This window comes from Hermetia illucens, chromosome 5, assembly GCF_905115235.1.
Source record: "Hermetia illucens chromosome 5, iHerIll2.2.curated.20191125, whole genome shotgun sequence".
Taxonomy (NCBI): domain Eukaryota; kingdom Metazoa; phylum Arthropoda; class Insecta; order Diptera; family Stratiomyidae; genus Hermetia; species Hermetia illucens.
The window spans coordinates 972,665-1,116,843 of NC_051853.1; the positions used below are offsets into that span (position 1 = coordinate 972,665).

Here is a 144,179-nt window from a genome sequence, read left to right on the forward strand (position 1 = left end):
TGGTAAGACATACACTAAGCCAACAAGTTACAGTATGGGGCCACAAAAAAACAAGACCCCACATAAGCTACCTATCCATCCATCCATATTAAAAACTGATTGGTTCCTTTATCCTCACAGCCAAGTCATTTTCTAAGCGCACTAATTGTTATACCAATTGGCCTTCAAGAAAGATGCAAGATATTCACTACAGCTTAAACAGCTTTTAGCGAAGGCACCGTTTAAGATACTTTCCACGATGACTACTTAACTCCACCACATGTGGTTCTGGCACCAGCTAAGTATCTGATTCTTGTCGGCACTTTAAAGTTTGCTCACGTGGATATCGCCGGTTAGATGGCAACTCAACCCTGTGGAACGCATTCCACTTACGCAAAGTAGATAGTCTGCCCCGAACCTGTCAATTTAAGTCTTGGGAAAATGTTCTTGAAGATGAGTTCAACTTTGGGTATTCCGCGGAAGGGACGTGTGTGTAAACGATGTCGTGAATGAACTGGGACAAGATCGCGAGTGGAGGTTTGTAGTTGACTAAATCTGTTTTTGTGAGAAGTGCGAGGATAGCTTCTAGTGAGGAAAACCGCGAATAAACGGGAAAACTGCACAGTGAACACGATCCCATGAATCATCGATTGCGATATCTTCCGTGGCTCTGGCTGGTCTAGGCGCGAGGAGCCAAAGTGCGTAGGAAAAATTCAGGGTCAATTCCAATCGGACGCCCTTTCCTTGCCAGGAGCCTGCTCGACCTTCAAATCCTAATGGACCGAATTTGGAAGAACGCGTAAGGTTTTTGCTTTTTTATTTAGAAAATCTTACAAACTGCAAAGCCTCGTCAACCAAGCCACCAACTCTAGCCTTAATACTTGCGGCGTGAAAGTTATCAGAATTCTTTAGATTGTGGGTCGTTAATTCTCTGTGACCTTGAGTGAAAATCCACCGCGCGATAAACTTTATCACGATAACTTTTATGGCTTTCGAAGAACTTTCGCATTTCTCGGGGAACTGGAAAAGTGCAAAATGCAGTACTTGCATTCGCGCTAATTTGCCAATTAACTTGAATCTGAATGTGAAGATGGAAGGTTGCCTTCTGTATGTTGAATCAGCTAAATTAGTCCCAACGGCAGCCTTGTAGTGGAGGTTCTGGGAGCTCTCTATCTATGTACATTGGAAAGATAAACAAAGTTATTTTTAATTCTTCACAAATAGACTAAGCTAAACGATCCCAAATATTTACATTTTACTTTGTTGACATAATTTTTGCCTTGCAATGGATAGTACGAGGCCCCACCGTCCATTCATCCTCCATACTCGGGATTGACAAAGAACTTAAGAACCAAAATGAAAAGAAGGTCCTTTTCTGCAAGGAATTTTCCTTTATTTACAGGGCTTTTGTGGCACCTGTGAGTAGTTGGTTAAGTGCAATTTTGTGTGCTGCAAATATCGTTGGGCATATCTTATATTTGAAGTAATTTTAAAACACTTCTGTTGCGATCATCAACTATCAACTTATCAATTTGAATAATCATCAAACTTTCAATAGCGATAATGATAGTGGTTTGATGAAGAATTCTCTCTAGGAGTTCTACGGTCATATATTCCACTTCATGCAAATTCGATTGATAACAGATTATGGGGCAATAGAAGCCAATCGTATATAATCACAACTTAAAACTTAAACAGTTTATGAAATATTTCTTCTGGTCGTTTTCATAAAAAAAGAAACCAAGTTGGTAAACGGAAGCTCGACGCTTCGGTTATGAAAGGACTTGTGTATTTCTTATGTGAGAATGTGAGGAATTCGTTAGACGAGACTGTGACTTCCGAAAATGCACTTCCTACTGTGCATAACAATGTAGCCTCAACATCATCTCAGGAGTCTATGCGCCAGGCCTCTCAATCTGTGTTGAATTCGCTTGCAATGCCTTCCTACATCAGAGTTGCTTCCACTGGCTCTACACCCCTGATCCAGCGGCCCCCATGCGACGAGTTACGGTCCACCGAGCCTCCGATTCTGTCTCGCTCCAGCGCGCCTACGACGGGACATTATCCGCAGCCTTCTCAGCAAGTCTCGAATCGGAACACATCCGCCCCACTTTTTGACTTCATTCCTGTCACCAACGAAGCTCCGCTTCCCGCTACTGCCATATATCCTGGCACTTCATCCATCCATACCAGTGGCCTCAAGCTAAAGGTGGCGTCCCCACCTAAACAGCTCTTCATCTCCAGGCTAGCGGAGGGGGGCTTTCAATTTATCCGCGCTGGCTCAGCAACACCATGCCATGTGTATCTCCGAAACCTGGCTAGACGATGCCATATTAAACTCCGAGCTCCCCGAAGGGTACTCAACTTTCCGCTGTGACAGGGACCGAGATGCTTCTCGTAAGTTCACCGGCGGTGGGGTCCTAATTGCTATAAAGGATACACTCCCCGCCGAACTCGTCTTCTCCTCCTCTGGCTTTCCTTTTGATTGTGTTGCTCTTCGAGTCTCCCCGCCCAACTTCCTCCCGTTCATTGTTTCTTGTGTATATATCCCCTGTGCTAGCCCTTCTCACCTGTATGAAGAATCGTTTGACAGTTTGTCTGAACTTCTTACCGTCAGATTCCCTTCTCTCTCTTTCTTCCTTTGTGGAGATTTCAACCTCCCCATGCTCAACTGGCCTAATCATCCTAGCCTTCCAATTCCTTCCAACAATTTCCCCCATTCTTCCCTCCCACTTTCTTCCTTTATGTACACTTGCTCTGCCCTGAATTTCAATACCACCAAAAACTCCTTGGGCCGCACTCTCGATCTCTTCCTTTCCTTGCACATTCCCGTATGTCAAAACCGACGCCCACCACCCCGCGGTTGAATTTGAAGCGGAGCTCCCTCGTTCAAACCCCAAAACCAAGCGTAAACCCACTAAGTTCAACTTCCGCAAAGCTAATTTTGACGGTCTGAACTCAGCTTTAGCGTCTTCCAACTGGGTACATATATTAAGCAATTCATCGTGTGATCAAGCTCTTAACACCTTCTACAATATCCTCTCTGATCTCCTCTCCTGTTATGTCACTTCTTCCCCTCCCTGCCTACGTTCGTACCCAACTTGGTTCACAACAGAACTTCATATTAACATTCGCTTGAAACATACACTGCGGAAGAAGTTTCGGGCTTCTAAAAATGACGCCGACCTTTCTCACTTTAAGGCTATACGCTCTACTGTGAAGTCAATGGTCAGAAAAGCGCGTAAAAGGAACCTATTGAGCGTCGGAGCCGCCCTTGCCCGTAGTAACTTAAAACCCTTTTGGTCTCACGCTCGCAATTCTCGTAATCCAATTCAATCTCTCCCTTCTTCTATCAGTTTCGCTGACTCCACTGCCAACTCCCCACAACAATCCTGCGACCTTCTCTGCACCTACTTCTCTTCTGTGTTTTCTCCCTCGAGCCCTCCTCCCTCTACACCTTTCATAACTACAGACTCCTCCGAATCTCTAGCTATTCCTATCCTTACGCCTTCCTTGGTTGAGTTCCTCATTGGTAACCTTGACCCTAATCTCTTCCTCCTTAACTGTAGAAAACACACTTCCCTCCCACTGTGTATAATCTACAACGAAAGTCTAAATGAATGCTACTTTCCCCGTCTCTGGAAAGAGGCCCTTATCATTCCTATCCTCAAGAGCGGAGACCCTTCCCTTGCTGTGAACTACCGCCCCATTTCTCTTCTCTCCTCTTGCTCCAAAATCCTAGAAAGATACGTCAACGACTGGTTGACCGCGCACTTCGGTCACCTCATTGTTAAAGAGCAGCATGGTTTCGTGAAACATAGATCAACGGCTTCAAATCTTCTGGTCTTTATCAACTTTGTTGCTAAATGCTTGAATTCACGACAGGAGGTACATGCTATTTATACTGATTTCTCCAAAGCCTTTGACACCGCTGACCATCACATTCTCCTCTCTAAACTTTCATCGCTAGACTTCTCTCTCCTGGCTCCTCATCTCCTGGCTTTCCTTCTATTTTTCATACCGTTCCTGCAAAGTTTCTTTTCATGGTCACTCATCTGGTTCCTTCTCTCCTTCCTCTGGTGTTCCCCAAGGCTCCACCTTGGCCCCCTATTCTTCCTGTTTTTTATCAATGACCTCGCCTCCATTCTCACCTGTCCGTATTTACTTTACGCAGGCGACCTTAAATTGTTTGCCTCTGTTTCGTCTCCATTGGACTGTGCTCTCTTACAATCCAACCTTGATAATTTAGCCCGTTGGTGTTCGGTCAACAAGCTAACACTGAATGTCAATAAATGCCACTGGATGCGCTATTCCCTTAAACCCTCCCCATCATCCTTTTCCTATTCTCTCAGTGGACAACCCCTTTCACTACTGACCTCCTTCAAAGACCTGGGTGTAAGATTCGACGATAAACTTCGTTTCAATTCCCACTTCGTTGACATCATCAACAGAGCTTCCAAGATGTCTGGTTTTATCCTACGTTCCTCCTCCGACTTTACCTCAATCCAGCCCTCCTTAACACTCTTCCATTCTCTAGTCAGAAACATCCTTGAATATTGCTGTGTAGTCTGGTCCCCCTACCGCATCCGTGACGGCCGCGCTCTTGAAGCTGTACAACGCAAATTCACCCGGACCCTCTTTTACAAAAAGAACCTTTCACGGGTTGATTATCCGTCACGACTCCGCACCCTCAATCGCCCCTCCCTACAGCAACGCCGTATCTTCCTTGATATGTATACTCTTTTCAAACTCTGCAATGGTCTGATGGATTGCTCCGCCAACTCGGATATTACTTTCCGTATGGTCTCGTCTCATAACACACGTAATGCGGACATTTTTGATGTGCCCTTCGCGGAGCTCGAGATTTACTTTCACTCTCCGATCCCGAGGTTTTGCCGGTCCTACAATGCCCTACAGCTTGGGTCCTTCGACTCTATGTCCCTCTCTAGTTTTAAGCGTAAAATATGCCAGTTACTTGCTCCTCCCTCTGGAGACAATATGTAATAAGGAATTTGCTTTCTGTGTATTGTCCTCATTAAATAAATAAATAAATAGTCTAAATAATAATAATAAATAAAATAAAATAAATAAATACTAGAGGGAGCCGCAACTCCTAGCACTCAGGCCTTTCAATGGCTTCCCGTTTACGGTGTTCACAAGCCTTAGAGAATCTGAAAACATTCTCCAGAAGCAGAGAAATTGCAGATTCTTCATTGAAGAAAACGTTACCAAGGCGTCTTCGTCTAAGATTTAAGGAGGCCGGGCAGCTGTATTTGAAGTGCAGGGCTCTCTCTTCATCCTCCTCAGATTCGTTGCATATAACCAAAACTACCACCACCACCATATGATCGGCCGGCATCAGAGCTATCGGATATTTGGTATGGTTGGCCGCCTTTCCATGCTCAATTGGTATTACGTCTATATGCCTCATTGGCTGCTCTCCGTTTCACCTTCAAATGAATGGGGGGTAGATAGGATAGGATAGCTTCGAGTGCTGCAGTCGACGTACTACTTATTGGTCCAGTAATATTTGGGCAACCGAACCTCTGAATCGTTAGCAGCTTCCTGCTATTAGTTTCACTCAGTCTCGGTCACTCGACGATGCATGCATACATCAAAATGGGTTTTATTATGGATGTACACATCCAATGAATCTGTTGCGGTGAAAGTCCCCAAGCCTTACCTATCGCAGTCCTACAGCGCCAGAGGAATCTGCAGGATTTCTGATATTGTTCCTGGATATCGTGCTTTCATGTTAGCTTGGATTCGAAATGTAGTTCTAAATACTTGACTTTTTGGTACCAGTTGGATTTCCGCCCTGTAGGCAGCCCGTAAGACATCCTGATTCAATAGACTTCTGACCGACCAATATGTGGATTTTTCCCCGCTCCAGCATGTTAAGGATCCAACTGATTAACAACTGCTGTGTTGCCGCGTCACAAATTGTCAGGAATGAGGCATAATTGAAGGCACCGTCGACGTCCATGAATGCGCTTAAGGCGTATTCCTTTTTCAGACATTGCCTTTTCAATTTTTGCCGTGAACTCATGGAGTGCTGTCTCCATAGATTTGCCTTTCTGGCAGGCATGTTGCCTATGGCGAAGTGGCCACTTAGGAATTTCTGTATCCCCTATGAACCGATCTACTAGGCTTTCTAATCTTTTTAGTATAAAGGAAGTTATACTGATTAGCCGGAAGCTTTTTGCGTCCGTGTTGGTGGGTTTCCCTGGTTTAGGAATAAATATTACCTTCATATCACACCAGTTAATTGAAATTCAAGCGTGTGCTAGGCATGGACGGTATATATTACGAATATTTAGACCCAGGGCATCCATTCCCTCTATTACTAGCACAGAAATTATGCCATCCAAACTTGCAGACTTGTATCTATGGAACAAATTAAACGCCCGTTTTACTCGCTCCAGTGATACTATTTTGCATTCCAGATTCCAGTCTGTCGGTTGAGGGCTGTATGTACCTGTCGGCGCCGAGATGATATTTTGGATGCTGCCTGGGAAGTGCAATTCAAGCAAATGTTTCTTCATACCTTTCTGTGTATTTCCTGCTCTGTAAATTTAAATAACCCAGCTTCTGGCTACGTTCTTTAACAAGGATCCGCTTCAGCTTTGAGGTTGCCCCAAGAGAGTTACTCTCTTCGCAAAAACGTTTCCATGATGATCGTTTAGCCAAGCTTATGCTCTTCTTTAGAGATTTCTAAGCCTCTTTCTACCGATTGCAGCCGGCGGCTGAATCAGACTTTAGAGCACGATTGGGGAGCACCCTTGTCGTCCTCCTCTGTTTTGCAAAGCCGGTGTTTTACCTTCTTACGCGTCTTGAGTGGACAGCTTTCTTCGAAAATTTCTCCTATGGTAATTGTGATCATCTGGGTTGTCTTCTCAATTCCAGCAATGGAGTTGTTGCGCCCCCAGGGATCGTAACTCGGGCGCATAGTTCTATTTTATACGTCACTCAATCTGCCTTCACGATTCTGGAATTGAGCGGCTGGATGAGGGTCCATAGCTATTATGAAATCATTGCGCTTGTGGTCCGAGAGTTTGATATCGTTTGATATTCTCTACCAGAGCCGCAATGTCAGGGCATGCCACCGTGATGTTGATGACCTCTCGTTCGACCACGTTGAAGAAAGTGGGTTCATTACTCTAATTCGGGATCTGCAAATCGGTTCCTACTAGATACTCCAATAGTTTCGATCCTTTTGCATTTATGTTGGAACTTCCCCCATGCTTTTACTTTTGGCATATTGGATAGCTCTGATGAATGTTCCACTGGGAAAATCTTCGGCAATGACATCCCATCTACGCTTCAGATGAAGATGCCGAGGGGTGCGCTTCCCCTTCAATGGTTTTAGGATTTGACACTTTTAACGTGACGGTCCCTAGCCGGCAGTCTGTTCGTCCCCGAACCTTCTTAATGTCGGCTCCGGGAACGCCAATAGTAAGAAAAGATTCCGGCCTATCGGCTCTCCCTCCTGTTTAGGGTTAGTCGCGTACTCTCCCACACATCGTTGAGGGAGGATCAGTTTGTTTTTGTCGACAACGTTTAACCGTAACATTTTACGGTATACGCCTACCGACTTAAAGTAAAGCTTAATGCTTTACGAGGATGCAGTCCTTACAGCTTGAATGGGTTTCCTGGGTGTTACTTAATGGAGCTAAGCAAATCACCAGCAAAACTTATTACCGTGTTGTTCCGTTCGACAAACCCATGATCTACTTGATCAAGAAGTTTTAACAGTTCTAGGCTTCCTGTATAAGCCTTAAAATAGTAAATGAGATATTGTCTTCATGACGGTGCTCTGAACAAAATGATCCAAAAGAATCTCCATTGCGTACAAAGTAATTGACGCTATCTCCCGGTGTGCATCAGCCCTAAGCTCAAAATGTCATGAAGGTGAACATCGAGAAATTCGTCGAAGTTCTTGGATCAGGCTGAACCGTGCTAGAGAACACTTCCGAACTGTTTGCCGTAAATTCAGTTATAAGCCTGGTAACAACAGCCTGCTGGCGAGAAAGTCCTGGAGGTAGCTGAGGCATATTCTCAGTCGAAAATGACAGCATATAGAAATCATGGACGTGGTATACCTCATATAAGAGTTTATGAATAGAAAAAGTCGTACAGCTCCGTGAAAGCAAGATGAGGTAGTCAACCGGGAGTATAAGTCATAATGCCATTACTTTAAGGACTCGCTAGGATAATGTGGGTAATATGGGCTGGCACTATCATGCTTTTGATGGGGTGTGATATACGCATTTTCGTAGCCTACACAATGACGAAATCTATGAGCGATACCATGACCGTCCGGTTGTGGATAAAATCCGGCTCAATAGGTTACGGTGGGCGGGTCACTTAATCCGTATGGATGAGGATGATCCCACCCGGAAAGTCTATAAGGGCAATATCTATGGTAGAAAAAGAAGACGAGGCAGACCCTGCCTAAGATGGAGCGATGGCGTGGGTCAGGACGCCAGACAGCTTTTAGGGATATCGAATTGGTGGACCTCGGCGCAAAACCGGGATGTCTGGAGTTCCTTATTAAGGCAGGCCTAGACCGGATACCGGTTGTTGCGCCGTTGATGATGATGATGATATACGCATATACGATTAGATATGATGGTCGTGAAAAAGATTTTGAAATTTATACGGCTTAGGAAAGATATTCGGATACTGACATACAAAAGGGCAAAATATTTCGTTGTTGATACTGAATTGCTGCTATTCATTAGCTGATTCATGTTTCCGGTCCACTTTTGTTAGATGTGTACTAATCACATGGTGGCATTCTTATTTTAGGAATACCCCCTAACAGTCTAGGGAACTTCATCTTCTGACCTTAAAAAATACTCTGATGAACACAAAGTTGATCCGAAAATACTACACCATTATTCTGGATTGAAGAGAGTCTGTGAACTTAGGTATTGGAGGAATGGAAATGTTAACAAAAGTGCAAATGTGAGTTGCCTACACAGCATATGAATAGAAAGCGGATGCACGTTTTAGCGTATCAATCATAATTTAGATATTGAAGAGCTTTCCACTTCTCCTAGAATGGTCTATGTCAAGACGCTTCCATCATTTGTTTGCCTTTCCTTAATCAATACACAAAACGGCTTTTAAAATGCTTCCATCTATGTATTATCGAAGACGAACACAGAAGGCCGATACGTTTTCAATGCCAGCTATATCAATTTTTCCTACGTATCTACACTTTGCACTACTTCGTTTCCGAAAAGGATATTTAATTGTCTGCGTCTATTTTTATTTATCCTACAGAGGATCGGAAAGTTTGCAAAGTGACGTCAAACGCTTCCATAATAAGTGACGTAGAAAAATATCGATTTTCTTTCATGCCGCCTTTTATCCACAATAGGAAGTGAAATTCTATTTAGGAGCTATTTCGGCAACAGATAGAGGATGTTCCATGACATGAATATGTATAAATACTGAAAGAAGAGAAGTTTGGATTGCATTGAACTTTTTTTTGAAAATGCCTGAAAGAGGCTGGTGGATTGTACTGTAGACTAAGGAGGAAGTTGATGACCCTTTCATAGCACACGTGATATTTCCGATAAGATGATGCTTGTTATGTTTTGCCGTGAATAATTCAAAGAAAACGTTTGGTGTACGATTTGAAGATTTATATGTTCTTGGCTTTGGTATCTTTGGCTTTTCAATAAATTTTGAATTCCATCACGATGCCAGTCTCTTCTTGCTGTATTTAGCAGGGCACCAGACTTTGAAGGCATTATTGAATGCCTTTTCCAGAGTCCCGACCTTTGACTCCAGTTCGTCTGTCGTGCCAATCTTTGCGCACCGGAGAGTTTGTTCTTAATTACTTGATCCTCCTGGGGTCTCTGAAGGGTTTGAAGACCTCTGCGGTGAGATCTAGACTGAAAAGTATTCAACTGTGATCTGAGAAGGATCTCTGGTCAGACATTCTCCAGTTCGCCACACTATTATTATTATTCTGTTAAGGGAAAGTCGCACCGCATCCTTGAAGAACTATTGTGCCCCTTTTACTGGTTATAGTGTACCTGTTGATCATAGTATCTCAAGCAGGTCTGTAACCGTTAGGAACTTTAGTATGTTCCCCACTTCCAGATGTTTCAGCTTTGCATCTGGTATTAAGTGTTCTCCGAGATGCCTCGACCGACTTTGCACAAGTGCTGGACACTGTCCCAGGACGTGCATAGAGGTTTCGTCCTCCTCCTCACAAAACCTGAAGGCAGTGTCCGTAGATACCTCTAGCTTCCCTAGTTGATAGTTCAGCCGACAATGACCTGTGAGAATTCCCACTATGATTCGGAGGTTCTTTTTGGTGAGGTTTAAGCAATCCTTTGTACGCATGGGTTCGTATCCCCCAATAAGCACCCTGGACTGCTCCATCCCTGGTAGGCCCGCCCAATATAGTTCCCTCAACCGTTTCTCTTCGTTTCTTAGATTCATAGCCATGAAACCGTTTCCGATTCCACAGAAGGGTTCTGGCCCGTGTAAAGGCATCCCTGTTCCCTTCTTGGCTAGTTCATCCGTTGCCTCATTGCCTTCCAACCCAGCATGGCCTGGAACCCAAAGTATCCAGACCTTGTTGGACGAGGCGAGTGTATTCAGTCTCTCAAGGCATTCCCATACCAGTTTAGAGTTCACCTGGTTGGACCTAAGTGCCTTAATCGCTGCTTGGCTATCGGTGAGGATAGCTATGTTCTGCCCCCTGCAGTTCCTTTGCAGATTAAAGGAGGCACATTTGTCTATGGCGTATATTTCCGCCTGAAATATGCTAGTGTACCTGCCCATTGGCTCAAAGTACATTTTCCTTGGACCAATGACACCGGCACCCGCTCCCTCTGCTGTGAGGGATCCGTCAGTGTACCAAGTAATTAGTTGCTGGTTTAAGCCGTATGTCGTCCGTGTAGCCCTGGACTTGTATTCCAGTATTAGTTAACACGTCCAGGAGTTCATCCACTACCATACTCCACATCAGCAGCGATAATACTCCACCCTGTGGACAGCCTTGACCGGTGTTCATGATAATAGAATTTGTACCTGTTTGTACCTCTATTTGTCTGCTTTCTAGCATTTTGCCCATCCAGAGTGCCAGGGTGTTTCCCACCCCTTTGCGGCTCAGGGCATTCTGTATGTCTGTGCGATGTGTTGTCGAATGCTCCTTCGATATCCAAAAACGCGCACAGTGCAATTTCTTTTGTTTCTATGGCGTCCCGTAGTACCTCTGTCAGTTGATACAGAGCAGTTTCAGTTGACCGTCCTGCCCGGTAAGCGTGTTGACAGTGATGTAGGGGATTACGCTTTAGAACGTTAGTTCTAATATAGTTATCTATGACCTTCTCCACCGTTTTGAGTACGAACGGTGAAAAGGATCCTTTTTACCCGCTTTCGGAATAAAGACCACTTTTGCCCGTCTCCATGCCCTTGGTATGTAACCCAGTGCTATGCTCCCCCTTACCTCCCTCAGAAGAGACTCTAAGATAATTCCTAGGCCTCTCTGGATAAGTACTGGGAAAATGCCATTTACTCCGGGAGATTTCATTGGTTTAAAAGTTCCCACTGCCCATCTTAGCCTAGCTTCTGAGCATATCTCTTTTGCTAGTTTCCAGCTCTCTTTCCTTCTCCTTTTATTCGTTGTTGGGGTGTCAGGCAGATTGTTGTCGCATGCCGCCGAGGGGTAGGACCCCGGGAAATGAGTTCTGAGAAGCAGGTGTACCCTGTCCTCCTCATTCTCGGTGAATGTCCCCCATCTTCCTTTTTCAAGCAGACAGAGGATATTCCCCCGTCTTTGGCTAGAGGCTTGTACAGCCTGGTTGCTTCTGTGATCTGTTCAATCCCTTCACAGAATTCCCTAAAGCTGTTCCGTTTCGCTTCCCTGATCGCGTTGCTATACGCAGTCTGTGCATTTTTATACCTCCGCCAGTCCCCGGTTCGTTTTGCCCGGTTAAAGAGTTTTCGTACCTCTGTTCTCATTCTGGCTAGGTTCTTGTTCCACCATGGTACATCCCTTGATGACTTGACTGCCTTGGCCGGACAGCTGGCCTCATATGCGCCAATGACGATTGTGTTAAGGTTTTCCACCACCGTTTCTAATTCCAGTTCGCTCCTGATGTCACCGCTCCCTTGAAGGTGGGCAATGTTGTTGCTCAGGTGCGTTTTGTAGGATTCCCAATCCGTTCTCTTGGGATTCCTTATTATTCTTTTTATTTCGGAGTTACCCTCAATGTCGAAACTGATTATCCTGCGATCAGACATTGAGGGTTCATCCGACACCCTCCAATTCCTGACCATCCCGTTCATTAGGGTATTTCCTAGAGTTATATCTAGTACCTCTTGTCTGGTGCTGGTCACAAATGTTGGAGTGTTCCCTACGTTGTATATTTCTAACTTATTGCTAAGAATAAATTCGAGAAGGTACTCACCTCTACGATTAGTGTCGCTGCTTCCCCACACTTCGTGGTGGGCGTTGGCATCGCAGCCGAGAAGAAGTGGTAGCGTCCTCTCCTCGCAATACTTCGTCAGCTTTGCGACTTGTTCCGGTGGAGCCCGGCTCTCGTCTCCTGGGAAGTATCCCGATGCTACAACTGCCTCTCGAGTGCTCCTCCCGGCTTCCAATGAGACTTGGATAGCCACAAGGTCTCCGGCTAAGAACTCTGAAAGACATATGTATTTTAAATTACGTTTGAGAATTATGCAAGCTCTTGGTTTTTCACCAGAGGAGTCCCAAATTACCTGCATGTCTCCTACTTGCAAACCGCGAATCTGCCCCCGGCACATCCAGGGCTCCTGAGCCAGCACTATTCCAATGTTCTCCTTGGAATTTGCCCTTGTAATCACTGTAGATGCAACTCTCGCATGGTGGAGGTTTATCTGGGCTATCTTAGTGTTGGCCATTGGCTCCGTTATTGTTTGGAGCTCTTCTCCACTGTCGGAGTGTCACCCTCCTCCTCCGACATGGCGCTTTCCTGCGCGTCGCTGTCCACCCCGAGCCCAAGGAGTCCTAGGTCTAGGTCGTCCAGCTTCTGCTCTTCACTGGGCAGCAGGTCTATTTCCCTGGTTGATCCAGTTCTTTCCGCCTCTATGGCTTCCGCGACTTCTTCATGGACCTCGGTAAGTTTTTCACCCGATTCCTCCTCCGAGGTCTCTTTCCTTGGCTTTTCCTTGTGCACATGCACGGGTATGTTGCCAAATCGGTAGTTGATATGATAACTCCGACGTTTAATTGCCTCCAGGGATCGGTCATCTACCCCGATCGTGAGGAGTTTACCCTTTCCCTCCACCTTGCTTCTGACTCTCCATAGTCGAGTATGGAGATCTTCATTGTGAGCAATTAGGAGTCTCATAAGGTCTTCCGTTCCTATTGCCGTGGCCTTTGGCAGAAAAACTGTCACCATGTGGGCTCCTGGTATATCATCCCCAGTACATGTTGATAGTTCTATCCCTTCCCAGCCTAGCAATCTAGGAGCTATGGTTCTAACCCATTCTGCGCTGCCTTCCGTCGCGGCCTCGCCGCGCAGTATAAGGCCTGGTCGAAAGCGTATTCCGGTGAACACCAGTTTCGACGTCCAACCCTTGATCATCTGCTTGACGACAAGTTCCTCAATGATTTCCTGTTCCTCCTGAGTGAATATTTACTCGGGAAACCTTTTTGGCAGTATGGCCAGTCGAATGCCCTTGACCGCACTGGCATAGCTAATGCCGGGCTTCCTGGGTCCTGCCTTCACCCCTGACCGGCCCGGGTTTTCTCCTCCCTTGGGTTCAGGTCTGAATTTTTTGGGAGCATTCCCTTCATGCGGGCTGATTCCGCCACACTAAGAATCCGATCGTCGGTTAGTGGGTGATATCAAGGACCTCCTCCCAACCGTCACAGTTCTCTGAGCTGGGGAACGTCCATCCTCATCTCTTCCAACAGCTCGTTGGCGGCGTCGATTGGATCCAGGTCATCGTCTGGTTTTGCATAGCTGAAAACTTTCACCTTTGCTTTCCGAACTCCGAGCTGCACCTTATAGTCTACCTTTTCCAGTGCCTCCAAGCACTCTCCGTTCATACGGAACAGAAAAGGTTGGCTGTTTGTCTGAGGTTCGTCCTCCTCCTCCAACCCAGTCGTCCATGGGAATCCTGGGGTTTTGAAGGCGCAGGGATTGGACCAATTTGTCCTTATCTATACGGATCTTCGGCAACCAGATGTAAGCAACCGGTCTCCTGGGAATCTCATCGTAGGGAATAACTTTGGGTTTAACGTCCTCGCACTCGTCGCTGATCATAATGACGTACAAACTGAAAAAGTCCTTAAAAACTTGGTCCTCACAAGTTGTAACGTGGATCCCACGGACCACCTGAGGAGAATCAAAGCAGGAGAGGGATCCCGTGTATTTGCCTTTAGCGTCCACTTTGATGATTAATGAAAGGGTTTTGTCCTTCAATTAGGCATTGATTGCAGCCCTTAAGGACTCTGAAATCTCATGCAATTATCAATTTCTATGACTTGCTGGGGGTGGTTGGGAATTTGAGAAAAATATTCCAGATACTGACACCATAATCATCTCTGAACACCATTATAGAAGTTACTTTTTCCCCCTGGACAATATTTAACTTTTACTATGAAGTCTGGTTTACCAGGAATTAATTATTAATTTGAACTTGTACAGATGCATATTTTGCAATTCATCTATTAAATTTATAAACCTCCCTTTGTTCCGCCAAACAGTATTTAATGAAGATAATTTTAATTCACTTCGCATATATATAGACTATGCCTTTTAATACTTCTTTTTTTTAATATTAATGCTTGCACTTGACATAATTCCTGATTTCCTTCAACTCTATTGTTAATTTCTGAAATGTTTTTGCAAATATATTTCGTTCCATAACAGCCAAGTGACCTTCATGTGGTTAATACAGATATTTTTGCCAAAAAATATGAACATAATTTGTCTACGTTATCTTTCTTCTCCTGCAAAAAAGCTTGGAAAGGCTTTGATTCTGCCATCGTCTTTGAAACGTTATCTAATGTTTATTCCAGATTCTAGTCCTAATAAGATTTTGAGTTTGGGAGGAAAGTTTTTGTGTCATCTTTTTACGTTCAGATAAATAAGCGATTCAGTTTGTATAAGTAAACGTGAACCACAAAATCAAAAGTAGCTACTTGAGGTGCCATAGCAAAGGAACGTGTACCCTTTTGTGGTTTCCTTTTTACTTCGACGGTATCTTGGTATCTTCCAAGAGAGTAGGTATATTCTGAGCTATTTCCAACCTCAAGTTATACGATTGGAGTCGATAAAGTGCTTTCTAAGCAGTTTTATAAGGACGCTGAAATGCTAGAAAGGCGGAAAAGGAAAAGTATCCATGTTCATATGAGCCTTCCTTGTTTACTTACTACCACCGAACGTACTAGCAGCTATACAAGGCTCTGACCTTTGGCATTTTGTTTGGCGCAAGCGTCACATTGATATGGTAGGAGGGTGGTGTGAGTTTGAGCGCTTTTTGAATGGCGATAAAAAGCAGCCGATCAACGAAGCTCTATTGAAAGGAACTTCTAGTAAATAGCATCTCATCCTAGATTTTACACACACATATTCCGTAACACTTAGGCGTGCATTTATAGTTTGTGCTCTTATAGACGTTCGGAGGTATTGATGAGAAATATGAACAGTAGCGGAGGGAAGTTTTGTTTTATGGAAAATGTTTGATGCACATATATATACTCTTCGAATCTTTCAATTGTGTCACTGTAAGATGCACAATTAAACTCCCTATTCAAGGAACGACATAAGAAAAATGCAATAGAATGCATTTCTACGCGTCAGTTAAAATGATTTTCAGTGAACTCACATTACATTAGTACTCGTATATTTTATCGTGTAATTTTAAGGGGGTTTTGAATGCGACCTCTCAGGTATGACCGAGTTTTGTATATTTTTCCTTTGAAAAATAAAACAAGTCGGAAAACTAGAAGCTGGACGCCTCAAGTATGAAAAATTTGGTGTACTTCTTGTAGAAAAACATTCGAGTGGACATGTGTCCCGTTAGTACCTAGCACGTAATGTATATGCATATATTATGCCCGATTACTCACTTTAGTGTGATACTGACATTCAAGTCTGTTACGATCAGAGCAGGCGATGCACGAGATAATATCTGGAACTGGACGGCACGTGCTGGAGCTAACCCGAATGCTAGCAGTTCGGTTTGGTTCACAAATATCATCTCCCTGTCAGGACACAAAGATTTTACTCACGTGCCTAGACTCAATACAAAAAACTAAACCCACTCGGAGTAGATTACTCTAATAGAGGCGTGAGGTCTCCAGGTGGGTTGATACAATTGTAATTTTCTTCACCAAAGGAGCTAGACTGCCAAATGGCCTAATAAGGTAGGGGACAAAATTACAAAGAAAAGTAATGTGCGTGGGATGGTTGGGGAAGGACTAGCCTTGTGTCGATCCTGACACCTACGCGAATGGCCTTCATCTTCCTTTCCTCTTCAAGGGGGCCATATCAGGGACACCCTGCCGCTTCAAGCATAATGAGAGGACTGCCGCCTTCCTGGGGAGAGCTAGAGTAAAAACACCATCGATTTAACGCATTACGCAGACTATTAATTATATATTTTCTTTAAATTATTTTTTTTTTCTTTTTAAATATTTATATATAGTTTTATAGCAATAGGAATAGTTGCTCATTTATGAGTTTCCTTAAAAAAACAATCTCCATGGAATGGTAGGTAGGTAGGTATCAGTGGCCGCTTCAAGGAGCCCAACTAGCACTTTGGTGCGCCGTTTTGATGCCACAAACTCCTAAGACCGTGACTGTTATGGGAGCAGGGAAGCAAAGTCCAGCCGGCTCGGATCTTAAGGGGGTCATCCCGTGTGAAGGCCGTTTTTTTGCCTTTTTTTGAAAAATTATTTTGGCGGACTGGATAAAGGTAGAAACGTGATTTTCTCACCATATGTTTACTGATATCTCTAGTATATGTGATAAATTTTTCAGCTTGATATCGTAGCTAGTTTTTGGAATACGTGTCAATTTATGCACCCATCTCCAAAAAAAGGTGTTTTTCTGCTGCCACACTGGAGGACGCTGTGTTTATCTGAAGAAAAAAAACTAAACGGCGTTTTAATGTGGACAATATTCTACGGTCCGCAAACTAGGATAATTAGAAAATATTAAAAGGTAAATTTTTAGTGGGCTTTTAAACTTAATTTTTTGGATTTTGGTGTTTTTTTATGGCTTTTTTTATGAATAAAAAAAAAACGACCCGTCCGATTGCAATTATCCTAGTTTGCGGACCGTAGAAATATGTATTAAAGAAGTCGTGAAAATTTCAAAGAATTTGGTTGGATAGATTTTGAGCTATGGTGGCACCCGATTTTCAAGATGCAGTTTCGAGAAAAACGCATTTGAAAATTTAAATGTGATTATCAAGAGTAAAATTTTAACTCAGCATTAATCTGCTATATCTGGTCCACAGAGAGTATCCTCCGTTTCTTCAAATAAGTCTTGTAAGGCCGATTGTTGTTCTCTGGTTTCAATTCTGGCTCTTTTAGAGAGGTCAGTCGATCGTCGTTCGCATCGCCAAATTCGCGCTTTTTTACGGCGGTCGACATAAACCTGACATATGTGACCAACTTGACATCCCATTGTCACTAGGATTTTGAGAATGCCATTGAGTCCTTCATTGAAAATAATTACAGCCAGAAAAGTGACTATTTCTACATCCTTGGCCCCAGAATGAGGGCGTTTAGGAGCGAAAGTCCAGTTCAATGCGTTTAACGACTCATTGTTCCCATTCTTTTCTCGACATGTCCTACCCATTCCTTTTTTACTACTACGTATATTTTATTATTTGCAGAAATTTGCAGAATTACCGGAGAAAACTCCAGCAAAATCCAATATACAATATACAAAACTTGTCGCAATTTGAACATCCATGTTCATGCTTGCTAAAAGTTACTTTGCTAATGTTGATGCGAAGTCCTTTTTCTTCTCTGATAAGTATCGATTCCCATGAAATACTCGTTTTTCAGTGCGAGCATGACGTTGAATGGTAAAGCAATCTCTCTTCGTACGATCCATTTAAAAAAATCACTGAACACACAAACAGCACCATACTTACAACAAAATATAACTGAGTATAGCTTGAAAGCCTTTCAGTGCTCACTCTAGACTGGATTATCCTTCTTATTCCACACAGCAAATAAGTTTAGACAATTGATTGGTTTTCCATCTTTTCATATTTATACCTGTGTTCGAATTTATAAGGCTCAGGTAAAAAACTAACCGGTAAAAAAAGATTCGATGCTCTATCTCATCGAGTACTCTAGCCGCGGCTGCAAACTCCTTACCTGTTTAACCCTGTAATTTCTGAACGACTCGGAATATCGGAAAATCCCTTTGCCCACATATTCTCCACTATATATAGATACAATTCATGCAAAAAAAAAAATCGATTTCTCCAACCCGACACACGGGATGACCCCCTTAAAAGCCAGCCCGTAGCATTCACGAAGGAAAGCAGCTCTCCGACCCTGCAACTAGAAATCTCTCTGAGGTCCCCAAAGAATGGTTTACCCAGTGTCCGCTGCCTGACTCTAGCCAGAGTTGGGCAATCGCAGAGAAAGTGCATGAGGGTTTCCCTTCCTTCTCCGCAGCTTCGACAATGCGAGTTGTAGGGTATGCCGAGCCTAGCGGCATGGTCCCCTATGGGCCAGTGCCAGTGCACGCGTCTGGCACAGGAGCTCTCGTGATCGGGCTATGTTATAAGCGGGCCAAATTCTCCTTGACTTGGCACAGATTGTAAGCCTTCGCCATCTCAGGCCCGTGGCTGCTAGTTAGTGCGAGTAGACTCCGCCCCCGACAGCCGCCAGCGGATCTCCATGGAATACAATGACATATTTTAACAGAATGAAGTTTTGCGTTATGACTTCCAGATGTACTGGACAAAAAAAAATCTTATAAAAAAAATATCGTAATTAGGGTGGTATTAAGTGATAAGAAGACTGCTAAGAATTATCAAAACTATATCAATGCTCTAGTGATTATACTTTAGAAAAACCCTTAATATGTAGAGATCTTTATCATTACTTATGCTCTATTTATTCTGAGGAGAGATGTGGTCTAGTCCTGCGCATAGTGATTCCACTCGCGACTTTCCGTGAGCCGACTAATCCATCCAATATAAATAACGACCGCTAGGATTACACTCGAGCATAGCAAATTTGAGTATTACTTAAATCCTATGCTTGCCGGACAGCGTTATTGTTCGCTTACTACCAACTTTTTCTGTCTTCTGTACGGCGCCTCCAACGTTGTTTCTATGTCATCCCAAACTCCATCCGCTATGATTGTTCATCACGCGGTTCGCTAATGAGCTGGTTTCTCGACCTATTATAACTTCGTTAGTAATAGTGCGAATTCCACCAAAATCATACTTTTTATACTACGAAATCTCGTGATTCTAGGATGACACGTTTGGCGGTCAATTACTAAAAATTATAGCAATTTACTATTATTAACTTTATTTGAGCAGTTATCGGTATGAAAAATATTTCGGAGTCTAAGCATCATATAGTGGCAGGTTCGTGATTTTTTTTAGAAATTTTTCGGGTGGGTAAGTTCTGAGAATGGGTCCGTGAAAGAAATTACCATTTTCAGCTCCCGCCCTTCCCCCTTGTGCATTAAAAGTCAGAACTGAGACAAGCTTTTAAAAGCACTAATCGAGACTTTTCACTTGGAAACAAAGTTAGAGTCTCCCTTTTGTATGTATGGAGACCCTCCTTAAATTTCACGTAAAATGATGTAATTCACCGCATGGGTGGGCGTTTACAGTTTCCATCTTTTCGTCAAATGTGGTGTCAATCGGTATAACCGTCTCTGAGAAAAATGCAGACAATAAACCGATTTCATAGGGTTTTGTTCTACACAAAACCTTAAAATAAGACGGGTTAAAGAAATATCCGCTCGACCGATGAGTTTTTGATTAGTCAGTTTCTCCATAACGTCGAGTACTCTTTTTAAAATCATTTTGCTGGCTTTAATATAGCTTTTTTTAAGAACAGTCTGGTATGGGTATTGATTTTCCGAGAATTCTGTCTTGTCTTGATTCGCTGATTTTCTTTCAGTGGCCTTCCAAGTAGTTAGAGGGCTACCATGCTTGACTTTTTGGGACATTTCGGATCATGCACGACTCATCACTTCTTATAATCGGATGTCTTTTGAATACCCACGCATGTCACTATCAATTTCGGATTTTGTGTCATCGGTTGGTTATATCTTCAAAAGTATTCATAAGTTTTCGATAAAAGGTAGCTTATGTGTCACCTCATCAGTACACATTACCATTAAGGACGCGGGAAATTCTGTTCGATCTGAATGTACATAGAAATATCATAGGGACATTTTCATATTTTTGGAAGTCACCACGGATAAACTAAATACAAGTATTTTCTCACATTTTAAAATAGGTGAATGCACATATCCAATTTTACTTAGGCTGCACCTTATTGGAATTTAATAAAACTGTGCGGTAATAAGTATGTAGTTTGTATACCGCTGTGGTCGTCACTTCGGGAGGTGCGTGAAATTTTGTCAATCGATTCTCCCTGCGTTATTTTAGCGGAAATTCATGTGGCTTATTCAAAATAAAAGTAAAAAGAATACCCCACGTGTGCGGTTGAACCCATTCAGGAAAATGAGGTTGAGAAGTCGGTGCTTTACCTTCTCAACCATTGCGCTCTCGGTTTTGTTTACAACTCTTCAAAAATTCATCAACTATTGTATACATTTAGTCATTTAGATTTATTGTTCTGAACTGACCATGTATATACATAGAGCAAATAAATATCCCTAACAAACGTATACCTTTGGGTTTTACCGCCTAAATGTATAACACTGTTTTCATTATTACTACTCCGTTAAAGGATGTCGCACTGCGTCCTTAAAGAACTATTGTGTCCCCTTAATTGGTTATAGTGTACCAACTAATTAAAGTGTGTCAAGCAAGTCTGTAATCATAAGGATTTTAAGTATATTCCCTACTTCCAAATCTTTCAACTTTGCATCTGGTATTAAGTATTCTTCTAGATGCCTCGACCTACTTTGCACAAGTGCCGGGCATTGTCCCAGAACGTGCATATAGGTTTGACACATTCCGTACAGAACCTGCAGGCAGTGTCCGTAGATATCCTTAGCTTCCCTAGGGATTTCTTCGGCATTGACCAGTGAGAATTCCCACTATGATCCGGAGGTTCTTCTTGGTGAGATTTAAACAGTTCTTTGTGCGCTTGGGTTCATATCCCCCCGTAAACACCCTGGACGGCTCCATTCCTGATAGGATCGCCTTGTATGGTTCCCTCGATCATTCCCCTTCATTTTCAATGTCATAGGCGCCAGTGCCCGATTCCACAAAAGAGGTTCTTTGATTGCCGCTTGGCTGCCAGTAAAATAGCAGCGATCTGCCCCCGTAGTTGCCATGCTATCCCTTGATGTCAATAATTCGGGGTACCGCCTAAAAGAATATCCATCTTCTTTGATGTAAGCAGTTTCCCGCCTCACTGATACTCCCGGCCATCCTGAAGATTATCCTCCTTACCTGTATCTGTATGAGCAGATGGAAAAAGGTTAATCCCAGAAAGTCCTCCAGGGATGCCGTTGGGAATGTCCTCATTGCCCCACTGATATACACGCAAACCTGTCCTTGGAGTTTGTATAACCCTAGGTTGCGTGCTGAGTTGAGTTCTTTTCGCCCAGATGACCGCCCCAGAGGTAATCATTGACCTTACTATTGCAGTGTATAATCCTAAGTAGTATTTTCGGGTACAACCCCATTTTTTCCTTGCTATGGATCTGCAAGTCTTCAGAGCCCTCGTAGCTTTCCGGCCAGTAATTCCGACATGCGTCTTCCAGAGTAATTTTTGATCTAGCGTAATTCCCAAATATTTGACCTATGTTTCTCGTTTCGCTTCCAACCTTATGGCTCTCAGGTGATCAAGCTTACACTTCCTAATGAATGGTACTATGGTGGTTTTAGCTGAATTGATACGCATCCCCGCCTTTCTGCACCAGGCTTTATTAACCCTTAATCCAGTTTGGTTTCTATCACATAGGGTATGCTCATATTTATTCCTCCACTACCATACTCTTTATAAGCGATGATTGTACCCCACCCTGTGGCCAATCTTGAGTAGTATTCATGACAATAGAATTTTTACCTGACTTCTTGCAAGAGGAGTCTCAAATTATCTGCATGCTTTCTTCTTGCAGACCGCGAATCTGCCCCCGGTACACCCAGGGCTCCTGTTCTCTTTGGAACTTGCCCTTGCAATTACCGCAGATGTAGCTTTCGCATGGTGAAGGTTTATCTGGGCTATCTCAATGCTAGCCATTGGCTTCGTTATTGTTTGGAACTCTTCTTCACTGTTGGGGTATCATCTTCCTCCTCCAATATGGCGCTTTTTTGCACGTTGCTGTCTCCCCTTATCCCTAGAAGATCTAGATCTAGGTCGTCCAGCTTTTGTTCTTCATGGGCACCAGGTCTACTTCCCTGATTGATCCAGTCCTTTCCGCTTCTATGGCTTCTGAGATTCCTTCGAGGACCTTGGTAAGTTTTCCACCCAAAGTCTTTCCTCGGCGTTTCCCTGTGTACGTGCACAGGTATGTTGTCGAATCTATAGTTGATATGGCAACTCCGAGGTTTGATTGGTTCCAGGGATCGGTCATCCATCCCAATCGTGAGGTGTCTACCCTTACCGTCCACCTTGCTTGTGAAGAATTCTCCATAATCGCGTATGGAGATCCTCATTCTGTGCGATTTGGAGGACACTTTTGTCAAGATTTGTTTAAAATTTTTGTTGGTAATCTAAAGTATTTAGATAAACTTTTACCACCAATATATGTTGATAACATAAAAGTTGGTAAATTTCTTTCTTTTTACTCAACGTGAAACCTAGAAATTTGATGAAAAAATTGACGATTCGAAGTTTAAAGCAGTGTTGGGCATATTTGTTTCCGTAAATACGAATACGAATTAATTCGTAGGAAGATTTTCTATGAATACGTATACGAATGCATTCGTATTCGAAAAACTGAATATCTCGGTATTTGCACAAGTGAATACGAATACGACTGTATTCTCACGTCTGAAAGTGAATGCTAACGTATTCGTTTTTATGAGTACGAATACGAATTCTGTTGGATTAATATTTCTGAGTGTAAATATGATTTTTTGCATTGAAATGTAAGTATTCGCCTGGATAGCGAATATTAGCGCCTTAGTGATCTGATCATATTGTACGTATATATGGTGGAGACGGATTTAATATCGAATAAGCAAATTAAAAGACGTTCCAGCTATAGACAAAAAGCATGTACATATAAATTCAAAAGATATTGTCAAATCTGAAGAATTGTTTTGCGAATACAAAGCACTTGAAAGCAAAGACATACCGACCTGAACAGATTCTCCAGAGGACGTAATTACCCGGACGACCGCGTAAATAAGATAGTGTCTAGATGGGGACTAAAGTTCTCAGGAGCCTCTGATTTGATGTCGATTGGTCGTTTCCTGGATCGGGTGGCAACGCTGACGGGAGATACCCTGAGAGGGCAGTTTCACTCCCTGAGTCGGCGCCCCCACTTGTTGTTGACAGGACCTGCCCTGGTCCTCTACCCAGGAAACTGCTCTGCGGCGAACTGCTAGAACGGTTCGATCAGCCTGCCTCCGATGGAGATATTCGGATTTCAGGGAGACGAACTGCTCGATGTGTTGCGAATAGACATGAGCATTTCGTTTAGGAGAGCTCTGCATTCTACCACCAGTGGTTTCCCATCGTCAGGCTGGCGGCGGTCTCAGAACATAGGAGAGGCTGTACCCACTAATTCACAACTTGCCATGTCCGTAGTCCGTCTGTATAACCAGGCATAGTTTCTTCGCAATGCGATGATTCCAGGGTTGCATTTAACGTTTGAAATCCGTCCGAATCGATCGACTTTTTTTTCATGCTTTGCTTTATGAACGTTACGACCATCTTGAGTTCGAAGCTAATAGGTGGGATTGAGCCAGTACGGTTTTTTGGGAAGAGTGGGTATTTGAATAGTCTGAATAGCCTGAGGATCAAATGGAGTGAATTGATGCATTGACCTCAGCTTTAAAGCTTTGGTCAAGCATGTGGAGAGTAGATTGGTGGGCTCTCGCAAAATGGTTAACTAGGACGTTTGCTTTTTCGGGAGGGGAATGTTTTGTGGAAGGATGTCGTTACGGCTTGCAGTTTTGCCAAGTGGCGAGGATATTTGCCTGAGATCCCTGTATGTGTTTGAATTTGGCTCAATGTTGGAGAGGCGGTTGTGGAGGTGGTTAGTATACAGGGTGAAGATCTTTTCGCGGACTTAGGTGATGCATCTCGTTCTTAAGAGTACTGCGCGGAATATCTATTCCGAAATAGTCCTCGTCGTAGCGTTTTCTTGTAATGAATGTCTTCAAGGATATCGTCCGGCAAGGAGATAAGGTTGGCGGTCAAAAGATTGTATAGGTCCCAGGGCGAAACGTGGATTGGTACCCACGATAGAGCAAAAAACTTGGGAAACACCTGCTGAACCAACACCAACTGCTCTGCTACCGAACTCTATCTCCACCTCCACGTGGTGATCGCTGGGAGTTCTTTCTTAATGGAAAACTGCGCACGGAGAAGGATGAAGGCGAGTTTACAGCGCGTGCATAGTGTTCCGAGCTCGAATTACAACACCACTTAGAATCCTCATTGACAATCAGGTGAAAGTTAATACTGAAGCCGTTCACAACACAGCCTTCCGTAACACCTATAAGGGGGAAATGGATGCCGCAATAACCGCAGCTAACAGATGTCTTGGAGATGAAGTATCAACAAATGATCTTCACAATCACTTGAAGAGCAATATTATTGATACGACTACAACTATACACTAATGATCAAAAAAAAGTGGCCACCCAAACTTTTTCCGAAAATCCAAACTTGAACCCTAGTTTCTCCCCAATTGATAACAATTTCAAATATCTGTTTTACAAATACGATGGTAGGAAGTGTAAAGGCTATTTATAAATAAAAAACAAATTTTTTATTATTAATAAGAGGTATGTCCTCCTTTATTTTTAATAACATTATCAATTCTGTTTGGCATAGAATTAATTAGTACTTCTAAATACTCCTCGGAGATTCTATTCCAGGCACCCAAAACAGCTTCCCATAGCTCGTTTAAGTTGTTAATTGTCTTGTCGTGAATCTCACGATCAATATGGTCCCATATATTTTCGATGGGATTTAAATCAGGGCTTTGAGCAGGCCAATCAAGAGTCCTTATATGTTTTTGGGCCAACCAATCGGATATGAGCCTTGTCTTATGGCATGGTGCATTATCTTGTTGGAAAGTTAATAGGCGAGGTGTTCTGAACCTCGCTAGACTTGGTACCAGTGATGTTTCTAAAATATTTTTATATTCAGCTGAGTTGATTTTTGTATTCACTGGTACCCGGTGCAGTACACCTACTGTTTTTGAGGAAAAACAGCCCCATACCGTTATTCCAGGGTTGCCTTTCTGCGTTTCCTGGATGCAATCCTCACTGTATTCCTCGCCTGACCTACGAAGACAGCGTTGCGGCCTGTCCGATCGAAGGCAAAATCTTGATTCGTCCGACCAAATGATTTTAGTCCAGTCGGTGTTTCGATGGTCTTTGGCCCAAACCAATCTTGCAGCTTTGTGCCTCGGTTTAAGAGCCGGAACTTTTCGACAGCGCCGACTGCGAATGCCAACATCTTTCAAACGGCGTGAAATCGTGTGGCGACTTACTAAGTTTCCGCTGGCTGGCACAAAATCTTTAGATATTTGTGCGATCGACGATTTCCGATTCCTCAGCGCGTGTTGTTCCAACTCTCTCGTGTCTCTGCTATTCATTTTTCGTGGTCTTCCGGAGCCTTTCTTACGTGCTACACTGCCGCTTGCTTGTTTACGTCGCAAAACTTGCTGCACGCCGCTTCTCGAAACTTCGACATCCGATTTTTTAAAAATTCTCACGATTTCGCGTTGTGATTTGCCAGACTCGCTTAGTCCTACGATGTGTCCTTTTTCTTCCTCCGTTAATTGCCTGTAGAAAAAATGTATACACTTTTCTTGAGTTTCTTTTCAAACAAAATGATTTTTTGAAAATAAGTCAAATATATGAATTTTTAATCTTCAAACTGATTTCTCCGCTTGCTTCCAGGACTCTACCAGGATTATTCTTGTGAAAAGTCCTTGAGGCAAGCCTAATTTTTGATGAGTTTTTTCTTACTATCCTTTTCTACTAAGTTAATGATAATAATTACTTACCGCTGTTTTGGAGACATTTTAATTCGACAAATTATTAAAAATGTATTTCATGCACTATTTCCACCTTTGAATGATTTTTCACTATTTCTAAATTTTGTATCCTTGCACTTCGTCTGTTTGTTAGGAACTGATGTCCTTTGATGTTCTGATGTCCCTTTTTATACCTGCTTCATTGCAAAATTACGAAAAACCCCGAAATATTACATGCGGCGGCAATATTTGACACCAGGTAGGTGGCCACTTTTTTTTGATCATTAGTGTACATGGCCCCAGCCGCAAGAAAGGTCAGAAGGCTGGCTTGACGATGCATACCACTGCATACCTAGTAATCTTGCATTCTCAAAGAACGCCGGCATGCGCAGAGACTTATCACGAACTCCGTCCAGCGGAAAAGCGACTTCACAGACGGAAAAAGGAAGTCTGGGAGAACAAGCCAGTCTGTGAACTCGAAAAGTACAGGAAGCAACCACACCAGACGCGGAAATTTTACCAACAAGTCAGTAGGATGAAGCCCTATACATCTCGATGCTCATCCTGCCGAGACAAAGAGAGAAATCTGATTTCGGAAAGAATGGACATACTGGACCGATGGGTTGAGTATTTTGATGAACTGCTCAACAACCAAAATATCGGCGAGTTGGAGGTCCCGCCAACTGAAGACGACGGACAAATACTGCCACCACCAAGTTTAGGAGAAACAGTCCGTGCAAGCCATCGGCTTAAAAACCATAAGTCGGCAGGAGCCGATGGAATTACAGCCGAATTGGTTAAATATGGAGGCGACCAATTACATCAAGGCGTTCATCAACTGATGCTCAAGGTATGGGACAGCGAATCAATGCCTGACGACTGGCAACGGGGCATTATCTGTCTCATACATAAAAAGGGGGATATCACACAGTGCAGCAGTTATAGTGGTATCACGTTGCTGAGTAGCATCTATAAGATATTCTCCTCTATCTTGCTAGGCCGGATAGCCCCATACGCCCAGAACATCATTGGTCCATACCAAAGCAGCAGGATCACTCTCAAGACCATTCGACATCAACAACGGTCTACGACAAGGGGATGCCCTATCATGCGTCCTCTTTAAACTGGCCCTCGAGAAAGTGATCCGTGATGCTGATGGAAATGCAAGAGGTACGATCCTCTTTAAGTCCACCCAACTACTGGCCTATGCTGACGATATCGACATCATGGGAAGAACTACCCGGGACGTACAAACTGCCTTCATCTAGATCGAGCAGGCGGGGCGAGATCTTGGGCTGCACATCAATGAAGGTAAGACAAAATATATGGTGGCAACGTCAGCGCCGAAAACGAACCAACCAACAACATCAAACCGCATTGGTCAAACAGGAAGAATAAGGATAGGAGAATACAACTTTGAGACCATTGACAATTTCTCCTATCTAGGGTCGAAAATCACAACCGATAATAGCTAAGATGATGAAATCCGCGCACGGTTGTAGTCAGCCAACAGAGCCTATTTCAGCTTATAAAAACTGTGCCGTTCGAAACGTCTCACAATAGGGTCAAAGGTCTTACTGTACAAGACAATGATCTTGCCAGCCCTCATGTATTCCTCGGAAATTTGGGTTCTTAGCAAGAAAAATTGCGAACTCTTGGCCGCGTTCGAGAGCAAAATCCTCCGAAGAATTTTTGGCCCCCTACATGAGGATGGACGATTCCGTAGCCTACTTAATGACAAAATCTATAAGCGATACCTCGACCGTCAAGTTATGGATAAAATCCGGTTCAACAGGTTGCGGTGGGCGGGTCACCCAATCCATATGGATGAGGATGATCCAGCTTGGAAAGTCTATAAGGGCAATATTTATGGTAGAAAAAGAAGACGAGGCAGACCCTGCCTGAGATAGAACCATGGTGTAGGTCAGGACGCCAGACAGCTTTTAGGGATATCGAATTGGTGGACCTCGGCGCAAAACCAGGATGTCTGGAGTTTCTTATTAAGGCAGGCCTAGACCGGATACCGGTTGTTGCGCCGTTGATGATGATGATGATTCGGATCCAGTACACAATATATTAGGAGGAATGTACGGACTATGACGATAGCAGTTTTTTTCAACTCCCGGAAATTAGCTGAAAGTCATAAATTTTCGACAAATTAAGTTTTTACGACTTTTTCAAATGTGTTGAAAGACCACTACTTTGCGTTGCTTAGCTGTCGTGCTTTGAATTAACTCATTGTATATACATATAAAGCTCAAAATATTCTTAGGCTAACGACAGATATTATTACATTTGATTGTTGATGGGCCAGGCCATCAATTTCTAAAGTTACTTAGCTTTGACGTCATCGTTCAGCTCGTAAACTTGGAAAGCATTCTTACGACCTGTTCCCACTGGGCTTGGATTCCTGCATGTAAACAGTACAGTCTAGCCCGCATGCGGTTGTTTATATCTGAAGTTGCTAATTGCAAATAAATAAAATTTTCATGGTTGTGTTTTCTAATAATTCTTCCACAGTATCTAATTGTGCTGTTCGAGATACAAGAATATTCCGTCCAATTGTTATTAATAGAAAACACTAACGAAAAACATTATTTTGATGTAAAGATTGAGGATGGGGGATGGAGTCCCGCAGACTTTGCTCCCGATGACGTCATAAATGAAAGTAAATACGTTGCTAGGTCCTTTTCACTCATATTGCCTCGAATTCCTTATCGAGAATACTCTCTTTTTGAATTGATGACGTAAATATCCCAGTTGCCGATTTGAAGGTCGGGGTATGTACAACATATATTCTTTGCGCATCCTGGGGTCATTATTCCCCCCTTACGAGCTCGAATGTTCTCGTTGCATGTGAGAACGTAACTAAGGATATTGTACGGAACAGTTTGCCGCCACATTATGAAACTTAAAGGCACTATCTATGCACATATGAACGAGGGTATCCTTTATAGACTTAGGAAAGATAAAGTGCAAAATTATGCATTCAAACTAAGTTTTTTTTGAGTTTTTTGAATCATTTTATGGTAGAGAATTCGAATTTCACTTCAGAATTGTTGTTTATAAAGGCTATGCTCCCCTAACCAGGTACTGCCTTCGTTGATTATTTGACGCGGTGTTACATTTGACGATTATCGTAGAAATGAATTCTCACGTTCCTATTAACTAGTAAACACGATTCATAAATTTTACGAGTGAAAAAATGAATCTTTTTTTATTCTCATTACATTGTCACCTGAACGTAAGCACATGCGTTCCAGATAAGACTTGTGCAAGTCACTGTTCATTCATACCCACATACTAATTGGCAATCGGAAACTGGGGAACTGAACAATTGGGGAAATGGAGAAATTGGAGCCATTTCTTCCATCGCACAACAAATGACCGACTGGGTCTGATGGGCTGGAGAAGTTCAACTTTAGTTATGAGATATCTTCAGCTAAGTTGAAACGTTCCACCGTGAAATGAATTCGAGTTACTTAAGTGCAGATTTTTTTTGTTAATTGAAGTGGTAAAGTTCCAATGAAAATCCATCTTTACATGATTGCAGACTGTCTTATTTTCAAGTGATTCACATATCCAGGAGAAGTGAACAAAGAAAGTGAAAAATATCTTTTTGTTAGTGCATGAAGTGAGTGTCTTGTGTTTTTTATTCGAGGATGCGTACGATAACAACAGGATGAATGTTGTTGCTCTTCACTACACACTAAACTACCAACTAGTGTTTTCGAATATAAATGTTCACCTTATTCTTACATAAACTGCAAGCAATCCTTCACTGTTTGTTGTTTAACTTGGAAAGCATGAAAAGGGACAATAAAGGACACTAAGTTATCAAATGGTTAGATATTGTTCTTTCACAAATTTAGTAAAATATTGTTATGAATGGGGATGTGGTGGGAAGTAACATACTTATATACATATGTATATCAAAACAATTAGCTATTTGAATTGTAGAAAATACTAAGAAGTACTATTTGGTTGTAGCTGTCTTACTGTTTTGCGACTTCCTTTTGCGCAGTAGTTCCCCTCTCTTTGCTTGAAATTGTATTAAGAAGCCATATAAATACCTTCATCAGCCTAAAGTGGCGACACTATTTGAGAGGTTTCCGTGCATTATTAAGTGTTGAATTAAACAAATAGTAGAAACTTTAGCGACATAGATTTCCAGAATCACGGTCAAGAAGAACATGGACAAATTGCCTTCAGTTTTGCACGGTAGTTCAATGACTTACTTTTGCTTTTGCAAACTGACACATGTGCATACGTAATTGGCTCTTAGTTGACCATCTCGAAACCATTGAAATGCAGAAGGATCATATGTCTTGATAAGCTGCCCTTGCAATTGTTTGTACACGATAAGTCGTAAAGAAATGCTCAGACTTTATTAACCTAAGCGGTTAGATGTTGTCTTCTATTTGTAGTTAAGTCTGAAATTGATAGACCAGTAGCTTATTATTATGATTATTATTCTGTTAAGGGAAAGTCGCACCGCGTCCTTGAAGAACTATTGTGCCCCTTTTACTGGTTATAGTGTACCTATTGATTATAGTATCTCAAGTAGGCCTATAACCGTTAGGAACTTTAGTATGTTCCCTACTTCCAGATCTTTCAGCTTTGCATCTGGTATTAAGTGTTCTCCCAGATGCCTCGACCGACTTTGCACAAGTGCTGGACACTGTCCCAGGACGTGTATAGAGGTTTCGTCCTCCTCCTCACAGAACCTGCAGGCAGTGCCCATAGATATCCCTAGTTTCCCTAGGTGATAGTTCAGCCGACAATGACCAGTGAGAATTCCCACTATGATTCGGAGGTTCTTTTTGGTGAGGTTTAAGCAATCCTTTGTACGCATGGGTTCGTATCTCCCAATAAGCACCCTGGACTGCTCCAATCCTGGTAGGCCCGCCCAGTATAGTTCCCTCAACCGTTCCCATTCCACAGAAGGGTTCTGGCCCGTGTAAAGGCGTCGCTGCTCCCTTCTTGGCTAGTTCGTCCGCTGCCTCGTTGCCTTCCAACCCAACATGGCCTGGAACCCAAAGTATCCAGACCTTGTTGGACGACCGAGTGTATTCAGTCTCTCAAGGCATTCCCATACCAGTTTAGAGTTCACCTGGTTGGACCTAAGTGCCTTAATCGCTGCTTGGCTATCGGTGAGGATAGCTATGCTCTGCCCCCTGTAGTTCCTTTGCAGATTAAAGAAGGCACATTTGTCTATGGCGTATATTTCCGCCTGGAATATGCTAGTGTACCTCCCCATTGGCTCAAAGTACATTTTCCTTGGACCAATGACACCGGTACCCGCTCCCTCTGCTGTGAGGGATCCGTCAGTGTACCAAGTAATCAGTTGCTGGTTTAAGCCGTATGTCGCAGCCACGCTCTCCCAGTTTGCCTTGTTACTCCAGCGTGTTTCAAACTTCTTATCGAAGTGAAACCTCGTTGTCATGTTGTCCCTCGGTATCAGTAATTCGGGATATCGCCTAGAAAGAATATCAATCTTCCTTCGATTTAGGCAGCTCCCCGACCAGTAGCTTACTCCAAACTACAATTTTATTTTATTATGTATATATATATTTCGGGAGCAACTTACTTGTGTCCGGATAGCTGAGTGGTTATAGCGCAAGGCTGTCGTACGGAAGGTCGCGGTTCAAATCTCACTGGTGGCAGTGGAATTTGTATCGTGATTTGACGTCGGATACCAGTCGACTCAGCTGTGAATGAGTACCTGAGTCAAATCAGGGTAATAATCTCGGGCGAGCGCAATGCTGACCACATTGCCTCCTAGTGTACCGTTACGGTCTTGAATGAAGTGCTCTAACACACTTCAAAGCCCTGATCCAACATGGATTGTTGCGCCAACGATTATTTTCCGAGTTATCACAATCTCGGCAGATGCCGGATTTTACCTAATACTAGCACTAAGTGCCAAGCATTTAGGCTCGGACGATCCTACCTACTTAAAAACTAAAGGGGCACTGGTGGTGGTGGCCGGTGGTAAGTCAGTGGGAGAATCCGTCGAGTACTCCCCGCAACATCGAGCACGTATGCAGAATGGTGTACTTCTGCATGGTTTGAACCAGACTGTGCGAAAGTCCCAGGACATCAAGGGAAGCCGTGAGGGATTTAGGTACAATACCTGTAGCTGACAGTATTATGGGAACTACAACCACCCGCTCGAGATGCCGACATTTGTCTAATCCAAACTCCATCCGAATATCACGGCTGAACATGTCTATTATTCTCAACAGACTTCTAAGATGGTTGTCAGTACCAGCATACAGCTTGATGTCATCTAGGTACATCAAGTGTGTCAGTTCGCACTTAGCACGTAGGCCATATTTTATTGCAAGACCATGCCCTCTAGCATCATTCAGTAGCCATGAAAGGGGGTTCAGTGCCATACAAAACCAAAGAGGACTCAATGAATCCCCCTGGAAGATGCCCCTCCGTATACGGATGGGCTCTGAGGTATTAGCACCCTCAGATGTACGGACTGATAAGGTGGTATGCCACCCTTCCATGACTGTCGCCAAAAACTTTATTAGTTTGGGATCAATGCGATACAGATGTAGGATGTCGATTAGCCAGGTATGCGGAACGCTATCAAAAGCCTTGGCATAATCGATATAGCAACTGAAGAGGTTTCTTTGGCCTCTAGTTGCTTGTCTTACAACTACCGAGTCGATAATGAGTTGCTCTTTGCAACGCCTTGACCCAACTCGGCAGCCCTTCTGCTCCTCGGACAGCATGTTGTTGGTCTCGAGGTGCGCATTGATCCTTCCACTAATAATGGACGTGATGAATTTGTAGAGGGTTGGTAAGCAAGTGATCGGTCTTGTGTCTGCGGGGTCCTGCACCGTGTCCTTCTTAGGGATAAGGTAGGTAATCCCCGCAGTGAGGAAAGGTGGAAATTCCTCCGGCCGACTCATGACCTCATTTATACTGCGTGCCAACCGACTGTGTACGCTGGTAAATTTCTTATACCAGAAATTCTGCACCCGATCCAGACCTGGGCCCCTCCAGTTCTTCGAGCTGTTTATGGCTCGTCGAACTTCCTCTTCGGTAACATCCGCGAAATTCATGCCAGGTGTATTGACATGGCGGGTGCCTTCGGCGGTGATCCACTCAGCATGCTCAGCATGCTGGGCAGGTAACCCCCAAAGTCCACCCCAATACTCTTTCGCTTCCGTCACCGAGAACTGTATTGTCTGGGCGCTCCGTTGGGATTCGTTGAGAGATCTGAAAAAGCTCCGCTGGTTCCTCGCGTATGTTGCATTCTGGACACGTCTGGAATAACTTTCGCCATACCGCCGTAACCGACTGCATATGACAGAAAGTTTCTGTTTTAGTGTGTCCAGAATTTCAACAACGGGTGTCTCACAGGGGATGGCATAGTTCCGGTAAACCCTCTGCACTTTATTTCTCACCCGTCGGCTGGCATTGCCAGTGCTGATCTGAATCAGTCTAGCAATGTCCTGCCTTAGTGAGTCCCGCCGACGTTCCAGACGAATTTTCCATGGTGAATCTCTTTTGTCACTCAAACCAATAACACGAAAGCGAATCTTCTGACCGTGCAATCTGATAGCCGCAACTGCACCACAATACACAAGTGATTGTAGTTGCAGCAGCGACATATCAGCACACAGTCGAGATGCAATCTCATCATTGATTTGAGATAGAATTCCCGGAGTTGCTGGAGATGCATAGAGCCTGGGAATGCCAGGTCTATGCAAAGGATCCATATCCGAGAATTCTATACACGCTCTTTGGAATTCGTCCCGAACCTCAGCGGAAACCTCAGCTGGACGGTGGAGAAGAGTGCTTCGGCGAGTACTGAACCTGTTGCCTGCAGTGCGGCGTGATGTTGTTGATGCCGTCGCCTCTGCCCCATCGACTCTCGGTCACCAGTTTCCCCGATGACTTCAAGTCGAACACGTTCCCTGATGGTGGCCGGGATTGTGTCGCTGCGAGTAATAAAGCGGTACTGGTCTGCGACTCGCTGCACAGTCACGTGCGCGAATTGCGGGAAACGCTCGACGAATCTCTGGTGCAACAAGGGGCGGTAAGATGTTGTACCCGCCCCCGCCGTTATTTCGTAGTAGGAGCGGATGATGAAGAGGTTCATTTCTTCAGTCCATTTCATCCGCTTCCTACGCGAACCTGCTGAAGTGGTCGCCACAGGTTGTGGCGAAACAGCTGCAGCAGGCGGAGCTGTGCTCCTGGTCGTCGTGGCGCCTAGACGTCGAACCGCCCCACGACTAGCGGTTTCGACGCCGTGCTGTCCATTACGAGAGCCCGACCCAGTCACCAAGTCAGACGACTCCCGCCGGTTATCCGTACCGGACCTCAAATTTCTCCTTCTTCTCATTTTTGGTGGTGCATTTTATCCCTAGCTGCCAGGTGTGTAGATAGCTTCCTTAGTGAGTAATCTGCAAGACTGCAAAGTTCCTGCACTTTCCTCACCTACCCCCTGAGACGCTGCGGTGGCGTACAGCCATTCAGACTGAAGCTATCCATCCCTCCTCCTTTCACAACCGGGCTTGGGACCGGCTTCGGCGGAGTTATTATTATTATTATTAACTTACTCCCTTCATCAGTACAAAGCTACTGAAAACAATTTTTTTCGCAAAACAACAATTTTTTATTTCCTATAATGAATCAACATAAACTTATAACTAACTTAGGGACTACCTTAACAGTTAAACTTAATCTGAGGTATAACATAAAGCTTAACCCAACTTATTACTAAAAAGGTTATGTGAAAAAATATATACATCTCATTTTGGAGGAAAAGTCGAAAAAAACCTCCACTCGTTGAGCATATATAAAAATAGGGTGGGACTGGGAGGGAAAAAGGACTGGGGTAGGATGGGTGACATGCGGAAGAGGGATGGGAATTAAAAGCTGGGAGGGGCGCTAATGATGGGTAGGTTTAAAAAATTGGGAGTCGGAGAAATTGGCTGTGTAGAAGACTACTCTACCTAGGGGATCGAAAAGACGGTTCTGGGACTGGAGGAATAAGAGGATTTGGGGAAACAGATGAGTCCGAAGAAGGTTATCTTCAACGATCTCTATCTCCATGGCTTTGGATACAAGAGGATTGGGATGGGGTTGAAACTTAACAAGGAAGTTGAGGGCATGATGAGCAAGGAAGGCATCGATACGTGGGGGTTTGGCAGGACTCGTAGAGGATCTGGTTGGAAATGTACTTGAAGCGGTATTCGTTTTTAAAGATGTTGGCGCAGTGGCGAAAGATCCTGCGCTCCTTGAGACGGAGTCGTCCCATTTGGGATGGGGGGCAATCAGACCAGAAAATAAAGCGGAAAATGAGAAGTGGGCGGATAAGCTGCTTATAACAAAACAGCTTAATCCTTTTTTGAAGTCGGTATATTGTATTTAAGGATAGGATACAAGGACCTGAAGGCACCAGTTGCACGGCCTAGAGCCTCCGCTATATGAGGGACGTAGGGAGAGGCGGGAATTCATTGTCACTCCGAGGTAAGTGACTTCTTTAACGGTAGAAATGGGCTCATCGTGGATTGTAAGTGACAAGGATCTAATGTCACTCCACATTTTCGGTGTCCTTCTCATGTTTCCATGGAAGACAATGGTCTCGCACTTGTCGGGATTTAAGGAGAGTTTCCAACGGGTGAAATAGTTACTGAAAACAATTGCGATTCTACGGTTCTATTTATACTAAACTGCTGCAACGCATTGAGAGGATGGGTGATAACGAGGTGATGGTGTCGTTCAATGTGAAGACATTGTTTCCCAACACACCAGTGAAAGAGTAAATTTTCGAACTCGAGAGATGGCTGAGCCAGTTTGGATCTGGCCCGGAATGGAGAAGAAAAGTTCGTATCTATGCAAACCTTGCCAGACTCTGCATGAACGAAAACTATTTTACATTTCGGAACAGATTCTACAAAACTACTTCAGGAGTAGCGATGGGAAACTCCCTCTCGCCGTTACTCACTGAATGGTTCATGTCATCAATCGAAGAAGAAATTGAATCGAGGGGAATAATGCCTAAAGTATGGTTTAGGTATGTTGACGACGTATTTGCGATTGTTAGAAGAGACGATATAGACATGGTCATCTCCTCTATAAACAAGATTCATCATACAATCGAGTTTACACTAGAAGTAGAAAAGGATGGGGTTCTACCCTTCATCATCATCAACGCCGCAGCAACCGGTATCCGGTCTAGGCCTGCCTTAATAAAGAACTCCAAATATCCCGGTTTTGCGCCGAGGTCCACCAATTCGATATCCCTAAAAGCTGTCTGGCGTCCTGATCTATGCCATCGCTCCATCTTAGGCAGGGTCTGTCTCGTCTTGTTTTCCTACCATAGATACTGCCCTTATAGACTTTCCGAGCTGGATCATCCTCATCCATACGGATTAAGTGACCCGCCCACCGTAACCTATTGAGCCGGATTTTATCCACAACCGGACGGTCATGGTATCGCTCATAGATTTCGTCATTGTATAGGCTACGGAATCGTCCATCCTCATGTAGGGGGCCAAAAATTCTTCGGAGGATTCTGCTCTCGAACGCGGCCAAGAGTTCGCAATTCTTCTTGCTAAGAACCCAAGTTTCCGAGGAATACATGAGAACTGGCAAAATCATAGTCTTGTACAGTAAGAGCTTTGATCCTATGGTGAGAAGTTTCGATCGGAACAGTCTTTGTAAGCTGAAATAGGCTCTGGCTGACAATAACCGTGCGCGGATTTCCTCATCGTAACTGTTATCGGTTGTGATTTTCGACCCTAGATAGCAGAAATTATCAACGGTCTCAAAGTTGTATTCTCCTATCCTTATTCTTCCTGTTTGACCAATGCAGTTTGATGTTGTTGGTTGGTTGATTTTCAATGCTGACATTTCCACCATATACTTTGTCTTGCCTTCATTGATGTGCAGCCCAAGATCTCGCACCACCTGCTCGATCTGGATGAAGGCAGCTTGTACGTTTCGGGTGGTTCTTCCCATGATGTCGATATCGTCAGCATAGGCCAGTAGTTAGGTGGACTTAAAGAGGATCGTACCTTTTGCATTTACCTCAGTATCACGGATCACTTTCTCGAGGGCCAGGTTAAAGAGGACGCATGATAGGGTATGCATTCTTCCGTTCCGTTGCTAGCTTGCATTGATCGTCAAACCAGCCGTTCCGACTCCTTTTGCGGCTGGGGCCAAGTATCTTTGTGGCCGTATCAATGATAGCGTTCTTCAGGTGGTTGTGAAGATCATTTGTTGATACTTCATCTCCAGGACCTCTGTTGACTGCGGTTATTGCAGCATCCATTTCCCTCTTATAGGTGTCGCGGAGGACTGTGTTGTGGATGGCTTCAGTATTCACTCTCACCTGATTGTCAGAGGGGATTGTAGGTGGTGTCGTAATTCGAGCTCGGAGCACCATGCCAACGAGATAGTGGTCCGAGTCTATATTGGCCCCCCTATATGTTCTGACATTCATCAAGGCTGAGAGGTGGTGGCGTTCAATCAGCACGTGGTCAATTTGGTTGAAAGTGGTCCCGTCTGGAGAGACCCACGTATGTTTGTGAACCGCTTTCCGCGCAAACCAGGTACTTCCAACAACCATTTCGTGTGATGCTGCTAACTGCATAATGCGCAATCCGTTATCATTAGTATCCTTATGTGTGCTATGGGGCCAATGTATCGCCTGAATACGGGCTCCGTCCCTATTTGATTGTTGAAATCTCCAAATATGATTTTGATATCATACTTGGGACAGGCTTCGAGAGTTCGGTCAATTGCCTCGTAGAAGGTATCCTCCGACTCTGCAGTCTACTCTGTAGGGGAGTGAACGTTTAATGAGGCTTATATTTCTAAACTTGCCTCGCAAACGCAGAGTGCATAGCCTTTCGCTTATATTTTCAAAACCGATAACAGCAGGTTTCATTTTTTGGCTGACTAAGAAACCTACTTCGAGCACATGGTTTACTGGATGGCCGCTATAATATATGGTGTAGCGGTTCTTCTCCAGGAGACCGGTCGCTGTCCATCGCATCTCCTGTAACGCTGTTATATCAGCCCTATATTGGAACAGGGTATCGGCTAGCTGCTCAGCAGCATTCGGGCTGTACAGGGAGCGGACGTTCCATGAAAAAATGCGCAAATCGTTAATCCGTTGTCGTTGCTGGATTCGTCGTTGTAAGATCCATCCTGTCCGAGGCTCCTTTCGTGGCTTCGTAACATCGGTTTTCCGTGTAGGGTTGCGATACCCATCCCCCAACCTGGAGGACCAGTTGGTACATTTGGTCTCGTTTTTAGGCGCGGGAAACTCGCCTTCATCCTTCTCCGTCTGCAGTTTTTCATAAAGAAAGAACTCCCAGCGATCACTACGTGGAGGCTAGGGTAGTAGGGTAGTTTGGTAGTAGAGCTGTTGGTGTTGGTTCAGCAGGCGTTTCCCAGGTTTTATGCTCCATCGTGCGTACCAATCTACGTTTCGCCCTGGGACCTATACTACCCTTTGACCGCCTTCCTGGCCGTCAATCCGGGCCCGGCGATTGTTTGGGCCGGTTCGCCACGCTTCGATCTTTTTCCCTTGAGGTTGTCGTACGTGATCCACTTTTCATCACCAGTCACCATCCGCTTCAAAAATGGGTCCTTTCGTGGCTTCGTAACATTCATGTAGGGTTGTCAGCCCTACCCAACCCCCAACCTGGAGGACCAGTTAGTAGATTTGGTCCCGTTTTTAGGCGCGGGAGACTAAAAGTATAATTTCTTAAAAGCTTATCAGTTTGATTTCTATCCTATATAAATTAATTGACTATAAACCAAAATTTTCAATAAGACCTTATAAGAACTAATTGACGGATTCACCCGAAATTTGGAAAATTCATAGTGCAAGCTGCTGCACTTTATGAAAACCAGAACCAACCAACTATGAAAAGCTATTTGGTTTCCCTATGTAAAAAATATTAAGCGTACCGTTTTCCATATTAATATAGGTAGAGAGTACTAGGGCGATAGCATTTTCTTACACTTGAGCTGAGTACTTAAATTTTATGTTTTCAAACTTACCAAATATACAGACATTCACAATTAAACAAAAATAAATGAAAGAGTGAGTTTAGCCTTATTTTTGTTGGCACCTCGTTTGTGATTTCAGCTATTAGAATGGATCATTTACTTCTGGAGTAGGTCTTCTCATTTTGTTGAGGTCAGATAATGTTACAATTTCGGTAGACTGTACTTATAGTGTTCCAAAACTAGGTTAATTAGCTTTGAAACGCAGGTCAGTTTAGAAGTTTCTGGTTAGCTGCTCGTTGAGTCTTTCGGATAAACTTTGTTACGTACCAACAACTGTGGCTTCACGTTGGGCGCCAACTCTCTTACGATGAGAGTAAGGCCTTGCATGACCTTGGCACATACACTGTCATCAAGGCAATCAAACCCTAACAGATTTGCCAGTCGTGAACACCGGTTGCGCAAGATAATATGAGAAATTGGACGGGACATTCTGGAGCTAAGCCGAATACTAGCAGTTCGGCCAGATGATGACCGAGGTTCCTGGTTCTCAAATATCAAATATTATCTCCCTGTCAATGACTTCACCCAAAAGTCAAAAAAACTAAACCTACCTTGGGTAAACTACTCTAACAGAGGCGTGTAGTATCGAGACGGTTGGATACCACCGAAAATTTCAATCCCAAAGGAGCTAAAATGCCAAACGGCCCGATAAGGGAGGGGACAAAATCGCAAAGAAAACTAACGCGCGCGGGATGGACGGGGAAGGACTAGCCTTTAGCCCATTCTGGCACCTACGCGACGAGAGGTCCCGTCTTGTTTTCTTCTTCAAATGTTAGGGAGGGCTGACGCTTTCCTGGGAGTGAGCCAGAGCAAAGCAATTCAATTTATTTCATGATAATACAAGCCTGAAGATGAAAGTATTGTTTTTCGCCCTTTTTTAAATACTAACAATCATATTTCTACAGTTTAGTATGCATTTCTGGTCGCCATTGGTTATATATACGTATATTGGAGGGGGGGCATTGCAACATTGGGACTCTGTTGCAAGGTTGACTGGCTCCCCATTCCTCGCGGGATTAAAATTGGGGACATTTGTTTAAATTCTTTTAATGGTGCCCCAGGTACACGAAGTTAGTACCAAACACGGTTGAGAGTCGCTCAACAACACCAGATCGCCCTTGGAAATTTTGACGGTTATGCCGTCAATCACTTTTGACGGGAGACCTAGGCATCGTATGGTTTACCAACTCAACGAATTTATCGTCCGCGCCGTGATGGATTTGGAATAGAATCGCATCAGGGTACAGAAAGCGATTCCATGACGCGTTCATAATCTGCTTTCCGGAACTAAGTCATGCTCCGGAGCAGAACGTTGTCAATCAATACCGAGTGATAGTGAAAAGTAATCGAGTTGATCTACCAATTAGGCAACAAATTTTCTACAAAGTTTCACTTGAACTCGGTGTGGAGCCATCAACTCCTACTATAAGGCACTCCATGAACCCAGTAATCAGGAGAAGTTTAGTGACTGGGGAATTCGATCCCATTTATGATGACCGCATCCCAGGTCGCAATCACAGAATGCGCTAAGGCCCTCCCCGAAATGACCATGCCTGACGTAACTGAAGTCGACGTAGAAACAGCTCTTGAAAAGATAGATAATGTGAAGGCGCCAGGAGTTGAAAAGATTCACTCAAGATTGACTCTCTAAGCCAACTGTGGTTTTCTTTGACTTTGAATCCATTATCCCATCTTTTGCATAAAAGCAAATACGGGTTCGAAGTCAAACATGGTATATTGTCAAAATGTACATGAATTCATTTAATGTATATTGACGACATCAAATTGTATGCCAAAGACGAGTATCAACGTCGCTCCTTGCTGTACATCACCATCCGGTTCAGCAGGGATTTTGGCATGCAGTTGCGTTTAGAGAAATGTCGCATAAAAACAATTGTTCGGGGAAAACACACCGACAACGAAAGATAACATCCGAAATGATCATTTCTTTCGGGGCCCTATTCTTCGAAACTGCCCAGTCTAAAAAAAAATCCATAAACTTCCACTATACGGTGTCTACGCTCTGTCGTGGCGGAATTAGCACTTTTCGGAACTGATCTTATTTCTGATATTGCAAGGAAAGTAGGGAAGGGAGGGCTCAAAATGTATGTCCTATAAAGTATAACAGGTCTCGTTCTCGGAACCTATGCAACCGAAAAATCTGAAAAATTCACAGTGGTGCATCCTGTTCCTGTTATTGAAAGCCTGTTGATTCCTTATTGTAGCATCTACAATGTCTCTGTTGTAACCGTTCTTTTTCGCGGTGTCTTTTATATAAGCCAGTTCTTTGATATATGATATCTCGATCTGGTTAGGGGGATATCTAGTATTCTATGTACCATGATGTGGAAGACCGAAAATTTATGCTGGTATGAATGGAAAGAGCTGCTAGGAATAACTCATTGGGTGGTTGTGGGCTTCCTGAATAAATAGAAGTCTTCCCCGTTTCTAAAAGTGGGCATTATCCCACACTGTTCCATTAGTTCCTCTAGACCTGCCATAAACATTTCGCTTGTATAGAGGGATAAGTAGATTACCCACTGCCGTGTCTGTGGTGGTTTTGTAGTATTCATTTCGGAAGATGAAATATTTTTCACTCATACATATTGACGCTAGCTTTGTAACACATCGTTCAATAAGTCCCGGGACTAACTATGAAAACAACATTTTATCGGCAAAATTCTTTATTATTCATCAACATAATCTCCTCCAAGGGTTATACAATCATTCCAACGCTTCTCTAACTTTTCAATGCCATGTTTGTAGAACGATTTGTCTTTTGACTCAAAATGAACCTCAGTAGCAGCGATCACCTCCTCATTTGCGCCAAATCTTTTTCCCTGAAGCATCTTTTTGAGATCCGCGAAGAGCCAGCAGTCGCTGGGGGCCAGATCCGGCGAGTTGTGGCGCATCTCGTGCACTTTCATTTTGCGGTCACCCATCACGATTTTCAATACTTGCTTGGTGTTTTCGGAAGTTACTCCCTCATTTGGCCGATCCGAACGTTCCGCATCATTTGTATCAGCACGACCGCGTTTCAAGTCAGCATACCACCGAAAAATGTTTGTTTTCGACGGAGTAGAGCCCGGATAACGTTTTTCAAGCGATTGCTGAGCTTGAACAATGTTTTTTCCCCATTAGAAAACAATGTTTTATCAACACACGAAACTCGTTTTGGTCCATTTTTTCACGATTGCAAAGGTAGCGTCAGTTTAACCACTATAGCTTTCTTGGTTATGTTTCGAATTACATCAAATTTTGACACATCTTATCTGAAGGTTGGTACTTCTGAACCTTGGTATATAAATGGCATTATTAGCGCCATTTCTACGCTAGTCCCGGGACTTATTGAACGATGTGTTATATTGACGATTCTCCCTTTTTGTCTTGGTTGAGGTGCGGTGTTTGTTGACCCACGCTTCGAAGTTGTGTAAGGCCTCTTTGACGGGTATACTCGGAAAAAGTGCTTTCACATCAAACGAAACTAGGATTGCTACGATAGTCACCGATAGCGTTGACTTCTTGTAGTAACAATTTCGCAATATTGTAGGTACCACTTTTATGTACCGTGGATTATATTCTGAATCTAGGCAAAGAGGAATTAGGCATGCGTAATGCGGCTATGTTTTTGACAAGGTCACCACAATCCCTTATTGTTTTCTCCATTCTTTTGATCGATTCTGGTAGAGGATTTGTTCTTAGTTGGAGCAGAGCCAACTCTTCGTAGGTCGTTCGGTCTAGTATTACCAGTTTGTTACCCATATCTGCCCTTAGGTTAACAAATGGTTTCTCGATCATCATTTTCCGGAAACCTAATAGCTCCCTCGACGTCTATAATCGTATTTTCGACGTTCATCTTCGAGTCCGGTGCTGCGTAGTTCAACCGTTTATTCAATAAAATCAATTCGTCATCTGTAAAAACTTCCGACGATTTGTTAACTAGAAAGTCAGCTATGTATTCTGTTGACTTATTTTCTGTCCTTCATGCTTCGGTCGCGTTTCTCAGGGACATTAGTTTCTGCGAAAGTATCTTCTTCTTTCGATCTTGCTCGCATTCGTATGCTCGATGAAGTTTGAAAAGTGTGGTGTCTATTGGGATATGTTGCGTTGACATCTCATGCGTTAATTTTTGGATGGGTATGATATGCCAAGATAGTGATCCTGTCCAATTTTGAGAACTTTGATTTAATGCTTTCTTTGATGAGGCTTCTTTCGAATGTTCTAGTATGTTTGTCGGTATTTCTGTTGGGGAGTCCTGTCTTGATGGAAACTTGATGTGATTTCGGTACTACCCTATGTTTGAGGGAGAACTGTAAGAATTTAGTATCCTGGCTCAGGCCGGCGAGTTCCTTTTTAAGGTTTTGCGTAAAACAAAACCTTATTAAAATAGGTTTACTGTCTGTCTGTTTGTCCTTTTTCTTCAGGAGATGGAAATCTTCAAAATGCACTGGTCTGGACACACCAACGTGTGGGATTTTTACCCACTAAAACCACCCCCAATTCCCTCTCTGCCCCACGGAACCACCATAAGGTATTACATCACTGGGCGGAGTCAGCTCAGTCTAGCTTAGTCACCTTTCTTCTATACGCGGCGCACGTGACCGCGCTTTTCTCCCCTCCTCTGCCTTTCGCAGCTTGGTTTGGATAGATGCGATCATGGAGTTGCCTGCATCCCAATTTTCTTGATGTGCTACCATTTTCGACACAAGATTTTCTGGTACCAGTACCTCTCTTAGAGTCTTCTCTAAATTCCTCCTTTCGTCCACAAATCTCGGACAGTGGAAGAATACATGCTCTGGGCCCTTTAGGACTCCATCGCAATTTGGACAGTCGGGTGAGGTGTCCAATTTAAACTTGTGCAGGTATTGGCGATATCCTCTATGTCCCGTGAGAAACTGGGTGATATTATAATTAATCTCCCGAACGCTCCCACCGATCTTGCCATCTATTTATGGATCTCTCCCTCTCAGTGTTCTTCGTCTGCGATAAAGGAGAGATTGGCTTCGCATTGTATATATTCGCCATCTCATCTGCCAAGATGTCAATTGGCATCATTCCAGAGATGATGAATGCTGCATCATCTGAAACAGTTCTGAAGGCAAAGCATACCCTCAGTGATATCCTCCTGTAGACTGCACTGAGTTTGTTAGTGTTGATTGACATTTACAACGCCTCCCTCCAAACTGGGGTCGCGTAGAGAGGGGCGTAGAGAGAGGTAGAGAGGTCACCACTCTGGCTATAAGCAACCTAGAGGTATGCAGTGGCCCTCCCACGTTCGGCATCATCCTCGCCAGGGCCATACATCAGAGTTAAGTAAGGTATTGAAAGTGGAATCTGACTTGGATGTCATTTTGTAAGTTTTATAAATATACTACTATATACTATACTACCTATGGTTCTTTTTAAGTAAACCTATTAAAAGGAAAAGTTTCCAGTTTAACTATAGATTTTATTTATTTGAAGATAGCATGCTATCTTTTTAATAGTTGCAGTTCAATGTTCTTGGGATTCTTTGTTGTGCATGTGAATTTTTTTAAGGATGCCGAAGTCTACTTTTCAAACCTTTCAACTTCCATCAAGAAGAGGATATTTTTGAAGGCCTTGTTTTTAGTTTCGTAAGGATCAAAACATCAAAAGCCAGCATAGTACTTAAGGAATAATTGATCATATCTAATTGAGTCTATGTATTTAGATTACAAAGTATCTTGAAAGGGTAATAGATATTCCTCAATATTCAATTGTATCATACATTGACCCATAGTATGTTATAGTAAGCGAAGATAGGCTGAAACATTCTTTCAATTTAAAGGCTAATTATGTTAGATGGTCTGAGAATGTCAGTAAAGCTCTTTGTCATCTATAAAGGCGTAATGGAGTAAGGAATCCATTAATATTGACTCCACTGGTAAAATAAAGGGATAAAAGGGGGGGATAAAAATTTGGCATTCATCCCATCCTCCCGCGAACTTGGTCTATTTGACTATTTGTCAAAAGTTCTAGTCTAGCAACCGCAGGTTCTTGCATTGTCGAAAAGAAATAGCTTCATCATCAACGGTATCCGGTGTAGGCCTGACTGTGTAAGGAAATCCAAACAACCCGGTATTCCTAAAAGGCCTACGCCATCGCTCCATCTGGAGCAGCTTCTGTCAGGTCTTCTTTTTGTACTATAGATGTTACCCTTATAGACTTTCCGGCCAGAATCATCCTCAGCCATACGGATACATTAATGACCGGCCCACCGTGTATGTCTTTGGTATGGGCCGATGATGCGCGGGACGTATCGGGCTATACTCCTAGAGATCACCGCAAGGTAGCGGAGAACATCTTATAGATGGTATTCAGCAACGTGATACCTCTATAATTACTGCATTGAGTGAGTGAGTTATATCTCATTGCCAATCGTCAGGCATTGATTCGCTGATGAATCGGTTAATGTAGATGTTTGCCTCCATTTTTAGCCAATTCGCCTGTAATTCCATTGGCGCCAGACGACTTATAATTTTTAAGCTGATGAGTTGCACGGGGTGTTTCTATAATATCATGATTGGTGGTGCCATTATTTGTCCGTCGTCTCCGGTTGATGGAAACTCTTGCACGCCGATATTATGGTTGTTGAGTAGTTTGTCAGGGTACTCAGCCCATTACTCTAGCAGGCCCATTGTACGAAAATTAGATTTCTCTCTTTGTTTCGGCAGGATGAGTTGTAAAAGGCTTCATCCTACTCCTTGTACTTCTCGAGATCACACATTTGCTGGATCTCCTAGGCTTGCTTTTTTCGTCTGTGAAGTCGCTTCTGCACTCGACGAAGTTCGTGATAAGTCTCTGCGCGTACTCACGTTTTTGAGAGTGCAGAACTGTCCGTATGTAGCATTCTTCTGCTAGCTTACATTCATCGTCGAACTAGTCATGTTTTGCGACCAAGGCCAAGTTCCAATCCAATTCATTTTGAGAATTCACGTGCGCTAGAGCTACATAGAACGCGCACTCTTAGAACTGGAGTTTAAAAACTTGGTTTTCTCTGGTAAGTGCAAATTCCTAATGTTGTAAGTTAATCAATTCAAGAGATATTTGTATGGATCTGCATACAGACTGATTATGCATTCTTACAGTATCAGCCGTGTCGAAGCGCATGGCTCACGTGCACTTAATGAAATAATTATTGTTTTCATTATTGAGTGATCAACATTATACGTATACCATGCATTGCTCCCTCATATAAACATGATGAGCGCTATAATCCGTGAAAAGACACTGGAACGATGTTAACAGAGAACATATAGAGTTTGTATGCATGTGAATGCAATAAGTGGGCATAAAAACTGTAACTGGGTTATTCTTAGATGAAGATTCCACAGATTAGATTTTAATGAAAAAGTCCCTTTTCCTTATGATCTATTGTAGGTTTGTATAGCCTCGACGTCGCTATAACAATACCACATTTAAGTACCGACAAGAGTATACAGTATTATATATTATACTAGCTGACCCGGCAGAATTCATACTGCCTTCTGTAATTTTTAAAAATTTGTCGATTAATTATTTGCGATACATACATTTTAGTACATATTGAATATTATAAAAAAATATTCTGGTATATGATACCTTGAAATTGGGCATGAAATTGTCCTGTATAATATGTGTAGTGCCAAATGATGTCATCTGGAAACAGCTGTTATATTTCTGAATGTAGGCCAAGAAGTGCTTAGAATCATATCCAATCCCAGAAACTAAAGATCGTAAGGGATCTGGTGGTGGGAGCAATTGTGGCAATTTTACTTTGCCTCCAGCACAACATAATTCAGTAGATCCATGAGTGTATTTTAACGCCTTACAATATTTACAAATTATTTTCATTTCCCCAATTGTTACCGATTTGTCGGCACTATCATAATGGAATGCAGCTCGTTCACAGGAGCATTCCGTCTGCGGATTCGATCAATTTCATTATGTCGTGATTGCTGTTGTTGTGTTTGATGTGCACGAACTCGTTGCATTCTAAGCCTATCTACTTCATTATCACTCACTAAATAACGCAATTCTGACATAGCAATACGACTATTTTCTTGATCTGTCTTTCTCTGGTCATCAGTGCGGTTAGCACGTGAGGTAGCTCTTCGTACGTTTGATTGACTGCGACGACCTAAGTCAGGTCGTCTTCTCCTCGGCATCGTAAATTGTAAATAATCAAGGCATCGTAAATTGTAAATAATCAAAATGAGAAAATTGTTCGCTCACAAAGCAGTAAAGTGTCACAATCGCAAAATATCAAAAAAAAGAGCACATTTCCTGGAATGTCACTATCAGAAAGGATCGCCAAAGTAAAGAAAGTTCTCGCGCACTCATAGATATCGTAACACAATATCGTAATACTTCTTTCCGTGTTCTGAAGTGCAACAGAATGGATTGACATATTAGTTGGTTGTCAAATCTAATGTCAAATATTATCGTTGCGTTCAGAAATTTAATTTGTAACAAAACTTAATATCTAGTCTAGGTGTAAGTAGTCTAGTTTAGTCTTGAAATATTTATGGAAATTCAGAGAAGGTTTAAACGGTGAGAAACAAAAATACTAAAAAGAGAAATTCTATTTTCCAATACAATATGTTCTGAGTTGTGAAACATTTGATGTCTGTTGTCTTTTTACCGTCTCAACCGACAAATAAAAGACCTAAACTTTTGTATAAATTATTTTCGACACATCATGTTGCTTAATTACAAAAATAAGGTTAGAACGTAGTAATCTTACTACACTCTATAGCCAACAACTAACTTTAACTGCTCAAAAAAGATCAAGTGTCACCTTCTCAAATTTGTCCAAACACATACAAAGGACATTGAAAAGGTTTGACATACAGCTGGTAGGATCAAGCCGTATCTACCAGCTGAAAACCCAGCTGGCGGGGGAAAAAGATCCAAAAACGGTGGAAGAGATGAGCGGCATTTATAAAAATCGCCTGCTCGGATTGCCCGAAGGTATATATTGGGCAAACTAAAAGATTGGCAACCACCAGATTTAGGGAGCACATGAAGGAGGCAGAGCTGGCTGTAAAGCACTCCCGAAAACCCACTAAATCTATGGTGGCAAAACATATGGTCGAATGCGGCCATAAAGTAAGCGCTGAGGACTTGAAAGTCCTAAAGCAAGTAAGAAAGACTAACCAGCTGGATGCTTACGAAAGCTGGTTCATCAACAAACAACCGGTTGACACTAGGTTGAACTCAGATTTGGGTAACTGCTATTCCCCATTGTTTAGAAAAATCTTAAAGTAAAATAATCTCGTCTAGTTTTAGGATAGATAAATTAGCTATTAGGAAGTTAATTAAATATTTATTTCTTTTTCAGGACCTAGATATAAGTTTTTAGTCATAATTATAATATGATAGTATAGAATAGTATAAATAGAACCTTAATGTCTACAGATGAGCAAACTTGTTTGCACTGATGAAGGGAACAAGTGGTTCCCGAAATATCGTATTTGCAAGAATAAATTACCCACACCAACGAATAAGAAACAACAAGTTTTTATTATTTCAATTAATTAATCGTTGGAAACACCGCATAATTTCACTCTGATTCTAACAACTGTCCTTGCGATTTATTTATGGTCATTGCAAAGGCCAGACGTAGTGGAAATTGTAAGCGTTTAAAATCGAATGGTAAATCCGTTGGAATCAAGACATCCTCTCCTTTGTATTTTCCTTTTATGATTGTTGTCTCAATGACGTTATTCATCAGCTTTTTCACAACCAGTCTTGTTCCATTGCACAGTCGAGGTTGATTAATGTTACACAGCATCATGACAACTGACCCTATTTTTAACTGCAAATTGTGAGGTTGTAATCCAGACAATTCCAGTGAGATAGTTGACTACGTCATCCTGGTTCATAACGGTGTCGACTGATTTGAAGGAAATCAACTGTCCTGGAAGAAAATTCTGAATGGTCGCATTGAGATCCTCGATATCTTTATTTTTCGCCGCCAATATTGCTCGTTCACCCAGCCAATTATCGTTATTGAACTTTTGCGCTATATCTGGGAAAACACGCTGAATAAGCTCCTCTTTTGAATCTGTGATGTGACAGAAATTTGCATACCTGTAGGATCTTGGCCATTGCGCTATTTTTGGCGATGTTGCAAATTGGTGTTTCGGTAATTTGCATGTTTAATGATAATTTCAAGGCAGCATGTACAGTTCGCCCGCCTTCTAGCAGAGTCGCAGCTCTTCCGGATGAAGCCAACGCTAGAGCAACATCATTTCGCGATCTGATCCTCGCCAAAAGCACTGAAATTAAGAACGTTTTTCCGGTTCCTCCGGGAGCATCAAGAAAATAAATTCCACCAGATCACAATACTTTATTTGCCATCAATAAACACATATCTTCTATCATGATCAATGTCTCATTGTAAATTTTTGTAGTCATTTGTAGTGTAGGATTCAAAGTTTGACGGCGCACACTATGCAAAACATCCTCAGACATGTCATTTCTATACTTAACCCACAAATCTTTTGGATTCGAGGGGAAACATGTCGATATGATAATCGCAGACAATGTATGATTTGATGCGGCGATGAAGATATTACGGAATCCTTGAACGTATCATCCCAGTGCGAATCGTTCTCAAGTAAATGCAATAGTTGACATGCCTCACGGTAAGTCGCACACATTTGTCCATTAACTGTTCTCAGTTGTTTAAACGATATCGGACCACGAATATTCACCAACAACAACCGCAAATAATAACATTCATCGTTATTTGGATGTACTGTGTAGATGCAACCCGGAGCGTCTGAAGAAAATACATTTGGATGTCCTTCAACTGATGTTCCTTGTTTTCGACGCTGAAACGATTTCGATGATGCATTCCAGGTGTAATAGCGTGGCATGTCAGCATACAGCAAAGTGCGAGCGAAATCATCAGTTTGACAGACTGTGGAGAAATTTGTTAATGTTGTCGACGGTGGACGTGCCGCTCTATCTGCCGCGTTCGATTCATTAAAATAAACTCGTTGACCATTTTCTAAATGGACTACTGTAGGGTGTCTTTCATGGTTCGCAAATGAAAAGATACGCCAAATTGGTTCGTTGCTACTTATATAGGAAGAAGAAAAGTGCTGTTTTTAGGGTTTTACCGGCAATTATTCGAATGTTTCTCACCTTTAAAACCTTCCCCAGACCTCCACGGACATTTCAAAACCAAGATAAGATAAATCCGTTCAGCCGTTCTCGAGTTTTAGCGAGACAAACGAACAGCAATTGATTTTTATATATAATATTTAGTTGCTTCTAAGAAGGGTTAACTTGCGAGAATGGACCAATATATACTCTTCATTGAGGACAAGTGTTGCTATAAGGACAACTTGGCATTACCATTGTGTATTGCAATCCTCCAAACGACACCATTTAAATTTAAGGATGATTTGTGTGTTTGATTTGAAAGTCAATTGCTTCAAATGTGTTTGATACTCTTTGATACAATGGGCAATATCGATCCACAATTCACTTTTTATTTTACAAATGACATTGTTCCTCGAATAAGAGCATTGGCATTGGCTATACTCACAAATAGTTCTTTACCCACTGCCCGATACATTGAAGGACTGATTAATTTACAATCAAATTATTCTGAAGAACAGTTAACATTTAATTTGCTAACTTATTCTCTAGGTACTTTGATGAATGAAAATAATGTCATGCAAGTCTATGGGGAAGTAGTGCGTGTCAGCAGAAAGTGTGGAGTGTTCTAGGATTATGTAAACTCAAATTGGCCGAAATAATTAAAATTATCTGTATGATATATGCAGTGTTTTGTCCTCAAAAAGGAGCAATGGGAATAAAATTTAAGTGAAAGTAGGTCGTTGACAAATATACATTCCACAGGAGAGGACGAGGATTTTATAAAAAGGTGATATTACCATCTGTCATTACTTTAGGTCACGCTGCTTCCAGGGCAGAGGTGAAGCAGCGTGTGATGAGTTGCTTCTGCCCTGGACGACACCGTCAGTCAACTTTTTTGTTCTTTTTTTGAAAAACTTGGGTGTTTAACCCAAAAAAAGAGGAGTCTGTGGACTACAAAAGAGGAAGTAAGTTGCTTCTCAAGTGGTCCGGTCCGTCACCAAGTGGGTGCGGACTCAGGACTCGCAGCCTTCTCAACAAAAAAAGGTGATATTGTTCGTATTCCGTAGCCTATATAACGAAGAAATTTCTGAGGAATATCAAGATAATCTAGCTGTAGATAAAATCCGACTTAATAGGTTAAGGATCACTTATTCAGATGGGCGAGCTTGGAAAGTCTATAAGGCAGTACCCACGGCAGAAAAGGAAGTCGTGGCATATCTTGTTTTAGATGGAGTGATGGCGTTGATCAGGGCGCTCGACAGCTTTAAAGGATATCGAATTTCTAATCCTCGGGACAAAACCAGAATATATTTTTTATATATAATTTGTGTAGTAGATTGAAAACTCTCAGCAGCTATAGTTCACCTGGAAATGAGATGTTTATTTCCCCGACTAGAATGCTATACATTCTCACCTGTTTGCCGGACTCAGCTTTTATTCGTCACTCGATAGATTCTTAATAGATTATTGGAATCTACTGGATGACAAAACCACTAATGGGAGTTCTATCGTATGGTGTATTTGATTCTTTGAATTTTGACGGACAAATGGCTATGAAATTCTTCATTGAAGATTGGACATACCAGGCTAATGTATCCAGATAACTTATAGAAAAAAATCATACATTTATTATTTGAGTTTTCTTTCTTCTTTATTTAAAAGATAAAGTATGAAATCAAAATAAAAAATGCATTTGGTTGTTGTTGTCGTGTGGGACTACTGACAAAATACATGCTGCGTAAGAAACATCGCCCTCTCTACATTGGATTTTTGGATCTAGAGAAAGAATTTGACTGTGTGTCACATATACTCATCTGATATGCTCTGCTGCAATGTTGACTTGATACGCTAGATCGGGAATGTGAAAAAAAATGTTGCACCATCCATTCATATATATGGGGAGCCCCCCTTTAACGTTAAAACAAAGTGGCGCCACTCGTTATATGTAACAACAGACCACACGCTCTCACCAATTTGTGTGACGATTAGTCCAGCCGTTTTGAAATAAATTGGGTGTGACAGACAGACAGACAGACATCAACACGATTCTAGTAAGGTTTTGTTTCACACAAAAGTAAGGTTTTGTTTCACACAAAACCTTAAAGAAGGTGGGGCGGAGAAGGAAAAAGGAGAGGAAGTAGGATGGGTGACATGCGGGAGGGATGGGGATCAGAAGCTAGGAGGGGCGTTAATGATGCGAATGTTTAAAAAATTGGGAGCTGGAGTATCTGTTGGTGTAGAAGACTACTCTACCTTGAGAATCAAACAGACGATTTTGTGATTGGAGGGATAAGAGGATCTGGGGAAAAAGATTAATCCGAAGCAAGTTATCTTCCCCAATCTTGATCTATATGGCCTTCGAAACAAAAGGATTGGGATGGGATTGACATTTCAACAGGAAGTTAAGGGCATGACGGACAAGAAGGCATCGATACGTGGTGTTTGGTAGGACTCCTAAAGGATCAGGTTGGAGATATATTTGGAGCGGTAGTTGTTTTTGAAAATGTTGGCGTAGTGGCATGTCGAGATTTAAGGAAAGTTTTCGATGGGTGAAACAATCGTAAATCTCATTTAAATAAAAATTCAGGCGAACTTAACTATGCGAGATATCTTTAGTGGAAGTATAAAGAATGAGGTAATCAGCCTAGTTTCTGTCGGATATTGACTATGGATTTCTGCCCGTCTAAAAAGCTAGGTCAAAGAGATAGGCTATGGTGGATGTCGATGGATAGCTAGAAGGATATCAGTCTTCAGGACAAGAAGGACATGCTCAACCGAGTGTTTAGTTCAGTTGGCGAATTGGAAGTCGCTCGAAAATTTTGGTGGTCGAGGAATCAGAATTAAAAGGGTTAAGGTTATTTTTTGGGTTGGGAACAATGCGAGCAATGATAGGAGCGCATTTTTTTAAAACTATGAAGGAATTTTTTCATGACCCACTGATTTTTTGTTTTTTGAAGCTGCAATCACAGCCTCCACTGTACTTGGGCTAGCAAAGTGGATGGGAGGAACATCATCATGTTCATCTAGATGGATAAGAGTTTGGGAGAGAAGATTTTGGTTAGGATTAGAGCGGTAAAAAGTTGGTAAGAATTGGAGTTGGTCTATCGATTCGTTCACAACACTTTCGAAGCGTTATTCGCAACCGTGGAGGGTGCAGTGGTGCGCTTGAAGGAAGTGATGGGCAAGGATGTTCCCCTTGTGGGGAGTGGAAACATTTAGCGCAAGGACAGTGGTGTGTGGGGTCGATTTACCTGGACAAGGGTTCAGTTCTGTTAGAGAGGCATTTGTGGAGGCGATTGATGAAGAGTTAAGATTCTATTGACGTGTCAAGGGAATGAATTTCGTCGGGGAAAGATAAGTGTTGAATGTTGGTGAGGGTTAGATTGCTGCTTATTAGGAAGTGATCAAGGTATGAATGGTAATATCCTTTATTAAAGGTGGGAAGGGCCGGGCTGAAGTGGGATAAGTTGGTATTTGGATAAGAGGTGGTTAGGAAATGGTGGAGAGTTTCCCCGTTTTTGTTCGACCGTACATCGAACAAGGACGGGTGCTTGGCGTTGAGGTATACACCTATACTAAGGGATTAGATTTTCGCCTGCTAGTCCAGCCTAAAATTAATAGACAACGGGTAGTTTCCTCAAAACTTAAATTTTTGGTTTCCCCCTATAATTATTAGATTAGTTGATAGAGACGATCTTTTCAAAAAGATTTGGCTCTTCGAGGAAAGGAGATTATGAAATGAGGACAATTAGTTAGCTGCTAATTTTTTACGGCCTATTTTATATGATATGGATGTAGAAAACTTGTAGAAGGTGGAGCAAAAGTAATCACTCTATTGGAAAATTTGGTGAAGTAAAAACACGCATAATACATATCGACAAGTGATGAATCGGTTTACTCCGCAAGAACGCGGAATAATTTTTTCTATTTTTTGCGCAACAATTCGTCGGATACTTTAGCGCAGCGTGAATTTCGCCGTAGATTTCCTGGCCGCCCGGCACCAACTGGACAAACACTGCGGCGTTTGGCTCGCTCAACTCGCCTTGAAGATATTGGGACAGAACGGGATTTGTTTCCAAGGCTGGCGGCCTCGGAGCAGCCGCCCTGCTGAGAATATAGCTGTTGTTGCTCAAGATGTCGAAAAGGAGCTCGGAACATCGACCAGACGACTTGCCACGGAATTGGGCACTAGTCGGCGGTCCCTACACAGAATTTCGGTGGAAGATTTAACGATGTTCCCTTGTTCAGACAGTGCATCAGCTGTTAGCTTTTGACCGCCAAACGCGTCTAATCTACGTTCAATTCATCCCGAATCTCAACGAAGCGGCGGACGATTTTTCATCGAAAATTATCATGAGCGATGAGGCTCATTTCCATTTTAGCGGTTACGTGAATAAACAAAATAATCGATTCTGGGGCATCCAAAATCCGTGTATCACCCACGAAGAGCCATTACATCCGCTCAAAGTTACTGCGTGGTGTGTTGTTTACGCTGGAGGAGTCATCGGGCTAATTTCCTTTAAGAACGCCGGGGCCGATTTTTCATTAAAAAAAAAAAATACTGCAAAAGAACATCTTCACACTTCTTCGTGTCACTAAATCCTTTTTGGTAAATCCTATAATGAAATAGAACCTCCTGAGTCGCAGTCCATTCAACTTAATTCAAATACCTACGCCATGGAGATATGCCCTATCTTCTCGGGTTTGCCTAGAAGATAATGGGCCACATGCCAGTTCTCCATAAATCTCAGTATTTATTATAATTATATCCATAATCGAAACATCTGGCACACTTCCAGCCATTCCGTGCATTACAATCTGATAACCAGACAGTTATCTAATCAAGATTTGCGGAAACCGCCAATGGTTAGGGATTCCTATTGAGCATTTGATTTTAAGTGTACCTCGTTAATTATCAGATTATTCAATTGATATCTGCAATTGTCTATTTGATTATTCAATTAAAGGTGCTTACATATCGTTTCGTTTAACTTTTATTTGCAGAGCGATTAGGAATAGGACAATGGGATTGACTTCAACATAATGACTGATCTTTGATCGCTTCGATAGTTTTATTGGAGCGCTAGATTTCAAATAGACTGAACAAACTAATGATCACTTTAATTGATAAGGGCCACGAATTGATTTCATTAGAGGCTCAATAACACGAATTGATTTATTCCCGTGAAAATCAATTGAAGGCTGCATCATGTTGATAAAGGAGTACCGAATACCACTGCCGCTGACGGTCGAGGAATATCGAATCGCGCAATTGTATATGATAGCGGTAAGTGGATATTTTCATTTACTTTTGAATGACAATTTCAGGGAAATCATGGGCTGGGGTTGGGGAAAACGTAATGTCGTATTTTGTCAATAGATGGCAACACTTAACCATATCTTGTGTTGTACTTATCGCATTGGGTCATACTATACGGCGATTTGAAGACGACAATCTGGGCTGCAGATGTCTCTTTGACAGTTTTATGATCGTACATTTCAGTCTCAAGTTATAGCGCGTCAAAGATGGAGTCCACCAAGGAAGAAATTCGTCATATTTTACATTTTTACTACCTGAGAGGTAAAAATGCAACGAAGGCGGCCAAACAAATTTGTGAAGTTTATGGGTCCGATACTGTAACGATTCGCATAGCACAGCGTTGGTTCGATCGATTTCGTTCTGGTGTAGTGGATGTCAAAGATACACCCCGTACTGGTAGGCCAATCGTCGTAGAAACCGATAAAATTGTCGAAATCATCCAAGTAGACCGGCATGTGAGCATTCGCTCGATTGGCCAGGAACGGGGTAAGGACCATTAAACCGTTCGGAACCATTTGCAGAAGATTGGATTCTAAAAAAAGCTGGATGTTTGGCTGCCACACGATTTGACGGAAAAAAATCTCTTGGACCGAATCAACGCCTGCAATGCACTGCTGAAACGGAACGAATTCGACCCATTTTTGAAGTGGATGGTGACTGGTAATGAAAAGTGGATCACGTACGACAATCTCAAACGAAACAGATCGAAGCGTGGCGAGGCGGCCCAAACAATCGCCGAGTCCGGATTGACGGCCAGACGGAGAAGGATGAAGGCGAGTCTCTCGCGCCTAAAAACGAGACCAAATGTACCAACTGGTCCTCCAGGTTGGGGGATGGGTAGGGCTGACAACCCTACACGGAAAACCGATGTTACGAAGCCACGAAAGGAGTCTCGGACAGGATGGATCTTACAACGACGAATCCGGCAACGACAACGGATTAACGCGTGCGCTCCCTGTACAGATCGAATGCTGCTGAGCAGCTAGCCGATACCCTGTCCCAATATAAGGCTGATATAACAGCGTTACAGGAGATGCGTTGGACAGGGACCGGTTTCTTGGAGAAGAGCCGTTACACTATGTATTATAGCGGTCGTCCAGTAAACCATGTGCTCAGAGTAGGTTTCTTAGTCAGCCAAAAAATGAAACCTGCTGTTATCGGCTTTGAAAATATAAGCGAAAGGCTATGCACTCTGCGTTTGCGAGGCAAGTTTAGAAATATAAGCCTTATAAACGTTCATGCCCTTACAGAGGAGACTGCAGAGTCGGAGAAGGATACCTTCTACGAGGCAGTGGAGCGGACCCTCGAAGCCTGTTCCAAGTATGATATCAAAATCATACTTGGGGATTTTAACAGTCAAGTAAGGGCGGAGCCAATATTCAGGCGATACGTTGGCTCCCATAGCTTACATAAGGATACCAATGATAACGGATTGCGCATTATCCAGTTAGCAGCATCACACGAAATGGTTGTTGGAAGTACCTGGTTTGCGCGGAAACCGGTCTTGTGGACCGGTACGTGGGCATTTCCAGACGGGACCACTTTCAACCAAATTGACCACGGGCTGATTGAACGCCGCCACCTCTCAGCCTTGATGAATGTCAGAACATATAGGGGGCAATATAGACTCGGACCACTATCTCGTTGGCATGGTGCTCCGAGCTCGAATTACGACATCACCTACATCCCCTCTTACAATCAGGTGAAAGTGAATACTGAAGCCATCCACAACACAACCCTCCGCGACACCTATAAGAGGGAAATGGATGCTGCAATAACCGCAGTCAACAGAGGTCCTGGAGATAAAGCATCAACAAATGATCTTCACAACGATACGGCCACAAAGATACTTGGCACCAGCCGTAAAAAAGTCGGAACGGCTGGTTTGACGATGAATGTAAGCTAGCAACGGAACGGAAGAATGCTGCATACCGAGTAATGTTGAATTTTCAAAGAACGCGGCATACCGAGTAATGTTGAATTCTCAAAGAACGCGGGCACGCGCAGAGACTTATCACGAACTCCGTTGAGCGGAGAAGCGGCTTCACAGACGGAAAAAGGAAGCCTGAGACAACCAACAAGTCTGTGAACTCGAAAAGTACAGGGAGTAACCGCACCAGACGCGGAAATTTTACCAACAAGTCAGCAGGATGAAGCGGATGAAGAGGGAAATCTGATTTCCGACAGAATGGGCATATTGGAGCGATGGGTTGAGTACTTTGATGAGCTACTGAACAACCAGAACATCGGCGAGTTGGAGATCCCGCCAACTGAAGACGATGGACAAATACTGCCACCACCAAGTCGATTGTTGTGCCGTTTATGATGATGAAGGTTTTGCTGTGTGTTTGGTGGGATTGGAAGGGAATCATCGACTATGAGCTGCTCAACTATGGCCAGACCCTCAATTCGGTCCTCTACTGTGAGCAGCTAGACCGTTTGAAGCAGGCGATTTGACCAGAAGCGGCCAGGATTGGTCAATAGGGATGGTGTTCTGTTCCACCAGGACAACGCTCGGCCTCACACATCTTTGATGACTCGTCAGAAGCTACGGGAGCTCGGATTGGATGTCCTATCGCACCCACCGTATAGTCCGGACTGGGCACCAAGTGATCATCATCCCTTCCGGTCCATGCAAGACGCTCTTGGTGCTGCTAAGTTGGCCTCAAAAGAGGCTTGCGAAAACTGGTTGTCTGAGTTTTTTGAAAATAAGGACGGGGGGGGGAGGGGTTATAAGAAGGGGGGATAATGAAGTTGCCTTCTAAATGGCAACAAGTTGGCGAACAAAACGGCGCATATTTGATTTAAATCGGATAATTCTAAGTATGTTAAATAAAGCGTTAAAATTCGATCACAAATACGACATTACTTTTTCCCCAACCCAATGTATGTATATTTTATCTTCGTCCCTATAAGATGTAACTTCCTATTAATTTAGTTCGGGTGAAGGTTTTGGCTGACCGCCAACTTGCATATTTGCTTGCGGGTCAAGGAAAGGTTGTAGAGAAAAGTTTCGTTGCTGGTTTAATTTCAGCTCTTTTGAGTGCTGCTCCTACATCCAATTTTTCACTATGAAACTCTCTTGTTCTTATTACCTGTTGAGTTTTTCCCATTTTAAAATACTTTCATTTTACATTTAGAAAAAAAGTCGAGAAGAAAGCCATGGAACTGGAAGCGGCGTGGAGATTATAATCAACGAGCCATATGAAAATGGCCCTGGAGGCAACGGGCAGTATACGAAAAAGATATACCATGTCGGAAGCCATTTACCCGGATGGATAAAAAGTAAGGACCTTGTAAACAATTTCAAGAGATTATAAATATTTTTTTGTTCTTCCTACTTTCCCGTTTGTCCTAGGTCTTCTTCCTAAAAGTGCACTGACTGTCGAAGAAGAAGCTTGGAATGCTTACCCGTTCACAAAGACACGATACACATGTCCTTTTGTAGAAAAATTTTCCTTAGACATTGAGACTTATTATTTTTCCGACAACGGACATCAGGAGAATGTGTTCAAATTGTCGGGAGGTGAATTAAGGAACAGAATAGTAGGTAGGTTCTGCTTCTAGTTAGTCTTTAGTTACATCGGTTCGAAAATTATATTGAAAATTCTCCACTCACAAATGAATTAGACGTGATCGATATTGTAAAAGATCAACTCTACGGTGGCGATTACTTTCAAGAGGAGGACCCAAAACTCTTTGTTTCGGAAAAAACGGGTCGTGGCCCCTTAGAAGATGAGTGGTTAGAGACGTACTGGAACGAGGTATGATTGTTGCTATTAATGAGCGATTATAGTAGATAAGTGCACTGAAGGCATCATGATCGTTAATTTTGTTGCTGTAGGTTAAAGGGAAGAAACAACCCACCGCAAAAAATATGTCCTTAATGTGCGCCTACAAATTGTGCCGTGTGGAATTTCGATATTGGGGCATGCAGACAAAACTGGAAAAATTCATTCATGATGTTGGTAAGTGGTAAAATCTCGGATTTCGTATGTTCGTAATACCCTTGAAATTTATGCAGCACTACGTAAGACAATGCTTCGAGCTCACAGGCAGGCTTGGGCCTGGCAAGATGAATGGCATGGTTTAACAATGGACGATATTCGTGAAATTGAGCGTCAGACACAACTTGCTCTTGCAAAGAAAATGGGAGGCGAACTGAGTGACGGAGACGAAGAAGAAGGTGTTAACGTTGGTTCATTTATTTTTGAATATGTGTTAAAAGATCAAAAAATTGTCATAGATCAAAGTATCTCAGAAACGAGCAAAGTTTCTAGTCCGAATGAGATAAAGAAGCCACAGCTAACAGCACCTGTAGTGACGGAGGAACCACCAAGCGCAGAAGTTAGCTCCGACGAAGAGGATAAAGACATCAGTAAGAATGCTGACCGGCAGAGGACGGGAAGCATTCAGCTTGCAAAATCGAAATTCGATTCGAAGGGCGCTTTGCACTCTCCAGTTGGGTCAGCCCACAGTTTTGATTTGCAGGTAATGAAAGGGGCTTGTAGTCCCTACAACCTAACACTTCGCATTTCAGATGGAATTTAGAAAGTGTGTTTAAGTATTTGCGCTGCATTAACGGACCACGAAATGTTTCCATCTGATTTGTCTGACCATTAACATGTCTTCAACATTTCTTCGTTTCATTTTTTTATTTATTTTACTCTGATTTCAATATGCTAAATGAAATAATTTACTTATTTAGCAAACTACAAAACAAAAACCAAAAACTCCTGTAAGTTGAATGTTTATTTATATTTCCCTTGATTTATATTCTGTTTGTGAATTTACGTTGTGGTCTCGATCCTTCTAAGCCTCCGATTGCATTCCGTTCGTTCAAAAATGATAATTGCAGGTGGCCAATTGGCGGATGGAGAGATTGGAAGTGGATTCGAAATCGGGCTCAGAAGAAGAATTTTTCGATTGTCTAGGTACGTCCATTTGGCTAAATTTGATCCATTGTCACCTTTATAAAATATTTGTAAATATTTCCATTTTAATTTGGTAATTTAAACGGAATTTTTTGGTGTTTGCATTATCGAAGCATCAAGGGGTACGTTGTTGAATACCTACTAAGCTTCTCCGATATTATGCTTTTTTATCGCTGCATCTTATTTTCATCATGCGTAAATATCAAAGTTGATTTAGTTTTTTTTCGATATATTTCTCCTTTTTTTCTTATAATTATTCTTACTATTGCTGGGTCTTTAGTTTTTGTATTGCACGTGTTGCTAATTACTGGCTCTATTTCGAATCAGTCCGTGAAATTATGCAAATATAAGTGAAAAAAAAAATTCCTTAGATACCGGAGAGTCGAATTCCCTTGCGAAATGGAGTTCACTAGAGCTGCTGGCAGAAGAAGACGATAGCCCACCGCCAAACGTAAATAATCAAGGTGCATAAATTTAAAAGAGCGAGTAGAGATTGAATGTAAAATTTACCATTGTTCTAGACGACAGTATATTCAGTCATGCCTTTCTCCAACGGGTCGCATCAGAAAGAGGTTCAAAGCGCCAGCTTTGTACAACGTCAAGCATTGACCGAGGACAGGAATCACCACCAGGTTCTCCAGGACTTCCACCGTGCGCTACTTCGGTCCTAATTTTAGTGGTACACGCTGGGAGTGTTTTAGGTGAAAAATGATTTATGATAATTTATCGATGACTAAGTGACTAATGACCCAGAGTATAATCATTTAATCTCCTGTGTTTTGTGCCCTTTACAGATGCAAATACAGATATCACTTCAAAAAAATCAGACGTAACTACTTTTCGTGCAGCGTTTGACTCAGTAGTGCGTCAGCACTACCCTGCTATGACGTCTCATGTGGCTATTCGCTTAGTACCTTGCCCAGCGATTTGTACCGATGCACTCGGGATATTGTCTAGTCTCAGTCCTTATTCATTTGATTCATCACCTTCTGCTGCAGATCTTCCAAATATCGCTGATGTTCCGATCGGCGCAATTCCATTACTCGCGGTGTCATCACCAGATTTCACAGACGCTGTAAATCGTACGATTGCCGCAGCAAATAGTGTTTATCAAGATTTTTTGAAAACGGATGAGGGTCGAGGTTTCGCAGGACAAGTTGTTATTGTAGGGGATTCTATGGGAGCAGTGTTGGCCCATGATGCACTTTGTCGGGGATGTTCACGACATGGCAATGATATGTCAGGTGGCGAAGAAGATAGATTAATGGACAATGAAATGGACGCAAAAAGGCTTTTAATTGCACCGTCTCCCAGAAGAAGATCGTCATCTTCCAGTGATTCCAGACTTATAAAATTTGATTTCGAAGTTACAGATTTCTTCATGTTTGGAACTCCAATGTCCATCGTGCTTGCTTCCAGACGATTGCATGACGCCAAGCATGGTAAAGACTGGATAGTAATTGTTATCGCCATAATTGATAAACACATCCCTTTTCAGGTTTGACTCGACCAGTCTGTGCCCAAGTGTACAATTTGTTCCATCCAACCGATCCAATTGCATCTCGCCTAGAACCCTTGTTGAGTGCTAGATTTTCAATGTTACCACCTGTGAATGTCCCACGATATGCTAAGTTTCCATTGGGTAATGGTCAACCGTACCATCTCCGTAAGCTCTCAAGGAATTCATAGAATACGTTCACATTGTTATTTTTGACTTTTTCTAGTTGATATTATTCAGTCAAATCCCCAATACTTCAACGATCATTCGCAGTTGCAGCGACGGCTATCAGATGCTTCCATGCAGAGTACGGTATCAGGGATAACTGAGAGCATACCTTTAAATACTATACACTCACGTAAAGCAGTTATCTTTTGAAAGTTTACTGGAAAATAAAGCGTTTTGTTCTATTTCAGTTCAGCAGAAATGGTGGGGAACAAAGCGGTTGGATTACGCTTTGTATTGTCCCGAAGGTTTAAGTAATTTCCCTGCCCATGCGCTACCACATCTGTTCCATGCCAGCTACTGGGAAAGTTCTGATGTGATTGCTTTTATTTTGAGACAAGTAAATTTTGGTTTAATTTGTTTCCACATGAGTAGCTCATGCAAGTATCTACATCTACAGATTTGCCGCTTCGAATGTCATACTCTTTCGGGAGGCGAAGACAAAGAGGGAACTTCATTCCGTCCAGGACAAGCTCGTGAAAAGTGGATGAGAAAGCGAACATCTGTAAAACTGAAAAATGTCACAGCAAACCATCGAGCTAACGATGTGATTGTGCTGGAAGGTAGTGAACAAAAGCTTTCTGCGCGATTCATGTACGGACCACTTGACATGATCACACTGACCGGTGAGAAAGTTGATATCCACATCATGAAAGATCCTCCGGCTGGAGAATGGACATTACTATCAACCGAAGTGACCGACAAGAATGGTCGAGTGATTTACACAATTGAACGAGAGAAGGCATTGGGATATGGAATATACCCAATAAAAATGGTTGTGAGAGGCGATCATACCTCTGTTGACTTTTACATGGCTGTGATACCACCTCGAACAGAATGCGTAGTTTTCAGTATAGACGGTTCGTTCACTGCGTCGGTGTCAGTAACTGGTAGAGATCCTAAGGTGCGGGCCGGGGCAGTAGATGTTTGTCGACATTGGCAAGAATTGGGTTACTTGCTCATATATATAACTGGGCGGCCCGACATGCAGCAGCAGAAAGTCGTATCCTGGCTGAGTCAACACAACTTCCCACACGGCTTGGTTTCGTTCGCAGATGGATTGTCCACTGATCCACTAGGACACAAAACCGCCTATTTGAAAAATCTTATAGAAAACCACGCGGTAGCTATTCATTCGGCATATGGAAGTAGTAAGGATATAGCAGTTTATACCAACATCGGTTTGAAAGCAAATCAGATATATATAGTAGGAAAGGTAAAATATCGATATATGTTGGTCGTTGTTGGGAGAATTGTAATGAATTTTATTATTAGGTGAGCAAAAAATTACAATCGAATGCGACTGTCTTATCTGAAGGCTATGCATCACACCTTTCTAATTTGATGGCCGTTGGAGGATCCAGACCTGCACAAGGGAACGCGCGAATGGTAATACCTCGCGGTTGCTTCAATTTGCCAGGGCAAGGCTCAAATCCGCGACGTCGAAGGTAAATTGCAAGTTTTTCGTGCACTTTGAACACTGAATTCCACACGAAAAAATCCGCACTGCAAAACAGAAACTAACAAACTACACAATTGTTCTTAAAACACAGATTAAACGATGGTTCTTAACGAAAAATCTTGCGAATCTTCCGATTGAATTCAATTGTGAAGCCATCGAAATCGTACGTTGAGAATCATCGGTTTGCGATTTCTGAGAATAACGACAAATATGCATCGAATTAGTGGAAAGTGTTTGTCGATTTTTGGGTGAATTATTTGAGTAGACGTAATTGGAAAAATTGTGTTTGTTTGCATCACAATTTAAGAAGCGTTGAAAGGTTACGCCTTCGCTTTACGAGGTTAGACAATTAAGTAATGAGACTGATTTTATTGCCGCGCTTGTGGTAAACCGGCAACCTTCAAATTCCCTTTCCCTTCCTCATCATCCTTCCACTCCCCATTGATATATTCACCATCGCTCTAGCTTGTTTAGTTCGCCTGCTGTGTCGTGTTGAGCTGAGTAGACGTGTGTTGGTGGTGCTCGTCACGAAAATGGAGAAACGAAATCTAGAGCAACGCGTCGCGATAAAATTTTGCGTCAAATTGGGCGAAAAAGCTTCGGAAACATACGATAAAATTGTAAAAGTGCATGATGATAGTGCTCTTCGTACTGCCTAGGTGTTTCGATGACATATAGAGTTTAAGGAGGGGCGTGGAAGACGAGCCGCGGAGTGGGAGACCAGAAGAGGTGCGGACTGACGCGAATGCGCAGCGTCTGCGCGCCCGAATCTGTGAAGATCGACGTTTAGCAGTTCGAATGTTGGCCTCAGAACTGGGTATGAACAGTGGAACAGACAAATTTTAACAGGCGATTTCGGGATGAAAAAGTTGTGCGCGAAGATGGTTCCAAGGAACCTTTCTGAGGAGAAAAAGCAGCATGGAATGACCGTCGCAGAAGACTGTTTGGAAAGAGTAGAAAACGATCCTACGCTGCTTGATCGAGTTATTACAGACGAATGCAATGCTAGGGCACTTGAATGGGGCATGCCTCACACAGATTCCAGAGGGAAACGAATTCTGGAAATGGCGGCGAGAACAGGACTGGTAGTTCTAAACACCGGATCCACCCCAACGTTCCGACGCCCGGGCTGCGAAGGAAGCATTCCAGACGTAACCTTCGCATCGGAATCACTGGTGTCGCTGGTGGACGGGTGGCGAGTTCTGGAAGACTTTTCGGCAAGTGACCACCAATACATTGCTTTCGAAGTGGTGGACACAAACTCTCGGTGTGTGCCACTCCAGCGATCTTTCTGTGTATGGAACGTCGCGAAAGTGAACACCGGGAAGTTTGTCGAAACTCTGGCAACAGGTGGGGCCACGCTGAAGGGTACTCCTGGGGGCGGTGGCGCCGCTGCTGACACTGTCGTAAATTCAGTTATGAACCTGATAACGACGGTCTGCGGAGCCTCCATGCCCAGGAAGACATCGAGGCGCGGCAAATCTTCCATGTATTGGTGGACAGTGGAAATCGCAAAACTCCGGAAGGAGTGTCACAGGCTCCGCCGCTTAACACAACGTCTAGGCGACCGGGAGGAGGCATGTACCATAATGATGGAGCACAAATCAGCCAAAAGGAGACTCCGCAGCGCAATAAACAAGAGCAAAGCTCGCTGCTGGCAAGATCTGATCGACGAGGTGAATGGGGATCCGTGGGGACTCGGTTACAAACTTGTAACCCGAAAAATCGAGGCTCTGCGGAAACCCTGTTCACTTAAGGCCGAGCAGATGGACCGCATTGTGAGGGCACTCTTCCCTGCACACTCCGTATGGGATGGTGACGTCGGCGAGGAGAGCGCAGAGGACTGTCCACTTTTCTCTGTAAAAGAGTTGGAACAGGCAGTCCTCTCTATGAAAAATAAGAAGGCGCCAGGACTCGATGGTATTCCTGCAGAGGTGTACAAACTGGTATTCCAACACCGGCCAGACCTACTGCTCGGCGCATTCAAATTGCTCGAAAAGCTCATCAGAAATAGACTCGCTGAAGCGATACGCGCTGCCGGAGATTTATCTCTCCGGCAGTTTGGTTTTAGGGCAGGGAGATCGACAATTGATGCTGTCATGCAGGTCGTGGACGCCGTTCGACGAGCAGAGGCACATAGCCGCCGAACTCGACGGGTGGTGCTCCTCGTAACGCTTGACGTCAGAAACGCCTTCAATTCCGTAAGATGGAAAGACATTCTAGGCACACTAGACAATACCTTCAACGTGCCGAATTATCTCTTACGGATTTTGAGAGACGATCTGAGGAACCGCTCCCTGCTCTATGAAACACTAGAGGGTCAAAGGTGGATGGAGGTCACGTCGGGGGTAGCACAGGGATCCATCCTAGGGCCGGATCTCTGGAACGCTACCTATGACAGTCTGCTTAAACTCGACATGCCAGAAGAGTCGCGCTTGGTCGGCTACGCAGATGATGTCGCAGCGCTTATTGCTGGACGCACTGTCGAACAGGTGCAAAGCAGACTCGGCATATTGATGCGACGGGTAAGCGGATGGATGACTACTCATGGTTTCAACCTTGCACTGGAAAAAACCGAAGTAGTCATCCTGACTAAGAAGAGAATTCCGACCCTGCGTTCCATATCATTCGGCGAGTCGATAATCGAGTCAAAATCAGCGGTAAAGTACCTCGGGTTGACTGTTGACTCAAAGATGAGCTTTTCTGAGCAAATCCAAGCAGCAGCAAACAAGGCTGCGACTGGAGTTTCGGCGTTAAGTAGGCTAATGGCAAACATTGGGGGTCCTACGTCTAGTAGGCGACGTCTCCTGATAAGCTCAACGCAGTCTGCCCTGCTCTACGGTGCAGAGGTATGGGCTGGCGCTCTTAACAAGGAGGTATATCGTAGACGCCTCGCGCAAGCACAGAGACGGGGAGCTTTACGGGTGGCGTCTGCGTACCGCACGGTCTCTGAACCGGCCGTGATGGTGATCGCGGGAGTTATCCCCGTTGCCCTTCTTGCTAGGGAGCGTCAGGCCATATACAAGCGCAAGGGAGATGAGCCAAGGGAGGTGGTTGCTCGCAAAGAACGGCAACACACTCTAGACCAGTGGCAGCTCTCTTGGCAAAATGAAACTAGAGGCAGATGGACTGCGCGGCTCATCGGCAACTTAGGTGCGTGGCTGAATCGGAAGCATGGTGAGACTGACTATTTGCTTACCCAATTTTTAAGTGGGCATGGAAATTTTCAGTCTTACCTGCACAAGATTGGAAAGGCGCGTTCTCCGCATTGTGTGTTTTGCAATGGAGTTGTGGACGATGCCCACCACACTTTTTTTTCTTGTGGAAGGTGGGATGGGGTTCGTCAGCAGCTCTATTTAAACACAGGGAATCTCTCTCCAGACAACATTGTGGAAGAGATGCTGAGGACTGCTTGCAGCTGGAACCGTGTTGCCCATTACGTTCGGGCCCTTCTCGTTGCTAAGAAGATAGATAGGTGGAGGAGCCGGATGGCAGGGGGTTCCTTGAACTGACAGTTCCCTTCCTCCTCTCCCCTCCCGTTGGTGAAAGGAATTCCTTGATTTGAAGGCTCCGCAGGGTGGGAGAGTTCGGGGACTGGCCCGAAGTAATGTGACAAACGGTTCCAGGCTAGCTCTCTGACGATGGGGAGGTGTTTAGTTGGTAGTCCGACGACGTACCGAATCGGGAGTCCAACACTGTGTGCGTAAATGCATTCACCTACCCTACCCCAAAAAAAAAAAATTACAGACGATGAGAGTTGGTTTTTCCAATACGACCCGGAAACCAAACGCCAAAGCTCACAATGGTTGTCTGCGCACGCCCCCCGCCCGAAAAAACTCGCATGAGCAAATCGAAAATGAAAACGATGATTTTTTTTTTTTGATAGCCGTGGAATCGGCTACGTTCCACCGGGGCAAACCGTAAATCAAGTCTACTATCGCCAAGTACTCGAAAGATTGCGAAAACGAGTCAACAGAGTGCGCCCAGACATCGCTCGTCACCGGATCCTTCATCACGACAACGCGCCGTGCCACACCGCCCTCAGCGCGTTCCACTATTTAGCCTCTAAAGGGATCGCCGTGTTGCAACAGCCCCCTTATTCGCCCGATATGTCACCCTGTAACTTTTTTTGTTCTCTGGAACAAAATGGGTGGTCAAAGTCATTTTGAGTCAATAACGGACATACAAGCGGCCGCGACGAGGGTACTCGCGGTCGAAGCTTTCCAGAAATTTTACGAAGAGTGGGAAACGGTCTGGAATCGCTGTATAGCTGCCCAATGGGACTACTTTGAAGGGGATAGCAGAGTTGTAGAATAATTTTTAAATATTCGGTTTTTATGGAATCAGTCTCATTACTTAATTGTCTAACCTCGTAAATACCTTTGTTTTCAGTTTATTACTAGTATTGTGTGCATTTGGTCCTAGTAAGTTTTGTTTTGATGGTCTAAATGGGTGGGTTAGGGACTTTTGCGAATGCAGTCCACGTTAGCTGATCGTTGTAAACCGTGTGGAAATTCTTTAGTATTTGTCGTTACCTCTGAAAGTAAAAATGTACACATTTTCTTTATTAGTTATTTTGCGATGGATGGGTGTTGTCGTTGTTTTAATTTACAAATTTTCTTTTTCTCTGCTTTTTCCCACCGTAGGTTGCATGAACAGGAAGCTTAAAGCAAACAAAAAAAATTCAAAGCATGAATGAAACTGAATGAATGAACAAAATTTGTTTTCAATTTTTCTAGCAAAGATACAGGTCTATCGTCACCAATTCGGAGTGGCTTCCTCAAGCGGAAAACATATTTAAGTCATGTGTAGAACGAGAACTATACATATTAAAGCGATGCAAGTTCAAAACGCTTATTTAGGAGCAGAACATGTAACTATAACATAATTTATGTTGTTTCTGTCACACGGTGAGTTATGCTCATTTAACACTGTAATTAGCGACATATTTTTATAGTGCGTCGATGCCTTAGCAGATTTAGCAGGTTGTGGCATGCCCGAGATTCGGGAAGAAACTTTTTATCAATTATTTTCCACATTCAGAAAGTTTGAAAACGTATCAAAGCGTTTCGATTTACTATGAAATTTCCGCCAAATTACTGACAATATTCTTATTTTGATTCGTGTTATTCGAACTACCTAAAAGCATATTGGAAACTTTCGCAGGTACCTGGCTGAGAAGACTGTTTCTATCCTGTTGTATTTCTCATTACATATGAATGCTTAAGGCATTTTTGGATCATGGAGAACCAGTAACATGCACTCGTTCATGTTCGTCATGTGGAATTTATACGAAAAAGGCTAAACTTTAGTACAATCACCCGTTGTTAGATGGGGACTGTGAACTGTGCTTGCAAAAACCGCAATTGATTTTTAATATAAGGCCTACAAATAAGTTCTGTCGCTTTTTTTTTTTTAAATTTGAAGTTTTATTGTGAAAAATTGGTTATACATTCATTGTTCAAAGTATTGCCCATCGCTAGCCACAACTTTCTTCCATCTTTCAGGCAATTCATAGATACCATCGCGCCAAAAATTGGCCGGCTTGGCCGCTATCCACTCATCGAGGCATTTTTTGAGTTCGTCATAATTGGAGAAGTGCTGGTCAGCCAGGCCATGCTGCATCGACCGAAACAAATAGTAAATAGTGCAAAATAACTTTATCTTGCCTTTGCTGGTATTGCGGCCGTTTTTTCTTGAGTTCGCGGCTCAAACGCATCATTTGACGTCGGTAGAGTTTGTCCGTGACCGTTTCATTCGGTTTTAGCAGCTCATAGTATACCACACCCAGCTGGTCCCACCATATACACAGCATGATCTTCTCACCATGAATATTCGCTTTGGCCGTCGATGATGAGGCATGGCCGGGGTATCCCCACGTTGCCCAACGCTTGGGATTATCGTAATGGATCCACTTTTCATCGCCAGTAACTATTCGATGCAGAAAACCCTTCCTTTCTTGTCGTTGGAGCAGATGTTCGCACGTGGAAAAACGGCGTTCGACGTCTCTTGGCTTCAGTTCATACGGAACCCAATTTCCGACCTTTCGGATCATTCCCATTGCTTTTAAATGGTGGGAAATGGCTTGCTGAGTGATTCCAAGTGTTTTTCCAAGTTCTTCTTGCGTTTGCAATGGATCTTGGTTGAGCAATGCCTCTAATTCTTCATCTTCAAAAATTGTTGGCCGTCCGGCGCGCTCTTCGTCTTCCAAGTCAAAATTGTCACTTTTAAACCGTCCAAACTACTTCTGACACGTTCGCTCAGATAGAGCATGGTCACCATAAACTTCCACCAAAATGCGATGACTTTCGGTTGCTTTTTTCTTCATATTGAAATAATGAAGTAGAACTCCTCGCGAAAACACATTATTTTGTACAAAATTGGCCATTTTCGTTGATGAAAAAAGGATTGTTGTTTACACTTCAATTAAATAATTTATATTGACGTTTGTGCCTATTGACAGTAGCTTTCCGATGAATGTTTGGAAATGTGGATCAATGGAATAAAAAACAAGCTACGCCATCTATTGTGAAAACCGACAGAACTTATTTGTAGGCCATCTAGGATTTCAAAGCCAGCAAAATAATTTAAATGGGGGTAAGTTGGCACTTACTCCCAAAGAACGAAGTTCAGGGAAAAGTTGAGGGAAACACGGTGAATATATTCAAGGAAACGTAAACTATTGACTTTACTCCATTAGAAGAAAAAAATTCAAATGTTGAAAATTAGCAAATAAAAGTGGTTTGATATGTGTGGTAAGATCCAATGTTTATTAGATGCAACGCTTAATGAAGAAGCCAAAGATTGAGACTCGAAATTAATAGGGAAATACGCTACTATGGATGCTCACTCTTTTTCATCATAATATCCAACTAAGCTCGGACGTTCATATTACACAAGCCTTCAAATCAAGCTCATTACTCCTTTCAGTGGCGGTGTTCATAAGAAAGATTTTTGAGGGTTTTTTCGCTGTTAGAATTCGATGAAATGGTGAAATTTAAGAGACGGATCGTATTAATAGTTGCTCTTTGTAATGAACAGTTTGGTCGTATCCACCAAAAAAAAAAATCTGTTGTAATGTTAGAATTCGCTTAACTTGAGATAAGCCCTTCCATTCCTTGAATATCCTACTATCTACTGCAATGTCGCTTTGGCAATGGGTACGAGTTGAGCCTGGCAGAAAGTGTTGCTTTACGTGCTCTTCCGTTTCATCATATCATTTTGAATGAGAGCAGCATGGAAGGTGGAAGGATTATAGAAAAAGGCTGTGATAGAGAGCACCGCCACTTGATCCGTGATACATTCAATTTCTGTTGATGCCGTTCGAATAGCAAATAAACCGAGCGAAAGATACAAATTTTATTGATGGAAAAACATATATTTTTATATATTTCAATACGAGAGTTGATTTTCTATTGCTCGCTCACTGTATATCAGAACAAATACGTTCAAAGCATACATATTTGTAGAATAAATGCATTTCCGTTGACTTGCTTCCTGATTTGCATAATGCAAAGAAATATCATACCAAAATCTCATAATAACTGTTACATTTCATTTGAAACGTTAAGAAGCTGCTTCAAATTGTTGTAAAACTTTTGCAAAAGACAATCTTGACAAGATTGCTGTTGTTCTAAAATAGTATTTGAAAAAAAAAAAAAAAACTAGTTTTCTATGTTGCATACGCAATCAAAGTGTGTATATATAAGTATTTTGTGAAGTAAGAAAAAATTGGAAAATATAAAAAAATCGGTTAAAAGTAATGTTTCTAAAAATGTATCTTAAAGGATAAATGTTTATATATTGTAATGTTGCGATGAAGATTGAAAATATCTCCTGTGTTATAAATTGTAAGACGATAAGACGATAAAAGAGGAAAGGATTCAAAAACTATTACCTATAAACAGCATTTAGAATAAGTTAAATGGGAAATGAGATTGCCAGTTTATAAATGTAAGTGCAAAGTTTCATTACCAAGAGGGGGTGGGGGATGGATATATAATTGACGGTGCATCAGTAATAATAATGGGTTTTCGGGATTTCGTGGTTAGAAAGCCTCAATAAATGTGTTGATCAAATAATTTAATTGTCTTTTTCTTCTCTTATTTGTGTTTTAAATAAAATGGTCTTCAACGATGGCTTGCTCTATTTGGATGTAAAAAGTATATATTAACTTTTTACTCTCTCTTTCGAATGCCGATCGGGGCGCTGAGTAATTTATTGGTGCAAACTGGTCGGATTGTATTTATTATTTTACTTTCTGCCGAACTACAAGCAAGTCCGATAGTAGGAGCCGATAGTAATGCGGTTGTATTTGTTCATTTGTTTATTACAAATGAACATATAAATTTACTATGTCAGGTTTTATACTTTTAGGATAAACTTAGATTGTGGGAGTACATTCATATTATTATCATCCTCATCATCATCAACGGCGCAATAACCGGTATCCGGTCTAGGCCTGCCTTAATAAGGAACTCCAGACATCCCGGTTTTGCGCCGAAGTTCACCAATTCGATATCCCTAAAAGTTGTCTGGCGTCCTGACCCACGCCATCGCTCCATCTTAGGCAGGGTCTGCCTCTTCTTCTTTTTCTAACATAGATATTGAGCTTATAGATCTTCCGGGCTGGATCATTTTCACCCATACGGATTAGGTGACCTGCCCACTGCAACCTGTTGTGCCGAATTTTATCAAAAACCAGACGGTCGTGGTATCACTCATAGATTTCATCGGTATGTAGACTACGGAATCGTCCTTGGCGATTTACAGCAGCGTCCGTCACTTCCGTCACTATCTACAGGGTTTCGAGTTCTTTGTGTTAACCTCAGCTACATATCTCAGTTTACAACGGACATTTGTTTCATTTCTGGCTCAAACAAAGAAGAAGCAGATAGACTCTCCCGTATCGAAACCATCGAAATGCCTGTCTTCATCAACGAAGATAAGCTGTCTCATGAGCAATCCCGGGATACGGAGCTACGGAACCTGCTTTGTGATATCGACATCTCTGCTAGAAGATTGTACGCAAACGCTGCCGTTCAGGAAAGGAGATCGTCTGCGATGTGCTTCTTAGGTGTTTGCGCCCCTTCGTCCCCGTATTGTTACACAGGAAAATATTCGACGTCTACCATCCGAACGGTCATTCCACGTGCAAAACCATCGCAAAAAAGTTCATGTGGACCGAAATGAAAAGGAACGTCCGTATTTGGGCCCCAACCATGCTAGCGCTCGAAGATCTCTCCCGGCCAAACGAACCCGCCCCAGATGTTTCTGGTACATCGTGGGTTCCTTGATTGTTTCACAAGGTTTCAGGTATTGCTGAACTTTAATCGACTAGTTTTCCAGGTGGCCTGAGGCGATTTCAATGGCTGAACAAACTGCAGACTCCATGACAAGGCCTTCTACAACAACTAGGTTGCACACTGCGCCTCATACGATTACAACGGACCGGAGTACTCAATTTGAGTCCGCCTTGTTCAAATCGCTAGCCAGCTTCATCAGATGCTCTAGGACCAAGATATCGCCTTATCACCCCGCGTCAGGTGGATAGGGAAAAGCCATTCTCGCGATATAGTACTTTGCGGTAGGAGAAGTTTTAGTGGGTAAATATCCCACACTTTAATAACACATGGCTCCGTCCCTTGGAAATTTCTATCCCATAGAAGAATACTGACAGACGGATCAGCGTTGCTGGTTCACCATGAATGAATGAATTTTTAACTCATAGCTTACATAGGAGTTGCTACCTTAGCTTGGCACCAATTTCCCGATTTAACACTGGATACTGAGCCCAGATACGTGGAGACTGTATACAAACGGATCAAATCCAGGCAAAGGGGCCTGGAATATGCTTATGTATCTTTGGAGCAGGGACGATGTAGCTAATTGGTCCGTGACATCTGATGTTAATGCACTGATGTGTCAATGACGCGTATATGGCTTTCATGTGTGTGCTTCCTCATTCCATGCGTCAAATCAAAAAAAACGGCGGAAGGTCACATGCCCGCCACGTGGACACGTAGGACCAATGCACTCCATCACATACACGGCACTAACACCAGGCTTTATGAGTCGAATTTTTAGTACGCAATTACCGTTGACGGTTGCTGATGTGCAATGATTTTTCTTGACCATAAAATCTCGAACAACGCGCTAAGAATTGAATCTCCCGTATACATTCTTCTTGTCCGGCTGCTATCATAACTCCACCTATTTTCCCTTAAAATATTGCCACTCGGGTTAGTGAGTATGTATGTATTGCTCAGTCACGTGCTAGTGTTCAAATGTATTCTCCATTAAATTAGATTTATGTTGTTGGTTTCTGCATTCGATTTAACACGAAAAACAAAAAATATTAACGGCTCATGTAGCCCCAAGGGGATGCATCATTTTCATTTATTGCCATAAATATTTCAATTTAAATTAAAAAGCCTTGAAAACGTTCACGTCCCGCCACGAATTCAAAATTATATTAATGAACTAAAATCCTCTGGATATATTTGTGACATGAAAGCAGAAAAAATACTTCGCACTGATTTTATCACGGCTTCACTGCTCACATGGAAAAAATTGTCATGAATTTCCAAGGCATGAATAAATTTTACTCTTTTGCACTGAAATGTAGATACAATATTTACCTTTTGAATTATGCTTCAAGTTAGCAGAGGGGAACACCAGGACGTAATGGAATGTCATCATTTGCAGGGTTCAAGGGATCGCTCCCATTTGTTCCGACTACCAGCTTCGCCGCCGTGCTGACGACATTTTTAAATAGGCTTAATGCAGGCAAGCTCATTTACTTAGATTGTGCCCCAGCCGAACCTCCAGCAAGGATGTCGATGATGTGCTAATGCGTTGGTATCTCACTCCATTATCCTCGGCACTTTCAATATTTCAAGGTAACAAGGGACTGGATACCTTTAATTAACACATCTTGTTTCCTGTTTTGTGTGAGTGTACTTCTCTGCGGATCGGTCTTTGCTTGCGTCGTACCAGAGGATTTAGGGAGAAATCTGTAGGATTGTATCTGGTAAAAAATGTTATCCTGTTTTAATTGAGAATGCCCTGATGGACTTTGCAAGATGGTTAAAGATATTTTCGGGTAGACATCCTCATGCTTTTGTAATCAACCGTACTGGAATGGAAAAAGTGGTGGAAGGGGGAGAGTTTCATAGAAAACATCTTGCATGAAGGCACCGGGTAAGAATTATATACCAAACTCCGTCAAAATCGGAAGCTGTTAGAGAGATTCACATCACCAATTTGGACTGAATGCCATTATTAAATTCTACTCAGCATTCACTTCAACTTCTCGTAACGAGCGTTTCTCCATTGAAAACTCCTCCATCTTCCCCATCAAATATTCACCTGATAACTTCACATCCTTATATCCATTCTTTTCCTATCCTCTCTACATCATCCTTTAATTGATTTCATTCCTTTTGAATATCTTAATGTAATAATAATAATAATAATTGTTGGCGCAACAATCGGTAACGGTACACTACAGTACACTGTAGGAGGCAATGTGGTCAGCATTGCGCTCGCCGGAGATTATAACCCTGATTTGACTCAGGTACTCATTCACAGCTGAGTCGACTGGTATCCGACGTCAAATCACGATACAAATCTCACTGCTACCAGCGAAATTCGAACCGTGACCGTCCGTACGACAGCCTAGTGCTCTAACCACGCAGCTATCCATCGTAATGTAGTGGGCCAAAAATTCTTCGAAGAATTCTTCTTTCGAACGCGGCTAAGAGGTCGCAGTTTTTTGCTAAGAACCCAAGTCTCCGAGGAATACATAAGGACTAGAGAGCTTTGACCTTATGGTGAGACGTTTCGAGCGAAACAGTTTTTGTAAGCTGAAATAAGCTCTGCTGGCTGCCAACAACCGTGCGCGGATTTCATCGTCAACATATTAATATACGTCGTTTAATTCAAGGTCAAAGTTCCTTTCTCCGCCATACTCAGTGCCAGGTGATTCCGTTTGCTGGGCGTATCGACGTTTTGTAATGACAAATTAAAATTGTGATGGTCAAAAAGGCCATCCTGAGTGACTGGAGGCGACCAAGACGGAATAGCTATACCAAAAACCTAAACAAAAATTGCGAAATTGATCGTGAAGGTGTGCCCGCAAAATTTTGAAGCTCCATCAAAGTGCTTGAACGTCTCTGTGTTAGCTAGGCTCAGGAATTTTGGTGGTTCTTTGAGCGCTTTGATTCCCCTGTCGCAAAAAGAATACTAATATTTCCTGTTAACAAAGGGGGTCATCGACTTGATGACATAGAAATGCTGCAATAATTTGGAGTAATAAAGAAATATCTTCTTGAGAGACTGATTTTCCACTGGAATTCTGAAGAGAATAGAATTTGAATCCTTGAGGTTGTCAAAGACAATTGATTGCAAATCATCTAAAAATTTTTAAAGTTTATAGATGTCAGATGAAATACATCCTTGCTCACCAGCAATGAGGTTAGCCTTTTTGCACAAGTTTTTGGCTAATCCATCAGTTTCATCACAGTTAAGTGGCTGAAACCTTCAAGAGTCTTCTTCATTGCATAACACATGCTGCGTGGAAGGCAGTAAAAATCATTACTTTCACCAATATCTACCACACTTCCTACCCTTCTCATAAAAACAATCTCATCTTCCGTTCTAGGATCACTGGAAGAAAATTAACAATGTGGGGTTCCATTTGCACCATCTCATCTGAAAGATAGATAGATAGATAGATTTTTCGCCAGGATTTCCGAAGTCTTTTATGGGCACTACCACCTGCCTGACTGACGACCCCGTTGGCAGGTTTATTATCGCAATCCGAAACACTGAGAATCCCCCCTCATCGACATATTATCAATGAGAAAGGTGTATGGTTTCTTTAAGGCCTCAGCCGAAAAATATTTTAATGAAAAATCAATTAAAACGATTAATAAGAAAAGTTTCCAGTTTAACTATAGATTTATTGTTCTTTTAAGAATTGTAGGCATATGCTTCGGACACAATATGTGTGCTTCTTCTCGTGATTATTTTTTTTTTAAAAATCACCACAATATTCAGTTACTTGCAACTACGAAAGGACGCGCACGAAAATGTTAAAATAAGCACAGGTTTTTCTCGGTATCTTACTATCCGGGAAGGAAAAAACCCAGTTCACTATTTTTTAACAATCTTCTTGGTGGACGCGGAACAGTCTAACTAGCAATATAGTTGCAAGGTGTTAGCGGGGCTAATCTGTTCTTCGTGAGTCCTTCTGTGCCGGTGATTTCTTTCGCTATCAATGCGCATGTAACTGGGTTGCACTACTTGTAGCTGTCACCCCTGTCTTGGTTCTGGACGAAGCCGAGGACGGATAGTCCTGGGCACGGAACAGCACATCAAACACAAGTAGGTGGTAATGGCACAGCCTTTCCCAGCTGCACACTCTCGAGTGTGAGAAAACTAAGTGAATTTTTTTACTTTTAATTTCCGCTAAATTCCTCGCGCGGAACTTTCCGTTACAAAGAAAATTAGCAAAAAAAAGAAGTCAATACTAATGCATAAAATCGTTGCGCACGCAATGCTTTCCAATTGCCCCCTTCGGATCACATCTCAAGTTCCTCAATCCCCGGCTATAATAAGGACGGACACTCTCTCGAGTCCAGTTCATCAGCTGTTCCTCTAATCAGTCGGTTCTGCTAGTCTTTGCAACAAAGTCCATTCTCACTCGCCTGCATTCCGAAATTTCCGAAGGAAGGATGCACCTGTCGCACAAATGCGGACACTACACAATCGATATTTATATATTGACAGGCTTATAAAAGTAGGAATCTACTAGTCGAAGTATTGACCGGACGCATTAATACTTGTTCTACTTTTCACCCTCAGTGAAGGTAGATTTTTAATTCTTGAACTAAGTTTTTTGTAGATCGGATCTTCAATGTTATTACCTTATTAAGCTTTCCTATGAGTTTACCTTCTTATTTTAACTTCTTATTGTCATCCACGTAGACAATTGCAGTGGTCAAGACATTATCATTTCCGGAAACTGTACTTAAGTTATTAGTTGGTAAGGCTCCTGCTGGATTAGTTGGGAAACTTTCTATTACTCTTTTTGATACATTCAAACGTGTTTATGCTGGCGACCTTAATTCAATAGGTGCTATTGACCTACTTTCAAGGGGATTGATTTCATTGCAATGTAATTCAGTTAAGTGATGTGCAAAACAAATACAACATTTTAATCTTTCCAAGAAAAACAGGGCAGAATGGTTTCCACTAACAACCGCTTGTAAAGGTAGTGATCATCTAATAGTTTCCAGGCTACTAAATAATTACTTGTTTGCGGAACCAGATGAGTCACTACCTCAATGCATAAGACAAACGACTGAAGTGTTCAGGAACCAAATGCAAAATCCAGCCCTCGATTATTGAAGTGAATTGACATCTGCTTTCTTATAAATTTCAACCATTTTGGAAGCAAATAGGTGTAAAGGGAAAAAATCCTTTGATAGACAGCCTTGATTGTATGTTTAAAGATGTGCTGGACAAACTGGTTCCGCAAGTAACTCCAACCATGTGGTACAACCGCAATGTACTGCATTTCGCCATTACAAATTATTTACTAACAAATACTTTTGAATAGTACGACAATTCTAATCCTTTCTGCTTTAATTTTGCTTGTCTTTGATGCAAGACTTGGTTGGCATCAGGGGTTCTTTTGAGTGTATACAGAGAAGCACAACCTCAATTCCTTCGCGCATGCTCCATTCATAGCGACGACCTCCAACGACTGAAACAAAGTTGTATTATAGTTGCCGACTATGAATATTGCCGCACATTGTCTTACTTGACTTACTAAACGTCTGTTTTATGTTTATAAAATTTATAAATTTTGTTATTAGAAGAACTGAATTAAGTTTTCGCAATGCCTTCTGATTATCGGATCCACAGACAAGAAGTAATCTTCAAACGTAGAATATACTGATATAACCCGATGACTCAAAAACAGAACAAGATCCTGTAGCAGAACGGTTTTTCAGGCTGAAAGATATGAGATCCTAAGGGCAGCAATCTGAGTGATTAACGAGCGGCCGAAGGGCAGGCGCATTGGAATCTGTGGCGATATTCAAACTGCTTTGAGGGCTTCCTACGACAGCACCACTTAGTTGTGAAGTTATAAGACCGTTGAGGATAGTATTCATATTGACGACAGCGGTACCAACCTGTTCATCGCCTTTCGCATTTGGAAGTGCAAAACCAGCTGCCCCGATACAACCATCGAAACTTACGGAATCTGTGACAGCAAAAGGAGAAACTGTTGAAAAAAAAACACGTACACATTTCCACAACTCTAGCAACAGCTTACACTTTATTATTATTGAATTGATTAAAATTAACAGATTTAAAGGTATTGTGAGAAGAAAAAACACGATAGGGCAGAGGAGTCGGCGCAAGGTTTTCTGATAAAGACAAAGTTGGGAAGACTGTTGCTTATGACGCTCCGCTGGTTCTCCTCATCCTATTATTAACATTGGGGCTTGAATAGTTCTCCTTCGGGGATGAGGTCCGCTTCGGTCATGCTGCAGTTAAATTTTCCACTTGTTTTGGGACTCGGAAAATTCTTCGCTCGTAAATTTAACTTATATTCTCAATGTGGTGCGACAACACGCTGCAGGCGCCTCCCGCACCTCCGTGGCCGCAGTGGCGGAGTCCTGGTTCCGGCAATTGGAGTAGTTCGCGCACGCGGACATCACTACTGATGCCACGCGATCTAATCACGCGCTTCTTCGCCTGGACGAGGAATGGTTTCCACTAACAACTGCTTGTAAAAGTAGTGATCATCTAATAGTTTCCAGGCTACTAAATAATTACTTGTTTGCGGAACCAGATGAGTCACTACCTCAAGTGCCCCCTTGCCAAATAAATGCATAAGATTCTGCAGAGAGGATACCTTTTAATCATTTAAAATCGGTTGTAAAAGACTCTTGAAGCACTCATATCTGCTAAAACTTTTTACAAAATTTTACCTTGGCCATGCTATCACAGACGGCCTTGAAGTCGATGAAAATATAGTGCAACTAATGGCCATGGGTAGGTAGGTAGGTATCAGTGGCCGCTCCGAGGAGCCCAATTAGCGCTTTGGTGCGCCGTTTTGATGCCACAAACTCCTAAGACCGTGACTGTTGTTATACGAACAGGGAAGCAGAGTCCAGCTGGCTCGGATCTTCAGAGCCAGCCCGTAGCATTCACGAAGGAAAGCAGCTCTCCGACCCTGCAGCTAGAAATCTTACTGAGGAATGGTTTACCCAGTGTCCGCAGCCTGACTCGAGCCAGAGCTGGGCAATCGCAGAGAAAGTGCATCAGGATTTCCCTTCCTTCTCCGCAGCTTCGGCAATGCGAGTTGTAGGGTAAGCCGAGCCTAGCGGCATGGTCCCCTATAATCCAGTGCCCCGTGCAGACCGCCGTAATCTTGAATGCATTTGCACGCGTCTGACACAGGAGCTCTCGTGATCGGGCTATGTTATAAGCGGGCCAAATTCTCCTTGATTTGGCACAGCTTGTAAGCTTTCGCCATCTCAGGCCCGCGGCTGCTAGGTAGTGCGAGTAGACTCGGCCCCCGACAGTCGCCAGCGGAACACCGACTGCATTCCCCGAGGGATTGCCAAGAGCAGAGCCTTGCCTGGCCAATCCGTCAGCCCGCTCATTCCCCTCTATGTTCCTATGCCCGGGAACCCAGAGGAGAGTGATCTTGAGCGTGCCGCCCAGATGGTTGAGCGCGTCTCTGCACTGCCCCACCAACCGGGAAGATGTCGTCGTTGAGTACAAGGCCTTGATGGCCGCTTGGCTGTTGGTCAGAATGGCTATGTTACGCTTGGGGCTCAAATCATGCTCCAGCCATCGACAGACTTCCAATATCGCCAGTACTTCCGCCTGGAATACACTGGTAAAACCTGGGAGACCATACGACTTGGATACACCGTGTGTATTCGAGAAAACCCCGCGCCGACTCCATAGGGCATCTTTGATCCGTCCGTAAAGAATACTGTGTCATAGTCTTGCAACACGCCGCCGGTCTTCCACTTTGCCCTGGTTGGAAGGTCCACAGCAAAGTTTCTCGTGAAGTTCAGCTTGCGTGTGACATAGTCCGTGGGGGGTGCCCAGATTTCTCGAGGTATTTCATCTAGGATGTTGCTGTGGCCGTAGGACTTCGCTGCCCAGCATCCGGACTCACGTAGTCTGACGGCACTGCACGCTGCAACATATTCGATGTGGAGGTCTAGGGGGAGGAGATGCAGGAGTACATTGAGAGTATCTGCCGGGCAGGACTGCAGAGCCCCCGTAGCACCTGCACACGCTTCGTTCTATTGTATTTCTTCTTCAAAGCCTGCCACCATACAATAGAGTCGTACGTCAGGATCGGACGCACTACAGCGGTGTACATCCAGAGAACCATCCTCGGCCGGAGACCCCATTTCTTTGCAAAGGTTCTCTTACAGGCATAGAAGGCTATCTTAACCCTCAGTTCTATGTTCAACCTCCAATTTAGCTTAGGATCCAGGATTACATCCAGATACTTTACATTAGAGGAAAGAACCAATCTTTGTTCATTCAGCCGTGGTAGATGGAATTCAGGTATCCTTGGCTTGGTGGGTTTATGCTGAGTCCGCATCTTGCGGCCCACAGGCACACCTTTCGCAACGCTCCTTCCATGATGTCGCTCATAATGGACAGAAAGAAACATCCCTGATACTAATATCACCAAGTCGTCGGTATACGCCACCACCTTCATCCCGCTGCTGTCCAATGTACGTAAAATTTTGTCCATTACTATTAACCAGAGCACCGGTGAGATGGCACCACCCTGGGGCCTGCCTCTGTTTACAGCTCTGGTCAAGTGGTTGCCTCCCAGATCGGACTGGATTATCCTGGTACTCAGCATGGATATAATCCAATGCGTGTGATACCCCTCCAATCTAATACCGGTCAAGGCTTCCTTGATGGCGTTGGTACTGACGTTGTTGAAAGCTCCTTTTATATCCAAGAAGGCAGCAAGGGTATACTGCTTGTACTGCAGCGACCGCTCAACCGTGCCAATTAACTCGTGGAGGGTGGTTTCTGTGGATTTTCCTTTGAGGTAGGCATGCTGGGACTTAGAGAAAGGTGTTCTCTCCATAATCGTCCTTAAGTGAATGTCCAGGACGCGTTCTAGGGTCTTCAACACGAAAGAGGTGAGGCTGATTGATCGAAAGTCCTTCGCGGACTCATGATCGTGCCTGCGCGCTTTCGGTATGAAAACCACCCGTGCGCGCCTCCAGGACTGCGGTATGTATCCTAAAGCGATGCAGCTCCGGTAAATCTCAACAAGCCACGGCACAACCCTTTCCTGCTGCTTCTGTAGCATGACTGGCATTATGCCATCTGGCCATCTAATGGCCATATTCCAATAGTTTTTCTTTTCGGTATAGAGAAGAGAAGAGAATTTTTTCGGGCATATGGGGCTAACTGACCGAATAGGACACTGAAAAATATCTTATAAAGGGTACTCCGCTAAGTGGTACCCCTATCTGTTGAGCAATTCATAAAAATACTTAGTCCATCGCACCAATATACCCAATGGGTCGAACATTAGATTCTCCTCTTTGCGTCCGGTTACTCCCTGTACTTCTGGAATTCACAGGCTTGTTCTTCCCCCCCCCCCTCAATGATTCTTAGTTTATACATTATCGAACGCAAGAGAAGAAAATATTTCAGTCTATGTCAACAAGGCGACCTGGGAGGGTATGTATGCCTCCACAAATAAAAAAAAAACGTTTCTCTTGTCACTAATAAAATCTTTATATTTCCATCAACGTTGCGATAACTATGTACACGTTCACTAATTACAAATAAATTACAAAAGATGCGATATCAACATGTTTCCTCCGGTTTTAACCAACAAAAATCGTTTGATCTCCTCTTTACGGCGAGAAAACGTACCAAAACACGTCCGGAAAATTAGAGGTGTCCATGCCACTGACTGCAAAGCAATCATTAGCTCTGTTGGGAATTGTTTTTACCCCACAGCCAATCTAGGAGAACATTGGAAGGACTTTGCACCGTATTTGCTATGAAGGCAAAAGAGAACAAATAGTTACTTAATACAGAAATTAGAAACATATTTCCACAAACACTTACACAAGTTGCTGCCAACTAACTCTGAAACAGCCTCGCTAGGAATGTTGGCCACATCTTGTTGTATCTTCTCCATTTGTCTTTGTCGTTGCTCGCGTTCTTCTCTAATTCGTTTATCTTTGGCATACCCTACTGACTGCAACTGTGAGATCCTGAAATGGGTATTGTTTAGTGAAGAGCTTTGATGTAAATCCAATGAAATTCGGTTACTTTGAGTTCAAGTTATCACTTTGCTGGTCAGTCTCCGCTCCACCTACCGGCTTAGGCTTCGTCGATTTTTCGGGACTATTTGCGTTCGATGAAGCCTGATCGCTTTCCGAGCCAGCTAAAACGATTAACAATATTCATTTTCAATTTCCTTCAATCTTATTCAAAAAATTCAACTCGCCCTCACTTACATTCTAGATAACTAGATTTCTGTTTGATCTCCTCGATTTGCCTCAAAGAATTGGAAAGCTTCAGCTGAAGCGTATCTCGTTCCTCCAATAAACTCACCAATTCCAAAGTTAACTCTTCACAACGCATATCCCGCTGATGTAGCATGTACAGCGCCAGGTCGAGTTCGGATTTAGGGACCACCCCAGGTTGATCGCTTCCAGCAGTCATTCCACTGCTGCTCGTCGATAATTTTCGTTGCGTTCTCGGCTCGAACGAGAGATTCGAAGATGTCGATAAAGCGTAGGGATCGTGTCTAGCTGCTAATCTTGCATATTCTGCACTACGCATTGCCAACTGTTCTTTCAATGTGACAATTTCGAGCTCTTGCTGTTCCATGACGCTCCTCATTTTCTGTAGCGTCTCGGAGTCTACTGTCTCAGACTCCAGCTCAATTTCTTCCGGAGTTTTAGGTTTAGGCACTACAATCCCTGCTCGTAGCTGTTCAATTTGTAAGTTGAGGTTATTTTCAAGCTGCTTGAATTCAGTTTCCCGTTGATCCATATATTGGCGCCAACTCTCTGCAATTTCGGAACACTTTTGTTCAACTGTTTGCTCCCAGACCCTATTCACTTCAGCAATTCGAGCTTCTACATCAGCATCTGGCTGTGTCTTGGTTGAGGTTCCTTCGGTTGTTATTTGCTGCTGCTTCATCGTTTCCAAGGTGCTTTTCAGTTCAGTCAGTTCTAGATTTTTCGTGTCGAGTTCCAGAAGTATTTCCTTCATTCTGTCCTCATTCGCCAAACTATTCATAACGTGATTATTTAGAACTTGCAGCTCAGTTTCCATTTGTTGTTTCTCTTGCTTCATGTCTTCTAGCTCTTTTTCTAACACTTTTATCTTTTCTTGAGAGTCATCCGTGCTTCTTGTGGATCTCTGAGCCATTTCTTCCGTTAACTGCTTCGACAAATTATTTTCCAATTCAACTTTATCTGACTCGAGTTGTTGAACTTGCATCCTAAGCTGAACAATTTCCTGGTTCTTTGTGAGTATCTCTTGTACTAATAATTGAGTCTGATCTTCTTGCATCAAATCTTGCACCTTCTGTTTCAGATGCAAGATTTCTGCCTCTTTGTATTGTACTTGCGATGTAAGATCTTGAACTTTTTCCTCGAGCGTGTCGCTTGTTTGCGACGACTCCGCTCTAATCTCCGAGTTGACCTTCAAGGCTTCAATTTCCTCGGCAAATGTGTTGCATTTTTCCATCCACATTCTCACATCTTCTGACAGCTGCGCGTTTTCATTTACCTTCTCGAGATACTCATTCTGTAGTTTTCCCAACTGAGATTTTATGGAATCCGACTCAGTTGATAGTTGGCCGATTGTTGCTTGGTAGTCGTTTAATTGGAATTGGAAGTTTTGGTTCATTTGTGCGGCATTGCTTAGTTCTGCTTCCTTCTCGGAAAGACGAACTTGCTGGTTTTCTAAATCGAGTTTCAGTTTTTCTACTTCATTTTGTGTGGCAGTTGAGACAAGTTCGGTTGTTTCCGCAGTTTCCAGCTTTTCTTTCAATTCCTTGATTTTATTTTCGCTAATCCGCACATTTTCCCTCTCATCATCAAGAAGTGCCTGTAGCTCGTCACGGTCAACTTTCAAGTCTTCCAGTTCCTGAAGCGTAGTTTTTAGTTTGACTTGCAATTCTTTATGCTCAACAGTTTGTGTTGTTGCGGTCGTAGTAGTTTCCACTTGATGGCGGTTGCTATCATCTCGCTCACCCCATTCTTCCAGTTGTTTAAGTTGCTGGCTTAGCTGCCTGATTTTCACTTGAAGTCCCTCCACTTCAATATCTTGGCGCTCCTTCATCTCTGTCATTCGCTCGTTCGCTGAGGTAAGGACATCAATCCGCTTCAATAAGTTTTGCTTTTCGGCGGATTCTTTTTCCTGTAATTTCTTCATTTCTGACGCTTTCTCCTCCAGGCTCTTAACTTGCGACTTCAGTTCATCCTGTATGGCGAGGTCTAAATCACTGGAATCAATTGAGGTTGATTTCCTGAACGCCTTCTCCGATTCGGCTTGATCGAGTCTTAATTTATACTCTTTCAACTTTTTCATAAGTTTACCGCATTTTACTTGCAGCTCGATCACTCTTTCATCAGATCGACTTCTCTCCAATTCGAGTTCGTCAATGCGATTTTTATATTCTGATATTTGGGCATTTTCATTCGATTTCGACTGCATCATCTCATTCTGATGACGCTCTTCTAAGGCGGCTTCTTCCGAACCCCAGCCCCAGCCCTCTTCTGTATCGATAGCTGTTGCTTCCGTTGCTTCTGGATAAAGTAAATAGGCCTTCTTAGGAACTATAACCTCTTCTACCACTGGAACTGGATTCGACTCGGCCGTAGCATTGCCAGAGCCCTGTACTAAGCGATCAAACTCCGATGCAGGCTGTTGTGGAGCATTATTAAAGAATAAATTCAAGGATGGAACTGGTTCAGTTGCCAAGTTTTCAGTAACGATCATCGATTCAATATTCTTCTGGACTTCCAACTCCTTTTGTTTATCTTCGTATTCTTTGATCCGCTCTTCGTAGCTTTTAACAGCCTCGTCATATCGACGTACCTGATCCTGTAACTGGATCAATGTATTTTCGTGAATAGCCGTCAAATTTTTAAGTTTATTTTCCAATTCGTTTGCGTACTTTTCTAAATCTGAAACGTTTCGTTCTAGATCCTCAATTTTCTTCTGATCGGGTTGACCAGCTCCCTGTCCCAGTTCCCCTACATGATGTGCGGTAATTAACTCATCAAAAATGGAGTTCGAGTCCGATGTGGTCGCGAAGAAATTATTAGGCGGTGGTGCGGCAGGCGCAGTGGAATGTGTGAAACTTGGCTTTTGCAACTCAGTTCGTAGTTCGGATAATTCTTGCTGCGATTTTGCAAGTTGCTCTTGCAGGACCTGGACGTCTTGCACGCTTGCATTGTAAATTTGATCCTTTTCAGCCAGAAGCGACTGAAGTTTGTTTACCTCCTCCTCTAGACTTTTCACTTTTTCTTTGAACATTGCCTCAGAATTGGCTGTTTCTAGGACCGTCAGGTCGCCCGACTGGGCCGCTGCTGGGAAAGTATCAGGCGGTGCACTCAAGCCTGCCACCATGGAAGCCATTTGAAGCTTCAAATTCTCTTTTTGGTAGTTTTCAATGGCTGCTTCTTTCTCCGTCAATTGCTCTTTCAGTCGTTTGTTCTCATTTTCAATGAAGACTTGGTCGTCTGTCTGATTCTGACCGACTTGCATTCGAACAGAATCCAATTCCTTGATTTGCTCGCGGAGGCCATTCATTTCAATTTCATGGCTTTGCACGACGGATTCCAGTTGATGTTTCAAATTCTCGATTTCCGTTTTATCCTGCATCACTTGCATTCTCATTTCTTGCAATTCGTACTGATCCTGCGTCATGTTATCATTTTGCATTCTGACCCACGTCATTTCTCGTTCAAGATCGCTTCTAATTTGCTCCAGCGAGTTGGCACTCTCCTTCAGTCTCACATTTTCATCTTTCAGCTCATTGATTTCATCCTGCGCTTTTTCCAGGCTTTCCTGTAGTTTACGTTTTTCTTGGTTAATATTACTAAGCTGAACACTGAGGTCGTTTTCTAGCTCATCAATTTCGGCATGTTTCTGTGCCAGACGACCTTCGTAGATGTTTTGTTGTCTGCTTATTTCTGATCGTACATTTTCAAGTTGCTCCTGAAGAGACTCATTCTCGGCTGTTAAACGATCTACATGTTCATGTTTGTATGTATCTAAGTCTTTCTCAGCTTTCGAGAGTTGCAGTTGTAATTCTGCATTCTCGCCGCACAAGTGTTCCATTTTCTCCGCCAATTCTTCTTTCGCTTCTTGTGCTTCTATTAGTCGTTTCCCGATAACGTCATCGTGATCCAGGAGCATGTTGAGGCGATATATTAAGGCGTCTTCGTTTCTTTCATATTCATCCGTTTTCTCCTGCAACTGGGCGTCGAGCATGTCCGTCTTCCTTTCCAGTGATTGTCGTCTTTCTTCGAAGGCGGCTATGCAGTTTTCTAATTTTATTATCTTCTCTTTGTAGTTATTATTTTCAGTCTCTAGCGATTCAATGTAGCCCGTATTCTCTTGGAATTTCGCCTGAATGCCGTCATAGAGAGTCTCTAAGCGAGTGATCGTTTGTTGGAACGTCTCACGTTCATTATCATACGTTTGAGCCAGTTTTTGATATTCCTCCCGAAGTTGGGAAAGTTCAGTGTTATCTTCCTTGGTTACCTCAGCGACAGGAACGGTCGATTTTTTCTGCAGATCTTCTAATTCGCCAGTGAGTCGATGAATTTCTCGATTCTTCTCTTTAATAACAGATTTGCTTTTCTCGAATTTCAACGTTTTGCTTTTCAGCTCCTCGCTGATGGTGTGTAGCTTCTCCTGACTAAGACGCGACTCGTTTTGGCTTAGTTCGAGCTCTTTCCGCAATCTCTGGATTTCGTCTTCCTTCATATTTGTATCTTTGTGAAGTACATCTACCAAACCATGCACTTCATTGATGCTTCGCTCGAAATACTCCACTTTCGATTTGTATTGTGTCACTTCAGTCTTCAGGCTTTCACATTCCGAAGCAAGCGCTCTACATTGTTCCAGGGCGGAGTCTCGTTCTTTCTTCAAACTGGTAATTTCATTCTTCAGTGAATCCGCTTCTTGTTTAGGAATGGTTGCTGCACGAAGAGCGTTGATTTGCGCTTGATATTGGTGAACTTCATTTCGCAAGTTCTTCACCAAGTCCTCTTGCTCCGCGATAGACGAAGAGGCAGTTTGCGGCGAGGAATTCACTTCTTTCAGCTTTGTCTCCAATTCTGTACAATGAATCGATTTCTTTTTCAAATTTGCGGCGAATTTTTTCAGTTTTTCCACCTGTTCCTTGTTTTTCGCTTCCAATTCAAGGTTGGTCTTCTCCAGCGTTTTAACTTTGGCGTCCAGCAAGTCGTTCTGCCTCTCTAGGTCTGCCAGCATTTCAGTTTTCTCTCCGCTGCTCCTATTTGCATGCAGCTCCAACAAAAGTTTTTCTATTACACTTTTATTTTCCTCGTTTTCTTTCGCAAGCGCTTCATTCTCCGTCTTGTTTGCTTCGAGCAGTTCTTGCAGATACGTTATTTCGTCGTCTTTCTCGGCTACCTTGGCGGAATTTTCCTCCATTGTTCTATAGAGTTCCATGATCTGGGCATTCAAAGTCTCGATGGTGTCTTGTTTATTTTGCAGATCCGCTGACTGATCGGCAATCAGTTTCTGGTTAGCGCTCAATGCGTTCTCCAACTTCTTTATTTCTTCTTTCAACTCAGCATTGAACGTTTCGTTAGATTTTGCGTTCTCATTCTGCAGTAAATTCAATTCCGACTGCAATCCACTGACTTGCTTTTCATATTTCTCGATTTCAGCCAGTTTAGCATTGAGCTCGATTTCGTGTTCGGTAAATGCTTCTATCAGTTGCTGTTTCTGCTCAGCCACTAACGTTTTTAGAATGTTGATCTCATTGTCAGCAGCCCCTAACTTAGCTTCCAGTTCTTTGCGAATGTTTTCAAGAGCGGATAGTTCTGTCTGGTGCTGTAATCGTCCTTCAGTTAAGTCTCCCAGTGCCGAATTCAATTTTTTATTAATTTCTACAACTTGCGCGTCTTTAACGGCTAAACTTTCTATAGATGCTTTTAATTCTCCCTGGAGGGATTCAATTGTGGCTTCGGATTCCACAAGCTTTCGTTTCAGCTCTGCGTCAACCGCACTCTCATCGGCCTCCTTTCCTATATTTTCAGACGTTCGTAGCTTCTCTAACAAATCACTGAACTGTTGGCAAGCATTTTTCGCTTCCTTAGCTAACTTTTTCGAGGCATTCAAACGGGTACTTTTGTCATTCGACTTTCGATAGTTCTCCAACTCAGCTGTCATCTGGGATAAACTCTCGCTGCACTGATCAATTGTCTCGCGATAAAACGCCTTATTCGACGCAGCGTGTTTCGCTTGTGATAGAGCATTTAGTTCGTCCTCCAATTTCGCTTTCAATTCTGTACTCTCCGCGAATTCCTTTTGCAACTCTATTTTTTCCGACGTAGTCGTGTCGAGTTTATCCTCCAACACGACGATTTCCAACTTGGTTTTCGTCAAAAGATCTTCAACTGTTGCTTTCTCCGCCTTCAGTTCGTCAATTTGCTTTAGTAATTCCTGATTTTCCGAAGTCAAAATTTCCATTTTTCCCAACACTTCCCGTCGTTCTTTCGTGAACAATTCGATGCGATGCATGAGTTCCGAACTTTCCTCACGTAACTTGACTAGACTGTCACTTAGCTCCTGCCCCATGACTGTATCAGGTTGATCATCCGCTTTTTCTTTCGAATGTGCTTCCGCTTCAGACTCTTCATGTGCAGAGACCTTTTTATTGAACTCTTCCATTTCAAGTTTTTCTTGGTGCGTCAAACGCTCTACAATCTCAATTGATTCCGCGGAAGAGCTCGACTTGCTAAGTTTTTCCACTTTGTCCAGGAGCTCGATATTTTCCGCAATGTAATGATCGACTTTCTTTTGGAGCTCCTGTTTTTCATCTTCAAGCCTGTGGATTTCTTCTTGCAGTTTCTGGTTTTCGCTCCTCAGCTGTTCGCAGTCAGCAGTGAGCTTATTCGTCTGTAAGATGTATTTGTCTTCACGTTCCTCTAATTCAATCGACTCGATTTGGGAGGCCACTTCAGCATCTTTCTGTCTTTCCGTCTGTTGAATTTGATCCCTAAGACTCTCCAGTTCCTGGTTGGTGGTTTGAAGTTCTAATTTCTGTTCTTCGAGTAGCTGAATGGCTGAAGTTTGGTTTTGGCAAGTTGTTTCCAGTACCTGAATCTTTTTGGCAAGTTCGCTTTCGTCCATTTTCTCGATTTCACTTCCACCGCTTAGCAGCTTCAGTTGTAGACTTCCCTTTTCCTCCTCCAACTCTGCGATCTTCATTTGGAGCTCTTGATTTTCATCCGACAATCGAATCACTTCACTATTCGCATCAGACATTTTCTTGAATTTATCAACTTGCTTTTGTAGCTGCTTCGATTTCAACTTGATCTTGATCATGCTCTTGTTTGCCTCATCCAATTGATCTTTCAGTTTTTTTATTTCGAGTCCAGCCTCTTCATCCCCTGAATTTGAAAACAAAGACTTTGGAGCAGTGGATTTCAGTTTTTCTTGGAGGACTGAGAAATTGGCATTGAGGACATTGCACTCAACCGTCTTTTCTGTAAGTTGTTCTTCCAAAGTAGTAATTTTGTGCTGGAGGGTTTCATTAAGTTTATTCAGCTCATCGAGTTTGGTGTATTCCTGCACTCCCTCCAATTTACTCTCCAAATCGGCATTTTTCACAGTTAGTTCAAACCTCGCAGTCTCGAGTATATCATTTACCTCTTCCAAGTTTCGAATTTTAAGGTCTTTTTCCGCGATTTCATCCTGGAGGGATCTAATTTGTTCGCGCAACGTATTCTCGGACTCCACAAAAGTTTGCTGCATCTTTTGCATTTCCAGTCTGGTTTCTTCCAGCGTATCGACGGTAGTTGCCGTCTTCGCCGACAAACTTTCACTCATCAAGCTGACCGCTTGAGTGCGTGCTTCGATAATGCATTCTTTCTCCCGAAGGTTTTCCTCCAAATCTAAGATTCGATTTTTTAAAGTAGTCACTGCTTCTGGCTCAGAGACAGTACTAGTGTTTCCTTGTTTCTCGATTTGCTTCTCCAACAATTTGATTCGATTCTCCAGGAACTTGATTTTCTCTTTGTCTAAGTTCAATGGAGTGAATGATAAATCTGTGGCTGACTTGAATTTTTCCTTCACCGACCCCGGGCTGAGTATACTCAAATCGCCCATTGACCTACCCAATTCCGATGAACGTTCCAAGCTCTGTTGGGTGCTGTCGAATTTTGCTTTCAACTGGGTCACTCGTTCTTCAATTTCTCGTTTGCTGTTTTCACGTTCTGCCATTTTGATCTTGCTTTCCTCAACTTGACGACGAAGCAATTGAATTTTTTCACTGCCCGGTGTTTCCGACCGGGCTTTTTGTGGGGCAGGCGAGGAGACTGGAGTTTCTTCAAAGATCGGCTCATCTTTTAGTTCGCTCAAAGATGAATCGAGGTTTTGCCGGGAACGGGCTTTCGACTTGATGTGACTAAGTCGTTTTGCAATGTTTTTAACCTTTTCTTGAGCAGACGTTGTTGATTTGCCGTGAGCAGCTTCCGATTTTCGAACTAATTCCTTAAGAGCAGATATTTTTTCCTGGAATATACCAAAGAAATCATTTCTCTCTATTAGCCAGCAAATTACTTGCATAATGGAATACAATTAGGATCAATCTTATGAAATCAGAAGCCAAACAAGTTTCTTAAAAAATAAAAACAATATTTTGTGGTCATCGTTTGAGAAACAGAGAATTAATCAGCATATTCCACCCTTATTTTGGGCCAAATGGATTGGGACAGCCAAGACAAATTTACCGTTGTCGCCAGTCATTAGTAAAATAACTTGAGTGACGAGGGTCGCATTGAGCTGACAGCTGTGGCATTTCGCCGGACTACACAGTAACACCTCGTGCAAACAGCTCTCAGGCTAATGTTACACCGGCTTCTGTTCCGAAAATTGTCTTGGCTGGACTGCAAGTACGGTCAAAGTTGACGTCATTATTTTGGCGATGCAGAATCAGTTGAGGTAGATTTCTGATTAGCGCTTGATCCTGGCTACGGTGCTCTGAGGTGGCGGAGAGGAAGACGGGGCGGCAACCCTGTCGTCTGAACCAAACCCAAGTGACCGAGGAGAACCTCCAGGTGGTGGCACCGGGAACCGCTGTATCGCATTGGCTTGCCGGCCGTGATGCAGTAGGCGAATTCTCCAAAGCCTAGCAAGGGCGATCAGACCCGAGTCTGCACGGGGACTCATCTGAAGTGGCTTCGATCACGAAACCTTACCAGGAGTATACTGGTACCATGGGAACCGAGGTAGCCCCTGGACTCTTATACTTCAGGAGAATTCCTGTCGTATCTGAGTACAGCTCGGTTGGTTGCGGTTGGCCCCCTTGTGGGAGTTTCATGAGGGCTGTGGTTGTGCCCGAGCGAGAAGAGACCTTCGGGCCTCGATGTGGTGCTGCATATCAACACGTGTGCCGTACTCCATAGTTCGGTAGAGATTTAGGTAATTCTTGCATCCACCAGTATGAATGCTGAGTCATGCACTTGGTATAGACTGGTACCGTTGCGCTTGTCTCAGCGGGGCTCTGATTGTGATCACAAAATCAATCCGTGCCTGAAGAGGGCCGTAGGATTAAGTCTCAAGACAGGTACCTATGTTAAACACCGAGGACTTCACTGGCTATGAATACAAATTCCTATAAGAATTTTTGCTAACCCATGCGGGACCAATCTGCTTGTATAAATAACCACGGAGGTCACCTAAAACGAATATACATGCTCGCAGAGAACAACACTAATAACAACAACAGGAACAAGAATTGCAATCCAATTGACAGTCGCAGTATACAACACTTACCTGTCCTTGGAAGAAAAATAATGAAATCCCTGGAGCTTACTGTGGTCCTCCGTCTGGGCATATTTTGAAAAGGTAGCGAGGCCCACTGTTCCAGGAGAAGAGCGAAAGAAATAGTGGAACTAGCAGTGTGAGAGAGAATAGCAATGTCAGATTCCCTTCACTCCCTTTCTTCCTTTCCTTACTCCACTGGCCTTCCAATTCCTTCCAACAACCTTTCCCATTCTTCCCTTCTACTTTCTTCTACTTTATCTTATAATCTCGATCTCTTTCTTTCCAACCTTTCCGAGCGCCACCCTTCTTAGTTTCCTTACACATTTGTATGTTTAACTTGAATTTGAAGCGAAGCTCCCCTGTTCAAACTACACAACTGCGCGTAAATCTTCTAAGTACAACTTCCGTAAAGTCAACTGTGTCGGTCACAACTCAGCTTTAGCATCTATCAATTGGGATCACATATTATGCAACTCAAATGTGATCGTATGATCAAGCTCTTAGTACCTTTTACAATATTCTGTCCGATCTCCTCTCCTGTTATGTTCCTTCTTCCCTTGCTTCCCTTGCTTGTACTCAGCATGGTTCACGACGGAGATCCTCAATAATATCCGCCTGAAGCGGAAGAAGTTTCGGGTTTCTAAGAATGACGCGGGCATAAAAGAAACTTATTGAGTGTCGAGGTCGGCCTTGCCCGCGGTAGCTTGAAACCATTTTGGTCCCACACTCGCTATTCCCGTAATCCAACCCAATCTCTTCCCTCTTCCATCAGTTTTACTGACTTCACTACCAATATCCCGCACAATCCTACGAATTTTTCTGCTCTTACTTCTCTTCCATGTCTTCTCCCTCGACCACTCCACCCTTTACGCCCCTTCTAACGCGCAAACTGCTCTGAATCTCGTCTTCCTTGTTCGATTTCTTCACTGGTACTCTTGATACCAATGTCGGACCTGGTCCTGATGGACTTCCTAACCTCTTCCTTCTCAACCTTAAAAAATATATTTCCCTCCCCCTGTGTATAATTTACAACAGAAGTCTAGAAGGATGCTAGTTTCCCCATCTCTGGAAAGAGGCTCTAATCATCCCTATTCCTCCTATACATAAGCATTGATCATCTCAAGCAAGTGCTTCGTCGGACCAAAATGCCACAGAACCACTTGCGGGCTTCATTTGCCATCTCAAGGCCATTATTCACACCAAAGGTGGACATATCGAAAATTACTAATTTATTGTTAAATTTCAAGTAATTCTGAACATTTTTGGCTTTGGTACAGTAAAATTGATTAAAACGAACGGGTACAGTTGAATCGTCATTGCTTTTAGCAAAGGGATTCGCTGCCGCTATGGACATATGGACGGAGCAAATTTAAACACCAATTCGATCATTGTCTCGGCATATTTCCCCCATCTACTGAAAGAGTGCTCTTCACCAGTGAACTCAACAAACTGTTTAACTTCCTTGAGGTCAGATAAAGTGCCCCAATTATAGGCGACTTAACGGCCCGCATTGAATTCTTCGTAGAGTCTTTCATTTCCTCCAAGGGCCAAGTCTTCGAAGAAATTGTCAGCGGCTCCACATTCTGTTCTAATTAATGGCACGTTTTTTAAGTACTTGGTTAGGCCGAATCCTACTGGATCTTTCCGCCACATTACCTTGTCCAATTCACACTATAAGCCAATCCTCATCCAAAGTAACAAGGTCACCCAAATCAGTGCCTCAAAAATCGAGCGCACCCACTTCCATATAAGGCTCTCCACCATCACTCTTCGTTCAGGAACCAAGAATATATTTGAAAAAATAAAAACCGAATTTCACTCTGGAATTATCAGTTAAATGGCAAAGAATCGGTCCAGAAACACAGGTGGGGCGCAGAGTTAAAACCCCTCTTTTGGGTCAAGCAGCTGACTTTCAGGAAGTTCAGAATGTTGGTGATCAATGATAATTTCCGAACCTTCATTAAATCAAGACCCAATTGGATTCGAGTCGTTAGGGGGGCAAAGAGGAACTCTTGACATAATACATGAATGAACATTTCCGATTGCAAATCCTTAAAAGATTAACCGGATCAAATTACTTCAGGACGATTAAGAACACCTTAATGCCTCAGAAGAGACAAAGTGCCTCCGTTTTCTGAGCCTTGTGAAAAGTCATTACAACAGCGGTCCTGAATCTTTTCCCCTGGCCCACACAATTCCATACACCTCTCAACCATTCTTCCCCTTGAATTTCAGAAGGTCCTTGATAAGCACAAAAAGCATTCCGTCGTTGGTACTGCCGGAATCATCTACACTTACATACAATGTCTAAACTCTGCGGCGTGCGACGTAATCATTGAGGCTGTAAATGAGATTTGGCTCAACCAAAACCCTCCTATGGAGTTGTGTGAAGTGAAACTGGTCCCGATCCTTAAGAAGAAAAGCTCAAAATGATCTAAGAAGTGACTTTGACAAACAAATCTTCTTTATGGCTTGTCGACATCGTACAGAAACTACTCTTCTGATCAATCGACAACATATCGTAACTGCTGGGATCATATGCAAAGGTCTGACATTACCGTTCCTGTCGGGAGTTATCAGCCGGACCGGTGTGACCTCGCTTTGCATCGTTAGCTTGCCAGGATCTCGTGAAACAAAACAAAAACAACACATAGAGGTAGCAGGAATTAATCTCACGTCTACCGTCTTTGGCTATTTAAAACTAGTTTTGATTGGGTTCTGGAATGTGTGCACGCTCCCCGGAAACGGAAGCGAGGGTTCCTCGAATGCTGGTTTTCCCCAATTACAACGCGATCTCCACCGCTATCAGCTGATAGTAAGCGAGCTTAGATTTTGGGACTCTCGAGAGCACTTCTTCCTTTTTTGTGCTCCGAGAATCCGATGGAGGTTCACTTACAGTACTTTGCATCACGAAAGAGCTTGTTGATGATCGTGAGATTTACAATGGTACACAGACACAGTGACACAGGGATGTCACTCTGGGCTGCTGGTGAATATGCAACATAGGCCCCTGATAGATCTCACAACCTCTCTTAGGTCGTCAAGACCCATGCATTCGCCCACTCTTTCAAAAATATCCCAACATTACTATCAATCGTAATATATTTCAATCAGTCAAGCATGATGTTCAGCACTAGATAAACGCTACTGGCTTCACAATTTTCTCGGAAGAGCGTCCTTTACTACCCCAGATGCTCGTTGCGGCGCCCAAAGGGTTTGAGCAGCTACTACTATACAAGTTATATTCAGACCTTCCAACAGCAATTGATCATCTCCACTCCATCTAGCCCCAAGCCCAATCGCAAATTGCGACCTTGTATTATGACAAAATAGATTGACGATGGTCAAAAGACCATCATAGGTGGCCGGACGCGATACCTAAAAAATGGCTAAATTGACTGTCAACGTCCGCCTGCAAATTCTGAGGCTCCATCGAAGTGTCCGGTTGACGTGCTTCCACGCCTCTGTGCTTGCCACCCTCGGGAATGTGGGCGGTTCTTTGAACACTTCGATCCCTCATTCATTCGTCATTTTACAAGAAATACGTGTCATTGTCAGTTCGTGAGTCCGCATCGACTCCTGGAAAATACTTGGAACAAACGCAAGAGTTCGCGTGCACGGTTCGACCAAGCGCGCAGAGTCGTAAATCTTCGGACTCGAGTGCCGCGATTGAAAGGAAGGATCCATGACGGATGACATCCTCGATCATTGTTCCTTCTCCTTCAAATTTTCAATAAGGCGTGGCATATGAGATTCCCACCTTTCCTGGAAATCCTCAGACCATTTATTTGGAGGCTGTCCCTATATGAGAGTTTTGCGGCCCCTTCCCCATTGGAACGAACTCTGAAGTTTTTTAGAAGTGCGCAGCGGGGGCACCGTGGCTTCATAATGTTTGGCGTTCCACAGCCAAAACGGAATCGACGTAATTCTCCCTCGCAATCATGCCACTGATATTTCAGGTCTCCGCAATTGGAACAACCACGAGACTGAACTGCTGCTCCTGTGGAAACCTTTCGCCAGAAGTTTCCACTGCGTCCAGTTCCGATAAGTTTGGCGTTTTGGACCCGCCACTTTAACCATCTGACGCATGGCCAAGCGACCTTGTTGATTCTCACATTTTTCTACCCATCCTCGTAACTCACGAGTGGTGAGTATATGAATGGGGAAAATTGCCCGCATGATTTCGTGTTTGAAGCTACGTCGCAGAGTCCAGTTCAGCCTCCTTGGGCGGTTGCTGGAGTCTGGACACCAAACGTCGGATATCTTTATAAAACTCAGGGAAAGATTCTCGGTCCTTTTGGGTCCGGCTTCAGATCCGTTTCTAGAGATCAATGTCTGGCAGGTGATTCAGAAATTGATCCCGGAGAACGTCCCGCAGATGAAGCCACTGTGCGTCTGGGCTGGCTTGCCGATACTCCCAGTACCCGTGCGCCGCTTCTCCCGCAAACAGTGTGTATGCTTACTCTAATAGAAAAGAAAAGTTCCCCTATAGAGTCGAATGTGTCAAGGTTTCGACACTAAAAAGGAACTTATCTAATTGGCAGTGATCCCTCTGACCCGTTGTATCTTAGGCCTCAAGAGTTTAAAACATATTATTTTGATATTTTGTCAGGGGATATCGCGTCACGGTTACGACCCGACAAATTTGCTGGGAGAGGTAAAGGAGGTACCGGCGGCGAAAGCGACACTGGAACTGGAGATCGATCCATCCTCGGAGGGTTTTTAAATGCGCTGTTTCTGGTCCAACACTTTGACGAACAAGCTCAGCCTCAAATCAACCTAGCTTCTAGATACTCCCACTTTTTTTAGTCCGCGGACTCCTCTCGAGTCTAACACCTAATTTAGGGAGACGAAGGGGACACGATCCACAAAGCGGCCTCTGCAACCCTCGGGGTCACCAAGCCGGGTAAGCGGTACATCAACCGAGATACTTGGCTTTGGAATGATGATGTTGAAATGAAGATCGGTGAAAAGAAACGCCTCTACCACAAATTTCTCGACGATAAAACGCCTGCTAATTGGCAAATTTATAAGAATGCCAACTGGGAAGCAAAGAAAGCGGTTCCTGTCACCCGAGCGAACCATTTCAAAAATCTTTACGATAAACTGGCCACTCGGGATGGCCAGAGAGATCTGTATCGACTTGCTAAAAGCCGTAGTGAACGCACACAGGATATCGAACACTTCTGTTGCGTTAATGACAGGAACAATACTTTGCCTACCAACCGTCGAGCCGCAACGGATAGATGGCGAGAATACTTCGAACAGATTTCAACTGAAGAATTTGCTCATCCTCCACTCCACAATCATTGCCGACATTTGGAGCAGTTCCACCAGTCAGCGCAACTGAAGTCGAGGAGGCAATAAAACAAATGAAATCGGGGAAAGCAACAGGACCTGACGACATCGCATCTGAGCTCTAGAAAGCGAAGAGCTGGGACCCAACACTGTGGCTCAGTGAATTCTTTAACCGGGTTATTCAGGAAGGAAGAACACCATCTGACTGGCAAGAAAGTACCACTATTCCAATATGGAAAAAGAAAGGTAGCCCAGCAGAATGTTCAAATTACCGTCCGATCCGGTTACTTTCCCATACCATGAAGATTTTTGAACGCATTCTTGACAACCGTATTCGCGAAATCGTTGAAATAACCGTGAATCAAGCCGGAATTGTCAAGAACTGCGGAACTACTGACGGAATGCACGCTGCGCTGTTACTCATGGAGAAACACTGTGAGAAGCATCGCCCTCTTTACATTGTCTTTTTGGATTTAGAGAAAGCGTTTGACCGTGTACCACACGAACTCATCTGGTATGCTTTACGACAACACTTCGAGCCAGAAGAACTCGTGCGCTGGGTTCAATTGCTCAACCAAGATCCGAAAAGTAAAGTTCGAAGTATGGCGGGTGTATCAACCGCTTCGTGTCTCTGTTGGTGTTCATCAAGGAAGCGCCCTCTCACCACTCCTCTTTGTTCTTGTTATGGACACTGTCACACGGGATATCCACGTCCAGCGCCCTACACACTGCTTTATGCAGATGATGTTTTCCTAGCATCTGATAGCAAAAATGATCTCGAGCAACTTGTTCAAAAATGGAATGATGCACCGATCGTGGAAAAGTTGCGAGAGAGGCGTCTTCGATGGTATGGTCACGCAATTCGTGCAAACGAGAATTCGCTTGCCAAGATTGGTCTGAACATCGAAGTCGATGGTAAACGACCAAAAGGCAGACCTAAGCAACGGTGGCTTGATACGCTGGATGGGGATTTGAAAGCCTCGAGATTGCACCCAGATCAGGCATTCGATAGAGCCAAATGGCGAAGCCGATCACGACGAGCCGACCCCGCTTGTGAAAGGACAAAGGCTGAAGAAAAGAAAAAAGGGGACGAAGACGGGATAGGGTTAGATCGGATGCGATATCAAGTGGATGCGGACTTAGAGCTCTTCAATCCCTAAACTGTGTGTGTGTGTGTGTGTGTTTTTGATTTGTCCCACGTTGTCCCGGCAGGCTAACGATGTATACCACCAGATACCACCTACGATGACTCCGTGACACGGTTGGCTAGACTGTTGTCTATGTTGCCAGCATGACTACGAAAAATATGGGCTACTGGGCCTTATATTGCTTTGTAAATTTTCAATTTGTTAACGTGATTGAGTAGTAAGAAGTAAGATTCATTTTGCTTATTTTTTGACTTATAACCGTAAAAATTTAGGCTTTTACCTAGGCTTTATTTAAGTGCTAAAGTTTTACTTCTGCTTGTTCAAGAAAGGTGATAATTTCTAGTAGGTGTTTATTTAGGTCCTCTGCAAACAGGTGCTCTACAGAGTTGATGGATCTATCCATTATTTCTGATTTGGATATACTTAGTACATTTGAAGAGGATGTGGTCTAAGGTTTCCTGCGCATTGCATGTATTGCAACTGTCATTTCTTATGATTTTCATCTTTTTGAGCCATGGTTTATTATAGGAGTGACCTGACATGATTCTGTTGGCAGTTTTTATCCGCGACACCTTTTGTTTGGAAAGGTCTTTCAGAGGTTTTATGGGTACATGGGGGAATATTTTTGCAAAGAATTTCCCTTTGGAGCGAATGTCATTTTGATAGCTTGAGTCCCACTCCTCTGCTATTTGGTTGGCAACCAGAAGGTTTAAATCAATGGGTGCTAGGTGACAGTTCATCAGCGTGGCGCTGTTCTGGCCTTCGGCAGCTGCCAGATGTGCACTTTCATTTAATTTGATGCCACTCCTTGTGGCACCACATTATGACTACTTCTTCACCGAAATAATAAAACTTGTTGTTTCTTTTTCGTTGGTGTGGGTATTTATTCTTGCAAATACCGATATTTCGGGAACCACTTGTTCCCTTCATCAGTGCAAACAACTTGTTTGCAAGAATAAATACCCACACCAACGAAAAAGAAACAACAAGTTTTATTATTTCAATTAATTAATCGTTGGAAACACCGCATAATTTCACTCTGATACTTCTTCACCGTTCATGCATTTGATGTTGTTGTGGATTTCGTTTACCATGTACTGAGTGGTAGACTCTTTGCCCAAGATCCGGCACGCATGTAGGGAGTCAGTAATTATGACCACTTTCTTATGACCTTTATCCAACGCGTATTTAGTGGCTAGCCAAACCGCTTGGAGTTCTGCTGATAATGTTGTGATTTGATTTAGCCTGTGCTGCCCCACCGTTTCAGCATGATCATTGACCACTGCAATGCTTACATCACCTCCTCTGACAGAGGCATCTGTGGCAAATATTTCGAAATTCCTGGATTTGTAGTTGCATAAGGAGGCATTGATCTCATTTGCTAAAGCCGTTTTTGGAATGTTTCTGCCTGACGCCTGAGTTATAACCACTTGTAAGGTATGTGGAGGGCTTGATTTTATGTCAGCTCTCAGGAGGTCAAAGAGGTGAGAGAAACGTTTGTAAGTTGCAGAGAGGCCATTTTTAGCATCTGCACTCTCTTGGACATTCCGAAAGACATGAGGTCGATTTGCATGGAGCCTTATTAGCTCCTTAGTTGCTAAAAATGTTATTCTGAGATGGGGCGGCGGTTCATTTGCCAGAGCAAAGGTGGACAGGTGGGGAGCAGTTTTGGTAAGCCCTAGGCATCTTTTTAGGATTGTGGCCGCTATTGAGTTGATTTTGTTATTCAGGTATTTGGGTGCTAATACAGATGTGGCAGCAGCGTAATCTAGGATGGGTCGTATTAGCACTCTGAACAATTTGATGCTATTTTCGGGAGGAAGGCCCCAAGAATGCCCAGTAGAGAAATTGATGACTCTAGCAGCTTTTTTAACCTTAGAGATGGTGTCAATTGTTTGGTCTTTTAATATTAAAGATGAGTTAATTGTCTTGCCAAGGAAGGTTATCTTTTTGAATTGCTGTATGCTGATATTGCCAAGATTCAAGGGGTGTAGTGTACTACTATTTCTTTTAAGGGTAATGAATTTTGATTTGTACGGATTTATGTGAAGATTTAGGCTTTTGCATTCGTCAATGAGGGCTACTGTTTGGGCTTTAATGGAGACTTCAGTTTCCATAATTGTTTTGCCAGTGGCTAATATGAAAAAATCATCAGCTTATTAATAGATTTCTATGTTGGGGTCGACTGGTTTATGAAGTGAGGCCGTGTAAATATTGAATAGCGTGGGGCTCAAGACACATCCTTGGGGTATACCATTGCAAATTCCCACCTTCGCATCACCTAGGATTAGATTCCTGTTGGCCAGGAACCGTGAGATCCAGATAATGATTTCGGCTGGTATTTTATGAAAGATCATTTTAGATTCAAGGGTTTTTAGATCTACACTTTCATATGCTTTGGATACATCAAGAACTACCGCTTGCGCCTGCAGTTTGTTTGCTTTGGCTATGGAGATTGCGAGAAGGATGTCATTTAGACATGTCACAGTGGATAATCCGCTCTGATAGGCATGACTGTTGGGAGTTGGGAGAATTTTGTGCTCTAGAATGAAATGGTTTAGTCTGTTTTTGACAAGTGTGTTGAGGATTTTGGCGAAAACATTAATTAGAGATATGGGTCTGAAGTTTTTAATGTCTGACAGATCTTTATTTATTTTGGGTATGGGAACTATCTTAATAGCAGACCACTCCTGTGGAGGGTTTAAATTTTGCCAGGTTTCATTAATGGAGGTAAGCAGAGCAGATTTGACCGGAGGGCTAAGCCACTGAATGTAGGTGTACGTAATTTGGTCATTACCCGGTGCGGAGTTCTTTTTCCGTTTGTTGAGGACCAGAGCGAATTCCTCAGGAGTAAAATTTTGTTGCAGCGATGGTGGCGGTAAGTGGGATGTAATATTATTTGGAGTTGGCTTGTTGTAGCTTGAGCTTAGAAAGTCTAGGTATTTCTGGTCATTTTCAGAATCCCAAATCTGGTTCCTGGTTTCTTCCTCTTGAAAATTTTTAAAGTTTTTTATGCTTTTCCAGAATACCTTAGTGTCTTTTTCGACACTCAGTTCTTCCCAAATCTCGTCCCAGGTTTTTTTCTTAGCCGCTTTCACCGCTTGTAACCAATTTTTGTTTGCAACCGAGAAAGACATGAAGTTGGTGTGGTTGGCATCCCTGTGGTAGGCTCTCAGAGCTTGCCTTTTCTCTACAAATAGTGTCTTCAGACCACTGTTCCACCATGGTTTATGGGAGGAGCCCTTGCGGATTTTGAATGTCGACTCTTTAATTTTGCTTTGGATTTCTGCTGTCAGACCGTTCAAATTCTCTGTGGGAGGGATGAACTGCAAGGCAGTTTTTAGATGTAGGAGGCCTATTTTGCATTTCTGTTGAATTACAATGGTGTTACTGTGGATGGCTATTGGTTTATGCTTGCTTTTAGAGATCGGTTGTGCCAGCGCGTTCCAGGACCAGGATATAGTAATGGAATTAGTGAGGGTGACATCTGGTGCAGATGCTCTTGTTTTGCCGTTTGTTACCTGGTCCACAAAGGTTAGTGAACCGTTGTTGAGTAGTCTAAAGTCAGATCTGCATAGTGCGTTTGAGAGATGCCTCCCTTTACTATTCTCAATGGAGTCCCCAAGTATGAATGACCTGGCATTTAGGTCGCCCGTTATTATTGTGTTTGGGGTATTGCTCAGAAATTGAAGTAGCTTGTCCAGTTCTACTTTGAAAGTGGTCGTAGTTGTATGCGGGGGCATGTATATGGAGGCAATGGTGATGTTTGGAGTAAGGTTCATGGTCTTAGCAATAATGATGTCCATGTTGGTATCATAGGTTATTGGCCTGGCATTTATGCCTTTGCGAAATGCAAGGGCAACTCCACCATAGCCATCCTCTCTGAATTTGTACATAAGGTTGAAACCTTTTAGGTACCGAGAATGATGGGACGAGTTAAAAGTGAAGATTTCTTGTAGGGATAGTATGTCATAGCCATGAGTATTAGCAAAGTATTCAATTTCAGACTTATTGTTAGCTAGACTTTGAATGTTATATTGTAGGATGTTTACCATTTGCAATTTCTACGAACGTCAAGTCGCTTGTGATGTTGAGTTTATCAGTCTGTTTTTTGATTTTTTGCATGTCTTCTGCCAAAGATGGATCTTGTATCTTTGAAGAGATGTTGTTCATGACTTTGATGATTTGCGACAGTATTTTCTGGTACTCAGATACAACCGTGTACGTTGGGTGTTCGAAAGGGTGTTCGAAAACAGTTTGATTTGGCGTAAGTGGTTCTTGATAGTCACCTTTGGGAAAGGGTGTTGGTGTTCTGGCATAGATTTGATTTGACAGCAGAACTGAATTTTTTGCTCCCTCTGATGGTTCTGTTGAACTCATCTTGAGGATTCCTTGTCCAGTTGTTCTGACTTTCTCTTTTTCCAGCGGAGGGAAGGCAACGTCACAGTCAACATCGCAGTCCAGTGAGTCGTAATAATTTTTCACATCTTTAGTGGCTTCCCTCATGGAGATATTTTTTATTGCTGCCGTCTTGATAATCGCCAGGTGTTCGACCTAGATGGTGCACTTCCTGTCTCTGGCGTCATGGTCAGTCTTACCACATAAAGCACATTTTTTTCCCGCATGTGTTGCCATCGCACTGATCTTTTGGACCACTGCAATTTAAGCATCTACTCACTTTCGCTTTGCAGTTAGTGGCAATGTGGCCCAATCTGCCACAAGCAAAACATTGCCTCGGTCTGTTTAAATAATGATCAACCTCAACCCTCACGCTACCGATTGAAATATGTTTGGGGATGTCAGAGCCAACGAAGGTTAATTTGACTGTTCGAGATGGAAGGAAGACATCTTTGTTTTCCTTAGATCTGAAGTTCAGCCTTTGAACTTTCGCCACTTTTATCGGGGAGTTAATGTCCTGAAGTATTTCATCTTCTGTGAAATCTGTGGGGATGCCTTTAATAATCCCAAATCTATGGGTATCTCTCAAGGAAATAAATGCTTTTAGCCCTAATGTGACCAAGCGATTGTCGGATGCCAAATTGTTCGCGCAGGACGCTGATTTGCAAAAAACTTTTACCCTCGTAGGCCCATCTTCCTTGACCGTAACCACCTGGTCTTTGAGGTTGAGACGCCTCGTAAGTTTATGGAAATTGAGGGGTTTGAAACCCTCAATTCTTTCCTGTCCGTTAACCTTATCTATGTATGTCATGGGGTTGCTTCTCTCCACACATACTGTGTACGCTTTGTATTGAGCGTTCTCGCTGTACCTGTACACTGGGGCTGTTTGCTCCATCTGAACTATTTTTTGTTTTTCCATTGGTGAAAGGGTCTTGCTTTGGTCCTGAGACTGGGTGACCTCAGGGAAAGCTTTGAGTTGAGTCGTGGCTGGTAGAAATCCAGAAACCTTTTGTTGTTTAATCGTGGGAGACTGGATTGGGGATCTTGACAGGCTCCTCGAAGCGCTTCGCTCTTTCCTGGTTAGGACATAGCCACCGATTTCAGTTGGGCTTTTGAACTGTGGCCCTACAGCTGCCTGAGGAGATGTTGGCATTTGGGAAACAGACCGGTCGAAATTTATTTTCCCCTTGTCCGGGGGTTCACACTCCCTAACCTCCATGGCCTATCTTGACAGATGCCAGAATGCAGGGGAAAAACCACCAAAAGATACAGGGGCAGATTTCTACTTACAAGATTGATTGGGTGAAGAAGCAGAAATAAAACTAAGGCACTTACCTTTTTCCTTAAGCAGGAACCGATTCACCGCCAAAACTATCAAAACAGAAGGAAACACGGTTTATTACACCCACGCGGATAGGCAAAAAGAAAATTAGCTTCAAACTAAAAACGCACTGTCGATACAAACACGAAATGCGTCTGCCCACGGCAGATGTCACGAAGCAAGGGCTTCAATCCCTAAACAAAATTTTCTAGCTACTGCCAAGTTTTGGTCTCTATTGTGTCCTGTGTCTTCGTTCCTTTTCAATTTTTTGGAAGCAAATGACGAACTTCGCTGGCCCAGGATGATCGGCGAAGGGTTGCCTTAGAGTTATATATGTCGCCTGAAAGTGCAGAAAGATTGAAGGCTCTCCGGAAACTCGAGTAGACACTCCTCCCACATTAGCGTAAGGTACACTTGGAAGAGAAGGGAGGGAGCTATCCTCGCGTTGGTTCGCAAGCACGGGTCTTCGTTTTTTGGCACATTCTTCGAGGTAATTCTCAAAATTTGACAGTGGAAAGTCTTGTTACCGTGATAGTTCAAATCTTCGGCGTTGACCTTTCTTCCGACGAGTCATCTCTTGATAAAGCCGAAAGCACGCAAGCAAGGCCACTCTCAGGCATACAACCTTCGATTACACTAACGAAAAAGCTTGTTTGCTGCCGGAACTGGGGGAAAGGCAAGGACGAACTGGCGGACTTACCTGTTGTCTATTCATCGTCTCCTGCAAATTCGAAATAGGCTCCTGACCGCCCGGTCCACTGACGGCACCCGGGTCTCCCGTCGACATTTTGCAATTTTCAAGGGATACGTATCGATTCCGAAATTATTTTTCATAAACATGGAGCTTACACAAAACTAGAACGAGAGCAAAACAATATTAACGATGACGTGCACTCACGGAGTTGGAGAAAACACTTGGAATGATTTGAGGAAGGGCGAGACTAGAATGAAAGCAGAAAGCACGATTGAATTTAGCACAACGGATGAGTATTGCATTGGCACAAATGATTCTTAGCTGGATGACCGGTCAATGAGAATTTTAAACATCAAATTCACGTACAAATCTCGAGGAAAACTCACAACTCAAAATAGTTCCATGTCAGCAGTTGGATTTGATAGCTAACTTCACGTTCGATTGAATGTCAAAGTTGTTCAGATGATTGTGCCAACATGAGCATATTGAGTTGTGTATGCGCACCTTGTGGACGGTAGTAAAACTATGTTCCGAATGAGTTCAAAAGAAAACACAGGATTTAGTTCACCAGAAGCAGACAGAAAACAACTGGTTCGGGACTTCACTACAGCTGAAATTACGTTAAAAATTACGTTGACCTGAAAAAAATCTGATACATGATTATCATGGCTGTTTTTACACGGGCAGAAGCTATCCCAACACCTGGCAGCTAGGGATAAAATGCACCACCAATAATGAGAAAAGGAAGAAATTTGAGGTCCGGTACGGATAACCGACGGGAGTCGTCTGACTTGGTGATTGGGTCGGGCTCTCGTAATGGACAGCACGGCGTCGAAACCGCTAGTCGTGGGGCGGTTCGACGTCTAGGCGCCACGACGGCCAGAAGCGCCTCACTACGGGGATTACCTACCTATCCCTAAGAAGGACACCGTGCAGGACCCCGCAGACACAAGACCGATCACTTGATTACCAACCCTCTACAAATGCATCACGTCCATTATTAGTGGAAGGATCAATGCGCACCTCGAGACCAACTACATTCTGTCCGAGGAGCAGAAGGGCTGCCGAGTTGGGTCAAGGGGTTGCAAAGAGCAACTCATTATCGACTCGGTAGTTGTAGGACAAGAAACTAGAGGCCAAAGAAACCTCTTCAGTTGCTATATCGATTATGCCAAGGCTTTTGATGACGTTCCGCTTACCTGGCTAATCGATATCCTACGTCGGTATCGCATTGATCCGAAACAAATAAAGTTTTTGACGACAGTCATGGAAGGGTGGCATATCACCTTATCGGTGCGTACATCTGAGGGTGCTAATACCTCAGAGCCCATCCGTATACGGAGGGGCATCGTCCAGGGGGATTCGATGAGTCTCCTTTAGTTTTGTATGGCACTGAAGCCCCTTTCATGGCTACTGAATGATGCTAGAGGGCATGGTTTTGCAATAAAGTATGGCCTACGTGCTAAGTGCGAACTAACACATTTGATGTACCTAGATGACAAGCATCTCAGAAGTCTGTTGCTTATAATAGACATGTTCAGCCGTGATATTCGGATGGAGTTCAGATTAGACAAGTGTCGAATCCAAGCCATCCGCAAAGGTCATCACGAGCCGCATGCCGGACATAGCATTGGTGACCTCCACATCGAAGCTATGACCGAGACAGACTTCTACAAGTACCCAGGAATTCTGCAAGGAACCCATGCTCGAGTTGGTGATCTGAAGGATGCTCTGCTGTCTGAATTCCTGCGACGTGTAAAGCTGGTGCTGAAATTGCATCTCTCGGGGAAGAATAAAATAAGCGCGTTGAATGTATTCGCTATCCCTTCACTGGCTTCTGCATTCGGAATATTGCCGTGGACGAAGACCGACCTGGAAAACGTCCAGCGGCGGATACGGACAACTATGTCCAAATTCCGAATGCATCACCCAAAGTCTGCCGTGGAGCGGATGAATCTGCCTCGTGACATCGGAGGTAGGGGCGTGGTTGACGTGACCGCACAACATCATCGCCAAGTCGACCCGTTGCGCGCTTATTTTTACAGCAAAGAGCAGGCGAGTCCCTTGCATGCGGCTGTCTGTCAGGCAGACTTTCAATCCTCTGAGTGGGGTGAAGTCGGACCAAGAGCGGATCGATGAATGGAAGTCGAAGGCAATGCACGGTAAACACGTGAATTGTCTTTGGCAGCCATTTGTCGATTTGCGTTTGTCGAACAGATGGCTGTGTGCTGGGGAGCTCTTTGCTGAGACGGAGGGTTCATGTGTGCCATTCAGGACGGCGTGGTCGCCACCCGAGCTTATAAAAAGCTCATCATGAAAGAACGGGTGGAGAATGACCAGACGTTGGTCCATCTCATTTCTGGCTGTACTGTTATGACACCGGTGCAATACATCACCAGGCATAATGCTGAATGTAAGGTTATCCATCAAAACCTGGCATACAAGCATGGGCTGATCACGGGAACATGCCCGGTTTACCGATATAAGCCGGAAGCAGTACTTGATAGTTCTGCTTACAGTATGTACTGAGACCCGCAAGTTCTGACTGATCACGATATTCCACATAACAAGCCTGTGCCGAAGTGACCAAAAAAACTCAAATTTACATATCTTATGAACCTCGAAAAACCGGAAGCTGGATGCTTCGGGTATGAAAGGTTTCGTGTATTTATTTTATACAAACTTTTGAGTGTGCATTTGTCCCATTAGGAGCTTTGCAGTCTTGCAGATTACTTACTGAAGAAGCTATCACCAAACCTAGCAGTTAGGTATAGAATGTACTACCAAAAATGAGGAGAAGGAGAGTTGTAAGGTCTGGTACGGATAACCTGTGGGAGTTGTCTAACTTGATGAGTGGGTCGGGCTCCTAATAATGGGGCGGTTCGACTTCGCCCCTTCAAGAGGTTCGCATATCCAGCAGACTGAGGAAATGAACCTCTTCACCATCCGCTGCTACTACGAAATACCGAGGGGAAGGGGGTACAACATTATACCGCCCCTTGTTGCACCTGAGATTCGTCGACTGTGCAGCGAGTCGCAGACCAATACCACTTTCTTACTCGCAGCGACACAATCCCGGCTATCATCAGGGAGCGTGTTCGACTTGAGGTCATCGCGGAAACTGGTGACCACGAGTCGATGGGGGCAAAGGAGGTGGAGGATCAACAACACCACGCCGGACTGGAGGCAACAGTTTCAGTACTCACCAAAGCACTCTTCTCCAACGTCCACCTGAAATCTCCGCTAAGCTTTGGGACCAATTCTAAAGAGCGTATATAGAACTCTCGGAAATGGATCCTTTGCATAGACTAGCTATTCCCAGGCTCTATGCATCTCCAGTAACTCTGAGAATTCTGTCTCAAATCAATGATGAGATTGCATCTCGACTGTTTGAGTGACCGAAGAGATTCACCATAGAAAATTCGTCTGGACCGTCCCATCGGCGGGACTCATTCAAATCAGCCCTAGTAATGGCAGCACATGGGTGAGAAATAAAGTGCAGAGAGTTTACAGGAGCTATGCCATTCCCAGTCAAACTCCGTAGTTGAAATTCTGGACACATTAAAGCAGAAACTTTCTGTCAGATGCAGTCGTAGATTCGACGAATCATAAACAGCTCGAAGAACTGGAGGGGCCCAGGTATGGATCGGGTGCAGAACTTCTGGTACAAAAAGTTCACCAGTATATGTGGTCGGTTGGCACACAGCATAAATCAGGTCATTAGTCGGCCTGAGAAATTTCCACCCTTCCTCACTGCGGGGATTGCCTACCTTATCCCTAAGAAGGACACGGTGCAGGACTCCGCAGATACAAGACCGATACTTGCTTACCAACCCTCTGCAAATTCATCACGTCCATTATTAGTGGAAGGGTCAATGCGCACCTCGAGACCAACAACATTCTCTCCGAGGAACAGAAGGGCTACCGAGTTGAGTCAAGGGGTAGGAAAGAGCAACCCATTATCGACTCGATAGTTATAGGAAAAGCAACTAGAAGCCAAAGAAATCTCTTTACTTGCTATACTGATTATGTCAAGGACAACGTCCCGCATACCTGGATAATCGATGTCCTATCTACGTCTGTATCGCATTGGTCCCAAACTAGTAAAGTTTTTGACGCCAGTCATGGAAGGGTGACATACCACCTTATCAGTGCGTTCATCTGAGGTGCCAATACCCCAGAGCCCATCCATATACGGAGAGGGATCTTCCAGGGGGATTCGTTGAGTCTCTTTTGGTTTTGCATGGCACAGAACCTCCTTTCGGCAGCATGCCGGACGTAGCATTAGCATAGCATAGTCATCGTCCGTGGAGCGAATAAACCTGCCTCTTGACATCGGATGCAGAGGCTTGGTTGACGTGGAGGCATAACAAACAAAGTCCACTTATTAAATATCTATTGGTTATTAGTTTGGATTTTTCATCAATCAATTTACTGTTTCTAAAAGTGATCCTGGCATCAACTGTCTGACTATGGTCTACCTATTTTTATTCTCGCCGCATTTCAAACCAATAACGCTTTATTAATCGCTTTTAAGCAAGCCACATGTTTCCTGTTCCTGACTTGGTATTTCTGAACCGCCCACATCCAATATATTCAGGTCGACAGAATGGCATCATCCCATGGCTTAATTCATTACCACCATCGCTAAGCTTCATGAATTGAGGCCTGGGGAAGGGTTCACGCCTCTAGACTTGTCTTTCCTTGCTTTGTAGTTAGTTTAGTGTCCGAGTACTTATTGCACAGCATCACTATGTCCAGGAGAACAAACGGATTCCTAAAGATGTCTCAGGGCGTTATAATTGGTGCACCAAGTTTTGCCTCAGGAACGTCCTCGTGATTCGATTTTTTAAATAGAATTTTTGGGAGCTTTTGAAGTGTGGCTCGCTCTCTATGGTATTCACGACTCCGATCGCTCTTGTCTGCTTCCTGTCTTAAACAGAAGCTTCTTTCTGTCTAGGGTTAGTACCGTAATACCGGACTTAGTAGCCCCTGAGGTCTTTTCCTCAAAGCTTGAAATGCGATGGCTAGAAGGTAAAGAAGTCTTGGGCAGTATGGAAGAATACTAACACCTGGTGAAAATTGTGACTATTTTGTGGTGGTCTGACCAGAGATCCTTCTCTGACCTTCTCTTCAGTCTAGATCAGAGGTTTCCAAGCCCTTTAGAGACCCCCGGAGGATCGACTGGAGAAAGTTTGGTCAGGTAATTAAGAACAAACTCTCCAGTGCGCAAATTGGTAGGATTGGCACGACAGACGAACTGGAGTCAAAGGTCGGGGCTCTGGAGAAGGCTTTTGATACCGCCTTCAAAGTCTCGTGCCCTGCTAAGTACAGCAAAAAGACCCTGCCACCGTGGTGGAACGAAGATCTCTTTAGTCTCAGGAAGCTGACCAGAGAAATCTTCAACATCTGCTACAGGCAAAAATACTGGCAGCCATACAAGGACTGCCTAAAGAAGTACAAGTCGGCCATCAGGACCGCCAAGAGGCGGTCTTGGCTAGGCTATTGTCAGAACATTGAAAGCACTAGTGAATCCGCGAGGCTCAATAAGATTCTGTCCTAGGAACATAAGAGTCCATCCTTCCTTAAAAAGTCGGAAGGCACCTGGACGGAATCTTCTGGTGAAACCTTGGAGCTGCTGGTGCAAACGCACTTTCCCTCCAGCGAGGAGGACTGTGAGTCAGAACCTCGCTTGGAGGGTTTGCGGCAACCCCAGCTGTGCGAGACTATCAAATCGGTAATTACCGGGGATAGGATCGGCTGGACTATAAACAGCTTCTCCGTATACAAATCTCCAGGCCCAGATGGCATAATGCCAGTCATGCTACAGAAGCAGCAGGAAAGGGTTGTGCCGTGGCTTGTTGAGATTTACCGGAGCTGCATCACTTTAGGATACGTACCGCAGTCCTGGAGCCGCGCACGGGTGGTTTTCATACCGAAAGCGGGCAGGCGAGGTCATGAGTCCGCGAAGGACTTTCGGCCAATCAGCCTGACCTCTTTCGTGCTGAAGACCCTAGAACGCGTCCTGGACATTCACTTAAGGACTATTATGGAGAGAACGCCTTTCTCTAAGTCCCAGCATGCCTACCTCAAAGGAAAATCCACAGAAACCGCCCTCCACGAGGTAATTGGCACGGTTGAGCGGTCGCTGCAATACAAGCAGTATACCCTTGCTGCCTTCTTGGATATAGAAGGAGCTTTCAACAACGTCAGTACCAACGCCATCAAGGAAGCCTTGACCGGTATTGGATTGGAGGGGTATCTCACGCATTGGATTATATCCATGCTGAGTACCAGGATAATCCAGTCGGATCTGGGAGGCAACCACTTGACCAGAGCTGTGAACAGAGGCACGCCCCAGGGTGGTGCTATCTCACCGGTGCTCTGGTTAACAGTAATGGACAAAATTTTACGTACATTGGACACCAGCGGGGTGAAGGTGGTGGCGTATGCCGACGACTTGGTGATATTAGTATCAGGGATGTTTCTATCCATTATGAGCGACATCATGGAAGGAGCGTTGCGAAAGGTGTGCCTGTGGGCCGCAAGATGCGGACTCAGCATAAACCCAACCAAAACGCAACTGATGCTATTCACCACCAAGCCAAGGATACCTGAATTCCATCTACCACGGCTGAATGAACAAAGATTGGTTCTTTCTTCTAATGTAAAGTATCTGCGTGTAATCCTGGATCCTAAGCTAAATTGGAGGTTGAACATAGAACTGAGGGTTAAGAAGGCCTGTATAGCCTTCTATGCCTGTAAGAGAACCTTTGCAAAGAAATGGGGTCTCCGGCCGAGGATGGTTCTCTGGATGTACACCGCTGTAGAGCGTCCGATCCTGACGTACGGATCTATTGTATGGTGGCAGGCTTTGAAGAAGAAATACAATAGAACGAAGCTTAATAGGATTCAAAGAACCGCGTGTGCAGGTGCTACGAGGGCTCTGCAATCCTGCCCGGCAGATGCTCTCAATGTACTCCTGCATCTCCTCCCCCTAGACCTCCACATCAAATATGTTGCAGCGGACAGTGCCGTCAGACTACGTGAGTCCGGATGCTGGGCAGCGAAGTCCTACGGTCACAGCAACATTCTAGATGAAATACCTCGAGAAATCTGGGCATCCCCCACGGACTATGTCACACGCAACCTGAACTTCACGAGAAACTTTGCTGTGGACCTTCCAACCAGGGCAAAGTGGAAAACCGGTGGCGTGTTGCAAGGCTATGACACGGTATTCTTTACGGACGGATCAAAGATGGCCTATGGAGTCGGCGCGGGGGTTTTCTCGAATACACACGGTGTATCCAAGTCGTATGGTCTCCCAGGTTTTACCAGTGTATTCCAGGCGGAAGTACTGGTGATATTGGAAGTCTGTCGATGGCTGGAGCGTGATTCGAGCCCCAAGCGTAACATAGCCATTCTGACCGACAGCCAAGCGGCCATCAAGTCCTTGTACTCAACGACGACATCTTCCCGGTTGGTGGGGCAGTGCAGAGACACGCTCAACCATCTGGGCGGCACGCTCAAGGTCACTCTCCTCTGGGTTCCCGGGCATAGGAACATAGAGGGAAATGAGCCAAGCAAGGCTCTGCTCTTGGCAGTCCATCGGCGAATACAGTCGGTGTTCCGCTGGCGGCTGTCGGGGGCCGAGTCTACTCGCACTACCTAGCAGCCCCGGGCATGAGATGGCGAAGGCTTACAAGCTGTTCCAAGTCAAGGAGAATTTGGCCCGCTTATAACATAGCCCGATCACGAGAGCTCCTGTGCCAGACGCGTGCAAATGCATTCAAGATTACGGCGGTCTGCACGGGGCACTGGCCCACAGGGTACCATGCCGCTAGGCTCGGCTTATCCTACAACTCGCATTGCCGAAGCTGCGGAGAAGGAAGGGAAACCCTCATGCACTTTCTCTACGATTGCCCAGCTCTGGTTCGAGTCAGGCTGCGGACACTGGGTAAACCATTCTTTGGGGACCTCAGTGAGATTTCTAGCTGCAGGGTCGGAGAGCTGCTTTCCTTCGTGAATGCTACGGGCTGGCTCTGAAGATCCGAGCCAGCTGGACTCCGCTTCCCTGTTCCTATAACAACAGTCACGGTCTTAGGAGTTTGTGGCATCAAAACGGCGCACCAAAGCGCTAATTGGGCTCCTCGGAGCGGCCACTGATACCTACCTACCTACCTAGGGGCTCACCATCATGATATGGCGATATATAAGGCACTGCTGCCATCTGGGTGAGAGATACGGTTAATAGTCGACGGCTTCGTTTGGGTTCGTTGTGCGGAAGTAACGTTTTTCAGCGTTTACCTCACACCGAACGAATCAATACAAGCTTTTCGGAATAGGCTTGCCACCTTGGAGGATGATATTAGAAACATGGAAGGGAGGATTCTAGCCGGAGGATACTTTAAAGCCAGAATCCTCGAATAGAGCATGCCTCAACCAGATTCTCGAGGCACACAGATTTTGGAGAGGACAAAACTCATTGTCCTAAATAACGGTAGCACTCCGACATTTCGACGCCCTGGTTACTAGGGCACTATCCTTGAGGTAACTTTTGCTACGGAGTCCTTAGTGTTAGTGGTCCAACGATGGAAGGTACGGAAAGGTTTCACGGCTAGTGATCATCAGTACATTTTCTTCGAAGTGACAAACGACAAACGGCTCCTTGCAATGTTCTGCGGTCCAGTAAACACCAACCGGATGGAACATGGGGAAAATCGAAGAAGCAAAATTTGTCGAAGTTCTCCCATGAGGGGTAAATCAGCGACAAGACCCAGGCGCAGACAGAAGAACTGCAACTGAATCGTTAGTTGATTCAAAATAGAGCCTTGTTACTGCAGCTTATGATGCATCCGCTCAGAAAATCAAAATGTGTCCGGGAAATTACCCGTGTACTGGTGGACGACTCAAATTGTAAGTCTACCAAGGAATAGGCTCAGACTTCGGTGGATTGCTCAGCGCGCCAGAGACCAAGACGGGGAAAAGGAATTCCGCCATGAAATCAGCAGGCAGGAGGCACGCTACCGACAGGAGCTAATCAACGACGTAAACAGAGAGCCATGAGGCTTCGGGTATAAGCTGGTTTTCAAAAAACTCGGTGCCCATTGGTCGCCCTGTTCTATGGAAGTAACGAAGATGGAAGAAATCGTGCGAGGGTCTTTTTCCTATCCATCCAATCCGAACTGACGCTGTCGATGGAGGAATGAGTACTGAGGAAAGGTCACTGTTCACTGCAAAGGAAGTAGAAGAGGCGGTTCTCTTCATGAAGGACAAAAGTACCAGGACCGGATGGTATTCCTAGCGAAGTGTTGAAACTTATATGTAAATACAAGCCGGACTTGCAACTCAGCGCATTCAACACATCTTTGACAGGAGGTGTTTTTCCCTCCCGCTGAAAGGTTCAAAGACTTGTGCTGATGAGCAAGGCGCTCAGTATGTTGGACACAGCGGGGAAGCTGCTTGAGAAGTTCATGAAGCCACGACTGACTGACACAATATGTGCTGCTCACCAACACAATATTGTTTTAGAGTCGGGCGATTGATGCCATTGAAGAAGTGGTCCAAGCCGTAAAACTGGCTGAGGGTACTGCCGAGTGGTGCTTCTTGTGACCCTCGACGTAAGAAATGCCTTTAATTCTGCGAGGTGGCGCTTGAGGCACTGGAAAATGGTTTTCATATTCCAGGCTATCTATTGCGGATGCTGAGGGACTAACTAAAGGACTATGTTTTACTTTACGAGACCCTGGAAGGACAGTGCCGAATGAAGGTGACATCGGGGCGGCTCAGGGATCTATCCTTGATTCGAACATTGGGAACGCCTTATACGATAGCCTTTTACGACTCGAGATGCCCGATGAATCGCATTTGGTCGGATACGCGGACGATGCACATTGGGAATGGTGGTGTGGCGAGTAAGCAGATGGATGGCTGAGTATGGATTCTCGCCAGTTCTGGAGAAAACTGAAGTCATTTTGCTGACCAAGGAGAAGGTCCCCACAGTCCTATTCAGGCTGGTGAAACTATGGTTTTGTCGAAGCCGGCGGGGAAATACCTCGGCATCATGATAGACACCAAGATGAACTTCTTCGAGCAGATTCTTAACACCACAGACAAGGCTGTGGCTAGAATGTTTGCGATTTGCCGGCTGATATGCAACGTTGGAGGAAGGGAATAAGGATTCAGTAGAAGTCGCTTGCTGATGAGCGCCGTTCAGTCCGTCCTCCTTTATGGTTCCGAAATATGGGCTGACTCCTTCAGTAAGGAAATGTACCGTAAACGCCTAGCTCAAATACAAAGACGAGGGGCTTTGAGAGTTGCATCCGCCTATCGTAACGTCTCGGAGCCAGCTGTAATAGTGATAGCGGGAGCTGTTCCCATCGCTCTTTCGGAGGCTTATATACCTCAGGAAAGGCGAGGGAAATAAGTAAGCTGCTGCTTGTGAACAAAGAGCCCGTACTTTTTGCCCATGGCAGCAATCTTGGGAAACAGAATCGAGAGGTTGACGGTGAGGTTGACTATTACTTAACCCAGCTGCTTAGCGGTCATGGGTATTTTCAATTTTACCTCTACACAATCGTGAAATCACGGTCGCTTGGCTGCATTTATTGCAAAAACCTGATAGATGGCCATACCCTTTTTGTTTGCCCCATATTTGAGACCATGCTGCAGGGCAAAAATACGTGGGGCCGAGCGGCACGTTACACTCAAGGCAGGAAGGATGGAAAAGAGAAGGATGTGAATAGGAGAAATGCCAGGGTAGCTGTGGCGCTTTGTGCGGAATTGAATTTCACCTCCCTACCTCAAAGAAAAAAAAGAATACTTTAGTGTACCGTTACGGTCTTGAATGAAGTATTGTCGGCATGTCCAGGAAAACGAGCGAATTCCTGAAGAAATCTCGGGATGTTCTATTCGATGAGCTAGGATTTGCCCTAGGAACATCTTCGTGATTCGATTTTCTAAAGAGAGTCACTGGGAGCTTTCGAGGTGTGGTTTACTCCCTATGGTATCTCTGACTCCGATTGCTCTTGTCTGGTTCCTGTCTTCAGCTGAAGTTTCCTTCTGTCTAGGGTTAGTCGCCTAATACCTTAGTAGTAGCGGACTTATTAGCCCACGTGACGATTTCCGCAAAGCTTAAAAGGCGATAGCTAGAAGGTAGAGAAGTCTTGAGCAGCATGGAAGAGTACTGACACCTGGTGAAAATCATGATTATTTTGTGGAGAACTCGTGAAAGTTTTGTTCACTATTCGTCTTCCAACCTGGAACCCACTGCCGTCAAGCTGGGTGTAGCGAGTACCAGACATAGTACTCCTGACCCGAAGCCCTCAGCGTCGGGGGATCCCTCGAAAGCGAAAACCGACAAGAATGTCGGTCGCCGGAAACCGGCTAAGAAGTGAAGGTCCACGGGCGTCCTGCTCAAGAGCCAGTACCAGAAGGCCATGCATATTCTCGGCAAGATTGCCAAGAATAAGGAGGCCGGTACTGTCGACGAGCGGGATGAAAAAGACCTCGCTAAATACCAGGCGATTGTTGATGAATACAACAGCAAACGCCGGACTGACGAGCAGAAGGCGAAGCCCATCACTCTAAAACGCAACCGACCTCAAGACGAGGTCGAACAAGATAAGAAGCGGAGCAAAGTGGGCAAGAGCGCAGACGCCAAGCAACATACGAAGGAAATTGTACAGCAACCGTCAGCCGGCGGGCCACGTACTGCGAAGCCCTTCAGCGACGTGGCCAGGAGTCACTTACGTGTGGCGCTGGCGGATGGCAATTCTGCTAGCGGAAAACTAACGCTGGAGGTGTGGACCAGTGTGGAGACTAGGCTGTCGGGCATGGTCTATGAACATCTCGTGGAGACCGGAGGCAAACACCCGGGACTCACTCCCCACTTTGATTCATCTCAGGTGGTCCGTGGGTTCCACGTAATAGCTTGCATGGACCAGTTCTCTAAGGACTTTCTCGGTTCGTGTGTCGCTAAGATCAGCGACGCCTGGGAGGGCGTTAAGCTCAAGATTATCCCTTACGACGAGATTCCCAGGAGACCGGTCGCTCGCATCTGGTTGCCGAAGATCTGCATGGAGAAGGACAAGCTCGTCCATTTGCTGCGCCTTCACAACCCTGGGATTCCCATGGACGACTGGGTTGTTATAAAGGAGGAGGAACCTCAGATAAACAGCCAGCCCGTACTACTCCACATAAACGAGGAGTGCCTGGAGGCACTGAAAAAGGCTGATTATAAAGTGTGGTTCGGAGTCAGGAATGTCAAAGTAAAAGTGTTCCGCTCTGCAAAACCGGACGACGACCTTGACCCAATCGACGCCGCCAATAAGCTGTTGGAGGAGATGACGATCGACGGTCCGACGGGGGCTGACAAACCCCCCACGCAAGCAGATGATGCTGAGGGTAACGCAGATAAATCTGCAGCACTCGAAGTGCGCCTCGGCTAATCTGCTCGTCTTTCTCTTAAAGGAAGACATCGACATCGCATTAATACAGGAGCCATGGGTCGGAAGCGACCGAACCATCAAAGGACTCCAAAACAAATATTTTAATTTATTCCACAGCACAGGAGACGCTGAGCAGGATAGACCTATAACATGTATTCTTGCGAGGAAGAGTCTGCCCGCTTTCCTGTGCCTGGACCTGAGTTCCAGTAACCTAGTTGTGGTCAAGCTGGAGCAGGTGGGGACAGAGAACGTGTATATTTCCTCGGCGTACATGGCTCACGACCGATCAGCTCCGCCAGAAGAACTATAACATCTGACGAACACCATAACAGCAAAGAAAGATAACCTGTTGATAGGCTGCGACGCAAATGCAAGGCATGCGCTTTGGGGCAGCTCCGAAATCAACTAAAGAGGTGAGTCATTCTTTGATTTTATTATTACTTCAAATCTATCGGTGTGTAACAGGGGCAGTACACCAACCTTTCATTTCCCTTGCTCGGAGAACTGTGACGGTTGGGAGGAGGTCCTTGATATCACCCTAATCATCGACAACGGGATTCTTAGGGTGGAGGACTGGAGAGTGTCTGACCAGAGATCCTTCTCTGACCACAGTTGGATACTCTTCAGTCTAGATCTCGCCGCAGAGGTCTCCAAGCTCTTTAGAGACCCCAGGAGGATCGACTGGAGAAAGTTTGGTCAGGTAATTAAGAACAAACTCTCCGGTGCGCAAATTGGTAGGATTGGCACGACAGTCGAACTGGAGTCAAAGGTCGGGGCTCTGGAGAAGGCATTTGATACTGCCTTCAAAGTCTCGTGCCCTGCTAAGTACAGGAAAAAGGACCCTGCTACCGTGGTGGAACGAAGATCTCTCTAGTCTCAGGAAGCTGACCAGAGAAATCTTCAACATCTACTACAGGCAAAAATACTGGCAGCCATACAAGGACTGCCTGAAGAAGTACAAGTCGGCCATCAGGACCGCCAAGAGGCGGTCTTGGCTAGACTATTGTCAGAACATCGAAAGCGCTGGTGAATCCGCGAGGCTCAGTAAGTTTCAGTCCAAGGAACATAAGAGTCCATCCTTCCTTAAAAAGTCGGAAGGCTCCTGGACGGAATCTTCTAGTGAAACCTTGGAGCTGCTGGTGCAAACGCACTTTCCCTCCAGCGAGGAGGACGGTGAGTCAGAACCTCGCTTGGAGGGTTTGCGGCAACCCCAGCTGTGCGAGACTATCAAATCGGTAATTACCGGGGATAGGATCGGCTGGGCTATAAACAGCTTCTCCGCATACAAATCTCCAGGCCCAGATGGCATAATGCCAGTCATGCTACAGAAACAGCAGGAAAGGGTTGTGCCGTGGCTTGTTGAGATTTACCGGAGCTGCATCACTTTAGGATACGTACCGCAGTCCTGGAGGCGCACGGGTGGTTTTCATACCGAAAGCCGGCAGGCGAGGTCATGAGTCCGCGAAGGACTTTCGGCCAATCAGCCTGACCTCTTTCGTGCTGAAGACCCTAGAACGCGTCCTGGACATTCACTTAAGGACGATTATGGAGAGAACGCCTTTCTCTAAGTCCCAGCATGCCTACCTCAAAGGAAAATCCACAGAAACCGCCCTCCACGAGGTAATTGGCATGGTTGAGCGGTCGCTGCAGTACAAGCAGTATACCCTTGCTGCCTTCTTGGGTATAGAAGGAGCTTTCAACAACGTCAGTACCAACGCCATCAAGGAAGCCTTGACCGGTATTGGATTGGAGGGGTATCTCACGCATTGGATTATATCCATGCTGAGTACCAGGATAAGCCAGTCGGATCTGGGAGGCAACCACTTGACCAGAGCTGTGAACAGAGGCACGCCCCAGGGTGGTGCTATCTCACCGGTGCTCTGGTTAATAGTAATGTACAAAATTTTACGTACATTGGACAGCAGCGGGGTGAAGGTGGTGGCGTATGCCGACGACTTGGTGATATTAGTATCAGGGATGTTTCTGTCCATTATGAGCGAAATCATGGAAGGAGCGTTGCGAAAGGTGTGCCTGTGGGCCGCAAGATGCGAACTCAGCATAAACCCAACCAAAACGCAACTGATGCTATTTACCACCAAGACAAGGATACCTGAATTCCATCTACCACGGCTGAATGAACAAAGATTGGTTCTTTCCTCTAATGTGAAGTATCTGGGTGTAATCCTGGATCCTAAGCTAAATTGGAGGTTGAACATAGAACTGAGGGTTAAGAAGGCCTGTATAGCCTTCTATGCCTGTAAGAGAACCTTTGCGAAGAAATGGGGTCTTCGGCCGAGGATGGTTCTCTGGATGTACACCGCTGTAGTGCGTCCGATCCTGACGTACGGATCTATTGTATGGTGGCAGGCTTTGAAGAAGAAATACAATAGAACGAAGCTTAATAGGATTCAAAGAACCGCGTGTGCAGGTGCTACGGGGACTCTGCAGTCCTGCCCGGCAGATGCTCTCAATGTACTCCTGCATCTCCTCCCCCTAGACCTCCACATCAAATATGTTGCAGCGTGCAGTGCCGTCAGACTACGTGAGTCCGCATGCTGGGCAGCGAAGTCCTACGGCCACAGCAACATTCTAGATGAAATACCTCGAGAAATCTGGGCATCCCCCACGGACTATGTCACACGCAAGCTGAACTTCATGAGAAACTTTGCTGTGGACCTTCCAACCAGGGCAAAGTGGAAAACCGGTGGCGTGTTGCAAGACTATGACACGGTATTCTTTACGGACGGATCAAAGATGGCCTATGGAGTCGGCGCGGGGGTTTTCTCGAATACACACGGTGTATCCAAGTCGTATGGTCTCCCAGGTTTCACCAGTGTATTCCAGGCGGAAGTACTGGCGATATTGGAAGTCTGTCGATGGCTGGAGCGTGATTCGAGCCCCAAGCGTAAAATAGCCATTCTGACCGACAGCCAAGCGGCCATCAAGGCCTTGTACTCAACGACGACATCTTCCCGGTTGGTGGGGCAGTGCAGAGACGCGCTCAACCATCTGGGCGGCACGCTCAAGGTCACTCTCCTCTGGGTTCCCGGGCATAGGAACATAGAGGGAAATGAGCCAAGCAAGGCTCTGCTCTTGGCAGTCCCTCGGGGAATACAGTCGGTGTTCCGCTGGCGGCTGTCGGGGGCCGAGTCTACTCGCACTACCTAGCAGCCCCGGGCCTGAGATGGCGAAGGCTTACAAGCTGTTCCAAGTCAAGGAGAATTTGGCCCGCTTATAATATAGCCCGATCACGAGAGCTCCTGTGCCAGACGCGTGCAAATGCATTCAAGATTACGGCGGGGGCGGGGCACTGGCCCATAGGGGACCCTGCCGCTAGGCTCGGCTTACCCTACAACTCGCATTGCCGAAGCTGCGGAGAAGGGAGGGAAACCCTCATGCACTTTCTCTGCAATTGCCCAGCTCTGGCTCGAGTCAGGCTGCGGACACTGGGTAAACCATTCCTCAGTAAGATTTCTAGCTGCAGGGTCGGAGAGCTGCTTTCCTTCGTGAATGCTACGGGCTGGCTCTGAAGATCCGAGCCAGCTGGACTCTGCTTCCCTGTTCGTATAACAACAGTCACGGTCTTAGGAGTTTGTGGCATCAAAACGGCGCACCAAAGCGCTAATTGGGCTCCTCGGAGCGGCCACTGATACCTACCTACCTACCATTCGTCTCTTCAACTTAGTGAAATTGTCATAGCAGAATCCTCCTTGAAACTAAAATGATAGGTTGAAAATTACTGGCTATGTTAGTCTATAGGCGTGGACTCATATTTCTCCATGACAATGTAAGGTTCCATATTCCACAAACGAATCTGAAGTTCTCAGTTACCAACCTTATTTACCGGCCCTTTCGCCTACTGGATTCTATTTATTTACGAACTTGGTCAATCATTTTGGAAACAGTTGCTCCACCGTCCGTTTTTATACAATCACGTTGGCAACGTTCATCGATGCAAACGGTCATTATTTTGCGGAATAAATATGTTTTAATTAAAAGCTGCAGAGTTTCATTTAAACCCTACAAAATCGGAAATTTCATATGTAATTTTATGGGAAACAGACCGATACCTGATACCTCCTAAATGTGTAAAAAGTTATCTCTTTTCGGATGTGTAGAATAAAGATTTGGTACGTATGGTATGGTTCCTTTCCATGAAGAGAAGCTATCATTGCTCATCCTGTTTTCATGTAAGGTTCAACGGGGTCGCTTCCCTCAATGGGGGCCATAAGCATCAACATCAACTGTAGCGCTTTACATATAAATAGACTAATTTTTTCAGCTTCGCCGTCGTAGCATTTGTACGTTGATTCAATTTAAACAGCCAAATAACCGTTTTACAATTTCCTTCTCTTCTATTCGTGACATAAAGCCGCAGGACGGTGTTTGCCTTTTACATTACAAACACTGAATTGCTCACTTGTTCACATTTGGTTGACCCATTTAGAAAGTAATGTTTATTTTTTGTTCAACGTTTCTTCACCCACGAGCCTTTATTCCCGGCTGTCGGTTATTTTTCCTGCTTTTGCACTTGGGGTTGTTTTAGGCGACAATTGGATAAAAAGGAAGTGGGAATTTAATCTGATTTCCTCGAAGGGCTGGGGTTTTTATGTTTAATGGATAGAAGGGTGAAAGCATTAATGGTAATACAAAGGCAAGGAATAGAAAAATTACACGCTGAATGTGAATCTGTTTGGGAAGTTAATTTACTGTAGAATCCGAAAAAAAAACAGCAAAAGGCATTATATGGAAAATGTTTAGCCCAGACGTACGAATATGCTGAACAGTTTCCTTTAGAAAAATTTCAATGGTTGGATTTAACTTTTTAATTCTACACTTGAATTTATTAGCCAACTCCGCCATGCTATTAACATAGTATGCTGGTCCCAAGCCCAGGTAAAGGAGGAGGGTTTGAGGAAACGTACTCTGTACTATCCTCTTGGTGACAGGCCCCGCGGGAGGTCGACCAAGAAAATGCATACAATGTCGTTACAAACATGATGATCGGATTGAGTCACAAGCCTCGGAGAAATGCTAGGGCGTCCACCTCAGTCGACGCGGCAGGACGGGCCCCGGTCCTGTCGAGAAATGGGCAAGGGTTCTTGACGCATGGACGGCGTCAGGACGTAAGCAAGTTAGTCCGCACACAACGAACAAAACAAATACGTGTCTGCACGCTAAATGTTGGTACCTTAACTAGAAAGACCGAGGAACTCGCAAGAGCTCTTCGGAAAAGGCGCATTGATATCTGTGGTCTGCAAGAAACCCGATGGTCTGATGCCAAAAGCTGCGACATTGAACGCGAACGCGGCAAAAATGGCTACAAACTTCTCTATTTTGGTAACCCACACACTCAATATGGTGTTGGCATTGCCATCTCAGAGGGTTTCCGTGATGCCATTAAAGAAGTCGAATGATTTGATGATCGGCTGCTGGAGCTCACCATTATATCAGCTGATCGCACTATTCACTTCTTCACTGCGTATGCACCACAGACAGGTCGACCTGATGCCGAGAAAGATGCCTTCTGGCAACTTCTCGATGAAAAGACTTGTCACGTGCCTGCTGACGATTACATAATCATTGCCGGCGACCTTAATGGTCATGTGGGTGAAAAGGCAGACGGTAACAGGTGCCATGGTGGAAAGGGGTTCGGAGCGCGCAATGAAGTGGCGAACGTATAATCGATTTTGCGGACACCCATGACCTTGTACTTATGAATACATGGTTCATCAAACGATTGTCTCATCTTCCTACATTTTATAGTGGGAACAGTAAAACGCAAATGGACTATATTCTCATAAGACGCCGACATCTGCCACTGTCACTGATTGCAAAGTCGTTCCCTATGAGACCATCGCACCCCAACATCGGCCGTTGATTGCCGTCCTGCGAATTAAGTCACCGATAAAACAGCGTGAGAAACGCACTGGCCCGCCGCGCATTAAATGGTGGCGATTTGGTGAGAAGAAAGAAGAAACGGTCTCACTCATACGATTGCCAACCATTACGAATGTGGAAGAATCAACCCTCGGGGTCACCAAGCCGGGTAAGCGGTACATCAACCGAGGTACTTGGCTTTGGAATGATGATGTTGAAATGAAGGTCCGTGAAAAGAAACGCCTCTACCACAAATTTCTCGATGATAAAACGCCTGCTAATTGGCAAATTTATAAGAATGCCAACCGGGAAGCAAAGAAAGCGGTCGCTGTCAACCGAGCGAACCATTTCAAAAATCTTTACGATAAACTGGACACTCGGGATGGCCAGAGAGATCTGTATCGACTTGCTAAAAGCCGTAATGAACGCACACAGGATATCGAACATTTCTCTTGTGTTAATGACAAGAACGGTATTTTGCTTACCAACCGTCGAGCCGCAACGGATAGATGACGAGAATACTTCGAGCAGATTTCAACTGAAGAATTTGGTCATCCTCCACTTCCACAATCATTGTCGACATTTGGAGCAGTTCCACCAGTCAGCGCAACTGAAGTCGAGGAGGCAATAAAACAAATGAAATCGGGGAAAGCAACAAGACCTGACGACATCGCATCTGAGCTCTGGAAAACGAAGAGAATTCTTTAACCGGGTTATTCAGGAAAGAAGAACACCATCTGACTGGCAAGAAAGTACCACTGATCCAATATGGAAAAAGAAAGGTAGTCCAGCAGAATGTTCAGATTACCATCCGATCCGGTTACTTTCCCATACCATGAAGATTTTTGAACGCATTCTTGACAACCGTATTCGCGAAATCGTTGAAATAACCGTGAATCAAGCCGGATTTGTCAAGAACTGCGGAACTACTGACACAATACACGCTGCACGGTTACTCATGGAGAAACATCGTGAGAAGCATCGCCCTCTTTACATTGCCTTTCTGGATCTAGAGAAAGCGTTTGGCCGTGTACCACACGAACTCATCTGGTATGCTTTACGACAACACTTCGTGCCAGAAGAACTCGTGCGCTCGGTTCAATTGCTCTACCACGATCCGAAAAGTAAAGTTCGAAGTATGGCGGGTGTATCAAAACCGCTTCGTGTCTCTGTTGGTGTTCATCAAGGAAGCGCCCTCTCACCACTCCTCTTTGTTCTTGTTATGGACACCGTCACACGGGATATCCAACGTCCAGCGCCCTACACACTACTTTATGCAGATGATGTTTTCCTCGCATCTGATAGCAAAAATGATCTCGAGCAACTTGTTCAAAAATGGAATGATCGCCTCATGCAACACGGTCTCAGATTGAATTTAAACAAAACTGAATTTTTGACGACCGATCCCCATGAAACAGGCGCAATCACTGTCAGCGTCAGTGATCTACCCAGAACTGAGTGATTTAAATACCTCGGGTCAACGCTATCAGCCAATGGAGAACTGCGTTATGAAATTGCTTCACGCATTAACGCAACCTGGATGAAATGGCGTTCCACAACTGGTGTTCTTTGTGATCGACGTATCAACGAACGTCTCAAATATACAATTTACCGCAATGTCGTCCATCCTGTCTCTCTCTATGGTTCTGAGTGTTGGCCAACTATAAAAAACAATGAACGGCGCCTTGCGGTAATAAAGACGAAGATGTTGCGTTGGACTAGTGGCGTGACACGTTTTAATCACATCCGAAATGAGAATATACGCGATTGATATGGGGTTGCACCGTTCGTGGAAAAATTACAAGAGAAGCGTCTTCGACGGTATGGTCACGTAATTCGCGCTGACGAGAATTCACTTGCCAAAGTTGATCTGAACATAGAAGTCGATGATAAGCGACCAAAAGACCGGGCGAAATAACGATGGCTTGATACGTTGGATGGGGACTTGAAAGCCAGATCAGGCTTTTGGTAGAAACAATTGGCGAAACCGATCACGACGACCCAATCCCGCTTGTGAACGGGACAAAGGCGGAAATGAAGTGCCTAAGCATTAAATAATGAATAAACGTAAAAATGACATTCGAGATTTATGAAGCAAATTTAATGTCATTATCAAAAACGATTATTGTTAATACTCAACAAGCAAAAACGATTCCATCTTATTCTATCCATCGGTCAACTTTGGACAAAGTAATTTAGATATTACATATATTTGCTCTTTCATGGCTTTTCGACTTTTCCCGTCAGGTAATCATATATAACAAAAAACGCTCCAATTGCGTAGATTCGAAAAGCGAATAAAACAGAACAGACGAAACCATAACATTATTGCCGAAGATAGGAAGTTCTTGATCCTTAGGGAAATTTGCAAACTTCCATTTCATTCCTTTGTATTTTGTCTAATTTGAATATCTAAACCGCATTCATACGTGTGGTCTAGATTTCCTGTTTTCAGTACTTTCACTTGTTCATACTTTTTCAACATGATGGAATTTTCCCCTAATTTTTCTTCCTTCGAAGAAAAAAATTAAATCGAGTTACGGTCTACTGAGTCTTTACCCAGCCGTAGATATTCCAATTAAAGGTACAGAAATTTATACATATATATATGTAGCAGGAACAGATTTGATCCCTGGGGACACTCTAGTACGCGAAATTGGAGAATTGAATTTTCTTCCTACTTTCGAGCAAATCGACCGTGATTAAATGTAAAGAAGGCTGAAGGGATGGTGAGTTGATAAATGGTTCTTCCATTGTAACTAAAATATTCATCGGAAAATATCTTGACAGTGATTTTATCCTAAATCAAAGAATTTTTGGAAGATGGTTAAAAATTAGCTTTTAGCCAAATTTTCTGTACAATACGATCCTTCTTTGCCCCATCGATGTGAAAAAGTGAAATAGGATAGAACATGGAAGGTGAATCTCCGATGATAGGGTTTTCAGATAGGTTCTATTTTTAACCAGGTTTATGGTATGTGAAAAGGAGTCAATTTTATTGTGACAGGTCACAAGTTAGAAAATAGTTTGGATGGGCTTTTGCCTAAATGTAGATGGTCCAATTCGTTCACCATGGGTTAGCCCCACAATATCAAATTGAAAGGCCAATGCTCAACCGCTTTCTGACCAACCACACAATTTAATTGTTCTCCGTTGTTTTGACTTTTCTATAGGTTTTTGCACCAATTTTTTTCATCATGATCACTTGAATCCTAAATTGAAAACCTCCAATCAATTCCAATAAAATATGCTAAAGATAGATTAGAAAAACCCTAAAAAAAAGAGTAGAAAAATTTGAGAATCCGCAAACCTTAATCAGGTAAGGCAAGTATGTCATTCAATATGGAAACAAGGGATTTGAACTCTCCAAATGGTAAGAAACTACAGACTTTGAATCCACCCGCGACCATGAGTAATCATTTCGCGGCCGGGGCGCGAATTTTGGATGCCTGACAACATTCATTCATGTGGATAAACGACTCAATGGAAAGCTTGCATTTAGTGCCCACGGCGAAACTAGCCCGAAAGGAAAGTACAGAAACTCTCAACTTGTGAGAAACTGGAAATCCGACTACGGCCAGCCCGTCTTCGGTGCTATAAATCTACCCGCAAACGGAAGAGAAAGGCTCGGCAGAAGGGAACTCCAGCCACTAAGGAGGGGGGACTGCAGGCTGAATCCTGCCTGTCAGAGCCTTCTTCTTCACCCTTACAGAGCGGAAGAAAGGGAAGCTGGTGACGTGGAGGCTACTGGTTTAGCGCCGGTATGTGGAAATGAACCCCGGCGAACCCGGACACCGTGAACCTGGAAAGGCCTCATGCCGCTGGCAGAAGGAAGCACCGCGAAGAAAGATGAAGCACGTTGCGAATGAGAATATGGACGTGGCTGTACCACTAGGTGCAGTAATACAGTAAGCGCACACTGGACGCACCAGACTTTTCTGTCAGCGGTGCAAGAAGCGTAAGACCAACACATCTACGGTGGTGAATGCTTTCTTGTGCTCCTAATCAGGGCTTACATACACGTGTCCCGCGTGGGTTAGGACTAGCGTGCCGGGAGGTGATCAAATCAGCGAGAGAGTCTGATCCCTCCCATAGTTATGCGGACACGAAGACGGGAAGGAAGACGACGTATGCGCAAGCTGCAGCCTCAGTTCTGACTTTTGCCGTGGGAGTTTCCTTCAAGGATGGCAAAATGTCAGAGGGACAATTTACCATCCCCCAGGAATGCCTGTGGAAAAAAATGCTGGAGCCTGGAACGAAGCCAACATTTAAAAATCAAAGTTTTCGTGATGGGCTTTGGAGTGATGAGTTGCGCAGGACAGCACATGTCGGATGTTGGTTACCGAAGCAAACGTACAAACGTGAAGGGTTTCAGCTTGGTATTCGAACTGGACCAAAAGAGTCTGAATGTGCTCAGGAAGGTTACTATATGGTGCTCCACCTTTTCCTGGATAAATTGAAATTCAGTCATATCAGGAAGCTGTAGAGCATCATCTCCATTTTGAGAACGAACACACAAAATATAGAACAAATCTTTGGTGCGTTCTCCTACAATGGAGCTGTGCGCGGAGTATAGTGCCTATAGAGGCGGATTCCCGTATGGGGTTTCGCACTGTGTGAAGGGACTACGAAGGGAACCCTACCTGCTAGTAACTTCTCCTACACCATTTATTGAACAAGCGAAAGAAAGGGAAGCCAGACTTAATGCCAGTCCGATTGATCGAATCTATGCAAACCGGACACCGCAAATCAGTGAACGCGTTAAGTGAAAAACAGACGAATGCTCTGAGATCTTTCATGGATGAGGACATGAGAACTGCAGTACCTCCTTCTTAGAGAAATCAAACATGAGAGGATCGAGTCTCTGGCGGTACAGTATGGGGGAAACCCCGTTACACGCGGAGCGTGGAATACGTTCTAACAGTTACATATTAGAGTAAGTTTATGTCGAAAAACATAAAGATTGGTCAAATTAACCTGCATCACCCTCCTCCTAACTGCTAGAAGCGAAAATGACAAAGCCGCAGGGTTGCCTCTACATTTTTCTGGTGCAAGAGCCATGGGTGCGACTTAATATAATCAGTGGCATTGGATTAGTAAAGGGAGCTTGGATCTTCTACGATGAAAGATCCATATGACTGAGAGTTTGTGTTCTGATGTCAAGATGGTTAGAGGCAACCATGCTGAGACAGTTCTGTTCCCAGGACGTAATTACGATCATCGTACAATACCGGATTACTGGCGAGGGGAAAAAAATCATAGTAATCTCCGCTTATCTACCCTATTATTCTTTGTATCCTCCACCAACGCAAGAATTAAGATTGTGATGCGAATGCTCAACATGTTGGGGCAGTAGCAAATACAATTCAAGAGGAGAGAAGCTATTTTATTTCATCACTTCAGCTGATCTTATAACTGCAAACGTAGCGTGCGCGCCTACGTTCGTGGGACCGAGAAGAAGTGAAGTAGTTGACCTAACAATCTGCATTTCAAAAGGGTTAGAGTTGATTACACTCTGGCAGATGCTAGATGAAGTCATGGCCCCCCCGACAGCCGGTTTTATAAGGACGAAGGTCAACGGTGTCCATATTTACAGCTGCTACGCTCCTCCTAGTGCAACCTTAGTACAATATGAGGAGATGTTAGACAGTCTGGTGTTGGATGCTAGAGACCGCAGCCCTAAAATCATTGCGGGCGATTTCAATGCGTGGGCCCTGGAGTGGGGAAGCCGATCGACGAACACCAGAGGTCAAATTCTGTTGGTGTCATTTGCGGAGCTGGACATCGTGCTGGCCAACGTTGGATGCGTGCCCACCTTTCGAAGAAGAGGGTCGGGTTCGATCGTTGACCTGACATTTGTTAGCACTTCACTGGTGAGGGGGATGGCTTGGCAAGTGAGTGAGCACTACACCCACAGTGACCACCAGGCCATCTTCCTCCGCATTGGGAACCGGGGAAGCAGTCAACGACGCTCTGGAGGTGGAAAGGCTAAGGCGGTTTGCTGGTCTATCGGAGTTTTCGACGAGGAGACATTCCTGGCCGCATTGGAGGGAGCCCATGATCCGGATGGAACAGCGGTGGAAAGGGTCACACAGCTGTCTCAGCGTGTAACCGAAGCATGCGACGCTACGATGGCACGACGACGTTTGCACCACGGCAAGAGGCCAAACTACTGGTGGAACACGGAGATCGCTGCCTTGAGATCCTCTTGTCTCCGAGCGAGGAGACTTTCCCACAGGACAAGGGGAAGGCCGGAGCACCAGGAGCGTGAGGAGGAATACAGGGATCTGCGAAGCAACCTTAAGAAGGCCATTCGGAGAAGCAAGCGGGAATGCTACCAGAAGCTCTGCATGGAGGCTAATACGAATCCGTGGGGTACAGCCTACCAAGTTGTAATGAAGAAGATCCGCGGGCGAAAATCACCTCAGGTGACATGCCCACGGCTCTTGTTGCAAATAATTGCAACTCTTTTCCCGCAGCAGGAGCAGGACGAAAGAGAACCCCAACTGGCAGCTCAGCAGGACGTCTTCTCGATCCCTGATGTTACCGAAGAGGAACTTTGGGAAATCTGCAGACGTATTGGGGACAGCAAGGCTCCGGGATTGGACGGAATTCCTCTGAAAGTGGCGGTCAAGGCCAGACCAAGGTGGTTCGCAAGCAAATTCGAATCGTGCATGGCGGAAGGAGTGTTTCCCGCCCAGTGGAAGAGGCAGAAGCTGGTCTTGCTACCGAAGCCCCGAAAACCACCCGGCGTGCCCTCCTCATATCGCCCTATTTGTCTCTTAGACACCATGGGGAAGATGTTGGAGAGGGTGATATACAACAGGCTGCTCCCGTTCATCGAGCTTGCGGGTGGTCTTTCAGAGCGGCAATATGGGTTTCGGCGAGCCCGTTCTACGGTCGATGCAGTAGCAAAGGTCGTGGAATTGGCTCGAAATGCAATGGCCATGGGCAAATGCTGTGTTCTGGTGACGCTGGACGTCAAAAATGCTTTTAACTCAGCCAACTGGGGCTGGATTAAGGGCGCTTTGGCCAAACTGGGTGTTCCTAGCTACTTGGCTCGGCTCATCGAGAGTTACTTTTCGGACAGACTTCTCTGGTACGAGACGGACGATGGGCCGAAGGAGTACATTGTGACAGCAGGTGTGCCTTAAGGTTCTGTATTGGGACCGCTGCTGTGGAACATAATGTACGACGGAGTGCTTGGCCTTCGCGTGCCGGAGGAGACAACGCTGATTGGTTTTGCGGACGACTTGGCGGTAGTTGCAATTGCAAAGCATCCCGAGGACGTGGAGCTTTATGCAAATGAAGCCATTCATACCATCAAGTTATGGTTACGAATGGCCAAGCTGGACCTGGCGGACGAAAAGACGGAGGCGGTCCTCATTACCAACCGTAGGAAGAACAACACGGTTAAAATCCAGGTTGGTAATCGTGAGGTCGTCTCAAAATCGGTTGTCAAATACCTGGGGGTGATGATCGATGCCAAGCTGAGTTTCAAGGGACACTTGGATTATGCGCGAGAGAAGGCAGCAAATGCCAGCTCACCCCTTGGAAGGATGATACCTAACGTGGGAGGACCGAAGTATAGTCGCAGGCTACTCATCGCGTCTGGGCGGGAGCGTTGAACCACGCTGTCAACCGGAGGAAGATATGTTCGGCATACCGGCCAATTGCGCTAAGGGTGTGCAGCGCATTTAGGACGGCGTCGACGGAGGCAGTGTGTGTTATCGCAGGAATGATCCCTATAGATCTTCTAGCGAGCGAGGCACACTGGCTCTACGAAAAACGGAAGGCAAATCCAGCCGAGGTGAATGCGGATTCAGTTGTGTGACAAGTGGCAACAACGATGGGATAACTCCGATAAGGGCAGGTGGACCCATACATTGATCCCGTGGGATCGTCGTCGAGAAATGGGTCAACCGAAAGCACGGAGAATTGAATTACCACCTGACACAGTTCCTTACGGGACACGGTGGCTATAGGAAGTACTTGCATCGCTTCGAGTTGGACGAGTCTCCCAACTGTCCTGAATGCGGTGCTACACTCGAGGAACCGGAGCACGTTATGTTCCATTGTCCCAGATTTCTGCAGCAGAAAAGGAGGTTGAACAGCATCTTAGGGGCGGACATCGAACCCTCCAACCTGGTGGAAGAGATGTTGAAGTCGGAGGAAAACTGGATGGCGGTAAATGAGGCAGTAGCCGTGGTGCAGACAAAACTCCTGGAGTTGGATCGAGCTCGGAAGGCGGCGCGACGGAGACGTGACATGTACGAGCTGGTATAGCGAACCAGAGCCTCCCCCGCGAAGTAATACTTCACGGTGGTCCCGCGGGGAGGGGCGGAAGAGTGGGGGTGGTTTTAGTGGGTGTGAATCACACACACTGCTGCAACCTGGCGCAGCAGCGTCTTTCTAAGATTTCCACCTCCATCCATAAAAAAAAAAAAATAAAAAAAAAAAGATGCTAGATGAAGTCCCACTGTCAGATCACCGATACCTAGAATTCAATCTGACTATTGCAGACGAACAGTCTGCCATCCAAAGACGGAATCCTAGGAACACGGATTGGACAAAGTTCAACGAACTTCTCCGTAATGAAGTACAGCTCCCTAGGCGTCTAAGGACCCCTTTGACGCTTGAAGATTAATGGGAAACTCTGAATTGCACACTTTTAGAATGCTATGAAGAGGCTTGTCCTATTTCCCGAGGTTGAGTCGCTAAAACGGTTCTTTGATGGAACCGAGAACAGCAAAAACTCAGGAAATCAACCACGCGACTTCTGAACCATGTTTGCAAAAGCAATGAGAACGAAGATGGGTTAAACTTCCGAAACTCACAGCGTGAATATAAGAGGCGCGTTAAGAGTTCAAAACGAGACTCCTTTAAAGCGTACTGTGTGGAACTGCATGGCGAAAGAGAGACTTCAAGGCTGTGCAGAGTCCCTAAAAGGATGAGTCGGCCAAGTTGGACTCTCAGAGAAAACCCGATGCTCCTTTCACAAGCTCCAGACTGAAGTCAGTACAGGCCCTCTTGCCTGTGAATCTGCTCTTCTTTGTTTGGATTCAAAGATGAAAGTCAGAATTGTAAGTACGTGATGGGGGTGTTTGTAAACATTGAAGGGGGCGTTTGACCGTGCACCTTTTCAAAAACTTTGTGATGCGGCCAGACCGCATGGTGTTGATGATGCTGATGATGTGATGATGTGATGAAGTGGGTGTCGATCGAACCGAACATGCGTACCGCAATGTTTATCCTGTTAAAACGCAAAGGGGCTTGCAGAAGTATTGTGGGCATTCTGAGTGGTCATAATTCACTAGCTAGCACTATGTTCAGAATAGAATTTATTCAAGACGATACGTGTTCTTCCTGTAATGAGGAAGTGGAATCCACGGAGTGAATGCCCCGCCTATGTACGCATCAGACATCAGATCTCGGTGCCGATGTTCTCCAGTTGCGACGGGTAGCATCACATCCACTAACGTCCTACCATACGTTAATGAATCCAGGATATTCTGTTAGATGGGGGTGTCGAGTGCCACCACGGCCTGAGTGCTCAGAAGATATACACAACCCATTTAAAAAAAAGTCCGTTTACCCTAAGAGCAATGGAGATACGATAATATTAAACAAGGGACCAGTTAGATGACTATGTTTCATTGTAATGAATATTGCTTAATAAAGAATATTCTGTTACCTTATGTCTCACCGGTCTCATGAATTCCTTGCTTCATATGTTTAACAATTTCTCATTTGCTGCAATATCGACTTTACATAGTCTTAACCAAAAACACTCGGCACTACTCCAACAGATTACAATGAACTCAACACAGATTGCGGTCAAGCACTTTTCGGTGATAGCAACGTGATATCGTACTTATAGTACATAACACTCGCATTAACTCTCTGTGTAGTGTTGCTAAGTTACCTTCTAAGATACAAGATACTGACTGAAAGTAGTGAAGACGAACTCCTACGGAGCTTTGTTAAGTTGGGATGAGTATTTCTGTCGTTATTCATAGCACCATTTACTTCGAATCAAAGCAAGGATTATATCAAGTGTGTATATCCTTAAATTACATAGAAATGTGTGATACCCTGAAAAACTTGAACTCAGTTACTGATACTTAACCTTATAATTAAACTCAACAAGATAATATGTTTCTCTGGTTTCATGTGCTGTTCACTGTTTGCAGTCGCCAAGTTTAATTTTGTCTTCTGCCTTCTGACTAGGAACTAATATGTGTAATTATCCTGATTGACAACTTATTGATATACCAAAGAATTTCGTTCATAATGAAAATTTTATTGCAATAATCCACATCGTCCAGCCATAATGTTTGATACCGCATCTGTTTTATGGCATTCTGTGCACTTCAAGTAGGAGCGCTCACCAACTACCAACGCTTTGTTTCAGAGGCTTTACCAGCAATAATTCGATTCAAGTTGCTCTTATAGTGGTCTGAAAGTACCAATTTTCTCGAGTGTACCAATTTGCTGAATGCATGGATGAGTGTGTGGACATGTGTGAATCTACACAAATGTGCTCTAGAAGCAGTTCGTACTTGCTCTCTCAACCATCCTTCACTGTAAGGAAGTCCACTTGGCACGTTTAGATAGTTCAATGATATGATTTCCTAGCAAGCATTGATAAGGATTCGACGAGTGTGTCAGAGAGGCAGTGCGGATTCCTATCATCTGAAAGTATAAAAGATAAATTGCGTTTTCTCTTCAATTCATTGTTCGCCGCTTTCCTCCAACTACCCTGATACAATGTTAACTTATTGGTAGGGGATGTCTTACAATGTAAAATTTATGTTTCCCAGTGACAGTTACAATAGCACGATTCAGTCCTTTCTCATACATGGTGTATTCGTAATACAATATTATGAATGTAGGACGCATATATTTACGTATACCTGCCCAATGTATATATATATGGACATGGAATCAGTAAAACCACTTTGGAGGAGAAACAAAAATAAAATAATGAAAGCATTTATGTATTTGGAAAAAAAAAAACTCACAAGGCAAAAATTGATTGAAATTTTTCCTGTTCACCAGAATATTTATTTAAACATACACAAACATACAAACGTCAAAAAGTGAAAGGTGAGGCCTTTACCTCCATTGCAAAATATTCCATCGCATGCATATACATTTCCAATCCCCAACTCCGCCGTTTATTTCAGTTCACCTTATATGATGATTACGTCATATATAATGAACCTGGAGAAAATAGGAGGATCAAACGACCATCCCAAGTGGCCGAAGGCGACCTAGAGATCTCAGAAACCTAAAAAGTTGTCGAAATTGACCTTGAAAGTCCGCCCGCAAATACTGAAGCTCCATCAAAGTGCCCAGTTGACACGTTTTTGTACGCGTCTGTGCAAACCAGGATCGGGAATATGGGGGGTTCCTTTGAAAAGCTTTAATCCCTCACGTGTCATTTGTACAAAATTAACGTGTCTACGCCGATGCGTGGGTCGCGACCGGATCTAAAAATGAGACAAGAACAAAGGAATTTGCGACGGCCTAATTAAATAAACCAGAGCGCGAGCTAAACCTGGAAAAATAAAAGAAAAATGGCTCGACCGCGCGCGTGGAGTCTCTGACCCCAAGTGCCGCGATCTCTACCCCTGGTGGTAGAGACAAAGAAGGAGGAGAGGAACCATAGACAGAGGAAAAGTAGCGGCAGAATAAAGCACAAGTTGTAGGGAATTGGAATAGCAGAGGAGTCGGAGAATTTAATCAAAACAGTTTGAGATTTCCACGTTGCGCTGAGTCTTCAAAACTGGCCATATTTCTTTCTAGACTGAAGTGTTAAAATTTGACTGAGCAACGCAGAGTTTTGAAATGAACGAAGTTAGCACAGGTTCCAGAAGATAGGAATTTCTTCGAGCAATGAGTTTTTGTCGAAACTTTTGTGTACTTCAGTGGTGAACTAGACTGGGAGGTGACAGGGAAGAAGATTGATAGAATGGAATAGAAAGTTTTGAGTGCGTGATCACAAGTTAATGGGAAAAGGAGATGGGCCCAGTTGATTTTCGCTAGGGCTGAGTTCCCACCTTTGAAATTTGCCTTACGAAAGTTGAACTGGGGGGTACTTACACACGACAAGGGAGTGGAGCCGGACGATCCGAGCATCAAACTCGAGAGCAAGATGATGGTGTCACAAGTAACGTAAAAGAGCGGCATGACGGAATTGTGAAAAGCAAGGCACTGGAGGGTTAGAGAGGAAAAGATCAAGAGGGAAATTTAAGTGATTTCTGAAAAGGGGCAATTGCAAGGCGGCTCAGCCCTTCATGAAAATGAATAAAGAGAAGGAAGCGTGAGAGGAGTTATGGGAAGGAAGGCCGAGAGTAGTAGGCCAAATGAGCGTAGGAAGGCTGGAAGACTACAATTTTGAGACCGTTGAAAATTTCTTCTATCTAGGGTTGAAAATCAGAACCGATAACAGCGATGACGATGAAATGTTGTTGGCAGCCAACAGAGCCTATTTCAGTTTACAAAGACTGTTTCGCTCGAAACTTTTCAGCATAAGATCAAAGCACTTACTGTACAAGACTATAATCTTGCTAGTCCTTATGTATTCCTCGGACACCTGGATTTTTAGGAAAAAAAAGTCCGAACTCTCGGCCGCCTTTGGGAGAAGAATCCTCTTAAGGATTTTCGGTCCCTTACATGTGGATGGACGATTCCACAACCTATGATATATAATGACGAAAGTTATGAGCGATACTACATTTGCCTGGTTGTGGATAAAATCCGGCTCAACAGGTTGTGGAAGGCGGGTCATCTAATCCATATGGATGGAGGGTTATCCAGCCCGGAAAGTCTTTAAAAGCAATATCTATGATAGAAAAAGAAGACGAGGCAGACCCTACCCGAGATGGAACGAGATCGTATTGTTAAAGCTCGGTGCAAAACCGGGGTGTCTGAAGTTCCATATTAAGGCAGGCCGAGACTGGATACGGGTTGTTGCTCCGTTGATGATGATGACGTAGGCCATATTTATTGCAAAACCATGCCCTCTAACATCATTAAGGAGACTAAACGAATCCTCCTAGAAGATGCCCCTCCGTATATGGATGGGCTCTGAGGTATTAGCACTCTCATATGTATGCACTGATAAGGTAGTATGCCACCCTTCCATGATTGTCGCCAAGAAGTTTATTAGTTTGGGATTAATGCGATACCGATGTAATATATCGATTAGCCAGGTATGCGAGATGTTGTCGAAAGCGTTGGCATAATCGATATAGCAACTAAAGAGGTTTCTTTGGCCTCCGGTTGTTTGTCCTACAACTACCGAGTCGCTAATGGGTTGCTCTTTCCAACCACTTGATACAGAATGTTATTGGTCTCGAGATGCGCATTGACGCTTCCACTAATAATGAACGTTATGAATTTGTAGAGGAGTTGTAAGCAAGTAATCGGTCTTATCTGCGTCTTTCTTTGGGATAATGTAGGTAATCCCCGCAGTGGGGAAGAGTGAAAAATCCTCCGGCCGATTAATGACCTGATTTATGCTATGTGCCAATCGACTGTGTAAGCTGTTAAATTTTTTATACCAAAAATTCTACACCCGATCCAGACCTGGGCTCTTACTTCTTCGAGTTTTTTATGACTCGTCGAACTCCCTCTTCGGAAACATCCGCAAAATGCATGCTAGGCGTATTTGAATGGCGGCTGCCTTCCTCGGTGATCCACTCAGCATGCCCAGCATGGTAGACGGGCAACCCCCGAAGTCCACCCAGTATTCTTCCGTTTCTGTTACGGAAAACTGTACTGTCTGGATGCTCTGTTCGTTGACAGATCTAAAAAAGCTCCGCTGGTTCCCCGCGTGTGTTGCATTCTGGACACGTCTGAAGTGACTTTCATCATATCGTCGTAACCGGCTGCTTACGAGAGAAAGTTTCTGCTTTAATGTGTCCAGAATTTCAACTACGGGTTTCTCACTGGGGATGGCATAGTTTCTGTAAACCCTCTGATCTTTTTTTCCGACCTGTCTGCTGGCATTGTCAGTGCTAATCTGAATCAGTCCAGATGAATTTTCCATGGTGGATTGCTTCGATCACTCAAACCAGTAACGCGAAAGCGAATCTTCTGACCATGCAATCTGATAGCCGCAACTGCACCACACTACACAATTGATTGTAGATGCAGCAGCGACATATCAGCACACAGTCGAGATGCAATCTCATCTTTGATTTGAGATATAAGTCAATAGTTACTATAGATGCATAGAGCCTGGGAATACCTGATCTATGCAAAGGATCAATTTCCGAGAATTCTACACACGCTCTTTGAAATTCGTCCTGAACCTCAGCGGAAACCTCAGCTGGATAGTGGAGAAGAGTACTTTCGTGAGTACCGAAACTGGTGCCTGGAGTGCGGGGTGGTGTTGTTGATGCCGTCTCCACTGCCCCCATCCACCATATGCTTAGCCACCGTAGATTTTGTGGGTTTTCGGAAGTACGTGATAGCCAACTCTGCCTCCTTTGTATGCTCCCCGAATCTAGTGGTTACTAGCCTTCTCTTTTGTCCGATATACACCTTACGGAAAGCAAATTAGAAGGAGGGGGGGGGGGGGTGTTTTTCGCTCTTTCTCTCGCCATAGAACTTTGCTGAAATAAAGTCAAGTCACCTCGTAAAGGATGTGGTTCGTTGTTACGTACTACCTTAGTAGTCGAGAGGACGCGGCTCATGAAAAACTTATTTCCCTCATTTTTGAAATGTGTGAAACAAAAAATATCTTACATTAATTCTATTCTCAACAGTCAGTGCTTCCTCCTCCTTGAAAGGATTTCGGGGTAATCATGGTAAAACTTTACTCATTTCTGGAATGGAAGTATTTCGAATTGATTCAAAGCTTTCTGGTATACTATTTTCTGCTGAGCACTCCCCATCATTTCGCCATTACAGTATTCCTCCTTAGTAGACATTATTGGAATATTAGCACCAATAAAAAAGGACCTTATCGTCAAAAGCAGATTATTCTTCTATTTGTGTCGATGCAGAATCTTTAATCCTGAGCTAACATATTTATTTTCAATAACACATATTTTCACCCAGTTTAGTGTTTTCCATTTGTTTCAATCAAAGATATCTGGTCCAATAAACTGTGCGTATTCCTACAATTCGAACGTTCATTCTGCCCAGCCATTTAAGCTAGTACCCCCGGGATTATGACTTACTAGATGTAAAATCCTTGGGCTACTTGTTATCAACTTCCGTTCTCAGATATCCTTTTCCTTTCTCCGGAAAATTCTCTTCGAGCATGCCATCTGTACATGTCTAATCAAAGGTAAATTCGTCCATTGAGAGAACTATTAGTCACGTACAGAATTGTAGTGTTATCGGGTCTGAAAAAGGAAAAAAAAAGATACAAAAGGAAAACGATTTCCACCAGTATGCCTTTGGGATTAACATTCCCGCAAATTGGAGCTACGTTTCGAGTTTACCCAACAGGATATAAAAGTTCATTCCAAATTTTTCTATTGGTAAACAAAATCCTATCAGAATTTGAATTGGCAAAATATTATTTGCGTAGGAGATACACGTAGATGAAAAGATAATTCGTAAATATTCTTGGTTTGATCGGTAGGGACTAGACTGATTTCGTTGTGAGAGTGAAATATGTTTGTCGAATTTCGCCATTGGTATGTGATCAGAATATTCAATTTTCATAGTAGGCATACGAACAACTATTTTTTTATCGCGTAGAATAAACAATGTACGGAACCACGACCTCACATAAAGGACGATTGATTCACTAGGTACCATATCAACAAAACTTAAGATGCATCCTATTTTAAAACGTGGTCAATACGTCAATTATATTGAATTGAAGTCACTTTAATATGCACATAATGCAGCTGAGCTTCACACTTCCTGGATGTGATTTGCTGGTGAAATTCGAATTTCACTTTGTGTGCCTGAAAGTTTTTAAAAAAATATGTACACGAAACGGTTTAGCAAAGGCAATTGTTATCAAGAGTTTTCTAGATTTGTGTGCATATACCATCAGTGACAAGAGGCACGAAGATATTTTATGCCTAATTAAGATTGTAGTGGTCGCGGCTTCGCGACGGGAGCGGAATTTCATTTGCCTTTTTCTGGATTAATTTGCTCAAATAATGCATTCTATAATGTTCAATTACCTTAACTTTCGCCATAGATTGCACATTATTGAATGCATTCGGGCGAATTGACCCCCCTTGACAGAGGGGATTTGCCGCATTGGTAGCACCATGCGTGTGTTGCTGGAACATGAACTCTCGGTGTTCACGGCGAGCGTAGCGTGCATCGCGACCGGTTCGTGGGTGGACAGCTGGAAAACGGACTGATTCTGGGAGAAGATTTGGATTTGATTGCTGTAAGATGGAGGAATACGCCTGTTTGTGGCGGAGTTTTTCGATTTCGTTGGAGTAGGAGTCGTCTGGTTATAAAAGTCCTTTTTATATGGTCCACGATCCGTCTTCGAGGATATAGTATAATCCTTCCCGGCTATAAAGGGTGACAAAGGGCAGGAGTGGAAAGGAAGTTGGCGAGCGAGGCGGTGGATGTCGTGGAGGCGTAGTTGGAAAGTCGGGGAATTTGTTTTATGAGTTAACGGTAGATAGTTTTCGATTGTGTGACCACGGGTAATCGTTTCTACTGTCTATTTATAAATACGTGTTCTAAAATGTGGTTTATACATGGGCGTGAGGCGGTAGAACGACAAGCGAAAGAAAACATTGTCTGTCAGGAACGACAAAATGTTTGTCAAAGAGGACTTGCTTTGCTGCCGCTGTTGTCGTGTATTTCCTCAATTTCTCGCTGGAAAAATCTTGTAGAGATTTGTGGTGAAGTTTTAGTTTCGTGGTGCTGCGGGGACACCTTCCCCATTGTATATGCGACATACAGAAGCTTCCGAGAATTTCTGGTCGGAGTGTGTGCGAGACATTTTCTAGTTCGCGTGTGCGTCGCTGGGAAGACTCTCTTGACTCCCACTGGAAAAATCTCGTGATTAATCCAAAGTATTACGGTATATTTTAACATTATGCCTATTATTTTATTATATTTCTATATATTTTCGCTTTTTTTTTTGTATTTTTTAGATATAAATAATTCTCTTGGAAACCAACAACAGATACACGTCATGCCGAGCTCGGTGTGAGAAGGTGTAAGTGTTTCTCTTTCATTTTTATTATTTTATCTTTTTTTTGTATTATTCTTATTCTTTTCTTTTGTATTTATATTTCATCATTTGTTGACATTTGATTTATTTTAAAGCTTATTTATTTTATGATTTTTTTCTTTTTCAATTGGTATTTGAATTTAGTTTTTCTTTCTTAATCCTTATTTTTTCTTATTTTCTCCCGATTTTTTTTTTTTGATGATAAATTGATAATAAAGCGACAGTATTAACTCCACTTGAATTTTTTTTTAATTTGAGGACTTCCTCCTTTTCTCCTCCTCCTTGACCCCGCAAAACCTTAATAGGGACATCCTCCAATTAATGGCCTGAGGATGTCAAGGATGGAGAAACCCAGGAGTCAGCTTACTTAACTAGGCCTCCTTCCGTCTACACGCGGAGTTCGTAATCGCGCCTTCCTCACTTCTGCTGCTTTTCGCAGTTTATCCTGGATTGTTGCGATCATGGAATTGATTGCATCCCAGTCCTCTTGGCAAGCTCCCATTCTCCGGACAAAATTTTCCGATGATAGCACTTCACCTAGAGTTTCCTCTAGGTTCCTCCTTTCTTTCACGAACCTAGGATATTGGAATAATACGTGCGCTGGATCCTCTGGGATCCTGTTGTAGCTTGGACAATTAGGCGAGGTATTCAATTTAAACCTCTACAGGTGTTGACGGTATCCTCCATGCCCGGTGAGAAACTGGGTAAGATTATAATTGATCTCCCCATGCTTTCTCTCCAGCCACTCCCCAATGGAGGGGATCAACCTGTAAGTTCAACGACCCTTTTCTGACTAGTCCCATCGCTGTTGCCATTTGCTCATGGATCTCTCCCTTTCGGCTTTTTTCACCTGCGATAAGGGAGAGATGGACCTGGTGTTATGAATGTTCATCATTTCGGTTGCCAGGATGTCAATCGGCATCATTCGGGAGATGACGAACGCTGCATCGTCTGAGACGGTCCTGAAGTGAGACCACACCCTTAAGGCTGTTCTTATGTAAACCGTACTCAGTTTTTGTGCATTGCCTAGAACATAAAGCGAACTGGGACTGCATACAACTATCAGCAGCCTGCAAGTATGCCGCGGTATCTTCGACATCGATCGTACCGATCAATGCCACTAGTGCATGCCATCTCGAAGTGTCCAAACATTAGGTATTTGAAGCACCTCTTTAAAGAGATCTGTTCCCTTAGTCGCAAATAATGCATCCAATCCGAACCTTCCCCACGGCCAACAACTTCTGTGCTGACTCCACTGGCAATCGCATTGTGGCCGCTTGAGTATCGCCATAAGCTTTTCTTAGGCTCACGTTAAATTCTTGGTTGAATTCCTCCAACTTGAATTGCAGATCTCTTCTCTGGATGTTACCTCATCGAGATCCTTGCACTGTATATAGATCTCAAGTTTTTGGGAACGAACCGCGACATTCTCCTCAAGTGAGTTTATAACTTGGGTTCGAAAGCCGTCAGTTTTTCACACGCTGGATTTTTTCAGCTCAAACATGAGATCCCCTTTCTGGGTCCTCCGGATTTTGCTAACATTTCCGCCTAGGTCTTATAGGTCGGGGTCAGATTTCACCTCTTTCAGTATCTTCGCATACGTTAAATATCCTCTGTTGGATATTACAATTGCCCCCGAGCGAATTCCCACATTTGGTTTCTTATTTCTTTTTTGTTCACGACCTTAGTCCAACCATCGTTCTTATTTTCTTTCAATTTCGCTTCGCTAGCCGGCATTCCTACTTTGGGCCCTTCTAAACTTTTAGTTTCGTTTGTTGGACTGGTCAAGACCCCTTTTTCATTTTTGGTGCCTGTTGATTCCCCGAAATTTCCCCCTCTTTGCCTCGCACTCGCTTACTTTATCGAAGGTCGATGACCTTGTGCTTGGCTGTCACTTGGGTGGCCTGCGACACTGTTGGGGCTAGGTTGTCCGGCTTTTCCTTAAGCTTTCTTTCTTCTTCCTACGACCTATTGTAAAGCACCCTGATGGCTCTCATCATGTTGTTAATGGCTTGGTGCACGTTGTGTTTGCCCTTGATAAATTCGGGCAACTAAACTATTTTAGTCCCACAAGCTGCATAAAAGGTAGTTCTTCTGGGTCAAGGCTCTGTTCCCGGTTAGCCTTGGCCAGATTACTCCTTTTACTACCTCTTTCACCTTTTTCAATTGCTGAGCTCCCATGAGCTTTCTTTTCGCCGGCTTCGATATTGGAGGAGGTCGTAGAATCGATGAGCTTCTCCTGAATGGATCTACTTGCTGCTACTGGAGTTCGTCTGTCTGTCCGTCACACCCATTTTTCTTGGAGATGGTTATAGCGATTAACACCAAATTTGAAGGAAAGGTGGGACCTGTGAACGCTCACGCATACAGTGAGTTACATCCTTTTAGGTGGAATTTAAGGAGGGGGGGGGGGTCCTCATACATGCGAAAGGGGTATGTAAAATTTTTTTTATTAAATATAATCATGTGGGGTATCAAATTAAAGGTCTTGATTAGTTCTTTCCGAAGTCGGTCTTAGTTTTGACAATTGTTGGAAAGGTGGGGAGCAAGGGGGGGTCGAAAGTGATCATCTCTTTAACGGACCCATTCTCAAAAACTACAAAACCGATAAATTTGAAAAAAAAATTAGGAGTCTGCCACTATACGATGCCTAGGCTCCGAAATACCCCCATACCGATATCCTTTCAAATAAATTTAATAATAGTAAATTAGTTTAATTTTTAGTAATTGGCTGCAAAACGCCCCTTAAGTTCATTTCAACACCACGAAATATAGCAGTAATATGAGCTATAATATAGAGCATGATCC

The 144,179-nt window shown here is 43.9% G+C and overlaps 2 protein-coding genes across 5 annotated transcripts; one reads left to right on the forward strand and one right to left on the reverse strand.

Annotated features, from left to right (window-relative positions):
* The first annotated feature begins 394 nt into the window (after nucleotides 1–394).
* On the forward strand, nucleotides 395–69,326 carry LOC119656781 (protein retinal degeneration B). Of its 2 annotated transcripts, XM_038063364.1 has the most exons (21): nucleotides 395–778; nucleotides 55,479–55,761; nucleotides 58,935–59,079; nucleotides 59,153–59,344; nucleotides 59,425–59,558; nucleotides 59,639–59,762; nucleotides 59,819–59,980; nucleotides 60,041–60,285; nucleotides 60,503–60,532; nucleotides 60,653–60,728; nucleotides 60,842–60,850; nucleotides 61,100–61,192; nucleotides 61,250–61,429; nucleotides 61,523–62,170; nucleotides 62,227–62,394; nucleotides 62,453–62,584; nucleotides 62,643–62,791; nucleotides 62,852–63,667; nucleotides 63,727–63,899; nucleotides 68,653–68,823; nucleotides 69,080–69,326. In XM_038063364.1, exons 2-20 carry the CDS (start codon nucleotides 55,684–55,686, stop codon nucleotides 68,723–68,725), a joined length of 3,627 nt encoding a protein of 1,208 aa, XP_037919292.1. In that variant the 5' UTR covers nucleotides 395–778; nucleotides 55,479–55,683; the 3' UTR covers nucleotides 68,726–68,823; nucleotides 69,080–69,326. The 2 variants fall into 2 exon arrangements, with proteins under 2 accessions (XP_037919292.1, XP_037919293.1); XM_038063365.1 differs by lacking the exon at nucleotides 60,842–60,850.
* Nucleotides 69,327–82,707: 13,381 nt separating this feature from the next.
* LOC119657887 (protein lava lamp) lies at nucleotides 82,708–106,320 on the reverse strand. 3 transcript variants are annotated; one of them, XM_038065029.1, is made up of 6 exons: nucleotides 106,247–106,320; nucleotides 105,867–106,021; nucleotides 83,467–91,747; nucleotides 83,279–83,393; nucleotides 83,072–83,220; nucleotides 82,708–83,001 (listed from the first exon to the last, which is right to left on the reverse strand). In XM_038065029.1, the coding sequence occupies exons 2-6, from the start codon at nucleotides 105,951–105,953 to the stop codon at nucleotides 82,928–82,930; spliced, it is 8,706 nt and encodes a 2,901-aa protein (XP_037920957.1). In that variant the 5' UTR covers nucleotides 105,954–106,021; nucleotides 106,247–106,320; the 3' UTR covers nucleotides 82,708–82,927. The 3 variants fall into 3 exon arrangements, with proteins under 3 accessions (XP_037920957.1, XP_037920955.1, XP_037920956.1); XM_038065027.1 differs by having other exon boundaries at nucleotides 106,227–106,314; XM_038065028.1 differs by lacking the exon at nucleotides 106,247–106,320 and having other exon boundaries at nucleotides 105,867–106,218.
* Nucleotides 106,321–144,179: the final 37,859 nt, after the last annotated feature.

Bases quoted from the DNA above. Each gene is read 5' to 3' on its own strand.
- LOC119656781 (XM_038063364.1), top strand. From the start codon at position 55,684: ATGTTGATAAAGGAGTACCGAATACCACTGCCGCTGACGGTCGAGGAA. The intron at 59,981-60,040 runs GTGTTAACGTTG...AAATTGTCATAG, and splicing joins TGACGGAGACGAAGAAGAAG to ATCAAAGTATCTCAGAAACG. The intron at 62,171-62,226 runs GTAAAGACTGGA...ATCCCTTTTCAG, and splicing joins ATTGCATGACGCCAAGCATG to GTTTGACTCGACCAGTCTGT.
- LOC119657887 (XM_038065029.1), bottom strand. From the start codon at position 105,953: ATGTCGACGGGAGACCCGGGTGCCGTCAGTGGACCGGGCGGTCAGGAG. The intron at 91,748-105,866 runs GTAAGTCCGCCA...GGTATATTCCAG, and splicing joins AGACGATGAATAGACAACAG to GAAAAAATATCTGCTCTTAA. The intron at 83,394-83,466 runs GTAAGTGAGGGC...TAATCGTTTTAG, and splicing joins GAAATCTAGTTATCTAGAAT to CTGGCTCGGAAAGCGATCAG.